The sequence below is a fragment of the Chiloscyllium plagiosum genome, unplaced genomic scaffold (assembly GCF_037043375.1).
Source record: "Chiloscyllium plagiosum isolate Xiang-an unplaced genomic scaffold, Cpla_swu_hap1 HiC_scaffold_18, whole genome shotgun sequence".
NCBI classification, from domain to species: domain Eukaryota; kingdom Metazoa; phylum Chordata; class Chondrichthyes; order Orectolobiformes; family Hemiscylliidae; genus Chiloscyllium; species Chiloscyllium plagiosum.
In genome coordinates this window covers 49,387,332-49,531,510 of record NW_028270156.1, presented here as the reverse complement: position 1 = coordinate 49,531,510, position 144,179 = coordinate 49,387,332, and the positions used below count along the sequence as shown (strand labels likewise).

The following is a 144,179-nucleotide window of genomic DNA, read 5'->3' as shown; positions in this document are numbered from 1 at the left end:
CACAAGTTACAGCCTGCTAACCTGCGAATGACCAGTTGATTCCTATTTTGTTTTATGCCTATTGATCCATTATTAATCCAAACTAGTACATCAAATTCCTATCCATTGTGTTATAATTTTGCTAACCAGTCACCTGTGCAAGATCTTATTAAAAGCCTTCTAAAAACCAATTACACCATGTCCACCATGGTGTTAGTATCACCCTCAAAAGATCCAACAGGTTCATCAACACAATACAGCCTGTGAAAGGATAGGAGCCTGGATTCTAGAGTTAAAAGCATGGCTGTGAAAAATTGTAATCTATTTCAAAATCTCAATCAAATTCATGGGGAGGTACCTTAAATATAATAAAAGAGGCAAATTCACAGCTTGCATTCTTTCCAGAAATATTTGATTTAATTTATTACACGCATGTGTACCCAGATACAATGAAAAAAGTGTTTTCTTACATGCTTTACAGACAGATCATTCTATTCAAGTGCATCAGGGTAACAAACAAAGTGCAAGATACTGTATTACAGCTGCTGAGAAGGTGCAGAGAGAGATCAACATTAACATTTAAGAGATCCATTGAAAAGTTTGATAACAGTGGTGAAGAAGCTGTTTTTGAAGCTTTTCATACATGTATACAATCTTTTATATCTTCTGAGAGGTGGACTTGCACCCAAAATCCCTCAGTATATCAATGCTCCTAAAGGTCCTACCATTTCCTCTATACTTTTCTCTTGCACTTGATGTCCCAAAATGTATCATCTGACACTTGGCCAGATTATACCCCATCTGCTATTTCTCCACCCAACTTTCCAACTGATCTATATCCTGCTGAATCCTTTGACAACCTTGTCAAATGCTTTAGTAAAGTCCTTAAATGCTTCAGAAAGTGGAGGAGAGTATAACCAGGGTGGGAGGGGGTCTTTGATTATGTTAGTTGCTTTCCTAAAGCAGTTGGAATTTTGGATGAAGTCAATAGAGGGGAGGCTGGTTTGCATGATGGACTGGGCTGTGTTCATGACTCTCTGTACTTTCTTTCAGTCTTAGGAAGAGAAGTTACCATACCATGCTGAGATATATCCAGATATGATGCTTTCTATGATGCATCTATAAAAATTTGTAAGAGTCTCTCTGGGAGTCCCAAATTTCCTTAGCACAGTGGCTCAGTGGTTGGCGCTGCTGCCTCAGCAACAGGGTCAATTCCAGCCTCGGGCAACTGTCTGCGTGGAGTTTGCACATTTTCCCCGTGTCTACGTGGGTTTCCTCTGGGTGCTCCGGTTTCCTCCCACAGTTCAAAGATGTGTAGGTCAGGTGAATTGGCCATGCTAAATTAGATGCAGTCAGAGGGAATGGGTCTGGGTGGGTTACTCTTTGGAGGGTCAGTGTGGACTTGTTGGGTCGAAGGGCCTGTTTCCACATTGTAGAGTATCTAATCTAATCTAATCTAATCCTGAGTAATTAGAGGCATTGCTATGCTTTCTTGAGCACAGTGTCACCATAGATGGTTGATCATCACTCCCAGGAACTTGACGCTCTGGACCATCTCCACCTCAGCACCATTAATACTGACAGTGGCATGCCCTTCACTCCTGATTACAGCCAGATTAGAAGCTGGGTCAGAACATCAGATATTTGTTCTGCCTTTGTTGATAAACCCTTCATCTAACAAGCAAACAAATCTTATATATTTACATTAAAACAGCTGATAGCAACAAATTCCAGAAAAAAATCTTTGAACTGAGTGATATAGTTGGTCATAGTCTCCTTTTTGCCTCTGGTCCTATTACTTAATTCCAGCCCAGGGCAAGCAGTTCTCACCTGCTCCAAGATGTGGAAAGCTATCGGTGCGTGGAATATTTGGTATGAAGATGACTCACATCTTTAAGCAAATTAGATTGAACAGCACTCTGACTCAAACAGTCCGCCTACAACAGAATGTTAGACTTCACTAAAAAAAGAAAAAAAAAGCTGAGCTGCAAATCCAACCCCTATCTTTGCCAAGTATGCCTGATGCAGTGTAATCCTGAAATACTGAGGCATTCATCCTATCGTCAACTTCTCTGGTGTGTAACTTTAAAACACAGAGACAAGGCTTTATTGTGACTGTTGCCTGTCTTTCACTCTTATCATTAAAGATTGTCTTCCCTGTTTGCCTCACACTGAATGTTCTCCGCTTCTTCTGATGCAGCCAAGACCCTTTGAATCAAACTGGAAGATTTCAGATATTAAAATTATTCTCAATTTAGCTGGCCGGGATTATAAAATTGTCCTTCTCTCACTCAGATCAGAGATAGAACAGAATATTCTTTCAAGATCCTACCTACGATCCGCTGAAAGTGTCAGAGATGTGGCTTGTTGTATTATTGCATAGATTCCAGACCATGCAGGCACTGTACCTTTAAGGTGCCATACCATGTGATATTCCAGGATAAAAGATACCCACCTCACCTTTGGTTGTTCTGTGTGTCATGGAGTCAATATGGTGTATTCAGTCAACTGTGTGTAATGTACAGTAACATAAGTTTGCACAGAGCCCAGACAATGTGTGTAAGTCTGTGATATTGTAGCCATGTAAATATATAGTGTTTTTAATAAGCTTCATGACACCTGCCTCAATAAGGACTTGTGTTTCTGTTGTACGTGTTGAGCAGATTAGCATAGAAAACCACAAAATGTATCATGGTGGCAGTAAGTGGTTACTAAAAGCAGTCATGACAGCTACTTACTGTCAGTAAATTGATGCTAAAGGCAGAGAAGTTGACAACAGTGCAGCAATTGCAAAGAGTCTTTACCTAACATTTATCTATCAATCAGGCCAAGTTCAGAGCTGAAGTTATAGCTATAACCAAATCAAAATGCTATACTGAAAGGCGACAAACCTGTGTTAAAGCACAGTGAAACAAAAATGAGAGGTGTTTCATGATCCAATTTCTAAACAAAAAGGCTGTTAAAAGGGGCTGAAAAAGAAACAGTGCTAGTTGAACAAAAGACAGGCAGAAAAGAATACTGAAAAAATCAATTTTCTACAGTAAAAAAGCTTATATGTTCAGTTATCAGTTGGTTCTGCATCCTGACCCTCAGAAAAGGTGTGGCTAAAGAGGAAAGGTGCATATTATGACATAACTCATGTTTTTAAGCACAAATAACAAACATAGGTACAGGTTTGCCATCTTTAAAGGTGCAGCAGCTTTTAAAGCAACAGCATCGGATAATAAGAGAAGAAAGAGATAAGTCAAGAAAAACAGAGATAAGGCACTGCTCTGCAATATAGATCTTGGCATTTTTAGAGAGCATAAACCTACAAAAAAGAAAGATGGAAAGCAAACCATTGATTGGCAATCTACTGACATTCTGTCATACCTTCAGTTGTTTAAAAATAATCTTTAACTACTTCATCAATGGTCTTCCCTCCATCGTAAAGTCAAAAGTGGGTTTGTTCACTGATGATTTCATAATGTTCAGCATTAATGGTGACTTCTCAACCTGTGTCCTTCTACAGCAAAACCTGGATAAATATCAGCATGGGCTGGTAAGTGGTGTATGACAGTAACACCACATAAATACCAAACAATGACCATCTCCAAGAAGAGAGAATCTAACTGTTGTCCCTCTTGATCTTCAATGGCATTACCACTGATTCCTCCACTATCATTATCCCAGAGATTACCATTAACTGGAAACTGAACTGGACAAGCTATATGAATATTATGGCCACAAGAGTAGGTCAGGGGCTAGGAACACTGTGGCAATTAACTCATTTCTTGTTTCCCTAATTCCCGTCCACTGTCTATAAAGTGCATGTCAAGAGTGTGATGTGTTCCTTTCCACTTGCTGGGATGAATGCAGCTCCATCATAATTAAGTAACTTTATACAATCCAAGGCAAGGCAGTTCACTTGATTGGTACCACATCTACCACCTTCAACATTAATTTTGTCCACCACCAATGGCAGCAGTGTGTATCATCTAAAAGATGCATTATAGTAATAACTCAAAACTCCTTCAACAAATTGCTTGTTTTCATTATTGAGTTTGAATACACTTCAAATATCACATCCAAACAGCTGATAATGTGTTCAATGGTACCTAATACATTGATATCATACAATGTGACATACTTGGCTTAACAATAGCAATGTTGCCTTTAAGTCAGGTGCTCATAGGTTACACACAACCCAAGAGAATGTAATTTAGGTTGACAGTTCAGCATTGTACTACTGGAACAGCAAACTTTGGTATCAGAGATTAAATCTGTTCTTTCAAATACATGTAAAAGATCCTGTGGCATTCAAATACCACACATCCCACATTTATGCATGTTTTACAGAATAGTTTTAAAGTAAATCGCACATTATGCATTGGGGATGGTTGTCTCAATTATCAACTTGTAAGTCAATTAAAAAGAAACAAATTTGTAGACCTTGAAGTTTTGGAAGAATTAAAACAAAATAGATGTTCTTCAGTTTTTGCTCAATGCCCTTCCGCAGTTATGCACCCTAAAAGATGTTAGACTTGAATATATAAGTTAGAAGTTTAATCCTGCTAAGGGACCTCACATAAGTTTGTCATCTCACGGATGAGGCAAGTGTGGGTTAGCTTTGCGTCATGTTGTTCAGCAGTCTGGGCCAGCCAAAAGGTAAGTAAAACACTTCCCAACAGAGTCAAGGTTCACTATCACCCTTACATTTTTGAAACGTTAAGGCAGAAAGGAGCACCAAAGATTAAGAGGAATCTTAAATTCACCTCCTGCTTTTATGATCTCTTCCCAAATGAAATCTTCAAGCAACTTCAAAAGTGGATGTATAATCCTCCCGGGAAATCTCCTTTTAATGGAGCTGAAAGTGATTCAAGATGTTGCAGATCAGCTAAAGTGAAGCTAAACCAAACTTGTGCTATGACTTCTATCCTGAAGTGTGCTCAAGAGAATAACAGATTTTTCAACTTATTTTTTTCCTTTTGCGAATCACTTGTTCCTTCAGCAGAACTTTTAAATGGGTAAATACTTTACCTACACATATTAAAAATGTCTTCAAAGGAACAGTTGCTTAATTTAATGCAATAATAGGATTATTTACAAAAAGGAAGGTTTTCTGTTTCTGTGCTGTATATCTCTATGACACTATGACTATAAATGGTCCCATGGTTCAGTGATGCCTCCCTGTATGTTTTCCTCAAGGTTGTTCTGACCAGCTGGGATTGACCTCCAGGTCTAGCAAGCCTGGACAGAGATCACAGAGGGTATCAGATACTGTCGCATTTGGTTATCCCTAAAACCTGACAGCAGTGCTACAAGCAGGATAACACCCAGATAAAATCTACTTGCCCGAGTTCGTGATGCTACTTTTCTTCAGAGCTGACATGTGGCTATGGGCGAGGGTGAATTTGGTAGAAAGAGACTGCCAGGTCTGTCAATGGCAAAGGAGCTGGGCAGCCTTACCTCTTATTGGCATGGCCACCTCTCAAAATGGCCCAGTCAACAAGGTCACTTCTGAGCAGAAACAGGTAGGAGGCATTCCTGTAGCATCCTAACAGATACTGTGATCACAACTGAGAGCTACATATTCAGAGATATGTGACTTTTTCGATGGACCAGCAGGAAGGAAAGGACGATAGGGTGGCTTTGTTATTAGGAGATGGAATAAGTACGATAGCAAGAAATTATCTTGGACCAGAACATAAACAATCAATAGATAAGAAATAACTAAATGAAAAAGACACTGATAGGATTAATCTAATGGGCTCTTAATTGTGGCAACACTGTAAGACAAGATTAAACTAGGAGATAGTTAGGACATGTTAAAAAAAAAGTACATTAATGATGGGTGACTTCAGTCTTCATCTAGATTGTGAAAATCAAATTGGTACTGGTAGCCATGAGAAAGAATTCATAGTACATTCAGGACAATTTCCGAGCTCAGGATTGCATATGGTAAAGTGTAATAAAGCAGATTTAATAATGATCTGAGAGTAAAAGATATTTTAGGAAAGAGTGACTACTCATGGTAGAATTTAGCATTTAATTTGAGAATGAGAAATTTGAGTTGGGAACGACAGTGTTAACTGGATTCTTCTAAACCCCAATGGATAGAGATCCAATCTGTCTACCCTTTCTTCAGAATTAAATGTCCCCATCCCAAGAATCAGTCAAGTGAAACTTCTCTGAACTGCTAAAAATGCAATTATATTCTTCCTGAAATAAAAAAGCAAACACTGTACAAATGTAACCTTGCCAATACATTTTACAATTGTAGCCAAATATCTTTATTTCTGTATTCTATTCCCTTTGCAATAAACATGAACATTCCCTTTTTAACAAAAGTGGGAGCTAAATTGCATCATCTGAGAGTGTCGATGGCATGGCTGAAGCTCAAAAAGGGATACAGCAAATTGGGAGATATCTAATGTTGACAAATTAATAATCATAATTCAAAATATTGTGGGATTATTACCTAAAGTCTACCTATCATCTATGTGAACAGGATGAAATCAATTATAGAGAAAACAGCAGAACAAAAGAAGATCCAACCTTCACATTTTCAGCCTCTGTGACATTTCTGTACTGATATGTCCTTACCTGCCTGACCTGCTGTGCTTTTCCAGCACCACACTCCAGCATCTGCAGTCCTCACGTTCTCCTATGTTCTTACAAAAGACACACAAACAGAAATATTATAGTCAATAACAGCTGGTCTCCTACATTTTGTCAATTAATTACCTCTTTATATTGAGTATTCACCACCAGCTGCATTTCCACAAGAAATGCTGTGCATGCAGGTAATTTAAAATGGGTTTTATAGTGATAATTCTCCAACTAGCAGGAAGGAACAGTTTTCTTCTAATGGGTTCAAATATTCCAAAACAGAACCAAGGGGCCATGCTTGGCATGATTGTTTTTAGTTTAGATTAACTGCATAATAAACTATTAACATGGAGTACATTTTCTTATAATATTGTAGTAAAATCACTGTAATTATGCAATGTTTCAAAGGATTAGGTATAGCAGACTAAAATGTTAACTCTGTTTACCTCTCCATAAATACCACCAGATCTGTTGAGTTTCTTTAGCACTTTGTTTTATTTCAGATTTCCAGCATTGCAGTATTCTGCTTTTATTTTATTGTGATTCTACCATCTATTCTAATAAGAATTTAGTGACTTTATCACAGTTACATGTGGGATTTGACAGCTGAAGGGCTGGTCACAGCTGTTGGTGCAATTAAAATCGGAAACATAAAAGGATTATCTCAGAGGGTTGTGGGTTGAAGAAGATGAGATTGGAATGGTGAGGTCATATAGGGATTTGAAATGAAGGATTGAAATTCGAAAATTAAGGCATTACTTAAGCATGAACACAGGTGTGATACTGAAAAGAACATGACATGAGCTAGGGCATAGGCAGCAAAGACTTGGGTGATATCCAATTTACTGAAGGTCAAATGTGGGACTCAGGATGTAACAAAAGCATGGATGAAGGTTTGAGCAGCAGTTGAGCTACAGTAGGGGCAAGGTCAAGTAACGTTAAGGGGGTTATAATAAGCAATGCAACTATGTGGTTGAAGCATCTCAGATCAATTCCAGTTTAGTCAAAGGAATGGAGTCAGTGGTTGGAACGGAGTTTGTGGCATGAATCAATGGTAATGACTGGAATTTTGTCAATAGCAGCAGTCACCAGCAGCAGAACTAGAATTATGCACCACTCCTTTCTTGGTTTCCCATGCAGTTGAAATTAAAACTTAAAGTGCCTGCAGTGTGCATGCAAGCCATATTCAATTTAGCACTTGCAATTGATCAATGTAAAACTTCAATGAAATCAGATTAATACTTGTTGACACACTTGATTTGGTCTCATCTGCATTTGTACTGGAGGTGACCACCTTCTATTGGTAAGAAATCTGGCGCCAGAGGTTTTCATGACTTTGCATGCACTAAACACCACACTGACCTTTCACATCGTAGTAGCTGCTCTGAAATAACTCCATTTGAATATTTTGTCTATTGTCTCATTTTATGTTTTCTTTTAAGACTCCATCCTGCCTACTCCAGCTTCCTGACCTTACATTCCCTGCCCTTACTATCACAGCTCGGTGAGCAGCACACCCTGCCCCCACTCTCAGTGCTTGTCCCCTGAATACCACCATTCATACTCTCACACCGCTCAACTCCATCACTAATTTTGCCACCTGCCTCCCAGCATTCACAGTTCCTGTTCCATTCCATCCTCTACTCTCTCCTTTAGAGCACAGCATTAATCTCTAAATGAAAACACATCATAGCCGCATGTTTCTTGTTCAGTTTTTCATGTTATTTCAGAGTGAGGATTTGAGGAATTATATACAAGTGACAAATCACATTTCCATTCCTGGGCATGTCAATGACCATTCACGGTAGACATATTTGTGTATATTTATGTATATTTTATACAGGCGGGACTAAGTTGACGCTTTCTTTGCCAGCTTCAATAAAACCATAAATACATTTTGTATTCGTGGCCTTTATCTCAGACCTTTTTTGAATTTCAGGAGTTTGCCATTCTCCTCACACCCACCAGTTTCTCTCAGTTACAAGTATAGAATGGTGCTGTAAAGTTAGAGAAACAGGAACTGAGGGATAGAAATCTGCCACCATGTCCCCAGTTTAGTTTCATTAGGGAAAAATGTAGCTAAGCACATATATCCAAGCTTCACTTTGATGCAGTGTGTATTACCTGGATGTCTAGGAGAGTCCTGGAAAGACTCTTAAATGTGCAGCATTACATTGTGTCTTATTAAGCGTTGCTATCTGGTGCCTGCTGTCACTGCTGAGTCAGTTTTAAGCCAGCGTACATCATGTTTCTGATCGTTCCCACCTTTGGATTTCAAAGGCTACCCTAGGGTCAAAGTATGAGCAAAACTACATCCCCAGAGGGGTCTAGCACTTGGGGAAAGAGTGCAAGGAGTGTAGGGGGTGGCAAAAACTCCCATCACCTAGACCCTCCAGGACCCTCCTTTTCCCACCTCAGACTAGCACCCAACTTTGAGCACTATCCCTGCAGCTCACTGTTTATTTCCCCCAGTGCAGCCAGTTCTTCTCATAAAAAGGTTAAACATGCTCAGACTAAGAGACAGAGAGAGAAATGAGCACGGAGATCGAGAAAGGCAGAGAGAGAAAGAAAGAGAGGGGCAGAGAAAAAGCGCGCACACAGAAAGAGAGAAAACTAATAAATGATATTGCACAGTGAGCGAGAGCTGTTGAAATTACCACAGACAGAGCAGGCTGTTCAAATGAGCAGAAACTGAAATCCTGGTTTGAAATGTCACACCAGGGGGTGGCAAAGAAAAGTTAACATCCCCCCTCACGTTTGACCTGGTCTACAAAGAATTATGTTTGTTTTTTCTTACCCCATCAATGGAGTTGAGGTGGAGAGGGTAGAGAGTGTCAAGTTTCTCAGAGTGATGATAACCAACCATCTGTCCTGGTCAAGGTGCCACAACAACGCCTCCTCTTCCTCAGGTAGCTTAGGAAATTCAGCACATCCATAAGGGTCCTCACCAACTTTTCCAAATGCACCACAGAAAGCATTCTATCCAGATGCATCACAGCTTGGTATGATAACTGCTTTGCCCAGGGACCATAAGAAACCACAGAGTGGTGGATATAGCCCAGTCCATCTTGTAAGCCAACTTTGCATCCATTGACTCCCTTCTATACTTCTCACTGCCTCAGGAAGGCAGCCAATATAATCAAAGACCGCTCCCACCCCCACTATAATCTCTTGCAACCTCTTCCATCAGGCAGAGGATGAAAAGCTTAAACACATATACCAACAGATTCAAGAACAGCTTCTTCCCTGCTGTTATTAGTCTTCTGAATAGACCCTTCAAAAGTTTAAATTTAGTGCTGATCTCATTCTATGTGCACCTTCTCTGCAGTCGTATCATTGTATTCTTCACTCTGTTCTGTTACCCTAAGGCACTTTGCATCGTATGACCTGCCTGTACTGCACACAATACAAAACGTTTCACTATACATAGGTACATGTGACAATAATAAATCAAATCAAAAAGATGTTGATGGTTGCAGGTAGGGGATATTCACCTTTCCATGCCTTCCCTTTCTCCTTCAAATCCAGAAGTCCATCCTACCCTCATCCCGATTGGCTATCGGGAGCCTAAACCATTTAATGATTGTCTAGTTCACTTTACACATAGGTTTGAAAAGGCAGGGTGCACAAAAACTCGAGGGGAGTTCTCTCCAGCATAAAGCTGGAGCTGCATTACGCTACCATCAGGTAAACTATTGGGGGAAAAGGGAATATTATGAACTGAGGAGTAAATCCTTTTCATTGGCACACTCAATATGGTTACAGCGATATAACCTTATATTTTCATTCATATCATGATCACAGTTAAAAAGCCGGTGTATCCAGGATCCTGTCCACAGGAGGACATTAAAAAAAACAAGCTGCAGTCCCAAGATCCCAGCAAAGTATTATGTTTTGTGGATCCAGGCAGCATTGGGAAGGTGGGGGCTATGACGTTATGGGATAATAGTGGAGCCCAATGATCTGAAAAGGACAGATCATGTTGCTTGCAGGAAAGCATGCATTTAGTATCTGAGACCTTCGTGGGTGTAAATAAACAGATGAGTTTAACCTCCGCTTTCGGTATAAATGTAGTTCAGTTTTTTTTCAGACCTCCGAAAACATTTAGGAATTGTACAGTCATACAGCAGAGTAACAGGGCCATCAGGTCTGTGCCAATTAGCAAATATCAAACTATACTAATCCCATTTACCTGCACTTGGTCCGTAGCCTACTCTGCCCTGGCATTTTAAGTGCTCATCCAGATAATTCTTAAATGTTGCAAGAGTACCTACCTCCACCATCCTCTCAGGCAGCATGTTCCATGTCTGAACTATCCACTGGCTGAAAAATAATTTCCTCAGATTCACCTTAAAATTATGCCTTCTGATTTTAGACAGCCTGCTTAGCTTTTCAATTTTTGTCTCTGATTGAAGACACGTTTGTCATGGGGAAAAGATTCTCACAATCTACCCTGTCTATGCCTCTAATAATTTTAGATGCCTCAATCAGATCCTCCTCAGCTTCCTCTGCTCCAAAGAAAACAAACCCACCCTATCCAGTCGCTCCTGATAACAGATTTTTCAATCCAAACAACATCCCAGTGAATGTCCTCTGCACCTCCCCCAGTGCAATCACAACCTTCCAATATCATGGCAACCAGAACTGCATGCAGTATTCCATCTGTGGCCTAATCAATATTTATAAAATTGTAACAAGACTTCCTAGCTCATTTATGCTATGATGGGCTAACAAAGGCAAGCATCCCACATTGCCGCCTTCACTACCCTGTCTACCTGTGCTGACATCTTCAGGAATCTATGGACTTGTATAGAAAGGTCCCTTTGTTCCTCAATGTTCCCTAGGGACCTATTATTAATTGCATATATCCTTTCCTTAATAGACCATTCAAAATACAACACCTTACACTTAACAGGATTAAATTCTATCTGCCATTGCTCTGCCGAATTTATCTACTGTTCAATATCTGATTGTAGCCTGAGACCATTCTTTTCACTATCAATAACACTAATGATGTGTTATTGATTTCATGTCATCTGCAAACTTATTATTTATACCTTCAACATTCACATCCCAACTTGTCAATGTACATAAATAAACAGCAAGGATTCCAGTATCAATCCCTGTGGTACATCATTGGCCACAGGATTCCAATTCCTAAAACAACCCTTCACCAGTACTGTTTGCCTCCTATTTGCAGGCCAATTTTGGATCCACTTTGTTTGGATCCCATGGGCTCTTATCTTTTGGACCAGCTTTCCATGTGGGACCTTGCCAAAGGCCTTGAGGTCCATGTAAACTACATCAACCACACTACCCTCAATATATTTAGTCTATTCAAAATTCTCAATTAAATTAGTCAGATAGGATCTCTCCTGAACAAATCTGTTCTGACTATCCCTAATCAATCCCCACATTTCCAGGTGTTGATTAATCATGTCCCTCAGAAATATTTCTAATAATTTCCCTCCCACTGACAAATTTGTCTGTAATTATCCAGCCTATTGCAGCTGCCCTTCTTGTACAAAGGAGCTGCATTAGCTATCCTTCAGTCATCTGGGACTTTACCTGTGGCCAGCAAAGTATTAATTGTCTCTGCCAGGCCCCAGAAATTTCCTTCCTTGCCTCCCATAGCAGCCTGGGATACATCTCATCAGGCCCTGGGGATGTATGCACCTTTATCCCTACTAAAACATCTAATACCTTCTCCTTATTAATCTTAAACTCGAGAAGCTCACTATCTCAAATGAAATTTCCAGTTACAATGTATTTCTCCTCTGTGAATACAGAAGTATTCACTTAAGACCTCAACCACATCCTCTGGCTCCAAGCACAAATTGCTCATTTGGTATCTAATAGGTTTCATACTTTCTCCAGTAATCCCTCTGTTCTTAATATATCTATCAGATACCTTTAGGTCTTCCTTGTTCCTGTCAGCCAAAAATATCCTGTGGCCCTTTTTTGCCCTCTAATTTCTTTTTAAGCAACCCCTACACTCTATTCTTTTGAAGGGCCCCCACCCCTCTCTTTTTAATGCGATAGATCTAGCATATGTTTCCTTTCTTTAAAAGTCAAAATCTAAATATCCCTTGACATCCCTTCACATCCAGGTTGGAAGGACTTGCTGCCCTTGTCTTTTGTCTTAGGGGAATATAGCACTCTTGCCATACTTCTTAAAGATTCCCACTTTCAAAATTTAGACTTATCTGAATTCTGTGATTCTATGAAAGTGGTCATTTAAGCATATGTTTGCCATATGCTGTTTAATGGCTGGCCTTTCCATATTTGATTTGAAAATTTAGTAACTAGGAGAAAGTGAGGTCTGTAGATACAGAAGAGTCAGAGTCAAGCTTATTCCTTTCCATAAGGACTTTGAAACTTAGAATTATGGTCACTATTCTCAAGTTCATGCATTGACACTGCAACCACTTGACTTCAACCACTTCATTCTTTAAGATTAAGTCAAGCACTGCCCCATCTCTAGTAGGACGATCTATGGATTGCTGAAGAAGGGCCTGTGCCCGAAACGTCGAATCTCCTGTTCCCTGAATGCTGCCTGACCTGCTGTGCTGTTCCAGCAATAAAGTTTCAACAACTATCTATGGATTGGCACAAAGTGCTCTCCTGGCTGCACTTTAAAAATTCCACCCCATCCAAATCCTTTCACACTAAGGTGATCCCAGTCAATGTTAGCAAAGTTGAAATCCTCTACTCTAATATTATTCCTCTCACACATCTGATTTCCCTCCATAGCTATTCCTCTATCTCCCTCTGACTGTTGCGAAGCCTGTAATAGTGAATCACCCCTTTATTTTAAACTCTACTGAGATGTCCTCAATTGAAGACCCTTCTAGGACTTCCTCCCTCATTACTGCAGTGATGGTTTCCTTGATCAATAATGCAATGGCCCCCAACTCTTTCCCCCTCCACCTCTCATACCTGAATCTTCTATACCCTAGAATGTTGAGATCCTTCAAGTGATTGCAACAATATCATATTCCCATGTGCTGGTCAATGTTCTAAGTTTATCCACCTTACCAGTGCTCCTTGTAAAATTGAAACAATTTAGTTTTCTAGTCCTCGCAAGTGCCTTCTCATGCCCATGTCTTCTCTGCCTACAGGATTGTCCTCGTATTCTTTTTATCTATAATTGGGCCTGGCTCCCCACTTTGCATCTACTCTGTGCTGCATCTTCTGCCAAATTGGTTTAAATTCATTTACTAATTCCTGTTGATTTTTTACAAGTTTTCCTGCTTAGTAGAGAACATAGCTGGTTGTAGATAATATTTAGTGTTTCTGCGATTTCCCTGCCTTTCAGTCTAATGTTGCCTGAAGATGATCCTTAACATTGAGGCTAGCTCCTCCTGACCATGAGGCTGTGGGATAATTTTGCTTTTACAAGTTCATCAGACAAAATAATGACTTCTATCCCTGCACTAATTTGAATTGCTGAATACATGAATTGCATGTATGTCCATTGACTTCAATGTTAGCACTTTGATTTTCATTATCTGTGACCTCCTGATCAAAAGTGATTTCTTTAATTGGGCTTCTTTAAAAGATGGCTGATCTGTGTTTATTAAACAGATATTTTTAAATAAACTGCTATTTTAACATGACCACTCTTATGGTAGCCACGCCTTTTGGCATTTTGCATGGGGCCTTATTACTAGGTAAAAACAATGACTGCAGATGCTGGAAACCAGATTCTGGATTTGTGGTGCTGGAAGAGCACAGCAGTTCAGGCAGTATCTGAGGAGTAGTAAAATTGACGTTTCAGGCAAAAGCCCTTCATCAGGAATTACTGCCTGTGGACCTTCATGCTCTCAAGGGACCATGTAAAAAGCAGTTAGAGCCTTTTCCATGCACTTCCCTTGTTGTGGCTACAGAGCACTTTTGATCCTGCTCAGTTTAAGATGAATGGCTTGAAAGTGCTGACATTCACTCTACCCTTTCTCAGCCTGTCGAGGATCCTGTTCATTCCAGAAAACTTTTTCTTTCAATAGAGTGGAATTCATTGCTCACCCAAGTGGAACTGTGTGCTGTCTGTCCTATTGTTGGACTGCTCTGGTCGTTTTCCCCCATTGTGGGTGAATTGCTGGGTTGCTGTGGAAGTCCTTTATCTATTGCTCTCTGCTGCTGCTGGGTATTTCAGGCCTTTTCCCATTGCTTACTGCTGTTTTTTTGGATCCACTTGCTGCTTTCCAATCTGCTATAAACATATTAACAGGAGTAAGAGACAGACGAAGACTAAATACAAGGCCAGTACAAACTGTTAAGATTTATTGGCTATAATGCAGACTCCTAAGTATTCTAGAATAGGGCTTCACCAGTGCTGTCTTCTGTCAGTTCTCAGTCTCATGTGATCTGATATTGTCAGGGTATAGCTCCCTCTGCAGATGCTGAGTAGCTATAAGCAGTAGTTTCTTCCAAAGGACTGCAGCTCGTCTCCAAGAGGAGCAGACAGTCTTTCAATGCTGGAAGCTATGTGCAATGTCTGTTAAGCTTCTGGGCATTCTGAGTCAAAAAGTGTGGTGCTGGAAAAGCACAGCAAATCAAGCAGCAGCCGAGGAGCAGGAGAGTCGATGTTTCAGGCATAAGCCCTTCATCATGAATGTGGGGGGGGGGCGCCCATGGGGGCTGAGAGACAAATAGTCGGGGGGGGGGAGATAGCTTGGAAGGCGATAGGTAGGTGAACGTGGGGGTGAGGGTGATAGGTCGGAGCAGAGAGTGGAGCAGGTAGGTGGAAGGAAGATAGACAAGTGGGACAGTTCAAGGGAGAAGTGCCGAGTTGGGGGTTGGATCTATTGAGCATTTAGCTGCAGAGCCCAACTGCAGAGTCACTCAGTGAATGCTACAGCTATGTAAAAGGGGAGGAGAACAAAGTTTGTATATTTACTGCCTCAAGAGAATTGGGCATGGGATGGTTCCAAACTGAGTCCTGTGCCCAAAAATTGGAACCAACACATTTTTTAGTCCTAATTATTTATTTTATAGGGACTAATCAAATGTTCTTCTTACCTACTTGCTTAATTACTTGGAAGAGAATCAGTATCTTAGGCTACAAGAACCTTTATGCAAGGAAGAGTTCTATCAGCTGACATTGTAGGTGGAGACAGGAGAAAAGCTCCGATACACCCCCAGCAGTGAAGTAAACCACTGAGAATAAATCGTCACCAAATGCCTGTTGCCTACAGAGTTTTAAAAGAAACCAGAAGGAAGGATTTGATTTAATAAATTGTATTAACATGCTGTTCCTCTCATCAGTGAACAGGCTGTTTCTCTGCTTATAGCCTGCAGAGCAAAAGCTAAATGTTGAATTTTGGAAAACATATGGGAAATAATGAAATGAATGCATCATATAAACGAGTTAAGGTAAATCAAGTTGTTCCACATCACCAGTGCTAAATATAGCCTCCAGAATAATTCCAGCCTTCAGTATTTGTGAGCTCTGTCCCCTGCGACATTTTATTCAAAATCAGAACATTTTCGATATTCAAGCAAACTTGTTTTTACAATGCAGACCCCAGACTACATCAGTCCAGAAGCTTCAATAGAGTTCTGCTGAGCTGAACTTGGATCACAGCAGTGCTGCAGTAATTTGGTCTAACATAATTCAAGGGAAAACGCTCAGAATCTGTAATTCCACAAGTAAATAATTCAAAGTGTACGCTACATTACAACTAAATACAAGCAGGATAGATTTGTTGAAGGCGAATTGTGTTTTCATCCATGATCAACCTTCTGGCACAGATAGTCTAGTTTGTATTTCCCCAAATAGTCTGTTTTGAGAGAGCTGCCTCACTTTGTGTTTCTTCCATTAGTTGACCAGAGTCAGATTGGAGGGTGATGTAAAAACAATCCAGCATTCACATAGCTGTCTCTGTCTCCTCTGCTTCCTCCAGTCATGCCCCCTGTTTTTTTCTAGATCGGTACACAAGCTATTATTGGAATTTGACTCCTGATAGAGTCAGTATGAACAATGAGAATAAGATGTTTTTAGGATTATTGAATCGTTCCTTGACAAACATCTTGGATTTGTTTCTAGCCATCAAAAATCAGTCATGATCTCATCTTAACTTGTGCATCTGTCTGCCTCAAGTTTCTCCTGTAGGTCTCGTTAATATTACTAAAATGGTCATCTTCAAAAATGACAAATCTTGCTGTGACCTTGCCCAGCAACATGGCAAATTCAGCCATCCATTTCAACTTGATGAATATTGCAATCGAAATGAAGATCTCCTTCTCCAATTCATGGTTACATGTATCACTTGTTCAGTGACCAAGATCTTCAAAGTATGAGTTGCTCACTGAGCCTCCATTCAGCAATAACAAAACCAAACTTAAATGCCATTCCTGGCTTCCACGAAGGTTACCTCATCCACCTGACCCTCTCTCCCTCACAGCCCTATCTTAGCCCTGAAGTCACACCTTTCTCTTGTTTCTCATTGATTTCCCCTCATGCCTCACCAAGATCATCCTATCCACAAGAATCATCTGTTTCCTCAATCCTAAATCTATGAACTGCTGACCATCTGATATCATCTCTTGGTCTTCATGTGATCCAACATTGTTAACAATTCTCTCTCCATCTATTTTAGATTAGCTTAGATTCTCTACATTAGATTCTCTACAGTGTGGAAACAGGCTCTTTGGCCCACCAAGTCCACACCGACCCTCCGAAGAATAACCGACCAAGACCCATTTCCCTCTGACTAATGCACCTAACACTATTGGCAATTTAGCATGGCCAATTCACCTAACCTGCACATCTTTGTGACGGTGGGAGGAAACCAGAGCACCCAGAGGAAACCCACGCAGACACGGGGAGAATGTGCAAACTCCACACAGACAGTCACCCGAGGCTAGAATTGAACCTGGGACCCTGGTGCTGTGAGGCAGCAGTGCTAACCACTGAGCCTGTAGATCTCGTTAATGTTACTAAAATGGTCATCTTCAAAAATGACAATTCTTGCTATGTGACCTCACCATCATGACTCCTTTCCTCAAAGGACAACAACCTCTGACACTATTGAGCCTAAAAACCATCATAACATTTCCAAACTTGCATTTCTTGAATATGTTGTCAACTCACAAACATTTGTCTATTTTTCTCCTGGTCTCGTACCACGCTGGTTCTTAAAGTCAGAAATGGTATCTGATAATGATTGCAACAAAACAAAACAGTTTAACATCAACATTCTCAACCTTTGATCTGATTGATCAGACCATCTTCCTTCAATGCAGCTGGTCAAACTGAATGGGATTACTCTCATCTGGTTCCATTCTGGTCTATTTAATCATCTCTATTTCCCAAAATACTATTTGCACTGATACCCCTTTCTGCTCCTGCACCATTAACTCTAATCTTCCCCAAACGTCTATTGTTGGCTTCCGTTCTATTTCTCATTCATGTAGTGTCCTCTGGAGACATCAAAAAGCATTGAGTTGGCTTTCATATGTACTGATGAACCTCAACTCTAACAGTACCATCTGAACCCCTTCACTATTGCTAGTTTACCAGATTAACTATCTCACATTCAATGCAGTTAGACGTTTCCTCCAATTGAATGCTGGGAAGGCAGAAGTCATTATTTTTGTTCTTTGCTCCAAAGTCCATTCCCGAGCTACCAACTCAATCTCTCTGCCTGGCGACAGTTTGTGACGAAACCGGACCGCACATAACCTTGGTTCATATTTGACCCTAAGGGTTTCCAACCACATATCCACAACATCACTAAGGTATTCCATTTCCATCACCATGGCATTGTGTGACTTCACCCCTCACTCAACTCATCTGTAATCCTCATTTATGCCTTTGCTACCATAGGCGGTCCTGGGTAGTCTCCCAGTTTTTAGCCTTGTCAACTGGACACCATCCAAAATTCTGTTGTACATGCTTGTGCTTGCTAATTTACATTAGCACCCAGTCAACTAAGTTTATAAATTTTAATATTCTCAGTCTTGCTTTCAACTCCTTCCTGGATTTCACCTTCTTATCTCTGTAATCTCCTCCAGCTCCTCAACTATATCAGCTTTCATCTAATTCTGGGCTCTTGAACATCCTCAGTTTTAAGTTCCCCAGTATTGCTGGCAGTGCCCTGAGTGTGAATTCTACATTTCCTCTGTAAACCTCTCTCCCTCTCACTCTCACTCTCCTCCTTCTAATCTACTTTTTTTACCCAAGATTTGGTCGGCTAACCTAATATTTCTTTGTTTTTTTAAAAAGTTCTTGTGAAACAACTTAGATGGGAGTGTTGAAGGTACGAAGTGAATAACTTGTTGATCATCCTAACCTGTGCTCTCTTCTCAATGTCAGTGAGATCCTTTAATGTTTCAATGTAGGTTTTAACTTTTTTTTTTAAGAAAAGAGACTGAAGTCTATTGCCCATCCCTAATTACCACAGGGTAGTCGAGAATCGACCACATTGCTGTGGGTATGGAGTCACATTTCGGCCAGACCAGGTAAGAATGGCAGATTTCCTTCTCTAAAGGATACTAACAAGGTAGGTTTTTAAAACAGTAGCTGACAATGATCATCTGGTAGCCAATATGCTTGCTTGTTATTTGAATTCAAATTTCACCATCCACTACAGTAGAATTTGAACTCTTATGCCCAGAACATTAGCCGGGGTTCTGAATTACAAATCCATTGGCATTAGCACTGCATCAACGCCCCCACCATCCTGTGATCTGAATGAAGTGGAATACTGCAGTTACGATGTCAAGCTCAGTTTGCCTTATTTGGTACTATTGTATTTTTATCCAAAAGATAGCACAGGATGAGCAAATGAGCATTGCCTGGATTATTGCTGATGCAGTTGTGACAGAAGCTGTGTGTTATGATGGAGCAAAAATTGTGGTATTTTAGGGAGTCAGCTGAATGATGTTCCTTTCAGTAAATCTGGAAGTCAGCAATTTCTTGCAGGCTGTGGAGTTTTAAATTGCTTGGACAGGTTTTCCAGAAGGGAATCAGATGTACAAATGGGTGGGGAGCCTTAGAATAGGCCACAGCTACAGTTAAGTCAACTTCCCCAGCCGATGGAAGTATGGAGGGAAGAACAATCCTCAACGCTGGGGAGGAGGGATTGGGTATGAATCAGAGAGGCAACGTTGGAGTCCAGATCCAGACACACCTCCTTCACGGGTGGAAAGAGCTGATCCCTGACTTGGGGTCGGGTGTATGTGGGGAAAGTCTGATGGGGAGAAACCTGGGGGCACGAAATCACTTGCCTTGTCCCTGAAGTTATACTCACCTCAGTTCACCCAAGTAAAGAGGATTAAATCAAACACTGCCAGCCTCATTGATAAATCTGAACAACCAATCCACCTCTGCTGGGAATGTGTCAGCTTCCTGCTCCTCACTCACTTTCCACTGACCTGAAGGCAGGCTTGATATATTTTAAAAACTTTGCGGATTAAGACTGAGCCCATTTCTTTTAAGTTTATGGAACACAAAAGGTCATAGTTACAAAGTATATTGCTATTATTGCATAAACCAAGGGCATTACCATCTCTGCAGACCTCTGCCTTTTCCAGTGCCACAATGTATTAACTTGTAAATGGGAATTTCTTCAACCAAAACTGAGAAACAGATCATCTGATTATTATCTCATTGCTGTTTATCAAACCTTGGAGTATATTAATGGGCTGCTTTCTTGCGTTAAAAAAGTAATTTAATTTCAAAAGCACATCTCTGGCTGGAAAGTACTTTGGGACAGCAAGGTCTTAAAAAATTGTCATCTAAATGTAAGTTCTTCTTTTCTTATTCCAAGATGGATAATGCCATTGATAAACTTCTATTGTGTAGGGTAATGATTTTCAAAGGATTATTATTGAAGACTGCATTAACCTCCACCTAATTTAATGATGATATATAGTCCTGGTGGGGAAATCAGCATAACATCTGATCTCAAAGTACACAGATGTGTTGACTCTGTCTCCCAATAGTCTTAGCAAATTGGTTAGACATTGTTATTATCATATAATAAACTGCAGCTTGTTAAGAAAAAATCTATTTTGATTAAGGCTTGCTAGCAGTTATTCTTGTACCACTATAAACCAAATAGGTCCTTAAATCTGGTCAAGGAAAGAGGATTGGCAATATCCCTCTACCCACAAATATCAGAACTTGATGTTGTATTCATTAGTCTGCAGCCACATCCATGTGCAGGGTCCATTATTATAGTAGCAATAATCCCACTTCCTCAGAGAGAGATGTCTGGAGGGGAGTTTAAACTGTGGGCCATCAAGCCACAAATGGGGTGGGGGGGGGGCGGTAGTTGAGAAGGTAGGACCGTCAAAGGCAACCTTAGCTGGTTTGGGAATTGAACTTATAGGAGTATAACTCCACATTACAAACCTGTCAGTCAGTAAGCCATTCAGCCAGCTGAGCTAACTGGCTCAGTAACTGTAAATGGAATTATAGAGTACTTACAGCTCAGAGAGACTATTTGGCTCACCATGTCTATGCTAGCCCTCTAAAGCAGCAATTCACCTCATGTTATTCCTTTGCGGTCTCCTTGGAGTAATACAATTGTTTCATTTTCAGAGAATGCTTCAGTTCTCAAGTGGAAGCTTAATTTGAACTGTCCTTCACCACATGCTGATGCAGTACCCTTCAGATTTGAACCATTCACTGCAATAAAAAGCTTTCCTCAATTTGCAATTGTTTCTCTTGCCAATTACTTTGGATCAGTGTCTATCGGTTTTTAATTTTTCCAACAATGGGAGCATAGTAGTCTCATTGTCCAGTTAGAGTTAGCAGATGGGCTATCATATATGAGAGGACAATAGGAGCCTTTCCAGCTTAATAGCAGCAACAGGATGTGAAGGCAGGTAAGTGAAAGAGAGAGGTCACTTCAGAAAGGAAGAGTCCTTTATGTCACATTGTTTAAATCTGAAGTATAGATTCAGCAGCCTGATTGCCACCATGGGTATGATGTGGGAGGTGGAGTGGATGCAGTGGGGTGGGTAGGAAGGGCTTGCTAATACTAGGGCTGTATGACCACTGCCAAGCAGCTAAATATTAGCTTTTGGGGACCTGAAAACAAACTGCAAAGTTCCAATTGGCCTTAAGTGACCATTAACCATGTGTGTTTTCTGTTATTGTGGGTCAGTGCCATGCTGCTTTTCTCCTGTCCCCACTATCATCTCCCACACATGGCGATATGGCTGGAGTGGGGTGGAGCTGAAAAGCAGCAGCTATTGACATTAAATTCTTTAATCGCTACTTCCGTTTTCACCTCTGACCAACACTCAAATTCTGTAGTTCTGTATCTGTAGTTTTCCAAATTCTAGAGAAACCTGTGACAGTTTAGGGGCAACTTAAATCAAGAAGTATGTGCTGTTGGCAATAATTACCTTGCTGTCTTTATGGCTGATCTCTTTATCCCCTTCTCCAGTATCCTTTTGACTTTTTCAATTTTGATCTTTCACAACATTCCAGCAAAGTTTAATGTATGTATTAGAACCACTGCTGAAGACTCCAGGCAGAATATGGAGGAGTTTATTTACTTTCTACATGCAACACATTCTCCACGGTAATGCTTTTGATTGAAAATTTACATCTCAGCAAAAAAATCATACAGTTTAACAATCCTTAGAAACCTGCAGCACCTTCAAGGAAGAGGTTCTTTTGGTTGGAACAATACATTAAGTTAGTTCTATAACAATTTGTTACCAGACAAAAGCTTGAAAGCCTGTTGTCTGAGGCAGTATCTGTTGGCTATAATCAAATTTGTAAGGAGTTCTCAATTACCTGTAAGAATAATATGGTAGTTATGGTAGGGGATTTTAACTTTCAAACACAGACTAGGACTGCCATAGTGTTAAAGGTTTAGGTGGAGAGGAATTTGTTAAGTGGGTACAAGAATATTTTTTGATTCAGTATGTAGATGTACCTACTAGAGAAGGTACAAAGCTTGACCTACTCTTGGGAAATAAGGCAGGGCAAGTGACAGAGGTGTCAGTTGGGGAGCACTTTAGGGCCAGTGACCATAATTCTATTAGTTTTAAAATAGTGGCAAGAAAGGATAGACTAGATCTAAAAGTTGAAGTTTGAAACTGGAGGAAGGCTAGTTTTGACAGTATTAGGCAAGAACTTTCAAAAGCTGATTGGGGGCAGATGTTCGTAGGTAAAGGGATGGCTGGAAAATGGGAAGTCTTCAAAAATGAAATAATGAGAGTCCAAAGACAGTATATTCCTGTTACGGTGAAAGAAAGGCTGGTAAGATGCAGGGAATGCTAGATGACTAGGGAATTCCAGGTTTTGGTTAAGAAAAAGAAGGAAGCATAAGTTAGGTATAGACAGCAGAGATCGAGTAACTCCTTAGAAGAGTATAAAAGCCGTAGGAGTATACTTAAAAGGGAAATCAAGAGGGCAAAAAGGTGACATGAGGTATCTTTGGCAAATAGGGTTATGGAGAATCCAAAAGGGATTTTATAAATACATTAAAGGACAAAAGGGTATCTAAGGAGAGAATAGGGCCCTTCAAAGATCAGCAAGGCAGCCTTTGTGTGGAACTGCAGGAGATGGGGGAAGATACTGAACAAGTATTTTGCATCAGTATTTACTGTGGAGAAAGACATGGAAGATATAGAATATGGGGAAATAGATAGTGACATCTTGAAAAGTGTCCATATTACAGAGGAGGTGATCCTGGATATTTTTATTCACCTTTATGTATTTTAAGTCCCAGGACCCGACCAGGTATAGCCTAGACCTCTGTGGGGAGCTAGGGAAGCGATTGCTAGTCCCCTTGCTGAGATACTCGAATCATCAGCAGTCACAGCTGAGGTTCCTGAAAACTGGGAGGTTGGTTAATGTGGTGTCACTATCTAAGAAAGTGGTAAGGAAAATCTGGGGAACTATAGATCAATGAGCCTAACATTGATGGTGGGCACATTGTTGGAGGGAATCCTGAGGGACAGGATTTATATGTATTTGAAAAGACAAAGACAGATTAGGGGAAGTCAACAAGACTGTGTGTGGGAAATTATGTCTCACAAACTTAATTGAGTTTTGTGAAGAAGTAATGATGAGGATTGATGAGGGCAGAGCGGTAGATGTGATCTATATTGACTTTAAGTTTTTTTTTAGATTAGATTACTTACAGTGTGGAAACAGGCCCTTCGGCCCAACAAGTCCACACCGACCCGCCGAAGCGCAACCCACCCAAACCCATTCCCCTACATTTACCCCTGCACCTAACACTACGGGCAATTTAGCATGGCCAATTCACCTGACCTGCACATTTTTGGACTGTGGGAGGAAACCGGAGCACCCGGAGGAAACCCACGCAGACACGGGGAGAATGTGCAAACTCCACACAGTCAGTTGCCTGAGGCGGGAATTGAACCCGGGTCTCTGGCGCTGTGAGGCAGCAGTGCTAACCACTGTGCCACCGTGCCGCCCTGTTGTTCAACAAGGTTCCTCATGGGAGACTGGTTAGCAAGTTTAGATCTCACGAATCAGGAAGAATGAGCCATTTGGATAAAGACTGGTTTTGAAGGTAGAAAGCAGAGGGGGATGGTGGAGGGCTGCCTTTCAGACTGTAGGCTTGTGACCAGTGGAGTGCCACAAGGATCGGCACTGAGTCCACTGCTTTTCATCATTTATATAAATGATTTGGATGTGAACATAAGAGGTACAGTTAGTAAGTTTGCAGATGACACCATAATTGGAGGTGCAGTGGACAGCAAAGAAGGTTACCTCAGAGTACAATAGGAACTTGATCAGATGGGCTAATAGGCTGAGGAGTGGCAGATGGAGTTTAATTTAGATAAATGCAAGGTGTTGCATTTTGGAAAGGCAACTCTTAGAGGGACATATATACTTAATGGTAAGGTCCTAGGGAGTGTTACTGAACAAAGACGTTGGAGTGCGGGTTCATAGCTCTTTGAAAGGGGAGTCGCAGGTAGATAGGATAGTGAAGGCGGCGTTTGGTATGCTTTCCTTTATTGGTCAGTGCATTGCATATAGGAGTTGGGAAGTCATGTTGTGGCTGTACAGGACATTGTGCAATCCTGGTCTCCCTCTTATCGGAAGGATGTTGCAAAACTTGAAAGGGTTTAGAAAAGATTTACAAGGAAGTTGCCAGGGTTAGAGGGTTTAAGCTATAGGAAGAAGCTGAATAGGCTGGGACTGTTTTCCCTGGGGTGTCAGAAGTTCGGGGATGAATTTAGCGAGGTTTGTAAGATCATGAGAGGCAACTGTAAGGTAAACAGACAAGGTCTTTTCTCTGGAGTGGAGAATCCAGAACTAGCAGGTGTAGGTTTAAGGCGAGAGGGGAAAAATTTAAAAAGCACCTAAGGGCAAACGTTTTCATGCAGAGAGTGGTGTGTATATGGAATGAACTGCCAGAGGACGTAATGGAGGCTGGTACAATTAAAACATTTAAAAGGCATCTGGATGGATATACGAATAGGAAGGGTTTAGAAGCCAAGTGCTGGCAAATGGGACTAGATTGGGTTGGGATATATGGTCAGCATGGACGAGTTGGACTAAAGGGTCTGTTTCCGTGCTGCACAAATCTATGAATCTATTACACTATAACCTGAATTTATTGGGCTTTTGGGAGGATGATATTGCCATCTTGTGATCTACTCAACTTAAAAAAACACAGCTGAAGCCTGGCACTTCTTCAGGTAAAGGCCCAAGGCTGAGCTCTGACCTGAGCCTGTATAATGTGCATTCTGAATTAGAGTCATGGAGATGTACAGCATGGAAACAGACCCTTTGGTCCAACCCATCCATGCTGACCAGATATCCCAACCCAATCTAGTCCCATTTGCCAGCACTTGGCTTCTAAACCCAATCTAGTCCCACCTGTCGGCCTATATCCCTCCAAACCCATCCTATTCATTACCCAGCCAAATGACTCAATGTTGCAATCGTACCAGCCTCCACCACAGCTTCTGGCAGCTCATTCCAGACACATACCACCCTCTGCGTGAAAACGTTGCCCCTTAGGTCTCTTATATCTTTCCACACTCACCCTAAACCTATGCCCTCTAGTTCTGGACTCCCCGACCCCAGGAAAAAGACTTTGTCTATTTATCCTATCCATGCCCCTCAATTTTGTAAACCTCTAAAAGGTCACCCCTCAGCCTCCAACGCTCCAGGGAAAACAACCCAGCCTGTTCAGCCTCTCTCTGTAGCTCAAATCCTCCAACTCTGGCAACATCCTTGTAAATCTTTTCTGAACCCTTTCAAGTTTCACAACATCTTTCCGATAGGAAGGAGACCAGAATTGCACGCAATATTCCAACAGTGGCCTAACCAATGTCCTGTACAGCCGCAGATTGACCTCCCAACTCCTGTACTCAATACTCTAACCGATAAAGGAAAGCATACCAAACGCCTTCTTCACTATCCTATCTACCTGCAACTCCACTTTCAAGGAACTATGAACCTGCACTCCAAGGTCTCTTTGTTCAGCAATACTCCCTAGGACCTTACCATTAAGTGTATACGTCCTGCTAAGATTGGCTTTCCCAAAAAGCAGCACCTCGCATTTATCGGAATTAAACACCATCTGCCACTTCTCTGCCCATTGGAGCATCTGTCCCAGATCCTGTTGTAATTGGAGGTAACCCTCTTCGCTGTCCACTACACCTCCAAATTTGGTGTCATCTGCAAACTTACTAGCTGTACTTCTTATGCTCACATCCAAATCATTTATATAAATGACAAGTAGTAGAGGGCCCAGCACCTATCCTTGTGGCACTCCACTGGTCACAGGCCTCCAGTCTGAAAAACAACCCTCCACCACCACCCTCTGTCTTCTACGTTTGAGCCAGTTCTGTATCCAAATGGCTAGTTCTCCCTGTATTCCAAGAGATCTAACCTTGCTAATCAGTCTCCCATGGGGAACCTTGTCGGAATGCCTTACTGAAGTCCATATAGATCACATCTACTGCTCTGCCCTCAATCTTTGTTACTTCTTCAAAAAACTCAATCAAGTTTGATAAACATGATTTCCCACACACAAAGCCATGTTGACTATCCCTAAATCAGTCCTTACCTTTCCAAACACATATACAGCCTGTCCCTCAGGATTCCCTCAACAACTTGCCCATCACCGAGATCAGTCTCACTGGTCTATAGTTCCCTTAGAAGTTGGTTTCTCAATTTCCCTGATTATTGGGGGGTCTATAATACAATCCCAATATGGTGATCATCCCTTTCTTATTTCTCAGTTCCACCCAAATAACTTCCCTGGATGTATTTCCAGGAATATCCCCTCAGCACAGCTATAATGCATACCCTTATCAAAGGGGCCACTCCCCCTCCTCTTTTACCTCCCTTTCTATCCTTCATGTAGCATTTGTATCCTGCCAGTCCTGCCCATCCCCGAGCCATGTTTCCGTAATTGCTATGATATCCCAGCCCCATGTTCCTAACCATGCCCTGAGTTCACCTGCCTTCCCTGTTAGGCCCCTTGCATTGAAATAAATGCAGTTTAATTTATTAGTCCCACCTGGTCCCTGCCTGCCCTGACTGTTTGACTCACTTCTGTTCTCAGCTGTACCAGTCTCAGATCGATCTCTTTCCTCACTATCTCCCTGGGTCCCACCCCCCCCACCTTACTAGTTTAAATCTTCCCAAGTAGTTTGAGCAAATTTCCCTGCCAGTATATTAGTCCCCTTCCAATTTTGGTGCAATCGATCCTTCTTGTACAGGTCACTTCTACCCCAAAAGAGATTCCAATTATCCAAAAATGTGAATCCTTATCCCATACACCAGCTCCTCAGCCATGCATTCATCTGCTCTATCCTCTTATTCCTGCCCTCATGAGCTCGTAGCACGAGGTGTAATCCAGATATTACTACCCTGGAGGACCTCCTTTTTAAAATTTCTACCTAACTCTGTACTCTCCCTTCATAGTCTCAACCTTTTCCCTTCCAATGTCACTTGAAATAAGCAACACTGGAACCAAAAGTGACATTTCACATACTCCAAATGATGGATGTGTTATGATTACACTACAGTCTGTGCACTAGTGAAAACTCCAGTCATAACTATTGCATTACCTGGAAGTTACAATGGATCAAGCCAATGCAGAAGGTTTTAGTTCTCAGAGCGTAATACCATAAAATTAGGGGACTAATATACTGTCAGGGAAATTAGGCTATTTGGTCCTTTAAATCTGCTCTGCCATTCGATCTTGGCTGATATGTTTCTCAACTCTATTCTTCGATGTTCTCCCTATAACTCTGGATTCCCTTACTAATCACGAACCTATGTATCTATCTCTCTGAAGTACACTTAATGACTAGGCCTTCACAGCACTGTGTAGCAATGAGCTCTACAAATTCACCACCCTCAAGCTAAAGAACTCATCTCAGTTCTAAAGGGCTGTCCCTTCATTCTAAGGGTGTGCCCTCAGGTTCTAGTTTCTCCTACGAGTAGAAACAAACATTCTCCACGTCCACTCTATCCAGGCTTCTCAGTATTTTGTAAGGCTCAATCAGATCTCCCCATACCCTTCTATACTAGTCAACTGCTACTCAGAACAAGCCCAGCATCTCAGGATCATCCTTTTAAGCCTCCCGTGGATCCCCTCCAATGCTAGGACATCCTTCCCTAGATACTGGGGCTAAAACTGCTCTCAGTTTTCCAAATGTGGTCTGGCCAGACCATGTACAGCCCCAACAGTACATTATTGTTTTCTAGCCCTCCTGAAATGAATGCTGACATTGTGAGGAATACAGAGGTGAAAATATTTCAATCAATTGCAACAAACTCTCAGTTTCTGAGAAGTTACAGGAAATTTGACAATGAGAAAAGGCATTCAGATCAGAAAGTTTCTCAAAATCCAGATGAATAAATGAGCCTTTATGCAAATATCATGAAAAAGGACACATTTGATCACAGAAAATGATCTTAAGTTTTCAATCCCAAGCTTGTAATACTAAAACCTAGGAGGGAAGAAATTTGTAGAATTCAGAAGTCACTCGGGTTTAACGAGTGTAGCCTATGCACAATTTGTGTGGTAACCAGACATTTCAGTAGAAGTAGCAGATATTGGCTTCTTGTTACATGTGCATGATCAATACCAAACACGACAGCGCATCTTCAAGTCTCTCAGACCTTGGCAAAGATTGCAACAAGACCCATTTGACTTTGATGGGAAAGCATAATTGATACTTATTCAAAGTGGATAGAAGGGCTAGATTCACATGACCACGGAGACACGAAGCTTTGAAGAAATTGCTTCCCCCAGTGTTTGCAGGTGTGTTAGTTTCAGACAATGGTCTGAGAATTAGGAATCAACTATGTATTTAGTTCTCCTCTTCATCCACAGGCCAAATGGAGAAGCTTGAACACAATTAAAATTTATGAAATTATTAATGATCAAAAATATTAATTGGAATTTACCTTTGTTGAATAATTGAGTTGAAGATAATTTACAGATATCAGATTTATTTTTAAACAAATACTAAGTATTTCTGAATCTGAAACTGGCTGGTACACAATTCAATTCAGAATGACCAAGAAGCAGCTTACTAAATGAAAGCGAGAAGGCTCCCACCTTAACGAATTATATACATTACATGACTAATATCCCAAAATAGCTCATTGCTGAACTTACTGTCATCAATAATATTCCAATACTCTTGTAATACGTCAAACCTAGAATACTGCATACTCATATCATTTTCTTTAGTGACTGAAATAACTGCACAGAGGCCGATATCCCATCACCAAGTCACCCTTGATTTATTTGTAGCCAGCTAGCTCAGAGTCAAATCCCCCGAACTGAGGAGATTCTCAATCCAGTTTACATTTCTTTTACCTGAACAGAAAAGATTCTAATCTCCTTGTTATATGTTTTTTCCTTTTAAATTAAACTCTCACATTACCACCAAACAGCGACAGTGCTTTATGTTCCCCAGCACCCTTGTCACGAGTGTGTAGGTGTAGGATACGGTGAAGAACGAGTGCGGAAATCTTTATTCATTTCCACCACCAGGAAGAAAGGAAACACCCAAGTGGCCAGTGACAAGCAGTACCCTTCTCAGAGGGCAATAGTGAGGGGGAGGGCAGGGATCAAATCAAAATGGAATGGCGGGATTACCTTACACGGAAAGACTGAAGCGACTGGGCTTGTATACCCTTGAGTTTAGAAGACTGAGAGGGGATCTGATTGAGACATATAAGATTATGAAAGGATTGGACACTCTGGCAGCAGGAAATATGTTTCCGCTGATGGGTGAGTGCCGAACCAGAGGACACAGCTTAAAATACGGGATAGACCATTTAGGACAGAGATGAGGAGAAACTTCTTCACCCAGAGAGTGAAGGCTGTGTGGAATGCTCTGCCCCAAAGGCAGTGGAGGCCCAGTCTCTGGATTCATTTAAGAAAGAGTTGAATAGAGCTCTCAAAGATAGTGGAATCAAGGGTTATGGAGCTAAGGCAGGAAGACGATACTGATTAGGAATGATCAGCCATGATCATATTGAATGGCAGTACAGGCTCAAAGGGCAGAATGGCCTACTCCTGCACCTATTGTCTATTGATACAGCAAGTGCTCACCTCCCAGCACACACACAGGTGTTCAATCTTCAGAGGCCCAGCCGAGGGCAAGGCCTCCCCACAGGAACAGCTCCTCTGGTAAAATGTATGTTTTCCACAAGGGCTCAGTCCAAACACCAAAAACAGTGAAGACACATACAAAAAAAACCCAAAGGAAACTAGAGTCCAAGGGCTAAGCCCTACCACAAAATTATCATCCTTTTCTCAGAAAAAGAGAAAAGAGTAACGCACAGGCTGTAACCAGCCAGTGAAACAACCCCCTAATGAGAACTGAGCTACACCTGAAACACATTATGTGCATCAGGAGTTTAATAATCAGTCCTCACTAAAAGAAATGCCAGTTCACAAACTGGCTAAATAATTCAGCCACTTCAGGAATCAGGTTTCCACCCCAGGAAAAAAGGAGCAGAAACCAACTGCAACAGTAATACACTAACTGTAGAACCAGTCATTCCCCTAAACTGAGAAGGCCTCTGAATCTCCTGGTTATATTTTTTTTTAACCCCCACACTACCACCAAAGTGCGGTAGTGCTTATTTTTTTTTCCCAGCACCCATGGTGTTCTCCTGATTATACTTTTTTTTTGGCCAGTGACAAACACTGCCCTTCACATCAAAGGACAGTGCTGTGTAATCTCCTGTTTATTTTTTTTTCTTCTTTTTTTATTTCTTTTTTTTAATTTTAACCCCCACACTACCACCTAAGTGCGGTAGTGCTTATTTTTTCCCCCAGCACCCATGGTGTGTGTGTGCAGGGGTGAGACACAGTGAAAGACACAAAGTGCACGAATCTTTATTCAAGTTCCACCACCAGGAAGACAGGAAAACACCCGGGTGGCCAGTGACAAACACTGCCCTTCACCTCAAAGGGCAGTGCTGTGTGATCAAAACAGTGAGGGGGAGGGTAGGGACTAAATCAAAATAGAGTTGGAGGGAGAAATGATGCACTCCACTCCCTGCAGCGCCCACCTCTCCCTGAACAACTCCAGGGTGTTGGTCGACACCGCGTGCTCCTTCTCCAAGGACACCCGGGCGCTAATGTAACCGCGGAAGAGGGGCAGGCAATCGGCCCTAACGACCCCCTCCACGGCCCGCTGCCTGGACCTGTTGATGGCCAGTTTGGCCAGGCCCAGGAGCAGAACCACGAGGAGGTCTTCAGACCTGCCCTCCTTCCTCTGTACCGGGTGCCCAAAGATCAGGAGCATGGGACTGAAGTGCAACCAAAAGCAGAGGAGGAGGTTTTTAAGAAAATCAAAGAGGGAGTGCAAACACCCACACCCAATATAAATCTCCTGTTCATTTTTTTTCAAAAGGAAAACACCCGAGTGGCCAGTTCTCCTGTTTTATTTTTTCTTTTTTATCATCAAAGGGCAATGCTGTGTGATCTCCCGGTTTTTTAAAACATTTTTTTCTTTTTTTCTTTTTTTAAAAATTAACCCCCACACTACCGCCTAACTGCGGTAGTGCTAAATCTCCTGTTCGCATCAGTCAGCCAGAACTTCCTGATTGGCCTACGTTGACAACCCAAATCAAGTACATTGTAGACAGTAAAGTCCATCTGGTTTCAATTACTGCAGATGCATAATAGTTTTGAAAATGCCTGTTACTTAATGCTAAGTGCCCTAAATGGACCAGTGATTTATACTCACAGTATAACTTAGTGTTCCCCACCAAACAACAATCTCAGACATTTGAATTTACTTAACTGTTAACATTTGCTATTCGAGACATGAGCGTCACATCTAGGCATACAGTCAATGGAGTACTGTGGAAGCATTGAACTGTCAAGTGATTATTTCTCAGATGTCACAGAAATCCAAGACCACAGCTGTCCTAACTGATATAAAAGATTGCATCACTATTCAACAAAGTTCAGTAGAGTTCTTTCATGGTGTCCTACAGTATTCTACGTCCAACATAGACTATTTGCTTATTCACATATTATTGACTGTGGGAGATTGCAATGCACAAATTTTTAGTGGTGATTTCTACAAATCTTGCCTAAGCCTAATCACTCAAACCCTAAATGACTGAGCTTCACCTCACAGGCATACACAGTTTGCTATGGCTCTTTCTGCCAACAAACACAATTAAGATACTTTGTTGACTTTATAGTCTAACTGATGCTTTATTTTTGGAAATTCAAATTTAAAATTAATTGAAAATACAAAATCAAAGCCAGAGCATGTATATAGTTAGGAAGCTGTGACTTCTCTCATGCACTCTTTTACATGCAAAATCTTTTTTTTAAAAAAGAAAATAAATTTCACCACAGTAAGATTTTGAAATTTGTCCTCTTGATTTTCAAAATTATTTGAAGAAAGCTTAGAGCATAAGTGACAAACAAATAAAATAAATTCCATTAAAACTGCTGAGTGGCTAGTGACTACACTTCAAAAATCCTTCATCATCTGTAAATCCCTTTGAAATCACAAAAGCTGCTACTTAAACAGAAGTAAACTCCATTTTAGTTGAATAACAAATTGTATAATTCACAGTAGAAGTCCTTAAAAATAAACCAGGGATCTTTCTGTGAATTGTATTCAGAGAAATACTTAGTCTCAAATTGAAATTCCGTTTAAAAGATTTTGTGTTCTTTTGAAATTTAATTTTAAGCATTTTCTTTAGGAGTTCTTGCCAATTTTCTAGTTAGAATGAGGTTATATTTTCATCACAACCTGCTCGAAGTTTTCAGAAAATGCTCTATGTCTAAAGCAAGGTTTTTAAACAAAATACATTCAGACAATTACATTTTCGAATGTCTCCTCTAAGTAGTCTTTCAATGCACTCCTTAATGATTTTAGTTGAAGACCTCATTCTCTCCCAAAACCTGGCCAAAGATTGCGTTGTGAGTTTATGAGCTATAGGACATTAGGAATAGGCCACTTTCGGAATATTGTGTGCAATTCTGGTCTCCCTCCTATAGGAAGAAGGTTGGAAAATGGAAAGTGTTCAGAAAAGATTTACAAAGATGTTGCCAGGATAGGAGGCTTTGAGCAATAGGGAGAGGCTGAATTATCTGGGGCTGCTTTCCCTGGAGCATCGGAGGCTGAGGGGTGAGTTTATACAGATTTATAAAATCATCAGGGGCATGGATAGGGTAAGTTGACAAGGTCTTTTCCCTTGGGTGGGGGAGTCCAGAACTAGAGGGCACAGGTTTAATGTGAAATGGAAAGATTTAAAAAGGTCCTAAGGGGCAACATTTTCACACAGAGGATGGTGCATGTATGGAATGAGCTACCAGAGGAAGTGGTGGTGGCTGGTATTTAAAAAGCATCTGGCTGAGTATATGAATAGAAAGTGTTTAGAGGGATATAGGTGAAATGTTGGCAAATGGGACTAGATTAATCCAGGATATCTGGTCGGCATGGATGAGTTGGACCCAGTCTCAGTCAGGCAGCAGTTTTAATGGAATTTCTTTTATTTCTTTTATTTATTTATTTTCTTTGAGTTTTCTTCAAATACTTTTGCAAAGCAAGAGAACAAATTTCAAGTACTCACTGAGGTGAAATGTATTTTTATTTTAAAATGTTGTGCATATAAAAGAGAGCATGAGAGACGTCACAGCTTCCTAATTATATGTGATCTGGCTTTGATTTGGTATTTTCAATTAATTTTAAATGTAGATTTTCAAAAATAAAGCACTGGTTAAACTATAAAATCAACAAAGTACCTTTACCGTGTTTGTTAGCAGAAAGAGCCATTGCAAACTGTGTACATCTGTGAGACAAAGCTCAGTCATGTGGAATATTATCGGGGTGGGAGTGACATAGGTTAAGGTGAGATTTGTGATAGAGTTGGATAAGAAGTCTGGCAAGACTGCTTTTGATTCCAGGAGCATCTCATTTCATCTTTTATGCTTTTGCTGCGAGATAAGGTTACAGCCTTGCTAGGCAGCATTAAGTTGCCAATGAAGGGGATTACAGCTTGTTAAACACATTATTAATGCCGCAACACATCTCATTAAAATTCAGCTGCAAAGCATGCCAAACAATCTTGAGAAATCTCAACATGGAAGTCAGAGGGAGTACCTGGCAAATTTAGCTCACTGCTGGTTGTGACCAGCCTCCATGCTGTTTGGCACCAAACAGCATTTCAAAGCATAAGCGATGGCACCAGGACAAAAGCCCTTTGGGCGCTAACAGAATGGTAGGCATCCACTCCAATTAAATGTCTTGGTATCTTCAAATATTAACTGTGCACTGAGAATGCTATATTGATTTTGTTATTCCCATTAATAACAGAGGCCCAGTAGAATGCTATACCGTCAGGATGTTCACTATCATGGTGAGTACATGTACCCATATATCCAGGTATTCCAGTCTCAGGGAGAAAAGGTTGTAATCCCTTCTCCTCACACACAATGCATTTTGGATGTCCCCGATTCAACACTGTGAGCTGATCTTGCCTGCTCTGATCTGGAGGAATCTAGTGGCTAGAATGCAAGAGTGTTGGTAATCAACACAAGAAGTTCCATCTGTAATTTGCAACGTTGGTCCAGGTTGGTTTTGAGGAAATGGAACCAGTTCTATGATAATCTCCTTTGTGAATCACTGTATCACCAGGTACTTCTCTTAACTCATTGCCAGGCAGGAGTAGTGCCCCTTTTGTAAGTAAAGCCTTCTATGGGGAGCTGGTCTTCCTTTTCCCTTCATGCAGAGTGTAGTGATTGTAACAGGGTAGGCCAGGTGGATCTCATAGCATGTGTTCCCTGATTGGGGCTGTGAATCTGGTCCAAACATGGAGCCCTGGTTGACAGATAGAAACAGCAGTGTCAGAGATTCTGTCCAGTCTGAGAGCTGGCTCTGAAGGAGTTGGATCAGTGCCAAGGGCTCTTCATGTATACCAAGGTGTCTTGGTAATGGGATATTAGCTTCTGGGGAGTTATCTTACAGATTGTATTCTCTTTCCTTCTCATCTACAGTCCTGATCGAGTTGGCAGCCCAGACGGGAAAAAACACCATGCAAATCACACATACTGTTCCAACTCATCTTGCATACTTCAAAAAGTATTTTATTTTTAACTGATTTTTCCCTCTGACTGAGAAGGTGATACTTCTGTGACTGCTGTCTAGTATCAAGGTAACATAATCTTCCATCTTCTGTGGTTAGTTAAACCCACCAAAATTGCTCCAATACTCCACCACAGTGCTGTCAATAACTTTGCCTCAGCAAAAGTAAGTGGATAGCATTTCAGTAGTGTGTTAGTGAGTGGCCCTTTAAATAGCCCCAGGAGAACATCATTTTGCTTCATGACACTTTTATTTCCATGAGTGAATAAGAAGTGTGTGGCACACAAATAGATTAACCAAATTTGATGTCCTAGTGTTGCATCAGGTGGTTTACATCAATGATTTTGTTCAATATCTCTCAGCACACAGACTGAGTGTATCTGAGATGCCACTTCACTCACTATAGCTGTGTGGGCTGTGCTGGAAATGGCCATTTGGTGCATAATGCCCAGGGATACCTGGAGTCGGCTTCCCCTGCAGAAGCAGTATTACACAACTCTAGTTTCTGCCTGACGTGTTTCCCTGATTCACACCCACTACTGAACTGTTTCTCCTAACAATGCCTTATTTGCTATCAAAATTCAAATTGTATTTTTAAATCTAGAGGAGGAAAAAAAGCTCGAGGATGGATCTTACACTTTTTTGCAGATTTGTGTTTTTTTGGCGACATTCTGACCACAAGGCCCAGTGTGATTTCTCGCTGTACCTTACCAAACGTGCCTCATTAACTACCAATTCCAACCTAAGGCACCACCTCTTATCTGATTCTAACCCCAGCTTGCCATGCACCATTCCCAGAACACCTCACCACTAACCAGGTATCTGCCAACAAGTATCTGTTTCACCTGTGACATCTTTGAATGGCCACTGTGCACCCAGACAAGTATTGGTAATCTGGGCTTGCTCCTCACCAGTAATGTAATGGCAAATCAGTGCCAACACTAGCATGGCTGACATTCCCTCGCACATACAATCTCATTCCCTCCCCTGGACACAGTGGAACCACCAAGCTAACCTTTGCCCAGCATATACTGGTCATCTTTGTCATTGTCCAGTACTAGAACATCACATACAGACCAGCATTCAACAAGTTCACACATGAACTTTTATCGGCAGTCAGCAAAGGGGGTCATAACCAAATAAGGAAAGGTTGCAGTTCACATTCTTAATGCAAACCAAATGTTAGCATCTTGATGTTGACAGTTTATGATGGTCTGCTGCACCCAGTTACTGACACTGTTCACCGTGTAGTTTCTGATGCAGCTGAGCTCTATCATCCACAAGGATAACCTCATCCAACTGAATGTCTTAATCCTTCTCCTCGATGATTGCTTCTGTTCCCCAGTGCCTCAGCATCGATCACCTCGTTTCCTGCGATAGTTATGCAGAAACAGTGCAACAGGATGTTGTGGCACATTTTGTCGAGGTTAAACCAGAGGGATCCCTCCTCCAGGCTGCTCCAAGTCTTGAACTGCATCTTCAGTAGCCCTACCATCTACTGCACTTTAGCTCTCGTTACAGCCAGTGCACTAACCTGGTGGGGGGTGCTGTGCTGGCTGAGTGAGCAACACATTATATCCAAAAGGGAGTGACTGCTGCTCTCTGGCCCTAGCCCATTCCAGACCCGCATCAAATCATTCAAGTTTTCATTGCAAACATTAGTGTACGATGATGTACACTAGGTGAATTATAATGTTCACCTCATCCTTGCAGTTTCAGATGTGAGGTGGTGCTTTTGGTCAGCAATCCTTTTAACTTATGTCTGCTAAATTCTACAACACTGAGATGACAATGTTAGACTAGCAAACATCAAGGGCATGATGCAATCTGCCTTTATTTGACACAAAAGCATATTCTTTCTCTATGCAGTGCATATATGTGAAGAAGGATTTGCAAATGAAATGTAGCTGGAAATGCATCATGTCCTTGTTCCTTCAATACTGTAACATGCAGCAGACGTGGAGGTTGTACTTTCACCCATGAGACTGACACTGAAACTGTCCACTCTGGGTATTGCCCCAGCCATTTTCCTGCTGCAATTCAAATCAAGAGGACAGCAAATAATGATAGGGAATGCAACTGTTGGTGTACCCCTGTCAGCACCTGCCTCCACCTGGTCACCAGGTTCCTCAATGTCATCAATGTCCACTATTACCTTGCTCTACCCCTACAGCACCTTTCCACCCACCACATTTAGTGTGGAGACACACAACCTGAAATTTTGCCTCCCTGCCAGCTGAACACTGACAGTACATTTTATCGGTGCCCACCGTGCTCCTTTACACTCCCCCGAGTGGAGTCACATGATGATCATTGCTAACAACTCACCTCCCATAACCTTGGAGATGGGCAGAAAAAGTAACTGAGAACATACAAGAATGGATTGACTGTTAAGGGTGAAGAAATGTGCAGTGTAAGATGATGATGATTCACCATTAATGTGATATACCAATGGATCACCTATGGATTGAACACAATTACGTTGATTGGTTTTCAAAGTTGAAAACTTTCTCTTTCCCTGCTCTGTTACTTTGGAGTCATTGCTGAAGCTTTCCCTGCATAACATTTCCAGACCAATTTTTAATTTAAGGGCAATTATAGCATTCTGTACATTTATGATTCTAACTTAAAAGGAAACAGCCTGATATGACTATACATCCGTCATTTTGCAGGAATAATCTGATATCTTGAAGTGTGACATTACAATATGATGAAAGGACTGTCCAGTTCTGGTCGCCCTATTATAAGAAAGATGTGGATGCTTTGGAGCGGGTTCAGAGGAGGTTTACCAGGATGCTGCCTGGACTGGAGGGCTTATCTTATGAGGAGAGGTTGACTGAGCTCGGACTTTTTTCATTGGAGAAAAGGAGGAGAAGAGGGGACCTAATTGAGGTATACAAGATAATGAGAGACATAGATAGAGTCGATAGCCAGAGACTATTTCCCAGGGCAGAAATGTCTAACACGAGGGGTCATAGTTTTAAGCTGGTTGGAGGAAAGTATAGAGGGGATGTCAGAGGTGGGTTCTTTACACAGAGAGTTGTGAGAGCATGGAATGCGTTGCCAGCAGCAGTTGTGGAGGCAGGGTCATTGGGGACATTTAAGAGACTCCTGGACATGTGTATGGTCACAGAAATTTGAGGGTGCATACATGAGGATCAGTGGTCGGCACAACATCATGGGCTGAAGGGCCTGTTCTGTGCTGTACTGTTCTATGTTCTATGTTCTATAACTTGGAAGTGTTAAATCTCTATCCAAAGAGCTGCTGACAGAGTTATTACAGCCTGGTCCTTCTGTTTATTGGAAATGTGGACCATGAAATTTCATTATTAAACACCGGCGCCCAGAGTCATAGAGATGTACAACACAGAAACAGACCCTTCAGTCCAACTCGTCCATACCGACCAGATATCCTAACCTAATCTAGTCCCATTTGCCAGCACTTTGCCCATATCCCTCTAAACCCTTCCTATTCATATACCCATCCAAGTGCCTTTTAAATGTTGTGATTGTACCAGCCTCCACCACTTCCTCTGGCAGCTCATTTCATACATACACCACCCGCTGCAAGGTGGACCTTGTCTATTTACCCTATCCATGCCCCTCAAAATTTTATAGACCTCTATAAGGTCATCTTTCAGCCTTGACTTCCTCCTTTAGAAATTCATATGGCTCTTATCTCATTTCTACCAGTAGCTGGAAGCTACTGCCCAGCTCAGTGTTGTAATGGATGTGCAGCCCACCATGGTCTCCATACTGAAGACTGATCCTGACCTGAAAGAATCTGAAGTTGCTTGTATTACTTTGTTAATTGATCTTCTCTTTCTCACAAGGGGAAGGATATCAATCACTCTGGGCAGCCTTGGCTGACGCTTTCGCATTTGTCCATCCAGACAATCTTCTCTCGCCATCCTATTACCCTAAGGTCAAAATTCACATTGCTGTCCTCTCCTGAAATGTCTGGAATGCCTAAAGTTAGAATCAGTGGATAACAAATAGTTTCAAATGAGGGTTTTTGTTAAGACTAAAGAACTTCACAATGACAGTGATTGGCCTGATTTAATGATAGTGTGCCACTGTACTTATTAAATAGTAATAGCGAAAGTGCGTCATACTTTTACTTGCTTGTATGGAGGTTGCATTTAATGATCTTGCAGCAGGTGTTTGGAACATATTTAGGAAATGAGTCATGCAGTACCTCATTTCATAGGCCTTCTAGCTTTCACCTTAGGAATGAAATGACGTTAAAACGACATTGCTATTTTAGTCCGCAGTGTCTCATAAAAGATGAACAACAAAAGGTTCATTAGAGAGGGAAATCCTGATGGAAAGAAATAGGCCAGCTCTCACAATGAATCAAGTGCAGAAAACTTTCTGCCAGCTCCTGAAATTGTTTGTATGCATACAATATCATAGGTAAGTTGTTTCATTTTTAATGTTGGCTTAGAAATTGCAACATTTGTTTTTCCCTTAATTTTCTGATCTTTACTTAGGAAAGCATTGATTCTCCTTGAGGACTCTTCCAGAGATTCTGGTCAACCATTCCTGGCCAACCCTCAATATCCTATACGAGGTGAATCACTTTTTATATCATTCTAACATGGTCTTTTTTTATCTGATTGATATTACATTGTAGACAGACATACCATGTGTGTTTAATTAACTCCTTGGCTCATGATTGACAGCAGATTATATCTAGCTTGATGGCTACTATAGTTCAGACAAAACCATAGAACCTTAAGAAAGCTGAAGCTCAGAGTGATATCATTCAGGCCATCATATGTGTACTAGCTGAATAAACTAGCTGCCCAGTCTAATATCACATACCAACATCTGGGCTGTAGCCTTGCAGGTTACAGCACTTTAGGTTCAGGTCCAGGTTTCCTTTAAATGAGTTGAGGGTTTCCATCTCCACCAGCAAACTGGCCGGTGAATTCCAGACACCCACAAACTTCTGTTGATTCCTCATGCTCTCCCTAAGCTTTCCACCATTCATTTTTGCTATGGACCAGACCAGAGTGTCTCACAATACATGCAGAAGGTAGCCTAGACCCTAACTTTCTTCTTCTTTGAAAGGTAAATGTGAGTTGCTGTGTTCCAGATGCAATTTGATTGGTCAAACTACTTGACGTTAAGTAAAACACAACTTATTTCATCACACCGGAGTTAAAGTACAACTAAAGAAAGAGGAACTTAGAATAGCTTGACTCTATTGGAAAACATAAGAGAATAATAGATTATTTTACTACTAAGCAGTAACTGTTCCAAAATAGTAACATCCTAGATACACACCCTTCACAAAAGGCAAATTCAGAACATCGATTATCTCACATGCAACTCCCGTAGCAGATAGAGAACCCCCAGCTTGTGGCTGTAACCAAGCAAGGGAAAAAATTAACTTCCACTTCTTCAAGACCCCAACAGTACCCTAAAATGCCTGGTTCTGTGGGAGCTTGACCACACCCGTTCAGGCTGCTTCCATTGTTCAAACTTAAAAAACAAAGAAGGCTTCAGAAGTTGTTTATTTTCTCATGGGCTGTTCATCACCTGCCCCCACCCCCATCTCTTTCTAAAATAAACCAGGACAAAACACATCTTTGAGAGTCACAGTATTGTTTGGTGGCATGGTGGCTCAGTGGTTAGCACTGCTGCATCATGACACCAGGATCCCAGGTTCGATTCCAGCCTTGTGCAACTGTCTGTGTGCAGTTTGCACATTCTCTCTTGTGCTTGTGTGGGTTTCCTCCAGGTGCTCTGGTTTCCTCCCATAATCTAAAGATGTGCAGGTCAAGTGAATTGACCATGCTAAATTACCCATAGTGTTCAGTGCATTAGTCAGGAGTAAATATAGGGTAGGGGAATGGGTCTGGGTGGGTTACTGTTCAAAAGGTTGGTGTGGACCCGTTGGACTGAAGGGCCTGTTTCCATACTGTAGGGAATCTAAACAATCTTTGGGGCAGCACAGTGGCTCAGTGGTTAGCACTGCTGCCTCACAGCACCAGGGTTCCAGGTTCAATTCCAGCCTCAGGCGACTGTCTGTGTGGAGTTTGCATATTCTCCCTGTGTCTGCGTGGGTTTGGTCCGGTTTCCTCCCTGTAATCTAATGTAATCTAATCTACACAATCCAAAGATGTGCAGGTCAGGTGAATTGGCTGTGCTAAATTGCCCATAGTGTTCGGTGCATTTTTCAGAGGGAATTGGGTATGGGTGGGTTACTCTTTGGTGGGTCGGTGTGGACTAGTTGGGCCGAAGGGCCTGTTTCCACACTGTAGGTAATCTAATCTAAATATGTAGCCCCTGATATTAACCTCTCCATAAAGAGAAACAAGTCTTCTCTGTCCACTGTATCCAAGCTCATGATTGTTTTGTACAGTGTAATTAAGCCACATTTTGGCCTTCGATGATCTAAAGAGAACAACCCTAACCTATTCAATCTTTCCATCTCACTGCAAGTTTTAAACACTAGCACTATTCTTGTAAAACTCTCCTGTCCTCTCTCTCAAGATCAATTATGTCCTTCCCAAAATTGTGGTGATCAAAAGGATTTGCAAAACTACAGTTTGGCCTAAACAGTGCCTTACATAATCACAACATTACATCCCAACTCTTGCATTCAATATCTTACCCAATGAAGGAGTGCTTTCCATATGGTGTATTTAAAATCTGATATGTCTATCCTGCAACCTTTAGCTAAATGTGGATATGCATTCAAAGGTATCTCACTTGTTCTAACCCTCTCAATACTCTCCCATTTAGTGTGTATGCCTTTGCCTTGTTTGTCTTATCCAAATGCATAAAGTTGCACTTCTCTATACTCAAATCCAATTCCCTTTTTACGGTCCAATTAACCAAACCATTGATATGTTCCTGAAATTGACAACCATCCTCTTCACGGCCACCTATCTGACCGATTTTGTGTTACGTGTAATATTTAACTTCTTTTTCTGGGTCTGCATTTATTGCTTGTCCCAAGTTGCCCTTGAGAGGATGGTGGTGAGCTGCCTTCCTGAACTGTTGCAGTCCATTGGGTGCAGGTAGACCTAAAATACCATTAGGAAAAGAGTTCCAGAACTTTGACTCAGTGACTCTCAAGGAACAGTGATATATTTCCGAGTCAGAATGGTAAGTGGTTTGGAGGGAACTCGAAGGTGGTGGCATTCCCATTATCTGCTCCTCTTGTCATTTCAGATGGTATTGATGATGTGATTGGAAGTTACTGTCTTAGGAGTCTTGCTGAAATTCTGCAGTGCATCTTGTAGGTGGTACCCACTCTGCTAATGTGTGTCGGTGATGGAGGGTGTAAAGGTTTGTATCTGTAGTGATGATCAATCAGCTGCTTTGTCCTGGATGGTGTTAAAAGTCTTAAATATTGTTGGGGGCTGCACTTATATAGGCAAATGTTGAGTATTCTGTCACACTCCTAAATTGTGCTTTGTAGATGGTAAGCACACTTTGGAGAGTCAGGAGGTGAGTTACTCACTGCAGAATTCCTAGCCTCTGTTCTGCTTTTATTGCTACAGTGTATATATGGTTAGTCCAATTAAGTTTGTGGTCAATATTAACCCTTAGTATGCTGATAGTGGGTTGTTCAGTGATGTTAATGCCATTGAATGTCAAAAGACAAAGGTGAGATTAGACACAGAACTGAGCTAATCATATATACACTGTAGCAATAAAAGCAGGCCAGAGGCAAGGAATTCTACAGTGAGTAACCCAATTCCTGACTCTCCAAAGCGTGTCTACCATCTCCAAGGCACATGTTAGAAATGTGATAGAATACTCCCCATTTGCCTATATGAGTGCAGCTCCAACAATATTCAAGACGCTAGATACTATCCAGAACAAAGCAGCTGTTTGATCATTGCTACAGCTACAATGTTAATGCCACTGAATATCAAAAGGCAAAGGTTAGAGTCTCTCTTGTTGAAGATGGTCATTTCCTGGTAGTTGTGCAGTGCAAATGTTACTTGCCACTTATTCATCCAAGGCAGGCCTTGCTGCATTTGGACATGAACTGCTTTAATATCTGAGGAGATGCAGATGATGCAGCACAGTGGTTCTGTGGGAAGAAATGTAAGGAATTGAGGTTGAATATATGAAAGCCTAACCAAATGGTGGAACAGGCTCACCAAGGTAACTGGTATTCTCCTTTCCTTGTATTTGAGCAAATTTTTCACGCCACGCTCATATGCCACTACATTTTCAAATTTGTTACTTTGACATTTTAATGTACCCATTTATTACACCAGTGTCAATGCCAATAGAACCCTTGCTTCATATTTGCCTTCCTTGACCCTAGGATACTGAAGCTCTGCCCAATACAAAGCGCAACAGTCAGTTTTTTACTTATGCACTAATCTTTTTATTTTAGAATGGTGCCTCCATTGGGATTTGTTTTAAACACTGTTAAAAGTCTTTCATGTGTGAATTATGTTCACAACGGGAACATGAGAAATTCTCCCATGAAACTAGAAACCTAACAGTTTCAATACATGTCAAGGTTACTTTATGAAGATTAATAGGACTTTTCTTTGATAGTAATGGCAATTCTGATATAAAAGGGATGGATGAGGAACTTTTTCCAGGATTATAAGAACTATTCCAAAATATATAATCACAACTGATTATACATACATTCAAATATTATTCCAACTGCAGTAGATAGAAGTCCAAGGGCACAACATTTTTAAATTATTCATTCATGCGATTTGGTACCATGTAGGATGTGGCTGGGTCAGCATTTATTGCCTGTTCCTAGCTGCCATTGAGAAGGTGATGGTGAGGGACTGCCTTCTTCAACTGTTGCTGTCTATTTGGAGGAGGTAGACCCACAATATCACGAGGGAAGGAGTTCCAGGATTTTAATCTTGTGACATAAACGAACAGTGATAGGTTTCCAAGTCAGGTGGGTGGCTTGGAGGGGAACATGCAGATGTCGGTGTTCCCATATATCTACCACCCTTGTCATTCCAGATGATGGTGATCACGAATTTGGAAGGTGCTATCCAAGAAGCTTTGGTGAATGTCTGCAGTGTGGCTACTCAGCACAGTGCTGGAAGAAGTAAACATTTGTAGCTATAGTTCCGGTTAAGTGGGTTGTTTTGTCCTGGATGGTGTCAAGCTTCTTGAGTGTTGTTGGAGCTGCACTCATCCAGGCAAGTGGAGAATATTCCATCACAGTCCTGACTTGTGACTTGTAGATGGAAGATGCAAGTTATTTTTTGCAGGATACCTAGCTACTGAATTTATATGGCTAGTCCAATTTAATTTCTCATTAACGGTAATCAAAAGGCTGTTGATAGTTGATACCCATCACTATGGGTCATACAGTGATCATAATGCTTTTGGATGTCAAGGAGTGATGGATATATTCTCTTTCCTTGTAGATGAATATTTGTGTGGTGTAGATGTTGCTTGCTACTCATCAGTACAAAGCTAGACATTGCCCAGGTCTCACTGCATTTGAACATGGTTAGTTTCAGTATCTGAGGATGTCTGAATCATGCTGAACATTGTGAAATCATCAATGAACTTGCCCATTTCTGACCTAATGGTGGAGGGAAGGTCATTGATGAAGCAGCTGAAGACGGTTGGATGTTGAACACTATCCTGAGGAACCCCTGCAGTGATGTCCTGGAACTGAGATGACTGACCTCCAACAATCACAACCATCTTTCAATGTGCCAGGTATGCACCAACCAGTGGAGAGAGTTCCTCCAATTCCTATTGAGTCTATTTTTACTGGGACTCCTTGATATATCACTCAGTCAAATGCAGTCTTGATGGCAAAGGAAATCACATTTGGTTTGTCTGTAGAATTCAGCTCACATATAATCCATCATAGTAAAGGACAATCTTTCCCTGAACCATTTAACTGAAATTATTATTGAAAAATTCAGGTCCAAAGTCAAGGTAAATGTGCAAGATATTGCCACGAATCAGAAGATAAGGCTGGGCTTCTAAAAAACTTGTATCTTATGGGAAACTTAATGAGGTGAAGGGAAAAGGTAAATAAGTTAAAATGAGAAGCAACATGCTGAATCTTTAGTTCAAACTATGTGAAAATACAGCAAAGTAGAAGACCATGTTAAAGAACTTCTTCAATACTTCAGAAGAAAGCATTAACAAGCATTGATTAAAATGAGTAAAGATCAGAAATTGTGCAATTAAAGGAGAGCATATAAACTAAAGGAAACATTAATTTGCTAGGTGGTTAGTTACATAAAAATAATTCACTTGTAATTAGTCATGGAAAATAAAGAATTGTAAATTAAATCAATTATTTTCAAAATTCTGTTCTTCCATTTGGTCCTGGCTGCTTTTCTTTGGTCATCTGGAAGATGATATTCCATTTCACACTCACTCATTTCTGATGCAGAGATCTGCCAGATACTGACTGAACCAGCCAAACTGCTAGGCACAGGAAGCCCCAGCATCCAATTCTATTCGTAGCCTTCACACCTGCCCCTTTCTCATCCTAGAACCTTTACCTTGTTAAGGGCATATACTGGTCGATTAAAAATCTTCAGAAATTGTCACAAACCCATGGAACTTGGTTCTGGCTTTTGTTCATGGGCTTTTTTGATCTCCTGTTGACAAGTGACCTCTGCAACATCCCATGGATTTTTGGAGTCTCCGTCAATTTATTATCATTGTCAAAGATGCATGAAGCCTTCAATATCTTGGTTAATTAAACAGTTTTTAAGAAGCCCTTAGAAATTATCAAATGTGAAGTACATCATGGCAGAGCTGACATCCACCTACACATTTTCTAGCAATGGCCAGTGGATATTGCCCAAAACCAAAACTCTGGATAATTTTTTACACTCTCCCGAACACTGTTCCAACTGCTGTCCTGGAGATCAGTTGGTTCACCTATATCAAAGACCAGATTCAAATTGGATCCACTTAGTCTACCACTACGAGGGAGACCTGTTAGTATCATTATTTTATGTACGATTAAACTGAAATCATGAAAATAATGATCCGTTGAAGTAGTAATTTGATGTAAGGAACCAAAGGATAAATATAAATCAATCAATGTTAAAATATAAAATACTTCAATTAAGGTGTACATTCCAAACAATCCACTGTCTTCTATTTATTTCAATTTAGTTGCATATTCCAGGACAGTGAAAAAAATGCCAAGTATTCAGGGTTTCTGAACTGCACTGCACCCAGTAATGGAATAAGCTTTACCAGTATAATAAGGATTATAAAGTTGTAAATATATTGTATTTATATTGCATTCTCTGTTGTGCTTTCAGATAGTTTGAGGTCGTAATGTAATACATCTCACCTTGTTCACTTTGATTCAGTTCTTAGAACACAGCTGGATCAGGAGTGTTTCTTAGCAAAGGTGTACAGATTTATCTGAAACAGCTAAGTTTATAATTTATGACAGGGTAGAAATTATATTGGTTTCAATAGGGTCAATACACTAGAAAATTTGGAAACGAGATTTCATCCCAAGTGCTTTGAGTGCTTTGTCCACTTCCTCCTTGGGTTGCAGAGTGTGCCATTGCGCTATTGGTCGTCTGGGATTGGCCAGCATGTCGGACCAGTGGCGTAGCTGATTTCCTGTAGCATCACAACCAAGAAATAACTTTCCAATGGCATCGTTCTTTGACAGCTTATCATGATCCCACACAGAGATCACTAACTGTACTTTCTGTATGGTGAAAGAGAAAACAAAAACAGGAAACGTTAGAGACAGTTGAAATTCATTTACGTTTTTACATTTCCTCATGGATTTCATGTTAATCAAGATGCTAATGGTGTGAAATGGAGAAGAATTCCCAGTACAATGAGATATGCCAGAGTATGTCATTTTCTGTTCTGCCGCTATAATGTTGCTGGAAAAACACAGCAGGCCAGGCAGCATCCAAGGAGCAGGAGAATCGACTTTTCAGGCATAAGCCCTTCTTCAGGAAATGATGCCTCTATAATGTGCCCGCATTAGAACATTGAAAGAAATTGCAGTAGCAGTTTTGACATTTCTACAGTGAAAAGTAAAATACTTGAGATCTCATCCCAGCATTTACACCCACTCAGCTTTCACCAGAATCATTACAAAACAATATTTTTCATACTAGCCATCATGTGCAATTGGGTGAGATTGCAAATTTAGTACAAAGTACTTTGAATTTGTTTTGCAGCATGTGCTCTTGGAGCTACATTAAAGCACTCAAAGTCATTCCACATACTTCAGTAATATACAGCAGAAAGAAGATATGACTGGGAGTTAGTGTGGGCTGGGATGAGACTGAAGATTCAGACGTGACAACTAATATGTAATTTATGATAGCATTTAATTTGCTCTCCTAAATTAAAAGCAGTGCATAGGTGAAACATATTTTTTGCAGATGCCTTCTTCCTTCCCCAGGACTGAAGTAAATACTCTTTGTTAGTGAGTGAGAGCAGGTTGTTGGATGACATTAGAATGGAACTCACTCATGTCCTAAACAGGCATTGGGATACAGATACTTTCCAGTCAGAATGTTGAATAGCACTAAGTAGCAGGTTGTGTTTTGTCCCTATTCCCTAGATCAGGAATACTGGCGCAAACAGCCCCAACTGTTCCCTCACTTGAGATCAATGAAACAAGGCACAGATTTGGAATTTTTTTTATTTTCATCTTGTAAGGAAGTTGTTCTTTCCATTATATATTCATTTAACTTCTGAACTGTGTTCAAAAATACAATTCAGTTTGTTGAGAGAAGATTATAATTTAAATATTGCTAAAATTCAATGTCCCTTTGCAGATATATTAACAATAAAGATGAGAGAGTAACACAGAGGATTAGAGTACCAATAGACAATTCATCAGTTGGTACATGCTCCCAATCTTGACCATCTGAAAGGGGAATAATTGGGTAAAATTCAGGCAGCTTTTAACAAAGGAGAACTGAGACCAAATGTCAATACACTGCCATTGCACATCTACATGCATAAGCATAAAGGGTATACAGATGTCTGTGGTCACAAGTATCAAAAGTGGATAGCCTAGAGATAGACATAAGGGAAAGGTACTGAAGTGTAAAATCTTCCCTCTTTCAAAGATATGGTTGATTTGTTTGTATTAGTGTAAAAGTGGAGGAATAGAATTGGGCTCACCTTGCATGATCAGTAATCAAGGCAGGACTAAGTTAAGATACTTCTGCAATGGAGTAGTTAAATCAAAATCTCAGAAGGGCACTGATACAACATTTCTATTTCTATATGGTATCTCTTCCATATAGATGACAATATCAGTTTGGTGCAATAGTGCCCTACTGTATTACTGCACATTTCATATGGTGATCTACTTGCCATTAGGTCGAAGCTGCTTAAATCATTTTCATGCAAGTTTGAATGTAATCTACTGCAAAGTACTTTTAATTATTCCAGATATTCCTCTCACCTGTATTTCTTCAAAGGTTACATCGAAGGTAAAGGACTCATTGAAATATGGATTCAAGGTGTTCTTTTTAACTGTTGTCTTCTTTTTCTTAAGCTTTTTCTTATTGAGCATCAGACGTATCTTCACATAGGGGTCTATAAAAATGATAAAGAATACCTCCAAATACCAGTGAAAATAAAGTACATTATCCCTTTTGGTTCTGTATTCAGCCTTTGTCCGTCAACAGTATGAGGTAACATTCATTTTGAAGATACTGGTTAGAAAATTAATCACAAACTGCCCTATGTGAGCTTTTACTGTATGATACAGGTACAGTGAAAATATTTGACTCTGTTTCTTGACAGGTACAGGTACAGGACTTGTATATTCATTACAGAGTGATATGTGATCATTGTTTTACTTTTCACTTAATCTGGAGTAATTTTGGTTTTAGATGACAGTGTAAGCATGACACTGCTTGAAAATTCCTCTGCCAATTTTATTTTCTTTTAACTTCAATGGAAATAAATATTAGAGGAGATGTGCAGCAAGTGCTCAAACTGATATTTATATGAGTTATGCTATCATCTGAAGTCAAAATTCCCTTAATTCTATGAGTAATGATGGGTATCTCTCCTGGACGTAATGCTAAATATAGAGAATTCTGAGTGCAATTGATCCACAAAACGATAACAGCTTTGGGTGTGTTATATCCACAATTATACCACTGGGGTTTGGTTTTTAACAACAGTGTTGTCAGTACATTGGGTGTAGAATAACAGACTGCTGGAACATGTTAACAGAGGGAAGCAAATAAATGGGCAAAACTGTAGGAATAGTGGATAATCCATTAAAACATTACAGACAAGACAACAAAGATCAGGGCAAAGACTACAGACAGTAGCAATTATCTGTGAATGCATTACAAACAGAATGGAAATTACCTGGGAATAATTTGCGGAACAAGATAGAACCCCCTCAATCTTTTTCCTCTATCTCTCAAACATCACCTCCTCTCTCTCTTTCCCTCTATCTCTCTCTTCTGTTCCTCTGTTCATTATTTCTGTCTGCCTTCCCTTTTCTCTGTCCTGCTTTTCTCTCCTCCCCCTCTCTAGCCTTCCATTACTCGTCGCCAGATCAGCATTTTTTTCTTCTGATCTCTCCAGTGACTGCTTTCTGCACTTCCTTTTTTTCCTCTGCTCTCTTTCTGCCCCTCTCCCAATGAGCATTTCTGATAGGCCAAGTTACCAACTTACTAACACCTTTTTAAAGCTACTACCCAAGACCAATTTCAAAGCCAGTAGCCACAAGCAAAATACTATGGGTTTGCACTCGGCCTATTCCAATTTTACTTCGTAAGACTGATGCTTGAATGATATTCTACAAGTAGTATTTATAATCAGTATGGAAACAGCAAACATGAGGGTTGGCAGACTGTTTTAAACAAATGTTGTGAAAGAAATAAGCTCAGCGAACCTTGCAGTCACAAGTGTGCAGTCAGAACTCACCAGATAAACCATCTTTATCCATTATCCTCAGGTTCTTGGCTTCTAAAATTATAATCGTCAACTTGTTCGAAGTGGGAACATAACGGAGGGAGAAGCAGATATCACCAAGTTTCACTTGCTAATGAAGAAACCAAACAAGATAAAGTCAGCAATATTCAGACAATAGCATAGAAAGGAAAGACAATTGAGGAATCATTGTTACCAATAGAGCTAAGCAGCCAAAACCATTTTGGTAACTGTTATTTGACATGAAATTTCATCTCTGATCATTGTAAACATTTGCATGAACCTAGAGGGCATAGATTTAGGGTGACAGCGGCAAGATTTAAAAAGGGCTGAAGGGGCAACTTTTTCATACAAAGAGTGGTGCATGTATGGAATGAGCTACCAGAGGAAGTGGTGGAGGCTGATACAATTACAACATTTAAAAGGCATCTGGATGGGTATATGAATAGGAAGGGTTTGGCGGGATATGGGTCAAGTGCTGACAAATGGGACTAGATCAGGTTAGGACATCTGGTCTGCATGGATGAGTTGGACTGAGGGGTTTGTTTCCGTGCTGCACATCTCTATGACTCCACATGTAGCTTCTCCTTAAAGGTATCATCTTTCTTATAAGCAGAAAATAAATCTTAACCAATTAAGGATTTTAACTTGACATGTAAATTTGTCATTTTCCATTTCAGATGCTGTCAATAGCCTCGTCATACCTGTAGCATTGTGTGTTTTTATTTCAGATTCTGAACAGTTCCAGTTTTCCACATCTGCACCTAATGCTGTGCTGATTTCTATGTTTGTGAAATAATGCTCCAGGATACTGGACTCCTAGACACAGGAGGAAAGAACATAATCTACTGGATCTAATGTCAGGTGAACCCAATATGACCTTCCCTTGACTTCCTTCACAAAGTCTGTGCTCCCACCTCAGGCCTCCCAACTTCCTCTAAGGCCATCCAATCTCTCCCTCAAAGCCTCCTCACCAACCCTGCTCTGATTTCACAGGCTTCCAATCTGAAAACGCACAGCCCCAAAATCTGGTCCCTCAGACCTCCAATTATTGACCCCACCCGACCCAGCGATCAGGCACACTGTCCAACCTACCTGGGATTAGAACCACTACCCCAACTGAAGGTTGGCTTTGGACCTCAATTGACTCTATAACTTCTTCACGAGCACCCACCAAGTTCTACTGAGTGGAAATCAGGCTGACATTCAAGCAGGGAGCTTACCAGTAATGTTGCTGGACATCATGGATGAAGTCTCTGCAGCTTGACAGTAAATCTGGACTTCCATGCCTCCAGGACACTACCCCTTCACCCCTCATGACCCCCATTCCAGGTAAGCCAACATTTGATATTCCTCCTTTATTTCAAATGTTTATTTAGTGGCAAGTTGAAGGACTAGAGAGTGGTTTATTTTAAGAACGAAATCAGATTAAATCTTTAAACTGACAAGTCTAACAGTTTAATATCTGAGGTAGACAAAAAAAGAGCTTTTAAAAAATCAAATTATTGTGTTTCTAGAAAAAGAAATGATTGTTAAAAGTAGTTTGTGTGAATTATGAAATAATAGTCATGCTTGACAAACATCAGGAACTTTTTTTGTTATGGAGTCACAGACGTAGCAGACGCCAGGCAAGAAATGCAATGCATTTGAAGTTTACTAAAAATGTCAAAATGAATGGAATTAACAGGAAAGAAAACTATGAAAATTGGCAGAGAGGAAGAAAACAAACTCAGAGGGAAGTTCAGTTTTTCCAGACTCAGAATTAGGGAATAGCGTTCTCTCACATTCCATTCTTGAAGAACATCCCTTCACTGTTCGTATCAATATTTTAGATTTTAATTTTAAATTGTGTCCACTTTCATGTTTCACAAGCTAGGACATCCTGAATTGCTTTTAAATATAGTCATTGTTGAAATACAACACACAATTTGAATAAGGAGAAGCCTCACAAATAACTAAGTGATATTGGCCAGAAAATCTGCTTCAGAGGTGTTAATTGAGGAGCAGGAAACTAAGAAAACCTTATACACAAGGGAGATCTGTGCATGCCCTCAAAGTAATGCCTGGAATCTTTGAAAGCAATAAGAAGACAAGCCTTAGTTTCGTATCACATCAGGAAAGCAGCATTTCTTCCTTGACTTTTATTAGGGTGGGACTTGAACTAACAACTTTCTGTTTCAGCGGCAAAAGTTTTGGTCAGAACCGATACCTATGAGCTCAGAAGTAGTATGATGACGTATTTTGCAAATTCTACAGAAATGGGGAGGTACATACAGTTGAATGTGCAGTTAAATGGAATCTGCACCTCTCCATGGGGTAGATTTGCTTCCACACATGGAGTTTTATGCACTGCATGTTTAACCAGAATCAGAACATTTTTATTCTCAATCTGTCTGTAAATCCAGGTTGAAATGTGTAGATTCTTTACTTTAACCTTTACTTTGGATGCTTTTATTTAGCCTCAATAATTGCAGTATTGGGAAAATCACTGTACATTTCCTCAGTTGTTCTGTTTGAGGATTGTTTATTGTATGGTATATCTCTGTCACTGTTATTGAAGATTCCTTCTGGGAGTATAACCATCACCTTCACAGGAGTTCAAAGAGACAATTACAGGCAATTTTTTTCCATATTTTGTGTGTCAAACAATATAAGGTTTGTGAATGCTTTCTAGCAATTTTGAGAAGATAAGAAATCTCTAGGGCCTTGATAGCATGTAACAATAGAGTCATTGCTGAAGTTTGCAGCATTTGCCTTTATTTATTTACTGCTTTGCGGCTGACACAAGTAATAACAAGACGTTCACTGGATAATCCCTCAGCTACCTGACTCCTGAGTTGATAGCCTAAATGGGTGGCTAGTCACTGTCACACGGATGATTGGCCACCTGCCCACAAGCCAATACTTGATTCTCTAAGCTCCGATGGGCAAGGCATTGGAGTGAATAGACTACTCACACTCTGACCTGACAACTTCTCAGCCCATTGAGCACCACCCACTCCAACTTCCCTTGAACAGTCTATGGAACTTAAGTGCCACTGAATGTACTTTATTACATGAGGAAAATGTTTTGCTCCATATTTGTTTCTCTCCTCACTTAAAGGCATACGTTCAACGTTTTAGTGTTGCTGCACAAGAGATGGTTGCGCTCGAATAACTCTCAACTTTTATATTGAAGCTGGACAAAGGGTTTTGGCAAGAAAATGGCACTGGACCTGGACTCAATCCAGTCCTGCTCTCATTTCTCTTTCCAGCCTATTACCTGAGATCACACACAAAGGATCACTTTGTCTTCACGCTCTGCTTCCTAGCAGAGTATGAATTTCAAACTATGCTCCTTGTATCAAAGTAGTTTTTACATAAATTTCAAAGGCCATCTCACAGAAAGCATCTATTCTCTTTGCTAGTGTCTGCTTACAGCAGCCTCTGCCTGTGACGGTACATGCGGCCAACATTGGAAATGCAAATGTACACAATTCCAAATAGTGTCATACAGCACTGGAACAGATCCTTTCGTCCAGCTCACCCATGCTGACCAAATTTCCCAAATTAAGCTGGTCCATTTGCTCACTGCACCCTACCTCCACTCCACTCCCAACCCCTGCCCATATCTCCCTTCTCCCTCCCTCTTTTTATTTTGATACGGTTTGTTGCGGTTGAAACTCTGAAGTCATTGGATGCACACCACCATGAGACCCAACATACAGGTTGAGCAAATCTGCCTAACTGTAGACCCTGCTGAGTTCCAACAGTTTCTGATGAAATCTTACCTCATCCTTTAATGCACGGGTTAGATCCTGCCACTCTTCAACCACGTGGTTCAGATTAACTGTGTTAAGTGGGATTCTCACTTCACCAATTATGTCATGCTTGGAGAATCTGTTGAAGTCATATACCTGCATCACCACAGTCTTGTCAGCTATTTCAGCCTGGCTAGTCTATGAGATTAAAAAAAAAGTGGTTCAAGTAGGTTAAAAAATGACCAGATAATGGGAATTCCAATGCAATCAATTTTATCTAATCCTACTTTCACATTATTGTTCTTATGTATGCTTAGCTTGCAATTGTCTAACTGAAGCTCACTCCAAGTAAGATGGCAACACATTTGTTTGGCAGCTCATCTATGGAAACCTAGGCTACGTCCAGAATAAAATCTTTCACCTTCCTAGCCTCCTAAGAAGCAAAGAAGCATTGAGTCTCTAACAGATGGAGAGACATAAGAAAGTGACACTTGCAAAGGGAAGGTTTTCTTCGACCTTAATGCTGTTAAGTTCCAAATGAAATTATATAAAGTTTTTAACAAAGACAGTATTTGGAGTGTACATAAATCACCAAAATATGGGCTGGATTAGGTATCCAGCCTATTTGATTTGTACTTATTAATTCCATTTGAAGGCAGCATGGATCTCCCACTGTTTCTCTGGTATTAAGGGGTTACATACTGGAGAATGTTTAAAGTTTCCTTGGAAATTCTACACTTCTTATTCTTTAGAGGCTTTAACAAAAGCTTAGACTGTTAAGAGCTGGCATTAAACCCCTCCAATGCCTTCTGATGACCTGAAACCTTCACTGGAGTAAGCTTATTCAACCTTGATATTTGAGAATGCCTTTAAAAGGACATCTTTATCCCATTTGAGCTTCCAAAGAACAGCATTTCACTTCAGAAGCCATATTGACTTGGGCTTGGGGGTCTGCTGTTATTGTAGCCTTCACACCCCATGAGCACCGCCAACAATTCAAATAACTCCCTCTCCAAAATCTGGGCAAGGGCTGATGACAGTTGATTGCTGGGTCTAATGCCTAGAAATTTATAAGTTGGTATTCCTTTACATGATCGATGATCAGACCAATTAACATGGGATGTTTTCTCAAAGATGACTTGAACTTGTCACCTGCCGGCCCTTGAGAAAAGTTGAGCAGAATCATCTATCCATTGCCTATAGATGTGATAAAGCAGATATCTAATGTCAAGTTTTCAGGTCAGAGGGGTGGCCATGGGTACCCGCATGGGTCCCAGCTATGCTTATCTTTTTGTGGAGTACGTGGAATATTCCTTGTTTCAGTCTGACTCCGGCCCCCACCCACAACACTTTCTCTGATATTTTGATGATGTCATTGATGCTGCTTCCCTTTTTCATCAGGAACTGAAAAGTTCAGCCATTTTGTTTCCAGTTTCCACTCCGCTCTCACCTTCCCCTGGTCCACCTCTGACTCCTCCCTTCCTTGACATCTCTGTTGCTATTTCTGGGGATAGGCTGACCACTAACATCCACTACAAATCCACCAGTTACCACAGTTACCGTGACTATATATCTTCATGCCCTGCTTCCTGTAAAGATTTTATTCCATTCTCCCAGTTCCTCTGTCTCCGTCGCATCTGTTCAGATGATTCCAACATCTACATGGCAGGCTCCAAAATGTCCACCTTCCTTATCAACCGAGGATTCCCCAGCACTATCATTGACAGGGGCTCTCAGTCGAGTCTGACCCATCTCTCACATTTCAGCTTTCACCCATCTTTTCCCACCCACAACAGCAATAAGGTCCCCGTTTACTCAGCTACCATCCTCCCAACATCCATATCCAAAGGATCATTAGCCACCATTTCTGCCACCTCCAGCGAGATGCCACCAGACGCATATTCCCCCTCCCCTACTTTGTCAGCCTTCTGCAGGGACCGTTCCCTCTGGGACACCCTGGTTCACTCCTCCTTCATTCCCAAAACTTTCCCCACAGCCCCATGGCATCTTCCCCTGCAACTGCTGAAGGTGTAACAGCTGTCTGTTTACTTCCTCCCTCTTCAGTATCCAAAGGCTCAAACATACCTTCCAGGAGAAGCAGCGCTTTACCTGCACTTCACTCAATCTAGTCTACTGCATTGGCTGTTCACAATGTGGTCTCCTCTACATTGGGGAAACAAAGTGTAAACTGGGTGACCACTTCACTGAACATCTACATTCTGCCTGCAAAACAAACTCTGAGCTTCCAGTTGCCTGCCAACTCAACACAGCACCATGCCCCTGGCCAACATCTCTATCTCAGGCTTGCTGCAGAGCTCCAGCAAAGCTCGGCACAAGCTGAAAGAACAGCACTTAATTATCACTTGGGGATCCTGCAGTCTCCTGGACTCAATATCAAGTTCAATAATTTTAGGGCTTGGCGCAATGTCTTTACCCCAATCACCATATACCAGGCCTTGCCATCACATGGAGTGCTACCACACACGACCCTTTGTCAGCTACTAATGGTCTGCCTAAGCAGATATTTATTCTCCCAGGCTGACCTTTAACCACCTCATTGTCTGTCCAACTGTTTTGCTCTCTCTTTGGGCTCTATCTCCATGTTTTGGAAAATAACAACATTTTCCTAGTTACCATGAGTTCTGAGAAAGATCACTGGACCCGAAACGTTAATTCTGATTTCTCTCCACAGATGCTGTCAGACCTGCTGAGATTTTTAAGCAATTTGCTTTTGTTTCTAATTACCAGCATCTGCAATTCTTTCAATTTTTTACATCTAATATCAAATCTGCTAATGTGAAATAGAAGGAATTGCACTTTGTTATACTCAGAAAAATCTGTCAAAGCAGACACTTGAAAAGAAACACAATGTGATCAATTCTAAATTTATTGCAGAGATCTAAAAGAAATATTGCAGATCAGCCATCCATAAGGGAATGTGCCCAATTTTCAATTCTTCTTCATAGATGAGCTGCCGATCTGTCTATTCCTTCATCTTGCCACCCCAGAATTGTAACTCCTTCATGGCTGCTCTCAATTCAAGCAATGTGAAAAATCAAAATATGCAAAAGAAAAATCACAATTCCATACACTGTCTTACTGCTTTCAGTAACAATAGAAACTTATTCAACCTACCCAAAATCTTGCATCTGTGTGATGCATGAGCAAGATAATAAATTACTTTCTACTCAAACCAGCACACCATGGGGGTATTTTAATATGAAAAAAACATTGCGTTAAAATGGTATTATTTATCATCACATTGTGTTGGAGTGAATAGAAGCTAAGATTAATCCTGGTTGATTAGAAGTTGAGCTTCTCTTTAAAGGATGATTGGTTACTGATTTGGCTATTTTTTCAAAATATTTCCTTATGTAAATAGCTTAACTACAGTTGCCATAAGTGGACTAAACTTCTTGTCAAGCTAAACCTGAGTCCTCATATCTGATTTTAACTTTCCCAGCCTAGTTCAATGAAAAATGCATCAACCTGACAATTGATTAGGTATTGTATGATACCTTGAAGGTGAAGCGTTCTTTAAAGATAGGATTTAAGGTCCGCCTGTGGACTTTAGTTTCGAATTTCTGCGTCTTTTCTGGGAGAAGATACACGGTAACATAAGGATCAGACGTTCCTCCAAGGTCCATGGCCATTAAGTCCATTGCTTGTATAATTCCAACAGTAATCTGCAAGGGACCATAAATGCAGGGAATATAATAGAGTGATTTCCTGGACTATAACATAAGAGAAGTGTTCCATGTCCAAAGAATACATGCAAATAATGGAAGAACCAAAAGGGAATGTGAACTGCTGGCCTTATTTTGTCAACTTCTCATGAAAAGCAAACTCATTGATAGCAAAAAGAATGTTGGACACAGACATAGCATGATGCATCATATCTAAAATTGGAGGTATTTCAGCATATCCTCTAGTTACCAAGAGAAATCCATTGGAATTTTCATATAATTTGCTATAAATGGAATTTTTCACTCAAACGTTTCATTCTTTCTGTCCTGAATTGCTGTGATTTAATTCCAAACACCCCTAACTTCCTCAACTCAGTGGCAATTTATATGTATAAACCATGCTAGTAACTGTTCAAGAGCATATTTCACCATGGACTGCTGATCTTGTCTATTTCTGATTTTTGCACAATATCCTGCAACTAGAGGTAATTGGATACTGTTCAAGAGTATAAATCTTAATTGAATTTCTTCCGGCTTCTTCAGAGTTGAAATAATTTCTATAGCTTTACAGCTACTGGTTTAGATGGAATGAGGTAAAGCTTTCTATTTACCTCTTCTTTCTTAAAATCATAATCTAAGGAATATTGTAATTTTCCGCGGTTTTCCTCAGCTCCACTCAAATCATCCATATCTGGCTGCACCTGTAAGACACAATACAAGAAGCTAAGCAACACAGTGAAGATCTGTTTATTTGAACAAGAAATGGATAGCTCATTGTCAGCAATTTTTGGTATTCACACATATGTGGTAAGATGCAAAAATGTTGCTGCTCCTGCATAGGGTGAACTGCTGAACGACAATCTTTAGAAATCATGGCTCTGTTGAAAACTTCCTCTTTTATATGTTATGACACTGTTGATGAGCTGTAACTTCAATTGGAACTTTTTTCCCTCTACATTCCCCCAGTTGAAGGCTGGCAGTCAGGGCATAAAATAGACTAGTCTGTAGTGGGCACAATGACTGCCATCTATATATTTTCACTGATATTTTAGTGAAAAACAGTGGAATAAGCATTACTTGGTCCACCTATGTGTGTGCCAATTGAGGCCCTTTAGTGGTTACTGCTTGCCTCTTTAGGGCTTGTTTCTGGGCTGCTGCTGGTCCTTCATCAGTGTTGGAGGAAAGCCCATGCCATGTGCATCTGCCTGACTGATCCCAGCAAAGCTTTCCTACTTATCTGCTTTTCTGGCCTTCTCCATCATTCTTCAACATGGGAGGACTGTTATCCAATTAGCTAACAGCTCCTGGTAGTGAAACATCCTCTTATATAGGCCAGAAGCCACTACCTCAGGCAGGTAACTGTCTGGCAACAGTTAATTCCTTCCTGGTGTAGCAGAAATGGCCTTGCCCATCATTTCTCAGCTGGAAGGCAGAGCTACTACCTCAATAATAAGTTTCAGCATCAGAGTTTAATGGTGAGCTAAGTCATATCTAATGCTGATGAACCCCAGTGAGCCGAGCAAACCAAATTTATATTTCAAATCTCAAATTTTTCTATGATAAAAAATCCAGATATTAGTATAATGAAAGTCCATAAACAATGAGAACATGACTTTGTACAACATTCAGCAACTATGTCATTGTACACTATTATTGCTGTACTCATGTCGACATAGAAACATAGCTTAGTGCTCGATATAGTGATGACCATCAGTCAGTAGCACTGAACTATTTCCATCTTTCAAAAGAATAATACATTAGAAGAATAGACCAACACATTTCATAACCAAATATATAGAAGTGCTGGATCCTATAAGATGTGTAAGTGCTTCAGTGTCCTACATTAATGTGAAACTCATCATGTTCTCTTAAAAACATTGATATGCCAAAGATTGGGATAAAATAGACACAGGGTTCTTCACCTTTGGAGAAAGTTTAAATATTTATAGATTGATTTCAATATGATTTTTTCAAGTGAATAATATTTTAAGACAGTTTATTTTAAATGTAGATTAGCCTATCCCCTTCAGTCAGTATTCCCTACAGTCAGGTATTTAGTCATGCGAGGCGGGCCTCTGCATGCGCTATCAAGAAATCTGGTGAAGAGGAGGTGGGTGAGGAGCAGACAGCTTTCATATCCCATGATCATTCAATTCCATTGTCACAGTGGTGTTCCGATAAGTCATGGTGTTTTCAACAGATGGGTGTATGCAAAGTGTTTTCAAATATGTGTTATCATGTTCCCTTGTATATTGCTTTAATAACCTCTAGTTAATGAAATTTAAGAGAGATTGAGATTGTATGTAAATTCCTGATCTGTTGTTGAATGCTTAGAGGAGGTGTGTTACTGGATACTTTATTTCAGACTTCTTCACTTTCTAACCTAAAGGCACTGACGGACACTGGAATATGATTCCAATAACACCAGTATATTTCAAGTTTGTCTGAGTGGTCTTCTTGGCCAGCCCCAACATCTCAAATTTAAAATTCTCATTGGCATGGCTTTTTATGCCCTTTCATTTTTGTTTCATTATGTCTCTCTGAAGAATTTTTCATTGTTTGATGATAATTGCCTTAGGTAAATGCAAGTTAATGTTCATAGAATCCCAATAGTGTGGAAGCAGACCATTTGACCCACTGCCCTCCAAAGAGCAGCTCACCCACCCACCCTATCACACTGCATTTAAACTACACCTCCCTGGACAACTTAGCATGGTCAATCCACCTAACCTGCGCATCTTTGGACAGTAGGAGGAAATCAGAGCACCCGGAGGAAACGCACATGGATGCAGGTAGAGCATGCAGACTCCATGCAGACAGTTGCTTAAGGCTGGAATTGAACTCCAGGTCCCTTGCACTGTGAGGTAGCAGTGCTTGCCACTGTGTCACACTTATGTTAGTGATATGACAGCAGAGGCTCATCATGCAGATACATTTTTATATATGAATGAAACATTATTCAACGTTTGCTTCAAGAACATCTCTCTTTTAGAAATTGCTACAGTGGAATTGTTCCATTGCTGATGGAATTGCTCAGAGTACAGTTCTGCCAATGGTACAAGCTGTTGTTTTGGCGTACTCACCAAGCTTGCAGTGGTGGAGCCATTTAGGTTTTTTAAGTTGACTTGCTCCTTCTTTTTCTTCTTCTTCTTTCTGCAGCAACATTTTACACAGATGCAGATGACACAGAGGAGGATGACAAGTCCCACCCCGGCAGCAATGGCAATCAAGGCCCATTTTGGTACTAAGTGACAAATGAGAGAAGGTGAATAATTAGTGAGATAACAAAATCTGAAAAAAAAACAAATATCAGTTGGAACTACTTGGATCCAAGTCTCAGTCAAATCTTTGAAAATCTAATCCCAGTTCCAATTGAAGAATCAGTCCTAAATTGACACCCGTTCCACTTCCAAAGCCAATTTTAATGTGCACTTTAATTCTAAATTCAATCCAAACACCAAAACAAGTCATGGCCATAATCTTGGTAACAATGTTAAACTAAAAATCAATTCAAATTCCAGTCGTAAAGATTGTCAGTAAACTGGAAAATGGATAAATTATGCAATGCTGACTATTTTCTGTGCAGTTTGAGACTGATTGCAATTTAAAAAAAAGCCTTTTCATTTACTCAATAATTACAAGTTTACACCAGCTGCTTCCACAGGAAGGAGAATATGTTATTTATCCCCTTGAGCCTGTTCTGCCATTCAATGAGATCATGGTTTACCTGTGATCAAACTTCACATGTCTGTCCTGGCACAACATCCCTTAATGACTTTGGTTAACAAAAGTCTGTCAGTCTTAGATTTAAATCTAACAGTTGACCGAGTATCAACTGCCATTTATGGTAGGAATTTCCCAACTTTCACCACAATTTTTGTGCTGAAGTATTTGCTTTCTGCAGTCCTGAAAGATTTTGTTTAATTTCAAAGCTATATTCCTCGGTCGTCGACTCCCCAGTTAGCACCAGTAACTTCTATCTATCAGCTCAGTGTGTTCCCATAAAAGCTTTGCTCAAATCAATTCTTAACCTTTCAAATTATATGGATCAACATCCTAGTTTGTGTCATGTCTCCTCAAACTTTAACTCTTGGAGGCCAGGTATCATTCTAGTAAACCTATGCTCCTTCCGATGCTATGCTTCCCAAGCAGTTGTATCTATCATATGTAGTGCAGAATAAACCACTAGCACTAATATATTCGGTAGAGTACTGCAATCAATCCTCTTTCTCTGCCAAATCTGAGGACCTCTTTGGTAAACAGTGGTAGAGGATGAACTGCTAGTGTGTTCTAACAAGAGACAATAAAATAAAACAGAGAACTGCGGTGGCCGGGAATCTGAAGAAGGGTCACTGGACTTTAAATATTAACTCTCCTTTCTCTCCACAGATGTTGTCAGACCTGCTGAGTTACTTCAGCAATTTCTGTTTTAGTTTCTAACAAGAGACACTTGTCTTAACAACAAGTTGTAAAGTACTGCAGGACAGCAATCGGTACAAGTTAAACTGGCTAAAATTTGTCCAGAATTATAAGAATCCAGGGCTTAAAACAGAGCTGGAAGCTCTTAAGCAGCAAAATAGTAAATGCCAAGAAGATATGAACCACTAAGAACAGCTTAAGGAATGAGATCTGTTAGTGGCTATTGTGTTTCAGGATAAGATTGTTCTGGAATAGCAACTGAAAGCCACAAATGAAAAACATGAAACAAATAGGAATGACAGGCAACATTACTGACAAATGTAGCAATAAAACAGCAACTCCATACAATTTCATCATCTCAAGATTGAAATGTATCAACAAATTACCTATGCATTTTACAGACTCATAGGCTAATTTGTTGTTGTAAACAGGTAAACTTTCTTTGGAAGGGAAGGAGATGTTACACGTGTAACTTGTCTTTAAAAGAGAGTCCATCTTTGAAGATTTCATATGCTGGTTGCATACAATATTCCTGATCTGTGTGGTATTTAGAAAAAATTGTATTTGCAAACTGCTTACATAGAACTCTGTTGTTTTGCACTAATGTCTGATTTGTAATTCGTTATATATTTTACTGTTTTAAATAAACTAACCCATGGAGTTAATTTTTCCCCTGATTGTTAGACTACTGTCATTGTCATGATGATCTTCATCCCTTAACAGATTTTCCCCTGATATTGTTTGATTGTTAGACCACTGTCATTGACATGATGATCTTCATCCCTTAGCAGATTTTCCAAGTTTACTGAAGACGGTTCCTGTCTCATTTCATTGAAGTCAGTCTTAGCTCAATCTAGAATTTGAGCAGCTGCTTTGCATTTCTCCATTTCAAAATTTTCTCTGAGTTCAATAACAAGAAAATAACAAGGGAAAGAGCTGTGGCTCATTACAGACCATAGAGATAATCTGTGTGTGATCTCAGAAGACATGGGTACTGTCCCTCAATCATTACTTTGCTTCAGTCTTCATTATGAAGAAAAGATACACAGGTAACTACATCACAGAGAACAATGAGATGAAGCTAACATAGCAAGAGATCAGGTGCTAACAGATTTAGTGGGTTTGAATGAATCTGCAGGCCTGTTTGAGAAGTATCCCAGGCTACTGAGGAAAGGCAGGGAGGGACTATCACAGGTACCTATGCATTAGGATAAGGGTAGACCTCAGGTGAAAGTATTAAATTTGGGGAAGGCTAACTATGACAATGTTAGGCAGAAATGGGAAAGGTAGATAGGGGATAGCTGTTTGAGGGTAAATGTATATCTGTGAGAATCTTTTATATGTCAGTTGATTACAGTTCAAAACCAGTGTGATCCTGTGAAAATTAAGGATTGATGTAGCAAAATTCAGGAACCTTTGATGGCAAGAGAAATTGTGAGCATGCTCCAGAAGAAAAAAAGAGGCATACATTAGGAACTTGAAGAAAGACAGAGCCATCAAAGAATATGAAAAAAAGGCAGGAAAGAAATTAAACAAGATGCTAGGAGGGTTAAAAGGGGTCATGAAATATCCTTGGCAAACAGGATTAAGGAAAATTCCATGGCATTTTATACCTTTATAAGGAGCAAATGGGTAAGCAGGCAAAGGGTAGGTCCACTTAATGCCAAAAAAGGAAATTAATGCATGGAGCTGGAGGGAGAGGGTGAAGTATTTAACAAATACTTTGCATTAGTATTCACAATGGCAAATGACGTGGTGGATGGTGAGTCTAGAGAGGGGTATGTTGATTTTCTAGGGCATGTCAATATAAAAAGGATAAAGATGTTAAGTGTTGTAAGGTAGACAAGTCCCCAGGACCTGATGGAATACTGAGAGAGGTGATGGAGGGAATTGTTGGAGCCTTGCATGAAATCTTTGTATCATCTGTAGTCACAGGAGAGGTGCCAGAGGACTGGAGAATAGCCAATGTTGTTTCTTTGTTTAATAAGAGTGTCAGGAATAATCTGGGAAATTACAAGTTCAGTGAACTTGACATCAGTAATAGGGAAATTATTGGAGAAGGTTCATAGGGATAGAATTTATTCACATTTAGGAAAATATGCTTTGTTAGTAATAAGCAGCACAGCTTTATGGATAGGAGGTTGTTTGTCATAAATTTGACTCAGGCTTTTTAAAGAAGTGACAAAGATTATTAGTGAGGACAGGGTGGTGGATGTTGTCTGCATGGAGTTTAGCAAAGCCACTGACAAGATCCCTTATGGTCTATACAGGAGGTAAAGCCACATGGGATCCATGGTGATCTGGTAAGGTACAGGATATAAAAATGACTTGGTCATAGACAGAGAGTAGCAATGGAAGTGTGTTCTTTTGACTGGACATCGGTGACTAATGGTGTTCTGCAGGGAGGATTGTTGGGACTCTTATTGTTTGTAATATATTTCAATGATTTGGAGTGGAATATAGGTAGTCTGATTAGTAAGTTTGAGGATGACACAAAGATTGGAGGAGCTGCGGGTAGTGGGGAGGATTGCCAGAAGATACAGCAGGATATAGGTAGGCTAGAGACTTGGGGAGAGAAATAGTAAATGGAATTTAATCTGGATAAATGCAGAGTGATGTATTTTGCAAAGTCTAATGTGGGGGGAAGGATACAGTAAATGACAGAATTCTTAGGAGTATTAAATACAGATGGATTGAGACAGACAGGTCCACAATTTCCTAAAAGTGTCAACACAAGTGGACAAGGTGGTCAAGAAAGCGTATCGCTTGCCTTCATCAGTCAGAGCATAGAGTATAAAAAATGGTAAGTCATGTTGCAGGTGTATAGAATTTTAGTTATGCCACAATTGGAATATTGAATAGAGTTCTAGGTATCACACTTTCAGAAGGCCAGGCTACAAAAATAGCTCACCCACTTCTTGCCTGGTTTGGAGGGTATTAACCATTGGACAACTTTATTGTTTTCACTTGAACATCAGAGGTAAAGGGACAACTGGAAAGAAGTTTACTAAGTTATGAGAGGCATGTATAGAATGGTTGGCTGGTCTTTTTCCCAGGTTAGAAATGTTAATACCAGGGGACATAGTTTTAAAGTAAAATGGGGAAAGTTCAAAGGAGATGTGCTTTTACACTAAGGTTGATTAGTGCATGGAATGCACTGCCAGAGGAGATGGTAAAAGCAGATAAAATTATTTAAGAGGCATTTTGACAGGTACATGAATAGGCAAGGAATAGAGGGATATGGACCATGTAAAGACAAAAGGTTTTTAGTTTAGAATAGCATCATATGTCAATATAGACTTGAAGGAGCATGTTCCTGTGCTGTAGTCTTCTCTGCCCTTTGTGCCTTTTCTTTCATTGTTCTGTGACTGGATGTTTGTTTCTAGTGGGGGTTCTTCAGGGCTCAGTGCTGGGGTCCTTGCTATTTGAGGAGTAGACAGAAATGTAGGGATATGATCAAGAAGTTTGTGGATGACACAAAAATTGTTCTGCTAGTAAGTAGCAAGAAGGATAGCTATGAACTGCAGAAGGATATCAGTGGACTGGTCTCATGAGCGGAATAGTGGCAAATGAAACTCAACTTCTAAAATTAAGAGGTTATCCACTTGGGGAGGTGAAACAAGGCAAGAGATTATTCCATGAATGGTAGGACTCCGGAAAGCATTGACAAGGGACATTAGTATACACATCCATATAACCCTGGAAGTTGGGCAGGTAGATAAGGCAGTCAAGACGACATATTGGATACTTGCCTTTGTTAGCTGAAGCATAGCATGCAGCACAAGAATACACAAGGGAACCCCTCAACAGAACAGCCTGCATATAGCTCCAGTCTCAGCCATGGCTATTTTCCAATAAAGGTCTTAAAATGGTCTTTGGAGTACTGATCCATTCTGTCTAAAATGGGGAGACTTCCTCCATTCACTGGCAAGGATTCTAACAGAACAAGACAATGAGAGATTCTGGAGAGGAATGGACTTAATAGAAGAATAGAAAAACAGTATAATATTTAAATGGAGAGAGATTGCAGAACGTGGGGCTACAGAGCGTTCAGGATGTGCTAATATTCAAATCACAAAAACTTTATTTACAAGTGTTTAGGAAGGCAAATGGAATGTTGGCAATTTGTGCCTAGGGAATAGAATTTAAGAATAGGGTAATTCTTTTGCAGCTGTACAAAGTGTTGGTGTGACCACATCAAGATTGCTATTTGCAACTTTGGTCTGCTTGTTTGAAAAAAAATGTTAGAAGCAGTTCAATGAAAGTTTGCTTAACTCACTTCTGGGATGAAGAAAGGCTGAACAGTTTTGACCATTGCCCATTGAAGTTTGGAAGAATGCAAACTTATCGTATTGAAACACATTAGATCCTGAGGGACTTGTTGGGGTGGATTCTAAGAGGATGTTTTCCCCTGTAGTAGAGAGAATAACTAAGAGACAGAGTTTAAGAATACGAAGTCTAACTTTAAAGTTGGAGATGAGGAGAATTGTTTTCCCTCAGAGGATCATTTGAGAGTGGAATTTTCTTCCCTTATAAACAGTGGAGAATACGTCATTGAATTTATTCAAGGTGGAACTGGATATATTTTTAATGGACAAGGGAATCAAAGTTTACAAAAGGCAGACAGGAAAGTGGAGTTGAGACCATAACCTGATCATCCATGATCTCATCAGGTGGTGGCAAAGGCTTGAAGAGCCAAAGAGTCCACTCCTGCTCCTAATTCCTAGTTCACTGTAATATCTGATCCAGTATGCTAGAAGAAAACAAATAGCAATATAACAACAAATTGATCAGCTTGACATAATTTCACAGGTCCACAAGAAGCATGGGCAAGTGAGTTGCCCTAGGTTTCCGGCACCCCAAGTTAATTTGCAGACAGTCTGGGAGCAGGTGGAAATGGTGGCTGGGAGGCTCCCCAGGAAATTTTACCCATCAGAAAAACTGCCAGCACAAGAATTATAAAATTCATTGTATTTGTTTCTCTCTTTTGTAAGTAGGCTGGTTTTAGTAATAAAATTCTTACTTATTTTACATAATCAATAAAAAATGCATATCTATAATTTAGTACATCGGGTTTAATTTAAAAGTAAGATTGAAATTTTATGTATGGATGTTTGAAGCAAAAATGTCACTCCAATGTGTTAAACAGTTTGCAGCAGGAGACAGCAAATATTTTAAACCACTGCATCTATTAACTTCCTATGTGCATTACCCTGGAGATCAATTAGCAATCAACATAACGTTAGCACATAAACTTTCTGCATTCTCAGTTGCGTAACATACAATGCTTAAAAGTCCCAAGGTAATTAGGAATCAGTGCTGGGAGAATGATCCATTAAAAATAAAATGAAAATTGAATTAATTGTAAACTGAAGCATGCAAGTTTTGGCTTTTTTTTTCACAAGCATTGTCCTTTGAGTTTAATTTAATATTGCTTATTAAGTGAAATAATTCATGAACACAATAAGCACTTGAGTTTCCTCATCCTACTCTCTGCCTCAGCAATAGCCTCCTGGTGACATACATCCTTGACCTCATCCAATTTCCTGGGTAATCAAGAATTTGAGATAAATGTATCATTGGTAACATTGTTGATGTATCTGTGTAACAAATAGGTGGAATCTTGTTACGGCACTGTACTGGGATATCAGAATGCTACATGCTGGAGCAGAATGTCCACACAATGCTTAAGAGTATCCTATTTCTAAAATGACTCACTTAATTATGGCACACAATCATTTCCCAATGCTTTAAGATAAACAACTTTTTGAAATCTTGTGGGCCTACATTTTTCAGGATATACCGTAGAAAATCTATTTTGTTGCAGTCATGTACAGCATTAACAGTAGTGGAAGAAAAAGAAATGGGAATTGCATTATAGGCCATCTGTCAGATTTTTTCTATATGCCAGAAGTCTCAACTCCTCCATACATTGCCCACCAAGTGCATATGGAAGGAAGAGGCCTTTGTCCAATTCCTTTGACATATGCCCTTGCAAACAAGATCTGCAAATAGTTGCAATTATTTCCATTAAGCTTCATTCTGAGCAACTCCAATATGCGTGGTTCTTGCTTTATGCACATCAAGGCAAACAACAGCTACAGCTAGAAGATTCTCAAACTGGTCAAAGATGGTCTTGTATCTGCCAGAAACCTGTCTTTCAGTGCATAGAATTGTCTTTGACTGAGTGTAGCAGACAGCATGTTCTGACATCCAGGCCTATATGCTAAGGTATGCACTCAAGAAAAATTGTTATCGAAGGCACTTCAGCCATGCTAGACAGAGGGGCAGGAATCTTTGGAACTCTTCAGACTATGTGCTAACAAGGTATGTACATTGTGAACATTGAGAGTATTGAAGTTGTTATGAACCACCTCAGAATGGAACATGGTGCATGGAGAAACAATTATTTCCATCACACTTTCTGTAATTTTCACTTTGAAATGTTTTGCCCTTGGGTTCAATACCTGACATGCATTGTATGTTATAAATATTAAGACATTAACAATTTTGTTGAGGCTACTTAGAATGGGGTATGCTGATGGATAAAATTGAATTTTGTTGCAATTTCTGCAGTTTTCTAATGAAATGTTTTACAATGTATCTCGACAAATATTATGAATAATGCATATTTTTGAAAAAACAAATATATGACCTTACTTTCAAGAGATTTAGCAGAATATACTAAAAGGGGTAATTGAACAGAAAATTGTCACTCAGTCTTATATCAGTTATAGAATCAGCATGTAGAAGACAGAGGGTGGGTGATGGGGTGTTGCTTTTCAGACTGGAGGCCTGTGACCAGTGGAGTGCCACAAGGATCGATGCTGGGTCCACTACTTTTTGTCATTTATATAAATGATTTGGATGTGAACATAAGAGATATAGTTAGTAAGTTTGAAATGACACCAAAATTGAGGGTGTAGTGGACAGTGAAGAAGGTTGCCTCAGATTACAACTGGATCTTGATCAGATGGGCCAATGAGCTAAGGAGTGGCAGATGGAATTTAGTTTAGATAAATGCGAGGTGTTGCATTTTGGGAAAGCAAATCTTAGCAGGACTTATACACTTAATGGTAAGGTCCTAGGGAGTGTTGCTAAACAAAGCGACCTTGGAGTGCAGGTTCACAGTTCCTTGAAAGGGGAGTTGCAGGTAGTTGGATAGTGAAGAAGACATTTGGTATGCTTTCCTTTATTGGTCAGAGTATTGACTATAGGGGTTGGGAGGTCATGTTGTGGCTGTACAGGACATTGGTTAGCCGCATTTAAAATATTGCATGCAATTCTGGTCTACTTCCTATTGAAAGGGTGTTGTGAAACTTGAAAGGGTTCAGAAAAGATTTACAAGGATGTTGCCAGGGTTGGAAGATTTGAGCTATAGGGAGAGGTTGAATAGGCTGGGGCTGTTTTCCCTGGAGTATCGGAGGCTGAGAGGTGACCTTATAGAGGTTTATAAAATCATGAGGGGCATGGATGAGATAAACAGACAAAGTCTTTTCCCTGGGGTCGGGGAGTCTAGAACTAGAGGGCATAGGTTTAGGGTAAGAGGGGAAAGATATAAAAGAGACTGAAGAGGTAACGTTTTCACACAGAGGGTGGTGCATGTATGGAATGAGCTGTCAGAGGAAGTGTTAGAGGCAGGTACAATTGCAACATTTTAAAAGCATCTGAATGGGTATATGATTAGGAATGGTTTGGAGGAATATGGGCTGGGTGCTGGCAAATGAGATTAAATTAGGTTGGGATATTTGGTCGGCTTGGACAGGTTGGACCACAGGGTCTGTTTCTGTGCTGTACATCTCTATGACTCTGTGTCAAAATGGAAGTGGACTGATAGGTTCTAAGCTATTAAGCAACTTTATCATTGTACTACAGAAAATAATTCAGGTCTTCAATGAGCAACATTCAAATCCTTCAAGAAGTATTTGTCCTCAGAACAGATCAGCTGAAACATGCAAAAAAGAGTTTGATCAATGTTTATTGGAAAGGAAAGTCAAGACTGCAGGGACATTCAATAAACTGCTTTGGTAGAGATGCGGGAATTAAAAAGTAAATTCTCTAAACTTCTCCAGTCTGGTCATAATCTATAAAAGAACCTATGACCTCATTAAGTATTTACTAAGAACCAAACAAAACATTTTAATAGTTAGTTAAGAATTAAAATGATTAGATTTGAATAAAACACATACTGTGAATACCTAATGTCAATAATTCTGAAGAAGGAAGATGTAATCACTCTTTGGCATTATTTTTACTTTAACCCCACCCCACCCAATGGGTTAGAGTGCAATGCCCACCGTGTATCACTCTGCATTAATTTTTAGTAAGTTCAGGTAAATGTATTTTATCTAATCTCACCAGTTCCCTAATGGATAGTTGAAGTTAAACATATCTCCTTTAACTCAATGTTTGATCGTAGCTCCCATTAGTATACGAAAGTTAATAGCAACAATAACAGGAAAGGTTTATGATCATTGCATTTCATTGGTGGTTCGATGCTAATTCATTCATTTCAATACATAGCTAATGGTTTTGTTGCAACAGCATCAGACAATTCAAACTTTTCATTAGCAGGGAAATTAAAGAACTAAATTTACTGTTGATGACCCATATTTATGACCATTAAGAAGCCAAGTTCTTTTTTCAAAACCGAAAAAGATAGATATTTATTTACAAATTTTGGTAACTTGAAGAAGCCTTTTTCTTTTCTTCTGGGACCCAAGGAATTGTTGCACTGGAGTCCTGCTCCAGCCTCAATTTTAATCCTGACTTTTGAAATTGAGAAAAGTAGCCAAAAATCTGAGTAGCAGGCTGAGGATGGTGAAGCAGCCCATGCAGAAAGAAACAGGATGCTTTAGTAGAAAATTGGTTTCATTCTGTTCTAATCATTGAATGTCACTCATCTGGCCAGACTGATTGCAGTTCAACTGAGTTAACTTGAGGTTCGACAGCACTTGTTATAAGGGCATTTGCAGTGTATTAGTAGTATCCCTACCTCTGGACCAGGAGGTCTGGGTTCAAGTTCCACCTCCTCAAGAGGTGTGTAATAATATCTCTGAACAGGTGGTTAGAAAATATTGACAGCACTTGTATTCTTATATTTGAAGAGGACCATTAAGGAAATGTTTATGCTCATTTTGTCTCTGTTTACAATCTAAGGAAACCATCTTCATACTTGTGGTTCTTTGTATATAAATTCACTATGGTACATTTATGTACTTACATGGAATTTTATTGATCAAATTGGAAATGAAGCCTCCACTTCCAGTAGTGGTTATTTGGGTGGTATTAGTGACGGGTGGATTTATAGTAGTGGTAACATTCAATGAACTCATTTTTTCTTTTGTTCTCAGATGGTAGTTGAATGGCCTGAAGGAAAGAGGAAAAGAAAATATTTTGCGTTTTATAAAAAAGTCAACTTCATGTTTTGAGCATTTAGTTGAAAACAAATCTAGGGAAATCATTCTTCCCAGCCATAGTCATTCCCCAGTGGAAGAACATACACTCCAGAAATAACATAGCAAGGCATTTGAAAAGTAGACAACATTTCAAAATGGTAAAATCTGTCAAATGTTCCCATCAAGCCACTTACTGTCTGAGATGATAAAGTTATTGTCTCCCACTGTTCTTCCAATGGTCCATGCTGATTTAATCAGTGTGAGAGCTTTGTAGTTGTTAAATGCCGCTCATTCTGTTTGTGTTGTTATGGATCACTTCAGTATGAAGCTAATGCCAAAGTCAACTCTAATGAATTTAGATATTGTAGTACATAGAGTCATCGAGATGTACAGCATGGAAACAGACTCTTCGATCCAGCTCGTCCATGCTGACCAGATATCCCCAACCTAATCTAGACCCATTTGCTAACACTTGGCCCATATCCCTCTAAACCCTTCCTATTCATGTACCCATCCAGATGCCTTTTAAATTTTGTAACTGTACCAACCTCCACTACTTCCTCTGGCAGCTCATTCCATACACGCACCACCCTCTGTGTGAAAAAGTTGCCTTGGGACTCTTTTAAGTATTTCCCCTTCACCCTAAACTATGTCCTCTAGTTCTGGACTTCCCCACCCCAGGGAAAAGCCCTTGTCTATTTACCCTGTCCTATTTACCTTACATAATGGCACTGAAAGACAGCTCCTGGTGACCTAATAAAAATTGCCTTTTTCCTCCAAACCACTCCATTGATCCCACTAAATACGTTCTAACTGTCATTCATTTCTCCCTTATCTGTAGGACAGTTTTGCAAATAATGACTGGAAAGATGGTCATAGTTATTGTACTTCAAAGAAAGTCATGTTTGAAGCACTTTGAAATATTGCAACATACAGCATTATGCAAATGCAAATATGATGACACTATGAATTCCAAGCAGTTCTTCTGTCATATTGTCATATTGCCTCAGTCCATGAAATTGAAACATCAAAGAAAACAGAATCCTGTAGCTATTAATTTAAAGCAGATATCACAGATGTGAAGTCTCCCTTATCAATTCTCTCTGGTTAACATCACTGGAACACAAACACATCAAAACATAAGAAATAGGGTCAAGTCAATTACCCAAACTCTCCTGCTCTCTGAATGGAAGTCTATCAACCCTCTGAGAGAAGAAATCCCTTCATTTTCCATCTTGTGGCCTGTATCACAAGAAGATCCATATCCCTTATATTCAGGTGTTTATTGTTATTCCATAGTATTGAGACAATGGTTGCCTAAGATGGAGTTTATGATCCTCACACATGCCCTCACATTCGCTTCATCAATCTTCCAAATAATGGACTGCTAAGTCTTTGATGATACAAAGCCAGATACAAATCTTTTTTCCCATTTTGCTGGTTGTGAGTATCAGTGGCGAAACCAGCATTTGTAACTCATTCTTAATTGTTTTTGAGAGGTGGTGGTGAGACAAATTCTTGAATCTCTGCAGTTCATGTGGTGTAGTCACATTCACAATGTTGTTAATTACAGCAGTCAGTGAATTCATCAGGCTACAATCAGTCATTTACTGGTACACAACTTTAATATTGCCGAAAGGAAACCGATGCTATCTGACCTATTATGCCAATTTGAGAAGGTAGTGGCATCCTTGTTTTAATGTTTTAATTGAAAATGCCACCTCTTACAACATAGCACTCAGATGCAGAATGCTCAGGCTGGATTATATATTCAAGTCTCTTCCACCCACAACCTTCTGAATCTGAGCTGTGTTTCCAGTAATCCATGGTTGACACCCTAATTGATGAGGATAGGAAGAAAAGTGGATAGGTAAAATGGTACTGTGGCTACAAGAGCAGTTCTGAGGCTAAGAAATCTCTGCAGTGTATTATATTTCACCTTGTGACCATCCAAAACCTGTCTAGCATCGACAAGTGACAAACCAAGAATGTGTTGAAATTCTGTCCAGTTGCCTGAATGAGCACAGCTTCAATAACACTCAAGAAGCTATCTACAAAATGGATATGCAGCAACTCACCTGCATTCCTTTGACATCACCTTCCAAACCCATGGCCTCTCACATCTAGAAGGACAAGAACAGCATATTCTTGGAAATACTACTGTTTTTAGTGTACTACACAACAGTATGTTTAACACAAGGTCTTCATTGAAGTGAACCTAAAATGTCTGCCTACAGCATGAGTCCTTATTATAGCCATCACATGACTACAAGCAGATTTGAAAAGACATTTGTAAATGACTAGAGTTCAGTCCAAATAATTACCAACTTCAAGCCACACATCATCCCAACTTGCAACTATGTCAATGTTCCTTCACTATCTCTGGATCAAAATCTTGGAGCTCCCTTCCTAACAACACTAGATGTCCAACACATAGACTGCAACAAGTGAAGAAGGCAACACACTGCTATTCTCTCAATGTCAGTTAAGGATAGGTAATATATATTGACCTAACAATTGAAATTTGCGTTCCGCAAATAAATAAAAACAAAACTAAGATTAAACAACAAAGGGTTGGTTTGGGTTGTTTTATCACCTTGTCCAATTCCTGAAAATTGTGTTCTTACAATTTAATTGTGGAAGATCATAGAGATGCTAATTAGATTGTCAGAATCTCTGGAAAATCAACACACAGCATTTAAAATACAGTTGCAATGAGATGCAAATCTCCTTCAGTGCACTTATGCAATGATCCATCCTCATGACTACTGTTACTATGACAATGAGGGTTGGGTTCTGTGAATGAGGATCCCAGAGCTGCTGAGCTTTCAAAAAAAAATTAATCATCCTGTATGGTAAAGTTACCACACAGCTCTGAGCCAATGGGATATGAACCCAGATATTCTAGCCCAGAAATAGAGACACTGCCACTACATCAAATGAGACACAAGTTTGCATGACAGCACTTTAGAGCAATTATAAAGCATTAGGAAAATTTGTTATGATACTGAAGAGTCTGGTGGGATTGTCAATCATACTTCCAGTTAATAACAAACATCTGTCTCATTATTGATGCTTAGCAGTGAGGTGCTTGAGGTGTCATTTAAATGTGAGCTTCTTACTGGCATTAGCTTGGTTAGTGCTAATTTTCCTAGAGTGTAAACTAAATCACAAATTACATTAGAAAACTTATAATTTATGTTAAATTTTTTGACTTATCAACATTGCTATTTTCTGAATGTTTTGCTATGTACAAATTTGTTGTTATGTTCCCTACAATGAAACAGTTACGGCACAACAGAAGTGTTTACCTGGTCATAAAACATTTTGAGAGATGCTAAGACTGTGAAAGGTGTTACATAAAGACAATTTTTGTATCCTTGCTTTTTAGATTTGTTCTCAAGATGAGGTCAGCACTTAGGAGGTTGTATTCAATGTTCAAGGCTTATCTCCCTGTGAGATTGGTGGTAGCTTATTCCTTAATCCCTAACCCTGTCACAATTCTTGTAATGGTGCAAATGTGACTGTCATACCAACTACAAAGATATACAATAAACTTTCACTTTTAAGGTAAGAGGAGGAAGATTTAAGAAGGACATGAGAGGCAACTTTTTTACACAGGGAATGGATGGATATGATGGACGCAGGTAAGATTAAAACATTAAAAAGACATTTGGATAAGTACATGAATAGAAAGGTTTTGAGGGATGTGGGCCAAAAGTAGGCAGGGACTAGATTAATTTGGGAACCAGTGGGACTGAATGACTGTTCCACACTATATGATTCTACGACCTCGAGAAATAAGCTAGCAAAATGACTGCGGCAAATCATGTGACTTTTGCACTTAAGCTACAGACAGTACCGCATCTCAATTAAATAACTAATTACATGAGGACATTCATAATCATCCAGAAATTTAGACTTTTTTTAAGGATAGGCCAGTACTAAAGGATTCTAAAATAAGAATATCAGAACATGAGTGAGTTATTCAACCCATTCAATCTGCCCACCATTCAATGTGATCATGGCTGGTCATTCAATTCAAAGCTTTTCTTACTCCCCATTCATAAACCTGTATGCCACTGCTCATCAGAAATCTATCGATCTCTACCTTAAAAATATTCAGGTCTGAGCTTCCACAGACTTCTTTGGGAAAGAATTCCAAAGGTTCACACTCCTCTGACTAAAACAGACAAGCTCTTCATCTCAGACCTAAATGGCAGACTCTTAATTTTTAAATGATGCCCCATGGTTCCTAACCAAACAAAAAACCTTACCCGATTCTACCCTGTCTATCCCTTTGTGTTTTATAAGTTTCAATAAGATCGCCTGTCATTCTTCCAAAATCTAAAGAATGCAGGCATAGTTTCTCCGATCGCTCTTCGCAGGACAGTCTTGCCATCATGGGAATAAATCTTGTGAACATTCAGGGCACTCACTCAATGGCAATAACATCTTTCCCGAGAAAACGAAACCAAAACTGCACACAGTACTTTGGGTGCTTTTCAATCAGGCTCCTATCCTATTTAAACGAGACTTCACTACTTGTGTACTCCAATCCACTTACAATAAAGACTAATATTCCAGTAACCTTCTTAATAGCTTGCTGCATTTGCATGTTTGAATCATAGATTGATACAGTGCAGAAGAGGCCCTTCAGCCCATTGAGTCTGTACTGCCTTCAGTAACTTATTGACAATGATGTCGAGATCCCGTTTGTGCATCTACAATTTCCAACCTCTTACCATTTAAGAACACCGACCCTTTTCCCAAAGTGGAAAACCTCACATTTTTCCACATTATATTCCATCTTCCATATTCGCTAAATTTGTCCAAATCCTCCTGAAGCTGATTTACATCTTTCTGACAATACAAATGTCCACTTTCCTTTGTATCATCTGCAAATTTGGAAATATTGCATTTGGTCTCCATGTCTAAATCATTGATATACATTGTGAGCTGCCAGTGGCCAAGTAATGATCTTTGCAATGCCCCACTAGGCACAGTCTGCCAAATCGAGAATGGCTGATTTACTCCAACTCTCTGTTTTTGGCCTATTGGCCAATCATTAAGGTTCTCCAGAGTACCTTACTGTAGCATTTATTCTGAACAAAAGAAGATTGAAATTCAATAGGCGAGAGATGGAAGCGAATGATCCTATCACAGTCCGCGTGTATCAAGGTCATTGTCTCAACCCCTCAAAATTTTAAAGCTCAACACAGGATGCTGGAATCAACACGAACACTATTGCTTTGCTTGGAAAAAGGACCTGAACTTGTTAAAAGTCACAAGCTGATGGAGTCATATTGTGGTCTGCTTTTAAAATTAGCTTGAAGTGTTTCCATCATAAAGGCATTGAGTTTACAGTTCAGTGGTCAGGAAGGCAGACCATGAATTAGCTGCAAGCCATCAAATAGCCAAAGTAATTAAGGGCAATAGCTTAAATGTGAGGTTCTCAACAGAGAGAGGATTCTCCAACGTGTTCCAATTTCTAGTTTATCTGAGAACCAACTTCCTAAAAATTCATCTTTATGTAACCTCACACATTTGCTTTACAAGACCCTAACTTCAACTCCAAAGTCACAATCTCATTTAACAGTCCAAGTTTGCTTCATGGTAACCTAGAGATCTTAAAACAGAGGCTGACTTGAGCAAAATTTGCTCAACTTGCATGCGTGTGAGTATGTAATATTAAGTCAATTTCGGGTGTGAATGAGGGTAAATAGCCTTCCTTTTAAAAAACAAACTCAAAATCTTTTAGTTGAACTTATTTAATTGGGATTCACACTCAAGGGTAAGAAAACATGTGCCTCCTGTAAAACATACCAATCATAGGAAGTAAAGGGAAAACAGAGAAAGATGGGTTCTTGATTGGTATGGGGATCAAAGGTAACAGGGAGAAGGCAGGAGAATGGGGTTGAGAAACATATCAGGCATGGTCGAATGACTCAATCAGAATGGCTTAATTTTACTCCTATATCTTGTGACAAGACATTTGTGTGTTTTTGCTATTATAATTCTTGACTGGGGCTTTTATGGAATCTACTGAAAACCAATTCCTGGCATTGCATATAAATCTCCCTATTATGACTAACTTCATAACCTTCCTGAAAGTCTGGAGAGCATATGTCCACAAGTAGAAGTCAATGCAAGCAATCAGGGCCTGAGAAAAGTTTAGAACATACATCATCATACTTCTTTCAGTCATTCTTCACTTTCTGTAGTGTAATTTAAAGTTGAAGCAATCAAAAGGGTGGCATGGTGGCACAGTGGCCAGAGACCTGGGTTCAATTCCTGCCTTAGACTGTGTGGAGTTTGCACATTCTCCCCGTGTCTGCATGGGTTGCCTCCGGGTGCTCCGGTTTCCTCCCACAGTCCAAAGATGTGCAGGTCAGATGAATTGGCCATGCTAAATTGCCCGTAGTGTTAGGTAAGGGGTAGATGTAGGGGTATGGGTGGGTTGCGCTTATTGGGCCGAAGGGCCTGTTTCCACACTGTAAGTAATCTAATCTAACCACCAGTTACACACAATATTTAAATAAATGCAATCTCTCCTAGTATAACTGATTCTGATGTCATAAAAGTGCACAAATGGATAGAAAATACAGCGTAGGTTCCAGAAAGTGAGACTTTTTTTGAAGCTCTTAAATGAAAGACAATAATACACCAGGGCCTGAATTTTCACTCCCAGACAGAGTCTGAAAAATTCTTAGTTCTGGAAACCAACTCAGGAGGAAGTGCCATGAGCAGTTGGATTTTCCAGGAATCCGACGGAAGTGGGGATGGCAGGATGACAACTGGAGCCAGACCCACAGCCCCAGGGAAGAATTCAGAGGTAGCTGCAGGGTTGCTGTGAGCAGAGATGTGTTACTTAAAAAAACAATACTCGGTGCTGCAAGACTTTGGTTACAAGTGATTAGATTCCCTACAGTGTGGAAACAGGCCCTTCAGCCCAACAAGTCCACACTGACCCTCTGAAGAGTAACCCACCCAGTCCCATTTCCCTCTGATTAATGCACCGAACACTACGGGAAATTTAGCATGGCCAATTCACCCAACCTGCACATCTTTGGACTGTGGGAGGAAACCAGAGCACCCGGAGGAAACCCACACAGACACGGGGAGAATGTTCAAACTCCACACAGTCACCCAAGGCTGGAATTGAACCTGGGACCCTAGTGCTGTGAGACAGCAGTGCTAACTACTGAGCCACCGTGCCGCCATTATAAGCTAGTAGGAAAGACCTGCCTCATCCTCAACACCCCTCAAACTCCAGCCTCACCCCCTCACAGGTCCCAGGCTGAATCTATGTTTCCTCTGCAACACGCCCTACCCATCCACCTCCAGGATCATGATAGAGTCAGGATTAAGGGAAATGCATTGTGGGATGGGTGTGGTCCTCAAGTTGTGCTTGGAGAGGGACAGAAGGCTCAGGAACAAGAGTTAGAGGAGGCTGTCAGTAGGCACCCATGTCCAAGCCCTTTATCAGGCAATGATTGTCTTTGATCAAGTGACTCACATCCCTACTCAGTGGCAAAATACCCAACATTTGACCTGCCAGACATGTTGAATGGTGACAAGCCTGTCTGTAGCTGAGTTCATCCAATGTGGGGCCTTCTCACCTTGTGATGCTGTGGGAAATCCAACCATGGATCTCATCAGCAGAATGTAACTCTGGTGGAGATGGGAAGGCGGTGTGCTTTTAGTATGCCACCAGCCCAGCTAATTATGTAACCTTACCATCTTCAAGCTCACCAGGCATGAGATTTCTTACTAACACCTTTAACCGGGCTATTGCTCAATATGTAACTACCCAACCACACCTTATCAAACAAATAATCACTTTAAAAAATTCTCTCAGTAGTTAAATACACTGAGTAAAATCAGGGCTATATGTAAGAATGAATAGAACACTTAAAATAAACTGAAAGTAAGAGAAATATTAACTTAAATCAAGATATGACAATAAAGCAGTTTCAAGTGGGAAAGGATTTAACTAAACAAAATGAAGACTAGCTAACATGTTGGGATTGCGTGGACATAATCTGCATAATTTAGCATGGTTACCATGGTTTCAGTGAGATGCAATTCGTCTTGCCTCGTACATTTCACAAATAGTTTAAATATTTCCTTGACTGATTATTCAATTCTTTGTGCTCTCAGCTTCTAAGATCTCTTTCAAGGCCATGAGTCATTTTTGAATTACTGCTCCTATTCTGTCAGGTTTGTTCACTGGCACGAGAGCATACACAGGAATTAGAGGACCAATTTCAACCTTGTACATTTTAAGTTGAGGTCAGCTCAACAAAGTAGTAAGAAATCTAGTTCCACAGGTCTTTTTAGTATAAACACACTGCTGAGAGTGGTACTGTACTATAAAAAATTGAAAAATTCAGATTCAGGTTTAATTCCACAATTGTTTGATGATCTAATCTAACCACACTATTGTAGCATAAACGGTTAATGTTAAATATGTAAATTGTCAATGTACTTCAGCCATGATCACATGACAGCAATCTCCAGCGAGAGATGGTTCTGCATTAAGTCTTGTACTAAGCCTTACGCTGTCAATAAATCGAGGAATGTTTAATAAAAGTTAATAGTTTAATAGTTTAGTATCTAGGAATCACTATTCATCACCATCAAGGGCAAAGCCTCCCCTATAACGATAACAGGAATATTAGTAACCTTGTGAAAGGGAAGATCTGGACGCAGAGTTAAGTTTTGGAAATGCTAAAAATCTGAAACAGAAACAGGAAATGCTTTGTTAACAGGAGTAACAAAGTTTGATATTTTGCATATTGACCCAATTCACGAGTCCCCTCAAAATGGGTGCGGGGTTCAAAATGCAGAAATAGCCTGTGCCTATTGTGTTCAATGCCGCTAGCTTGCCAACATGCTATCTTCTGTCCTGGGCAGATTTGGTTTCCTTCTGAAAGGCTTAGTCCCTTTCCCTTTCTACCCTTTTGCAGCTTATCTTGCTCTGTTTTCACCTTTGCCTGTTTTCCCTGATAGGCTGTGATCCAAGGAGAATGCAAACTGCTGCATCCATGCTTGGAAACAATTGCAAACAAAACAAAAGTTTGCTGGAAAAGCTCAGCTGTAGGCAGCATCTGTAACGAGAAATCAGAGTTAACCTCTGAGGAACGGTCGCCGGACCCAAAACGTTAATTCTGATTTATCTTCACAGATGCTGCCAGACCTGTTGAGCTTTTCCAGCAAACTTCTGTTTTTGTTTCTGATTTACAGCATCTGCAGTTCTTTTGGTTTTCACTTGGGAGCAGTTGGTTTGTGCAGAACCCTTAAAATCAGGACAAAGATCTTCAGCCAATTCCACACCACCATTGATTTTAAAAACACTTCCACATTTGCAGCAATAATGGCTTGAAATCAGTCAGAAACTACCCAGACTCTTACTGTTTTTGGAAAAATGTCATTTCCATCAAGTCTCATAGAGGATTTCTATCTTGTCTTTTTAACTTTTACCACATCTCTATGGCGTGCCCATATCTGATTGTAACTTAATTCTTCCACTCTAAGTGGGCATTCATATTCGCCACTGCGAGGGCATCGCAGGATCCTGGCACTGGATCCACCTTTAAAAGGCATTTGCACCTGGTCAAGCACTGTCAGTCTAAAGTTGTCCTGCACTGTTTATAATGTTTGGCCCAACATGGCTAGCAAGCTGAAATTGTTGGCCATTTTTCTGACAAAGACCTGGAGTTCTTGGGGGATGGAGTGCTGTAGATGAGAGCCACCTCCTTCCCCTAGGACCAGCATAGAATGCCACAAAACCAGATCCTTCCAATCTGATTCAAGCTGCCAACAAATTAACGCAGTCTCAGCCCCATGGAAGATTGCCCTGCTATTGCACTCGTCTTCCTCCAAGGCTCCTACTCCACCACTCTCAGCACTGCATGCATTATCTTCCCTCACTCACTGTCAACTACCCCAACCCTCCCATACTATTAACCCTACATGGTCTTTGCTCCAACTATTCACTCACTCACATGGGACATCTCACCACCTTGTCCACACCTGCACCAGTACTATCAGTTGTGCCCGTCACTTATATCTGACTCAGTCTGCTCCTTTCTCTCATTCAATGAGAAAATGACCCACAATAGGGTTAAATGAGCCAAGATGGGAGATGGGGTGTCTGACATTAGGCTTCTCACTCCTACAAGCAAAAGGACTCAGACCATAACTGCCTTGATTGGCTGAATAACCTTACTCAAGCCCATGGACTGATATTAGAGGCTGCATTTGATTTACTGGGTCTGGACCCCCTCACCAATGGGTGTCTCCCTACACTTCAGTGAGGACTGTTCCCCTTAGACTTTCAGACATGAGCACTTTGCTTGAAGGAGATGCAGCATGTATGCCCTGTACGCTGCTGACACATAGTGCAGATATGGGATTGCACTCAAAGCAGAAAATATCATGACATGAAGAATATCAATACCTATCAACAGGTCAATTATCTAAAATAATGTATGACTCTGCTGCCTCCAAATGGTTGAAGAAAGGTTTGTTTAACATGAATGCTAATGCAAAGATATATTATTTTACCTAAACTCATAGTGTTTGTAAGATTCTAAGCATTTTTCAACTGGTATTCATTACAGACATAGACACTTTGTTATATTTAGATGTCAAAGCACTTTTGTTTAATTTGAGTGTTGCTAGTCAGACAAAATAAAGAAAAGCAGACATCAGGAGCTGATTCCTTTAATACTGTGATTCTATCATGATGTAATTTTTTAAATGCATTCTTTCATGGGATGTGGGTGTCACTGGTTAGGCTAACGTTTATTGCCCTTTATATAAATGTTAATGAGCTACCTTTTTCAACCACTACATGCCACAAAGTGTAGGTACACTCACAATGCTGTTGGAAGGAGTTCCACAATTTTGATCAGAATGGTGAAGGCATCTACAAATCAGAATCCACTTGCAAACCAGTCAGTGCTCTTTCCTCATCAAGTATAAACTGTTGTTTCCCCCTCACATTGTTGTTTTTTGCAAATGTTCAGATGAGTGTGAAACAAAAAGCTTTGACAAATAAGCTTTTATTAAGCAATACTCAATTGTATTTGAACCCAGAGAATCTTAAATCAGGCTCACCTTCATCATCTGCAATTTCAAACTTATTCATGAAGTACAGATGTTCCCATTTCTAGCATTTACACATTGCTCCAATAAATTTCTTCCACAGTTATTCAAACCATTAAGTATTTTCTCCAACACATTCTGTTTCCTCCAATTTCACCCTTTCTCTTAGTTTTGTACCAGTGTCAAACAGAATCATTTCTATACTGTTTCAACATCCAAGAGATACATTTAAATTAGAAAGAATGTTTTTTCCAACAGTGGGGCCTTTAACTCCTTTAATGGGTCCACAATGTTATCAATCACTTTCAGGACTGATCCTGAACATCCAATTTCAATTAGTAAAATTCTGTGTAAAACCTTTACAGAAGTATTTTGGAGGTTTTGATCAAGAATAAGAAGGAAGCAAATTGCACGTATAGACAGCAGAAATCAAGTGATTTCCCAGAAGAGTATAAAAGCAGTAGGAGTATACTGAAGAGGCAAATCAGGAGGGCAGAAAGGGTACATGAGATAGTTTTAGCAAATAGGGTTAAGTAGAATCCAAAGGGATTCTAAAAGTACATTAAGGACAAAAAGATAATTAGGGAGCAAATAGGGCACCTTAAACATCAGCAAGATGTAGAACAGAGGAGATGGGGGATATACCAAACGAGTATTTTGCATCAGTGTTTTCTGTCAAGAAGGATATGGAAGATAGAGAACTTGGGGAAATAAATTGCAATATCTTGAAAAATGTCCATATTACGGAGGAGGTGCTGAACATCCTTAAAATACATAAAAGTGTCTAAATCCTCAGGATCTGATCAGATATACCCTAGAACTCTGTGGGAAGCTAGGGAAGTGAATGCTAGGCCCCTTGCTGAGATATTTGTGTCACTAATAGCCACAGGTGAAGTCCTGGAAAACTGGAGATTGGCTAACGTGGTGCCACTATTTAAGAAAGGTGGTTAGTGGGCGGCACGGCGGCACAGTGGTTAGCACTGCTGCCTCACAGCGCCAGAGACCCGGGTTTAGTTCCTGCCTCAGGCAACTGACTGTGTGGAGTTTGCACATTCTCTGCCTGGGTTTCCTCCGGGTGCTCCGGTTTCCTCCCACAGTCCGAAAATGTGCAGCTTAGGTGAATTGGCCATGCTAAATTGCCCATAGTATTAGGTGAAGGGGTAAATGTAGGGGAATGGGTCTGGGTGGGTTGCGGGTCAGTGTGGACTTGTTGGGCCGAAGGGCCTGTTTCCACACTGTAAGTAATCTAATGATAAGTAAACTATAAACGGTTGAGTCTGACATCGGTGGTGAGCAAGTTGTTGGAGGGAATCCTGAATATTTAAATGTATTTGGAAAGGACTGACTTGGGGTAGTTAACATGGATTTGTGCATAGGAACTCATTTCTCATTAAGTTGATTGAGTTTTTTGAAAATGTAATGAAGGGGATTGATGAGGGCAGAGTGGTGGACGTGATCTATATGGACTGCAGTCAGGTGTTCAATAAGGTATCTCATGGTAGATTGGTTAGCAAGGTTAGATCACACGGTATACATGGAGAACTAGCCATTGAATATAGAACTGGCTAGAAGGTAGAAGACAGAAGGTGGTGGTGGAGAGTTGCTTTACAGACTGGAGACCTGTGATCAATGGTGTGCCACATGATCGGTGCTGGATCCACTGTTTTTCATCATTTTTATAAAGGATTTGGATGTGAACAAAGGAGGTATAATTAGTAAATTTGCAGATGACACCAAAATTGGAGGTGTAGTAGACAATGAAGAAGGTTACCTCAGAGTGCAAGCAGATCTTGATCAGATGGGCCAATGGGCTGAGGAGTAGCAGATGGTGTTTAATTTAGATAAATGTAATGTGCTGCATTTTGGAAAGTCAAATCAGGGCAGGACTTATACATGTAGTGTTAAGGTCCTGGGGTGCATTGCTGAGCAAAGAGACCTTGGAGTGCAGGTTCATAGTTTCTTGAAAGTGGAGTCTCAGGCAGATAAGATAGTGTAGAATGTGTTTGGTATGCTTGCCTTTATTGGTCAGTGCATTGAGTAAAGGAGTTGAGAGGTCATGCCGAGGCTGTACAGGATATGGTTTTGGAATACTGCATGCAATTCTGCTCTCCATGCTATAGGAAGGATGTTGGGAAACTCAAAAAGGTTCAGAAAAGATTTACAAATGTTGCCAAGTTTGGGGTTTTGAGCGAGAGTGAGAGGATGAATAGGCTAGGGCTGTTTTCCCTGGAATATCAGAAGCAGAGGAGTTACCTTATAGAGGTTTATAAAATCATGATGGGTTTGGATAAGGAAATAGACAAGGTCTTTTCCCAATCAAAGAGTGTGGTGCTGGAAAAACACAGCCTGTCAGGCAGCATCCAAAGAGCAGGAGATTTGATGTTTTAGGTGCAAGCCCTTTATCAGGAATACCCGAAACATCAACTTGCCTGCTCCTCAGATGCAGCCTGACCTGCTGTGCTTTTCCAGTGCCACACCTTTTGACTCTAATCTCCAGCATTTGCAATCCTCACTTTCTCCTAAGGTCTTTTCCCAGGTGTGAGGGAGTCTGGACTTAGAGGGCATAGGTTAAAGGTGAGAGAGGAAAGATTTAAAAAGGACCTAAGGGACTAGTTTTTCACACAGAGGGTGGTACGAGTAAGGAATTAGCTGCCAGAGGATGTAGTGGAGGCTAATACAATTACAACGTTTAAATGGCATCTGGATCGGAACATGAATAGGAAGGGTTTTGAGGGCTATGGGCCAAATGCTGGCAAATGGGACTAGATTAGGTTTGGATATCTGGTCGGAATTGATGAGTTGGACCGAAGGGTCTGTTTCTGTGCTGTACATCTCTATGATTCTAATTGACATGCATTACATTATTCATTCTGATTGCTATTCAGTTAGCGTGGTAGTAATTAGTCCTTAGCTTTAGCACTGATAATAAATTCATTATCTTAGATGATGGAGAAATATGGCTAATGGGCTTTTGTTTGCCTGACCGAACAGAATAGGTGTACCTGGTTATAATGTGTTGAAGGACGTGACTTTCTGTTCAAGAAGGTTCAATATTTGAGTCAGTAGGTATAATTCAAATTCAGGAAGCAGATTTGGGGTTAGAGTACATTGTGACTACATTGAATTTAATGGCTAAATATAGCTAAATTCAGCATGAAATTCCTGAGCAGTTTAGTGTTAGCATCCAAGATAAACACATTGATCATCCAAGCCAGGCAGCTGCACCAGAGAGGGCACTTCCAGCTGGAGGTACTCACACCTTTAGCTACAATTTAAGGCAATAATATCTAAGTCAAACTGAGGTGATGTAGTTCCCCATGGACTCGATATTAACAGTCCAGATTGCATTATGTTCACTATATAAATAAAAACTGTACTGTTGATAACAAGTTCTAAAAATATTAGTGCTCCAATATGATGTCTTGAATAAGTGATCAGGTTATATTTTATTGGTTGTTGTTGATCAATTTTGCAACCATTTTGAGAACTTTATCAATCTTTTACAGCAATACATTTATTCTTATGGTTCCTCTAAGAGCAAATAGCCCAACAATTTGTTTTATCTCTAGAGCTGACAAAGCCAACAATCTCCTGCTTTGCTTCCCATCTTCCACTCACACAAGCGTGAGCACATCCAAACCTGCTGGCTGTTTCTTAACTCTCATCAAGTGCTGTTTACCCATTGCTCTTGTATTTGTTGATCTACATTAACTCCAAGTCTGACAACGCCTCAACCTTAAATTTCTCATCTTTGTTTTCAAATTCCACCATGATATTGCCCCTCCCTGTGCGTGAAACTCACTAAAACATCTTTCTTTGGTAACATTTTTCATAATCTGTCCCAATATCTTCAGAAGTTGCTCAGAGTCAAATTTTTACTCCAGTGAAGTGCCATAAGATACATAATATTTTACTATGTTAGAGGAGCTTTGCAAATTCAAATTGGTGTTGGCTGGAGGGAAAATGAAGGGATTTGAACATGAGCTTGAAATTTAAAATGTGCGCCACTGAGGCACCAGGAATCTAGAGACACGATGGACAAATAGGACTAGGTGTAGGTTAGCACACAAGCAACAACATTTTCAATACGCTGAAGTTTATGGAGGGTGAACAATGAGGGTCCAGGTATGAGAACATTGGAATAGCCATGTCTTTAGTTAATAAAGGCATTTAAGAGGATTTCAGGAGCAGACAGTTGAGGCTTGAACTGAGACAATATTATACTGGAATCAAAGTAGGTGGTCTTTCTGATAGACAGGATTTGGGGCTGGAAACAAAGATAGGGTTTAATAGGATGCTGGGATTGCATTTGGTCATGTGAACATGATCTAGTTTTTGTGTAGAAGGATGGAATCAATGACAATAGTCACAGGAAATATTGCAAGGAATGGCAAGGAATTAGAATGCGAACACAATGCTGGCCTTTATTGCTGTGCATATGGAATATAGAAGTAATGATCACTTGCTCCACCTGTATTGGGCATTAATGTGAAAAGTTCTGTGAAAAGTATATACAAAAAATACTGTGTTCATATTTGGTCTTTTCACTTAAGGAGGAATGTACATAAGACTGGTTTCTAAGAAAGGAGAAAGTGAGGACTGCAGATGCTGGAGATCAGAGCTGAAAAATGTGTTGCTGGAAAAGCGCAGCAGGTCAGGCAGCATCCAAGGAGCAGGAGAATCGATGTTTCGGACATAAGCCTGAAGAAGGGCTTATGCCCGAAACGTCGATTCTCCTGCTCCTTGGATGCTGCGCTTTTCCAGCTACACATTTTTCAGCTGGTTCCTAAGAAAGGCAATTGTCTAAGGAGGATAATTTGAACAGATTGTACCAATGAAGTTCAGAATAATCGGAGGTAATCTTCCTGAAACATGCAAGATTTTGAGGTGTTTAGATAGATCAAAAGGCCATTTGACCATAAAACGTAGGAGCAGAAATTAGGCCATTCAGACCATCAAATTTGCTCCACCATTCAATCATGGTTGATAAGTTTCTCAACCCCATTCTCCTGCTTTCTCTCTATGACCCTGATCCTCTTGATATTCAGGAAACTATCTATCTCAGTCTTTTAAATATACAGTAGTCAATGACCTGGCCTCCACAGCCTTCTGTGGCATGAACTCCAAAGACTCACCTCTCTCTGGCTGAAGACGTTTCTCTTCATCTCCATTCAAAAAGGTTTTCCCTTTACTCTATGGCTATGCCCTCGGGTCCTAGTCTCTCCTAATGATGGAAACATCTTCCCAACATCTACTCTGATAGGTTAGATGCTAAGTGATTGTTACTTCTCTCTTGGGGTTAACTAGAATGAAGGGGGGCATTAAAAATTGAGAGATCTCCCATTAAAAATGGAGTTGGGAAGGAACTTTTTCAGGCTCTTTAGTATTTGGAATTCTTTACCCCAAAGCCAATGGGAGCTTGGTCATTGAATATGTCAAAGGCTAGTTAGACAGATTTTTGATTTACATAGAGGCAAGGAAGGAGGCAAAAAAGTGGAGTTACGGTCTTAATTAGATCAAAAATAATCTTATTGAATGCCTCAGCTGGCTCAAAGAGCTGACTGGTCTCCATCTATTTCTTATGATCATATGGTTGGATGTATGATGATATTTTACACAGTCAGAGGTATCAAGGATGGGTATTTGCATGAGTAGTGGATGACAGCAGTTTTGAAATGAATATCATTCCAGGGGTAAACCATCTACAGAGTCAATGAGGTACAAACAATGATTGCAGATGCTGGAAACCAGATTCTGGATTAGTGGTGCTGGAAGAGCACAGCATTTCAGGCAGCTTCCAAGGAGCTTCGAAATCAACGTTTCGGGCAAAAGCCCTTCATCAGGAATAAAGGCAGTGAGCCTGGAGTGTGGAGAGATAAGCTAGAGGAGGGTGGGGGTGGGGAGAAAGTAGCATAGAGTACAATGGGTGAGTGGGGGAGGGGATGAAGGTGATAGGTCAGGGAGGAGAGGGTGGAGTGGATAGGTGGAAAAGGAGATAGGCAGGTAGGACAAGTCCAGACAAGTCATGGGGACAGTGCTGAGATGGAAGTTTAGAACTAGGGTAAGGTGGGGGAAGGGGAAATGAGGAAACTGTTGAAGTCCACATTGATGCCCTGGGGTTGAAGTGTTCCGAGGCAGAAGATGAGGCGTTCTTCCTCCAGGCGTCTGGTGGTGAGGGAGCGGCGGTGAAGGAGGCCCAGGGCCTCCATGTCCTCGGCAGAGGGGGAGGGGAGAGTTGAAATGTTGGGCCACGGGCAGTGTGGTTGATTGGTGCAGGTATCCCGGAGATGTTCCCTAAAGCGCTCTGCTAGGAGGCGCCCAGTCTCCCCAATGTAAAGGAGACCGCATCGGGAGCAATGGATACAATAAATGATATTAGCGGATGTGCAAGTAAAACTTTGATGGATGTGGAAGGCTCCTTTAGGGCCTTGGATAGAGGTGAGGGAGGAGGTGTGGGCGCAGGTTTTACAGTTCCTGCGGTGGCAGGGGAAAGTGCCAGGATGGGAGGGTGGGTTATAGGGGGGCGTGGACCTGACTAGGTAGTCACAGAGGGAACGGTCTTTGCGGAAGGCGGAAAGGGGTGGGGAGGGAAATATATCCCTGGTGGTGGGGTCTGTTTGGAGGTGGCGGAAATGTCGGCGGATGATTTGGTTTATGCGAAGGTTGGTAGGGTGGAAGGTTAGCACCAGGGGCGTTCTGTCCTTGTTACGGTTGGAGGGGTGGGGTCTGAGGGCGGAGTTGTGGGATGTAGACAAGATGCATTGGAGGGCATCTTTAACCAGGTGGGAAGGGAAATTGCGGTCTCTAAAGAAGGAGGCCATCTGGTGTGTTCTATGGTGGAACTGGTCCTCCTGGGAGCAGATCCGGCGGAGGTGGAGGAATTGGGAATACGAGATGGCATTTTTGCAAGAGGTAGGGTGGGAAGAGGTGTAATCCAGGTAGCTGTGGGAGTTGGTGGGTTTGTAAAAAATGTCAGTATCAAGTCGGTCGTCATTAATGGAGATGGAGAGGTCCAGGAAGGGGAGGGAGGTGTCAGAGATGGTCCAGGTAAATTTAAGGTCAGGGTGGAATGTGTTGGTGAAGTTGATGAATTGCTCAACCTCCTCGCGGGAGCACGAGGTGGCGCCAATGCAGTCATCAATGTAGCGGAGGAAGAGGTGGGGAGTGGTGCCGGTGTAATTACGGAAGATCAACTGCTCTACGTAGTCAACAAAGAGACAGGCATAGCTGGGGCCCATACGTGTGCCCATGGCTACCCCTTTGGTCTGGAGGAAGTGGGAGGATTCAAAGGAGAAATTGTTAAGGGTGAGGACCAGTTCGGCCAAACGAATGAGAGTGTCAGTGGAAGGGTAGTGTTGGGGACGTCTGGAGAGGAAAAGACGGAGGGCCTGGAGGCCCTGGTCATGGCAGATGGAGGTGTAGAGGGATTGGATATCTATGGTGAAGATGAGGCGTTGGGGGCCGGGGAAACGGAAGTCTTGGAGGAGGTGGAGGGCATGAGTGGTGTCTCGAACGTATGTGGGGAGTTCCTGGACTAGGGGGGATAGGACAGTGTCGAGGTAGGTAGAGATGAGTTCAGTGGGACAGGAGCATGCTGAGACAATGGGTCGACCAGGGTGGTCAGGCTTGTAGATCTTGGGAAGGAGGTAGAACCGGGCAGTGCGGGGTTCCCGGACTATGAGGTTGGAAGCTGTGGGTGGGAGATCTCCTGAGGTGATGAGGTTCTGTATGGTCTGGGAGATGATGGTTTGGTGATGGGGGGTGGGGTCATGGTCGAGGGGGCAGTAGGAAGAGGTGTCCTCGAGTTGATGTTTGGCTTCAGTGGTGTAGAGGTCAGTGCGCCAGACTACCACTGCGCTCCCTTTATCTGCTGGCTTGATGGTAAGGTCGGGATTGGAGCAGAGGGATTGGATGGCTGCGCGTTGTGAGGGTGAGAGGTTGGAGTGGGGGAGGGAGGTAGACAGGTTGAGGCAGTTAATGTCCCGGCGGCAGTTGGAAATGAAGAGGTCGAGGGCAGGTAATAGGCCAGCGCGGGGTGTCCAGGTGGATGCAGTGTGTTGGAGGTGGGCAAAGGGGTCCTCGGAAGGTGGGCGGGAGTCCTGATTGTGAAAGTAAGCTCGGAGGCAGAGGTGACGGAAGAATTGTTCGACGTCACGGCATGTATTAAATTCATTGATGCGTGGATGGAGGGGGATGAAGGTGAGTCCTTTGCTGAGGACTGGTCATTCGTCTTCAGTGAGGGGAAGGTCTGGAGGGATGGTGAAAACTCGGCAGGGCTGGGAGCTCGGATCTGGTATGGGTGTAGAGTTGGGAGTGGGTGCGGAACCTGTAATTGGAGTGGGTGTGATGGTGGGGGGAATGGGGGTGGAGTCATGAGCAGGGGTAGTGTTCCCCTCGGGGTTCTGGGGGGTGGGGATAGTGACAGTGGGGTCTATGGGGGACATGTCAGCAAATGCAGGTGAGTGGCGCTGGGGGGGGGGGGGCGGAAGTGGTGGTGACAACGGCAAGGGGTGGCGGAAGTCACTGAGCATGTGGCATCAGTGATGATGTGAGGGGCAGAAGTGATGTCACGTGTGATGCATGAGGAATTGTGAGGGGTGGAAGTGGTTATGAGAGTGGCCAGGATGGGGGTGGAAGTGACATCATCAATCAGTGTGGGGGTGGCAGCTGCATCAGCCGCATGGCTAATGGCGGAATAGGTTCCGAGGCCAGGGGAATCTTCTGGAATGTTTGAGGAGCGCTGGTTATGGAGGTGGGTAGATAAATGTTTGTTGTACTTACAGTTTTTGATGTTTGAGATGGAATTGAAATACTGTTTGTTGAGAGTATGGATTCTCCTGAGGATGTAGTACAGAGTGGGTCCTTTGCAATTCTGAGAGAGTGTGGCCCTCAGCTGAGGCAGGGCTGACTGTAGAGAGGTTAGGTGCTGGCGCATTGCTGCAAGCGTGGAGTGGAGGATCTTGAAGGAGAACTGTTGCTGGTGTTTTTGAATCTGTAGTCTGTACTGTTTGTCCTGTTTGGGTCCAAACTACAGAGTCAGTTTGCCCGGGGGCCGGGAAAAGGGAAGTAGGAAATGTTCAGGAGTTTAATGAGAATGGAATCAAGAGTACATGAGGGAGGTCAACATGATTGCAAGAGGCTATTAGAAGAAAGCTTTAAAGGTGAAATTTGGAGTTGGTTTGGCTTGAAGGGCAAGAGAAAGGTAGGCATAAGAGATGCAGTGGGAATAAGTTGAACTCAGGCTAGATTTTACAGCCACAAATTGGGAAGGCTACTCTCCGCCTCCATTGACATAAAAAACAATTCGCTGACATGGACCGGCAATCCGACATCGTACCGCTAGTCTCCAATAATATGGAAGGCAAGTGGGTGCTGAACTAGGATGTCTGCTCACCAATTTGAGAAAAACAATTAATAAGTTCAATTGTGAAATACTGAATTGACTGCATTTTGTTTGTGCACTTTATATTTTGGTAGTCACATCGGAAAAAACGCTGCAAGTGAGTTAGGCCAGATGTGAGGAGCTGGTACAAGTGTGGATGAAAAGGTGTGCAGGTGGGATTATGGCTGCCTATTGCAGCACAGTCTGCTGCTGAAGGTGGCAGCTTTTGGCTGACAGTAGACTATTTCTTCACCCGTTTAAGGCTGATATTTCAAAGAAGGAGAAAATGTGATGGTTGAGGGCTTTAAATTTTCTGGTTCACATTTGACAGTTCTCCCGTCTGATGTCCTGCCCTAGTTTCCCAAATGTGGCTGTTCTGCCTCCCTTCCTGATGTTAATTGGTGTCTTCCCACCAGGCAGATGCTAGTTGGCTGGCTAACACTTGTTTTGCCATATATAGTGGCCAGAATGAATGGACCACACACTTTCCATTCCACCTCATGCCAGATACCTTAAATTCAGCCCCTTGGCCTGCCCAGTCTCTAAACACTAATGGAGTAGATTACCCTACACATTGTGGTAACTGTAGTCCTGACAATAGGCATATTAGTTTGCAGTAGTAATTGGAAAAGAAGTGTGAAAAATTCATTGTGTAAATATTCAACACTAGGAGAGCTGGCAATTTTCTGAAGGGATTGAGCGCAGGCAGATGTGGCCAGATTCGTGGAGATTAAAGCATGAAAGATTACGAGAGTTGGTGGGAATGTGGAGTTAATATTACCTGCATGTCATGATTTTATTAAATGGCAGAATAGGCCAAAGGAACCAAATAACCTTGCATTGTTCTTAACTCATATGCTCATCTGTATGTAGGTAGATTGAAACTCAAGTTAATCAGGTAAAGCAACAATTGGTAAATGAAGGCCTTCAAGTGGAAATAGTTCAGGTATAGACTAGATATGGGAGGTAAGGTACATGATAAATATCAGGAAGATGAAGAAGTAGAGAACTAAGCTGAATATGAAAAATATAAAGAACTGAAAAACTAATGAGGAATAAAGAGAGTGTATGAGAACAGATAGTGAATAACATAAAAGGGAATCCAAACCTTTCTTTTTAAAACTTATGTCAAGAAGATAAGTGTTGTTAAATAAATGGAACTTATTAGGGAACAAATAAAGAGAGAGAAAAAAAAGATTCATTAGGATAGGAAAAGGGCTATGGACCTTCAACTACCTTAGGAGATGAGACTGTTCTCCTTTGAGCAGGAATGGCTGAGGTGAGATTAAATGGAGGTGATCAAAATTTATGAAAAGTTTTGATAGAGGAGAAATTGCTTCAGGTGGCAAACTGTGACAACTGAATAACATCGTTTTAATTTAACTTTTAAAAGAAGCAGTTGCAAGGTGAGGGGAAAAATGTTGCAAGTGGTTTTAAAGCACTGCTTGAATTGGTGATAGGACAAATAAATACCTAGAGAAATATTTGACTGGTCCAGGGAAAGGAGCAGTGAAGTAGGTCTAATTGCGTAACTCTTTCAGAAAGCTAACATTGAGCTGAATGGCTTCCTGTTCCATTGCATTCTTCTATGAAATGCTTTAAAGTTAACAGTGGCAATCTAGTAGTTAGGTATTAATGGATAGTACCCAATGCAGAGTTAAATCCATATTACAAAATACAGTGTTTACAACCACTTGCACTTACACAGTTCAATGTATCAAATATCCAAAGGCATTTTACAGAAACATTGTAATTGTAAACAAAATATGACACTGAGGGACATTAGGAGGCATTAGGTCAGGTGACCAAATTTTTTTAGTTATTATGGTAGGTTTTAAGGAGTGAGGAAGAGAGCTTCTTCAAGGAAGGCATCCTTGTAAGAGGATTCGCAGTAGGTTGAAATCTTTGAAGAGAAAGTGAGGTCTGCAGATGCTGGAGATCAGAGCTGAAAATGTGTTGCTGGAAAAGCGCAGCAGGTCAGGCAGCATCCAGGGAACAGGAGAATCAACGTTTCGGGACGTTGTGCCCGAAACATCGATTCTCCTGTTCCCTGGATGCTGCCTGACCTGCTGCGCTTTTCCAGCAACACATTTTTCAGCTCTGATCTCCAGCATCTGCAGACCTCACTTTCTCCTCAAAGGTTTTAAGGAGTGTCCTAGAAGTAAAAGGAAACATCAAGATGTGTATGGAGGGAATGCAAGAATATTGAACGAAATAGCTAACGCCGTGAACACCAATGGTGAAGCAATAAATATCAGAGGATGGTTATGTTGTGATTTTGTGTAAAGGGGTGCAATCCTCTTCTCTTTAACTGGGCCTAAGGAACTAATTGGTTTTCAGCGGTAGAGGAACACTACATTTGAATCTTAACAATGAGAGGCTCTTGTCTTAAAAAAGATTGAATGATAGCAATTAGGTACAAGTTTAACTTGTAAGGCATTACTCAAACAATCAATTTAAAATTGTCAGTTAGGCCTACAGTATGGCACACCCATGTGTAATGGAAGCTGCATATATTAATACAAAGGGCCCTATTCTTTGAGACAGAAAAAAAAAGAGCATTTGTGCAGACACGATGGTTTGAATTGCCTCCTTCTGTCCTGTAAATGTTGTGGAGACATACTGCACTGTTTCAGCTCAATAAAATAGGTGATAGCTATAGAGTGGTCCATTTCTCAGGGAAATGCCTTAACCGAGCAGTCAACATGCCTGGTTTGAGCACTGAACAAATCCTGGTAGTTAATAAAGTAAAATATTCCAGTTGCTGGAGATCTGAAATAAAAACCGAAAGTGATGAAGAAATTCAACAGTTCTGCCTGCAACTTTGGAAAGAGAAACAGAGTTTTATGTTTTGCGTCTGATATGACTTTTCTTCAGAATTAAGAGGGGTTGGAAATGTGGTTTTCATGCTTTTGGCAGAAAGAGCATAGGACCGAGAGAATTAGAGAGGTTAACTGTGCAGCCTGGTGGTTAAACATGAGTAGGGTGAGGGAATGGGGTTAGACATGCGAGGGGAGTATCAGCCCTGCTGGGTATGGGCTATGATCAGTGAGGCTTTGTGTTGCTACAGATTGCCAACCCTTATTCAAGCATCCAGTAGACTTTTTAAAAATTGCTTTGATATCAGACATGCTGGTCTTTTGGCAAATATCCTCTAAGTGGTGACTTGTTCGGGGAACAGCCTGTGCTAAGATGGGGGTTAGAATTAGATAAGAGGGATGCTGTAGGAACAGGGTAGGTTGTTATTGAGGTGTGTTTGACAAGATATGATGAGAAAATGTGACAGGACTCAGTGAAAAGCCTTTTTAAAAACTTAAACAACAGCCCCTGAGCCAAACAATGAAAGATTCAGCCTAGGGTGTCTACTTGTTGTTGTTCTATAGTATGACATATGTTAATTTGATATGATCTATGCCAGTACTGCATCAGGAAATGAAAGCTAATTGGAGGGATTCAAGCATAGAATTATTGTTATTGTGCAAACTGTCTTTATTCAAAACCTTTTCTTTCTCCCCATTGATTTCTCCCCATTGATTTCTTTCAACTTTCCTCCTCTACAGGTATTGACTCTCTGGGGAATACAACTCCACAGGTATCCTTCAGTGCCTTTTGCAAGATGCTGTTAATTCCACACTTATCAGGAGCAAGCTGTAGAAATCACAGCCAATCCTATCCTAATCTCAGCCACATGCAAATAGAAATTTTCCATCATGGTCACTGGATGGGAAGCGAAAATCCTCACCAATCTAGCTTTCATGTTAACCAAGGAGGGCTGGAGCCCATTGTATCAATTTGTCCACCATGGCATCAGGTAATTTAATACAAAAAATCAGTTCTAAGACCGGTATGTTATAAATAGGTCATTTAATTACTTTTTAGCCAATTGAGCTATTCTTCAAATAGGCTGTATTTGGATAATTTTATTTTTAAACTTCCAAGGATGTTCCAATTGGCTACAAATTAAAATAATCAAAAGGAGAAACTTTGCTGCCCCCACGACAATTACAGAAATGTAAACATTTATTCTGCAGATCTTCCTGACCATCCTACACCACTTCACACAAGCAAACAGATAATAATGTTTGGTGCTGTTCCCTGACAGGGTGTAACCTTCTGATGAATACTTTACCTGTTTCTAGGTGTCTCCTACTGCATTCTTTTCAAATTACTCACTTCACCAAAATTTAAAATCTTTGAGAGGAAATGTTTCATCAACCAACTATTAAACAAACCAGAGTCAACCAGAAAATGAAATGCTATGCAAGGTGTGGTGTGCATTACTAAAGTAAGCTGTGGTAAACCCAAAGACACAATATGATGTTATGAAAAGATATTTGAGACAACATATAAAATTATCACATTTTTCAGAGATTTGGAAGCTGCTTTAGCCCCCCAGCAATTTGGATTGTCACTAGATCTACATTTATTCTATTTGTGAACTAAACAGTGAGGTAATAGTATAAAAATTGAATATATATGGGCGTCTTTGAAAATTAAAATGAAATAGCCTAGAAGAATGTTGCAGTCTCAGATATTGCTGATGTTAGAAACATGTGCAATGATACTGTAAATTAGTATGTTTAAAATGTGGCTGATGTTAATCTAACTACTTACAATCTTTTGGGATATTCTGAACATAAAAAAGCAGTATATTTTCCAAACAGTGACAACTGATCAGACTGCTTACGTTACAATCTATTGCATGTTATTTTTAGACGACAATTGTTCCATTTAATAGAATATCATGATGCATCTCCTGAGATCAGTACAAAGGTAGGCAGGTTTGAAAATGATATTATCTGGGATTAAATTCTCTGATTTGTTTTAAAAGTTTGCGATAGATTCGGAATATTTAACTAGAGAATTGCTGTTATTATAGCAGGAAAACAAATGGCACAGGAATTACAAAACTACATCATTCAAAATTGTGATTTGTTTTGTGAGAGTTTTCTGTGATCCAGTTTAAGAATAAAAGTGGATGAATTGATAGCTAGCATTGCACATTGCCAAGTTTGTTGGACTGATGATACCAAGACATCTATACTCATTCAGTTTTGAATAAATGACAGAATTTCCTACTTTGTTCCCACAGCATTGCTACATACCAGCTGGATAGGCATCTTCCAGTTCCTCGATGGTCACCTTTGTGGGATCCAAAATTGATAGTGTCTCATTGTATGGTGACAGTCTCTTGTATGCATATTGGGCAGTCAGCAATTCCCCTCAACGTAATAAGTGTTCAATAGGAGTTGGCAGCATAGTGTTATTGCCCCTGATATAATAACCCAGTGGCAAAGCTAATGCTTTTTGGACATGGGTTCAAATTCCATTACAGCAGCTGGTGTAATGTGAATTTTGTTTATAAATCTGGAATATAAACTGGTCTCAGTAATGGGGTTCATGACCACTATCATCCATTTTCATAAAGTCCCATCTAGTTCACTGGAGTCATGGAGTTATGGAGATATACAGCACAGAATCAGACCCATCCATGTTGTCCAGATATCCTGAATTAATCTCGTCCCATTTACCAGCATTTGACCCATATCCCTCTAAAACCTTCCAATTCAGATATCCATCCAGATGCCTTTTAAATGCTGTAATTGTACCAGCCTCCACCACTTCCTCTGGCAGCTCATTCCATACACACACCACCCTCTGCGTGAAAACGTTGCTCCTTAGATGCCTTTTAAATCTTTCCCCTCCCACCTTAAACCTGTCCCCTATAGTTTTGGACACCCTCATCTGATGAAAAAGACCTTGTCTATTTACTCTATCCATGCCCATCATGCTTTTATAAACCTCTATGAGGTCACCCCTCAGCCTCTGACGTTCCAGGGAAAATAACCCCAGCCTATTCAGCCTCTCCCTATAGCTCAAACCTTCCAAACCTGGCAACATCCTTATAAATCTTTTCTGAACCCATTCAAGTTTCACAACATCGTTCCTATAGCAGGGAGACTAGAATTGCATGCAGTATTCCAAAGGTGGTCTAATCAATGTCCTGTATAGCCACAACATGACCTACTAACACCTATATTTGATGCACTGACCAATAACAGCAAGCGTACCAAACGTTGTCTTCATTGTCTTATCTACCTGAAACTTCACTTTCAACAAACTATGACCCTGCTCTCCAAGGTCTCTTTATTCAGCAACACTTCCTAGGACCTTACCATGAAGTGCTTAAGTCCTGGCCTGATTTGCTTTTCCAAAATGCAGCACCTCGCATTTATCTAAATTAAACTCCATTTGCCACTGCTCGGCCCACTGGCCCATCTGATCAAGATCCTGTGGTACTCTTTGCTGTCCACTACATTACCAATTTTGGTGTCATCTGCAAACTTGCTAACCACACCTCCTATGTTCACATCCAAATCATTTGTATAAATGACGAAAAGCAGTGGACCCAGTACAGGTGCTTGTGGTACACCACTGGTCACAAGCCTTCAGCCTCAAAAGCAAACCTCCACCACTACCACCATCCTTTCTTCTACCTTCAAGCCAGTTTTGTAACAAAATGGCTAGTTCTCCCTGTATTCCATGATCCAACCTTGCTAACCAGTCTACCATGATGAACCTTGTCGAAAGCCTTACCGAAGTCCATATCAATTACATGCAACACTCTGTCCTCATCAATCCTCTTCGTTACTTCCTCAAAAAACTCAATCAATTTAGTGAGACATGACTTCCAATACACAAAGCCATGTTGACTACCCCAAATCAGTCCTTGCCTTTCCAAATACATGTAAATCCTGTCCCTCAGAATCCCTTGCAACACTAATACCTTTCAAAAAATTAAATCTGCCATCTTTACTTCATTGGCCTATGTGACTCCAGATCCGCAACAATGTGGTTGACTCTTAAGAACTCTGTGACATGGCCCAGCAAGTCATTCAGTTCAAGGGCAAATAGGATTAGACATCAAATGTTGACCTTACCAATGACATCTATTTCTCGTGAAATAATTTTTTTTCACTTCCTTCCTGTGCCCTCATTTGATACGTGAAGGTCAATGTTGCAGTTCTGTGTTGTACACAAACCTGCTAAAGTCAGACTGGGACTATTTTTTGTATTTTTTGAATATATGTTACAGGGTTGATCAGCAGAGCGATTTGATATGAAAGCTCAGCAACTAGACCTTCTGGAAAACATAGTTGCACTCCCCCACATAACATGCTACAAGTTATCCAGAGACTGCTAGCCATTAGCATGTCCCTCTTAAAGTGATATGACAACAGTCAGCAGCCTCAACAAGGAAAAATAAGGAGGAATGATGATCGTAAAAACTGTTTTGAAGTTTGTGTTCTCAATATTCAAGGTGGTAGGTTGGACTGATGGCTCAGCAAGCCAATCCTCAACACAGACAGCTAGGAGGAAGGACAGAGGTTAACCACTTGGTTTTCTCTCTCAAACCAGCAAGTCTGAGTCTATTACAATCAGTACAGTATTGTATTCTCCTTTATAAGTGTAATGTCAATTCATTCCCATATTTCTGATGAATTAGCTTGTTTGTTATTACCCTTTATAATCTATCACACAAAGCCAGAGTTAACAACTGTGGAAATAGGCACTACAGAGGATAAAATTCATGTTAGTAGGAGTATGAAATGTTTTTTTTTTCGCAGGGGCATTGATGGGATACTTGTTAGGAGTTAATCACTGAGGAAAAAATGGTACATTATTTTGTGGAGTGGAAAATGCATGTCCCTTTTTATACCTGCTGCACCTTATTGAAATACTGGACAGAATAATACTTACTTCTCCTTCACCAGTAGAGCTGATCTTCCTTAAAAATTAATTATTTTTGTGGCAGTGTAACAACATAGACTCAGAGATGTACAGCATAGAAACAGACCCTTTGGTCCAACCCGTCCATGCCGATCAGATATCCCAACCCAATCTAGGCCCACCTGCCAGCACCCGGCCTATATCCCTCCAAGCCCTCCCTATTCATATACCCATCCAAATGCCTCTTAAATGTTGCAATTCTACCAGCATCCACCACTTCCTCTGGCAGCTCATTCCATACACGTACCATCCTCTGTGTTAAAACGTTGCTCTTATATCTTTCCCCTCTCACCCTAAACCTATGCCCTCTAGTTCTGGACTCCCCGACCCCAGGGAAAATACTTTGTCTATTTATCCTATCCATGCCCTTCATAATTTTGTAAGCCTCTATAAGGTCACCCCTCAGCCTCCGACACTCCAGAGAAAACAGCCCCAGCCTATTCAGCCTCTCCCTATAGCTCAAATCCTCCAACCCTGGCAACATCCTTATAAACCTTTTCTGAACCCTTTCAAGTTTCACAACATCTTTCTGATAGGTTGAAAAGATTTTAAAATATTTGCCAAAAGGTTGTGAATGCAATTTCAACCTGTTTGGTTAGACTATATTTAAAGTTCACAATTAAATTTGAAAACTATTGACAATTGTTTGAAACAAACATACAATATGGGAGGGCAGAGGGATAGATTTCGGTCTGGAGTAGTTGAGCAAAAAAAAAAGCCACCATGGACAAGTGCAGAGAGGAAAGCTGAGCAAGGAGGAATATACACTTGTCACTGATCCCATACATTTCTCGTTCCATGCATTCAGTTGGAAGGTAAATTAGGCAGGTTCTATTATTGGTGTATATTCCACATAGAAGCTTCTGCGCTGAGGACTTTGATCTTTGTCTGTTACAAGGCACCAATAATCAAGACAAAGAGTATGACTGAACCCCTCTGATTCCACCAGAATCCTGACCATTTTCATTCAAGATGCCAGGAAGAACTTTACCGTTGGTACAAGACTGAGTATGAGTGAGAAAATAAATCAGGAAAAATTACCAACATTTGAGGAAGCTTGTTCCAACACATTTCCTTCAGGGTTTAACTGAGACAGAAAGGAGACTTGTGGGGGTGTTGACATTTTAAACAGATTAATAAGGCAACAGCATGTCGTTTAACCTGATTTGCAGGTTCTACTCAGGGTTTCTCAAGCAACTGAAGCAAGGTGAGGACAGTTTCAGGGAGAAGACTACTGCCGTTCAATGCTGTGGACCAGGAGGAACAGGACTGTTTCCCTCAAATCCCACAAGCTCATCCTCTCCCTTTACCCCCAGCAGATCACAGCCTCCTTCACCATATAAAAACTGGCAAGACTCGAAAAAACCCCAGGAATGAACATCCCCTGTGTTAATGTTGTACTTGGATGTGTATCTGTTAAGAGAAAGTGAGGACTGCAGATGCTGGAGATCAGAGTCGAGGAGTGCGGTGCTGGAAAAGCACAGTCAATCAGGCAGCATCCGAGGAGCAGGGGATTTGATTCTTTTTACATATTCTAGTTGTGACTAAGAGTAACCAATACTAATGAGAGCCTTTTGGGGACTGGCTCCTGGAAGGGAATGGTAATCTGCACTTAACCTGTGTAGAGGATTTGTAAATAAACCACTGTGAAAAAGAGACTAACTCCTGCTTCCTCCTTTGCCAGATGGATGTTTATGACATTAGCAATCTGGACCGTGAATTAGATTTTCACCTTCAGGGTGGCACAGTGGTTAACACTGCTGCCTCTCAGTTCCAGGGATCTAGGTTCAATTCCACCCTCAGACAACTGCGTTTGCCAGGGAGTGGCATGGAGGTGAGGACTAAAGTTTGAAGCAGGAAGTGAAAACAACGGCTTCAGAATTTCTTCTACTCTTTTCAATCTTTGCATTGTGAACCTTGGACATTGACTTGGTTTTTCAATTAAATAAATCCCTGCCCTTTCTAAACAGCTATAACTGAATCGTGATATCAATTTGCAATCATTAGTAAAACAAACAAACTTCAGCAGCAAAGACCAAGGATTATGTGAGTCAGGAAGTGTAAATACATGGAGCGTACCACAGATCTCCCAGGTAATAATCTGAACTTCCCCATGGATCCTAGCTTTTTCTCATATATTCCGTGCCTATTTACCTTTGCTTACTCCTTCCCCTGAAACTTTCAAGCACAAAATCCAAAAGTAATTGTGATAACATTACACAAATAATTTATTAAAGATTCACGCTATAGTGCTTAGAATCTCATGGTCCCATGATCTTCCCATAAATTATATCTCATTCAAAGAATAGGAAATGGTTATCAGGGGTTGTATGGTCTTAAACATGCCATTCGATTCCTTAGGGTCTGTCATCTCAAAATACAAAATTAATAATTAATTGGGCACTAGTTTGACATACTCTTGGGAAATCATAAGAAAGGTGACATATGAAGGGTTAAAATATTGTAACAATAGAGTAGGGTATGCCTTTTCTGGGACCAAAGCTGACGCACAATTTTGATCTTGAGCAGAGGGAGTTTTAGCCTCCATGTCACTGAGAAAAGACAGGACTGAAAATGAAACATTGTCTGTTTGAAATATTCAGGAAATATAGAGAGGGATAAAGGGAAATTGTACGTTTTGGAGTTAAAATAAAGGGAGAGAAACAGATTGTCAAAGCTATCAGTACAAAATAGAATTCCTATGGATAGACTTAAAAGATGAATTTTACTAACAGATGTGGTCTGCAAAATACCAAGTAACATTAGAGAGGCAGAGAAAGAAATAGGCAAAATAATTAAGGAAACAAGTAATAATGGTACAATAATAACCACGGGTGATTTCAAACCACATGACATTTAGATGCGAAGAGGCATATACTATTACCAAGAATAGTAGCAGCTCAAAACCAGCCAAAAATGGAAGAAAATAGAAATTAAGGGCATGAATTGTCAAACAGAATGTAAGACCTTGTTCCACTATAAAGAAAAAGAGAATTGTGAAAGTAAACATGTGTCCTTTAGAGACTGAGACAGAAGGACAATTACAACATGTTATATAAGGTTAGCAAATATTTTGTGTCCATTTACACAATAAAATATACAAAAATGCCCAGGAATAGTGGAAAACCAAGATGAATCAAAGCACATGGAATTTAAAGCAATTAGTTTTGCCAAAAGAGATATTGGAGAAGTTAAGAAGACTATCAGCCAATATATCACATTCCCTAATGGTCTACGTGTTGTGGATTTAAAAGATATGACTGTAGAGGTAGACAAAGTGGATGCTTTGATTGGATCCTTTCAAAACTCCTTATGTTCTTGAATTGACCCATTGGATTGGAATCTAGCAAATATAACTATTCAGGAAAGGAGAGGAAGTGAACCCAAAATCAGTCATTGAGAAAATGCTGGAATACATTACTAAGAGACTGCTACAGTGCACTTAGTGAAATATAGGCAGAGTCAAAATGGGTCTGAATTTTTATCAATGTTGGGAGGCGGGCTGAAAGGAGGTACACAAGAGGCTGATAAAATCACAGGAAACCATGTTGGATCATCCCCACAACATCATAGCCTACCAGGGCATTTTACCAAGGAGATACGGAGATCAGAGTCGAAAAGTGTGGCGCTGGAAAAGCACAGCAGTTCAGGCAGCATTGGATTGGATAGGAAACAGACAGATTTCCCACCTCAAAAAGGTAGGCAGCCAATCCCAAAGTTGAAGGTCTAACCAGGGCACATTTTAAAATGCCACCAGCATTTTGACAACAGCGGATCAACCCTGTCACCATTTCAGGTGACATCTCAATGGTGGGGTGAGGTGAGGAATGACAGGGAAGACAGAACGCATAGACCTAGTGATATCGCCAGTGGAATGTACCTCCCCAATATTTCAACCTTTTGCAATTTTAAAGCTTGCTTTTGCCTCCCTGATGTTGGCCCCTAATTTCCAGTCTACCACACTCAGCAGCGATGACTGCTCTTGGTTGTAGTGGTGAGGCTGCTAAGTTCCAAGCTTACAGCTCTTGGGGCGGACCACATTCCTTATGCCCCTGCAGCAGACACTCATTTGCCAATTATACTCATTTCCATGTGACATCAGGACCTCTACACAAATGGTAAAATCCGAACCATGCTTTTTGTTTGACAGATCGATTCAAGTATCTTTTGTGAATGTGACAACTAGATTAAATCAAGAGAAAGCAATGTATGGAGTATATTTGGATTTTTCAAAAGTTGTTTGATTTGGGTAACATAGAAAAGATTGCTGCATAAGATAGGGCTCATGGGCCTGAGACAATGTATTAGCATTGGTTAATGAACAACATGCAATTTTGATTGGGAAATTAATAAGTTGAGATGGAAATGTGTTGCTGGAAAAGCGCAGCAGGTCAGGCAGCATCTAGGGAACAGGAGAATCGACGTTTCGGGCATTAGCCCTTCTTCAGGAATGAGGAAAGTTGGTCCAGCAGGCTAAGATAAAAGATAGGGAGGAGGGACTTGGGGGAGGGGCGTCGGAAATGTGATAGGTGGAAAGAGGTCAAGGTGAGGGTGATAGGTCAGACTGGGGTGGGGGCGGAGAGGTCGGGAAGAAGATTGCAGGTTAGGAAGGCGGTGCTGAATTTGATGGATTTGACTGAGACAGGCTGGGGAAAGGGGAAATGAGGAAACTGGTGAAATCCGAGTTCATCCCTTGTGGTTGGAGGGTTCCTAGCCGGAAGATGAGGCGTTCTTCCTCCAACCGTCGTTTCGCTGTGGTCTGACGATGGAGGAGTCCAAAGACCTGCATATCCTTGGTGGAGTGGGAGGGGGAATTGAAATGTTGAGCTACAGGGTGGTTGGGTTGGTTGGTCCGGGTGTCCCAGAGGTGTTCTCTGAAACGCTCCGCAAGTAGGCGGCCTGTCTCCCCAATATAGAGGAGGCCACATCGGGTGCAAAGGATGCAATAGATGATATGTGTGGAGGTACAGGTGAATCTGTGGCGGATATGGAAGTTTCCTTTGGGGCCTTGGAGGGAGGTGAGGGGGGAGGTGTGGGCGCAAGTCTTGACCCTCCTGCGGTTGCAGGGGAAGGTGCCGGGAGTGGAGGTTGGGTTGGTGGGGAGTGTGGATCTGACGAGGGAGTCACGGAGGGAGTGGTCTTTACGGAATGCTGATAGGGGAGGGGAGGGAAATATATCCTTGGTGGTGGGGTCCGTTTGGAGGTGGCGGAAATGGCGGTGGATGATGCGCTGTACATGGAGGTTAGTGGGGTGGTAGGTGAGGACCAGTGGGGTTCTGTCCTGGTGGCGGTTGGAGGGGCGGGGTTCAAGGGCGGAGGATTGGGAAGTGGAAGAGATGAGGTGGAGGGCATCGTCGACCACGTCGGGGGGGAAATTGCACATCTTCCGCAACTACACTGGCCCCACCCCCCACCTTTTCCTCTGCTACATCGATGACTGTATCGGCGCCGCCTCGTGCTCCCACGAGGAGGTTGAACAGTTCATCCACTTCACCAACACCTTCCACCACGACCTCAAATTCACCTGGACAGTCTCAGATTCCTCCCTCCCCTTCCTCGACCTTTCTATTTCTATCTCAGGCAACCGAATCAACACGGACATCTCTTACAAATCAACCGACTCCCACAGCTACCTGGACTACACCTCCTCCCATCCTGCCCCCTGTAAAAATGCCATCCCATTCTCCCAATTCCTTCGACTCCGCCGCATCTGCTCCCAGGAGGACCAGTTCCAAAAACGCACATCCCAGATGGCCTCCTTCTTCAAGGACCGCAATTTCCCCCCCGACGTGGTCGACGATGCCCTCCACCGCATCTCTTCCACTTCCCGATCCTCCGCCCTTGAACCCCGCCCCTCCAACCGCCACCAGGACAGAACCCCACTGGTCCTCACCTACCACCCCACTAACCTCCATGTACAGCGCATCATCCACTGCCATTTCCGCCACCTCCAAACGGACCCCACCACCAAGGATATATTTCCCTCCCCTCCCCTATCAGCATTCCGTAAAGACCACTCCCTCCGCGACTCCCTCGTCAGATCCACACCCCCCACCAACCCAACCTCCACTCCCGGCACCTTCCCCTGCAACCGCAGGAGGTGCAAGACTTGCGCCCACACCTCCCCCCTCACCTCCCTCCAAGGCCCCAAAGGAAACTTCCATATCCGCCACAGATTCACCTGTACCTCCACACATATCATCTATTGCATCCTTTGCACCCGATGTGGCCTCCTCTATATTGGGGAGACAGGCCGCCTACTTGCGGAGCGTTTCAGAGAACACCTCTGGGACACCCGGACCAACCAACCCAACCACCCTGTAGCTCAACATTTCAATTCCCCCTCCCACTCCACCAAGGATATGCAGGTCTTTGGACTCCTCCATCGTCAGACCACAGCGAAACGACAGTTGGAGGAAGAACGCCTCATCTTCCGGCTAGGAACCCTCCAACCACAAGGGATGAACTCGGATTTCACCAGTTTCCTCATTTCCCCTTTCCCCAGCCTGTCTCAGTCAAATCCATCAAATTCAGCACCGCCTTCCTAACCTGCAATCTTCTTCCCGACCTCTCCGCCCCCACCCCAGTCTGACCTATCACCCTCACCTTGACCTCTTTCCACCTATCACATTTCCGACGCCCCTCCCCCAAGTCCCTCCTCCCTATCTTTTATCTTAGCCTGCTGGACCAACTTTCCTCATTCCTGAAGAAGGGCTAATGCCCGAAACGTCGATTCTCCTGTTCCCTAGATGCTGCCTGACCTGCTGCGCTTTTCCAGCAACACATTTCCATCTCTGATCTCCAGCATCTGCAGACCTCACTTTCTCCTCAAATTAATAAGTTGAGGTAAGTAACAGTGTAGTTAATCTGTTGTTAATTTATCTTCAAACAATAAGATTCCCCTTAAAAGCCTGATGAACCACCTGATGAAGGAGCAGTGTGCCCAAAGCTAATGCTTCCAAATTAACCTGTTGGACTATAGCTTGGTGTTGTGTGATTTTTAACTTTGTCCACCACAGTCCAACACCGGTACCTCTAAATCATCCCCTTAAAATATCTACATTATGCACCTCACTATTCCCTTTGGTTGTGAATTCCTCATTTCAACATCTTTTGGTTATTAAAGTTATTTTTGAATTCATTGTTTAATTTTTATTGGTGACTATCTTATACTGTTTGAAAATAAATTAATAGCCAATTATCTACTTTGTCACTTCAAATTATTCTTTTCCAGGATCACGAACAATGGAGTTTACTTCCCTTAATCTTTCCTCCTCCTCAGAAACTGCAGTATTTAATAGACAAAGTTGACATTAATTAAACAATATACATTGATTTACTTCATCTTCTTCCTATTCTTTACAATCTTTGCACTATGAGTCATAGGTCTCCATCTAGCTTTCTCAATTAGAAAAAAATCTCCTATGTTTTGAAATAGTAATACTTACTGGATTCAATTACTTTAAAGTGTTTAAGCATAAGGACCTTGCAGATTCCCCTCCTGAATAGGAACTATATTGCTGTTTTTTCATTGTCACTGGATCAGAATGCTGAAAATCCTTTCCTAATAACATTATGAGTGTCCCTACACCCACATGGTAATGTAGCAGTGTAAGAAAATGGGTCATCTCCACATTCTCAAGGCAATTAAGAATGGGCCAGGAATGTCATGGCCAGGAACACCCACATCTTGTGAAAGAATAAAAGAAGATCTGTGCCTCCTGATAAACAGTATCTTGTTTCCAAGCCTTTTCCTGAATTATTTCTCATCACTGTTCTGTTGACGAGTTTTATTTACATCTCTTTTTGTCTTCAAATTGCCAGTGAAATTACAGGGATTCCTCTGAAAAATCAGACTTGTGAAACGTGTACTGCTGCTCAAAAATAGAAGCTAAAGGGACATTGTCTTCCTGATCGAATCACTGTCATACATTAAAGCAGTGATCAGCTGGGAGCTAGTTGTGCTGCAATGAAGTTAAGTATAAGATAATTTTTGGCAAAGTTTAAACGTTTAGATTTAAGGGATATTTTCTCAAGGCTCCATTTTTTACTCATATTTTACTGATAAAATCAGTTAATGAAAAAACTCGGCATTTCTTCTGAGCTGCCAGGTTTCCTCTGGTTTCAATGGGAACAGCGAAACTGGCAAAAAGAAACTCCCTCCTTCTTATTCTTCTTTCTCTCTCAGTATACAATCAGCTCTGAGCACATTAAAAACAAGAAACAAGTAATAGCAAGTATTGATTTGCCTCATCTTTGAGCTTTCTGTACATACTGGCGCAAGTTTCTCTGGTACTTCATAATCATAGATCCATACAGCATGGAAGCAGATCCTTTGGTCCAACCAGTCCATGCCAACCATAGTCTCAAGCTAAACTAGTCACACCAGCCTGTGCTTGGCCCATATCTCTCCAAACATTTCTTATCAGTGTACTTATATAAATGTTTTTTGAACATTGTAACTGTACCCACATCCACCACTTCCTCTGGAAGTCTATTTCACACAGGAGTCATTGTCTGTGTTAAAATAAAAACTGTTTTAATCTTTCTCCTTTCACCTTAAAAATATGCACCTTAATCTTGAAATCTCCCATCCTAGGGAAAATAATCTTGCCAATCACTTTATCTATATACCTCATGATTTTATAAACCTCCATAAGGGCACCCCTCAACCTTCCACGCTACAGTGAAAAAAGTCCCAGACTATCCAGCTTCTCTCCATAACTCAAATCCTCTATCCCTGATAACATCCTTTCTGAAGCCCCTTAATAATATCCTTCTTATAACAGGGTGACCAGAACTGGACACAGTACTGATTTGAAGCAACTATTTTCAGTATACCTGTTGGTGAGTGTTAACAGGCAATTGAATTGCAAAATAATTCACAAATAAACCTAATCTTTCCTCAACTGGTCGCCTGTGTACTTGCACTTCCCATTCAAGGTCACCAGACAGCAAGTCAGAGTGCTAATCCTGGATAATTTCCCCACCATTATTCAGTGATGCCAAGGTAATAACACTCCTATTAGTAATGCCTTGACTATCGGTAAACTAATGCAGCATAGGCGTGACTTCTGGTGCGTGCTTCTCCATATGACAACAATAAAACATTTGCAAATTTGTTCTCACCAAAGTATAACCAGGCAATCTGAGAGCATAGTGAGAGTTAGCTGGCAATATTCTGATGCTCACATTTCAAATGTTTTCTATTTTTGTTTCATATTTAATTTTTTCAGAGTTTTCCTATTCATAGTACTCTGTTTAGAAGCTCTGACCTTTTTGGTATTATTTGTTGTTACTGGTCCTTATTTAAATGTTGGAACTGATGAGGTCAGAATGAAAATGTCAGGACACTTTCTTTTTACCACTCAGAAAACCCCACTCAATGTAAAATGCACAGATGTTTACTTTTGACAATAAATCCAGTAAGTCAGTAGGAATAGCAATCAATAAATGGAAAATAAAAAAAAATACTTTTTGGATTGGTCATAATAGCAATTAGTGGCTCTCAGTCATCATTTATTTTGCAGATACACATATACCTAATTTAAACAAATAAACTGTTAAAACGTTTGAACAAATCATTTGAATTTTATAACTAATAAGCTTGCTTTCACATACTCATCATTCAAATGGATTTATTATGAATAATAATAACTTAAAGCAAAATATTGTGGATGCTGAAATTCTGAAATGAAAACAGAAGTACTGGAGAAACTCAGCAGGTCTGGCAGCATCAATAGAGAGAGAAACAGAGTTAATATTAACCCTCTGAGACATAATAGACTCAAAACATTGACTCTGTGGCTTTCACACTCAGAAGCGATGCAAGAGTGATTCTATAAGATTGTCTTCCCCATTGCCCTCTCGCCTTCTTACATCTGTTGTTGCCTCTGACTCTTGCACTGGTGGATGAGGTGATCCAGAGGAGAGCTGTCCTTTTACCTCTGGACTGTCAGAAGTGACTATGGTGCCAGACCCTAACTGCCTGGTGTGAAATTGCTACCTGACTCACTGTGATGCCCACAGTCTGACGGATTGCAGTTCCAGTGTCCACAATTGATATCTCCAGCAAATCCATCGCAGCACTAGCCGCTGGTAACTACCCTTGACTTTCAGTGAACAGAGCCTTTGGATGGACCATGGGTCACTGCTCCAGCCCTGTGACTGACCTAAAAAGCCAGTGATGAGTGTCTAGACCCCTGAATGACCTGTGTGGAGCTGCCTGACTGACACATCACTAATCCCTGGACTGGTTGCTCTGCATCTTCAGGACTGACTGTGGGCTACTCCCTGGACTATAATAATGTGGACATGCTGATGCTGATCAACCCAAGTACCCGAATGACTGTATCCAAGCCCCTGGACTGATAATGAATGTCAGAATGTGGAAACATTCAACCTGTTGAGTATACCATGGAACTTGTCAAGTCTGCTGCACCACACAACATGATTATGACTGATTAAACATTCCAGTGCCTTTGCCCCACATTATCCCAAAAACCTTTACATTATCGATATTTAAAATCCATCAAACTTAACTTTAAATATACTCAAAGACTAAACTTTTACAGGTCTCTGGCAAAAAAAAAATTCCAAAGATTCACAACTGTTTGAATTCTTAAAAATCTCTCCTCTTCTGGCTCATAAATGGTTTACAATGCCTTCTATGTTCAGTGCCTGATTGATAACAATCGGCCTTGTCTTGACTGAGTGCTACTCCCTTGAGCCTTTAAGTCTTGTCAATTTGGTTGATGCACGTGCATTGTGTTTGTCATGTTAACTGCTGGCACATGCTATAGGTTTGACATTGATGTAGCACTGTGCAGCACATGTAGTAACATGTTAACCCTCTTCCCTGATTATTGCTAGCAACCATAACAAGCTGCTTGGTTTTAATGTGCTTAAAAGCCAAAACAAGGCAGAAGCACTGTGAGCCGACATGCTCAAAGTGCAAGAAAGTCAGAGATGTGTGCATCCAAATAAACACAAACTGATTGAGAGCGAAGAAAGCAGACTGAGTCCTGAGTTGCATCTTGCTCCAATCCATGAGATGGCAACAGTATTAAAATGAGAGGTGACAATGTACTTGTTGATGCAGTACTGAAGTGGAGAACTGTATTCTAAGTGAGTTGGATGTGTGCCCTTATGATATGGTGAGGCTGGCATGTATCCAGTGCCAATCGCCAAGGACAAAGGATGTAGGCAGCTACTGCTCTTAGAGCCTGCCCTGATGTGTTGGGGAATGCTGGCCACAATGGAAGCCCAGTGGAGCAAATGGTGAGCTGAAGTCACCAGGTGCTTGCTTAGACTTTCTTGTCTGAAATTGTTGCAATATATTTCCTTGATGTTATTTGGGAGAATAGAAAATTGCTTAAAAATGAGATAAAATAGGTAATAATGATATATTAATGCACGCAAATGGGTCTCCTCTGGACCATCCCATCCACCAGACCCCTGCCAGCTAACCTGAATAACAGCCATCTCTCCAGGGTAATACTTCGGACACAGTGACTGTGAAAGGCAATTCCTGGTTTGCAGTATTTGACCTTGTGCGCATTTGGGTATTAGTGTGTGAATCCCAGACTGTTCCTGCTGCAGCAAATACATCTATCAGTCAATGCAAGAGAGTACAGGGATAGTGCCATGGAGGTGTGGTGCATACATAATGAGGTCAGCACAGTAAAACTCCCCAAAATTGACACATAGCTGAATTTTTGCAAAATTCAGCCTTTATAAACTTCTGCATGGTACCCTGGTTTTATTCCACTATGGATTTAAGGTTGTGGTGTTTACAGCAGGGGTAATATCCTGAACAGTAATGGATAGATTCTCTTTTGTTGGTGACAGTCATTGGCTGGTACCTGAGTCATGCTTTTCAGTCAAAGCTGAGATGTTGTCCAGGTTTGGCATTACATGGAAACGGACTTTTCAGTGTCTGAGGAGTCGTGAATGGTGATGAACAATGTGCAATGATCAGTGATCATCCCATTTCTGAACTTAGTATGAAGGAATGTCAATGATGAAGAAGCTGAAGATAGTTGAGCCTAAAGCATTTCCATGAGGAGTTCCTGCAGAAATATCCTTGAGCTGAGACAATGATCTCCAACATGCACAACTATCTTTAGTGCTAAATATGACTCCAGATAGTGAAGATCTTTTCCCATTGATTAATATTGACTTTGCTCAGGCCTCTTGTACAATACTTGGTGAAATGCTGGCTTAATGTCAAGGACAGTCACCCTCACCTCAACTCTGGCATTCAGCTGTTGTCCATGTTTGGACCAAGGCTGCACTGAAGTCAAGAGCTGCTTGGCTCTCGAGGAAACCAAACTGAGCATCAGTGAGCAGATTATTCCTTTGCAAGTGCCACTTGGTTGCACAGTTGATGACCCCCTCCATCATTTTCTGATGATTGAGGAGTAGGTAAGTAGGGCGGTAATGAGATGAGTTGAATTGTACTGCTTTCTAGGAACAGGACATACCTGGGCAATTTTGCATATTATCACATAACTATTATAACTATGGTGGAACAGATTTGCTAGGGGGTGCATCTAGTTCTGGAGCACAAATCTTCAATACAATGGCTGGAATGTTATCAAGGCCCATAGCCTTTTCAGCATCTAGTGTCTTCAGCTGTTCTTTGATATAATGTGAAGTGAATTGAACTGTTTGAAGACTGATATCTATGATGGGGCTTAGAAGGGCACCAAGGTGGAGTATCTATGGAGCACTTCTGGTGGAAGCAAAGGCTGAAGCCTTATCTTTTACACTGATGTGCTATTCTCCCCCATCATTGGCAATATGAATATTTATGGTGATTCCTCCTGTTAGCTGTTTAATTGACCATAATCATTCACAATTGGATGTAGCAGCACTACAGAGCTTAGATCTGATCTATTCATTGTGGAATCATAAAGTCATAGAGATGTACAGCACGGAAACAGATCCTTCGGTCCAACTTGTCCATGTCAACCAGATATCTCAACCTAATCTAGTCCCACATGCCAGTACCTGGCCCATTTCCCTCCAAACCCGTCCTATTCATATACCCATCGAGATGCCTTTTAAATGTTGTAATCATACTAGCCTCCACCACTTTCTCTGGCAGCACTTCGCATTTATCTAAATTAAACTCTTCAGCTCTGTCTATTGCATGCTGCTTCTGCTGTTCTGCATGCCAGTAGCATCACCAGGTTAACACCACATTCTTAAGATTGGTCCTTTCAAGCCCTCTTGCAGTCTTCATTGAACCAGATTTGATCATCAAGCTGGATGGTAAGGGTAGAGTGAGAAATATACCAGGCTAAGATGCTAGGGATTATAATTGAATACAATTCTGCTGTCCTGGCCCACAACACCTAATGACCAGTTTTAAGTTGCTAGATGCCCCCATTCAAAGTCTGTCCCAACTAGCATTATGTTAATAACTAGCATTCTCAATCTAATGATGGGGCTTCATCTCCATAAAGACTGCAGTCACCTCTCCTGCCATTACAGTCATGAGTGGTTACAAATGAGTTGTAGATAAGGGTGGATGAGATCAAGTATGTATCTCTCTCTTGTTGGTTCCCTCACCAGTTGCTGTTCATCCAGTCTAGCAGCAATATTATTTAGGATTTGAGCAGCTTGGTCATTAGTGGAGATACCAAGTCAACTTTGTGATGGACATCAAACCTCTTGCCCAGTGTCCTTCAGTGCTTGTTCAAAGTGGTATTCAACACAGAGGAGAACTGAGTCATCAGACAAGGGGAATGCAGTAGATAGACCCAATGCCATGAGACGTCATGGGGTCCAGAATCAATATTGAGGACTGCCAGTATAACTCCAGCTTGTCTGTATACTGCTGGGCTGCAACCCAGAGCTGGTGATGATGGTATTTGGAACATTTTGGGAAAGGTACAATGTGCAGATATATCAATGCCAGACTATCACATGTAAATTAACTCATTGCTGACATCCTTAACATCTTTATTCCTCTCAAATAACCTGCAACTGGAGATAATTTAATTACTTCATCATTTCAAAAAAATGAATAAGGACTTCTTCAAAGTGATCACACCTGCAAGCAATCAAGTTATGAATCAAATTTGAATCTGCCCCCACCACACTCTCAGGCTCTGCTCTCCAGACCCTAACCACTCAATGTGTGGGAAAAGAAAATTTTCCTTATGTCACCATTGATGCTTTTGCTAAATGACATGAATTAATAAATAACATGATTCAATTATATCCATTAGAGATATAAATGTCCTCTTTTTCCAGAGCCTTTGGTTCTACCAAGAGGTTCAAAGATGGGTCATTCCATTATGAAAGTTTTCTCACTGCCAATGTGACCTTGTAAGATGAACACCAATTATCTTTGAACAATAATTAGACCAAGCTTGTTTGATTTGCTTTTACTTTAGGGTGGTTCCCTAGTTTCTTAATATTATTTTATCTTCCATTTAACCTATTACTATCCAAAGTAAAAGTTACTAACAAGGAGGAAGATTCTGGAAAAATTCAGCAGGTCTGGCTGCAGCTGTGGAGAGAAAGCAGAGTGAACATTATGGGTCCCGTGACCCTTCTTCAGAACTGAGTAAAAGTTGTTATATGATCTAAAACTGAAAGAATTCTCTAAATCATATGAATTGTGCAAATAGATATTTGCAAAAACGTCACCAAGAAAAATCAGTATTGAAGAGATCTTGGAGTGCAGGTTCATAGCTCCTTGAAAGTAGAGTCGCAGGTAGATAGGATAGTGAAGAAGGCGTTTGGTATGCTTTCCTTTATTGGTCAGAGTATTGAGTACAGGAGTTGGGAGGTCATGTTGTGGCTGTACAGGACATTGGTTAGGCCACTTTTGCAATATTGCGTGCAATTCTGGTCTCCTTCCTATTAGGAAAATGTTTAGATTAGATTACTCACAGTGTGGAAACAGACCCTTTGGCCCAAAAAGTCCACACCGACCCGCCGAAGCGCAACCCACCCAGACCCATTCCCCTACACCTAACACTATGGGCAATTTAGCATGACCAATTCACCTAACCTGCACATTTCTGGATTTTGGGAAGAAACCGGAGCACCCGGAGGAAACCCACGCAGACATGGGGAGAATGTGCAAACTCCACATAGAGAGTCGCCTGAGGCGGGAAATGAACCCGGGTCTCTGGCACTGTAAGGTAGCAGTGCTAACCACTGTGCCACCGTGTACCCATGTTGTGAAACTTGAAAGGGTTCAGAAAAGATTTACAAGGATGTTGCCAGGGTTGGAGGATTTGAGCTATAGGGAGAGCTTGAAAAGGCTGGGGCTGTTTTCCCTGGAGCATCGGAGGCTGAGGAATGACCTTATAGAGGTTTATAAAATCATGAGGGGCATGGATAGGGTAAACAGGCAAAGTCTCTTCCCTCAGGTGGTGGAGTCCAGAACTAGAGGGCTGAGGTTTATGGTGAGAGGGGAAAGATATAAAAGCGACCTAAGTGGCAACCTTTTCACGAAGATGGTGGTACGTGTATGGAATGAGCTGCCAGAGGAAGTGGTGGAGGCTAGTATAATTGAAACATTTAAAAGGCATCTGGATGGGTATATGAATAGGAAGGGTTTGGAGGGATTTGCGCTGTGCATTGGCAGGTGGGACTAGATTGGGTTGGAATATCTGGTCGGCATGGACAAGTTGGAAGGGTCTGTTTCCTTGCTGTACATCTCTATGACTCTAAATAAAAAAAAGTCCTGCTAAGAGTTATTGGGAGGATTGCAGTTGAAGATCTTTGTAAATGATTTCCATGACATCCTGATGGAATCGTTCCAATTTTTCAATGACAATGAACTGCATGGCAAGTGAAAATTTAAATGATATAAATATGTTGATTGAGGAATTTTGGGACTTTATAGGATTTACAACACAGAAATAGGCTCAATCATATCCATGTCACTCTACACCCTTCTGTTCACCCTCTGTAGGACAGTACTTGTGCTGTGATTTGAGTTCCAGCCCCACTCCAGCAACCTTTTGCAGTGATTGTAACAAGGTCAGCCAGGTGGATCTCAGAATATGAGTTCCCTGATTGGGTCTGTTAATCTGGTCCAATCAGGGCACCCTGGCTGACAGATAGAAACAGGATGTTAGAGATTCTGTTCACTCTGAGAGCTGGCTCTGTGAAAGAAGGATCAAGAACTTTCCACGTGTTAATAAAGGGTGACTTGGGGACGGGATACCGGCCTCTGTGGAGTTGTTTCAGTGCTGACAAGGGTATGATTAATGATATAACCATGCAAAAGCGCCTACTGGTAGAAGCCCAACTGGACTTCAATTACAGCAACTGGCTTTATTATTGGAAAATGCAGGGAGCATATGAATTGCAGGGTATTTCAATGGAAATGGACACCTTTGTCAGTCCGACTGAGCTTGGGGGACACCACTTAAATGAAGGCAATTGTATAGCCTCACTCAGGACATATCCTGGACAGAGGGACTCTTGGTCAGCCCACAGCTAGACCCCAAAACAATGCCAAGCCTCAGCTGAATATCTAAAACTTTCCTTGGGATCCAGACAGGCAAGCCATTGTAGTTGCTGCTGGTATGCGGAAAACAGGACAGGAAAAGAGTGACACTAGATCTAAATTGAGTAAGAGAACAAATGGGCCAATATCCAGGAGAGTGCACATCCTGGTTTGGAACAGTTAAGTTGCTTAGCCGCATCTAAATCAGAACCAATCAAAATAAGCATCTAGTTAAATGGTCACCGGGTTCTAATGGTGATCGATACTGGTGCAGCCGTTTCAGTGATCACAGAACAGGTCTTCAACCAAATTCACTCTGGACTCCAACCCTTAAGCTTGCATAAGGTGGCATGGTGGCTCAGTGGTTAGCACCGCTGCCTCACAGCGCTAGGGACCCGGGTTCAATTCAGCCTCAGGCAACTGTCTGTGTGGAGTTTGCACATTCTCCCCATGTCTGCGTTGGTCTCCTCTGGGTGCTCCGGTTTCCTCCCACAGTCCAAAGATGTGCAGGTTAGGTGAATTGGCCGTGCTAAATTGCCCGTAGTGTTAGGTGCATTAGTCAGAGGGGAATGGGTCTGGGTGGGTTGCTCTTCGGAGGGTTGGTGTGGACTTGTTGGGCCAAAGGGCCTGTTTCCACACTGTAGGGAATCTAATCTAATCTAAGACCTTGGCTTGACTTAGAGCCTATTCAAGGGAACCTTTACAGATTAATTGTACAACTTTGGTTTTGGTCTCTTATGAGATGCATCTGGTTCAGTTACCACTGACTATGATAAAAAGCTCAGCCCAAGCCTGATGGTGCAAAATCAGTTGAGAAAGATTCACCTCGATTGGTTCAACATTTTCCAATTCAAAATAGTTACCTGAGTGAAGTCCTAATTACATACCTGGAAGGTTTTCAGGAAGATCTAGGGACTATCAAAGGAGACAAGGCCACCTTGCATATTGACCAGGAAGCAATTCCAGGGTTCTGCAAGGCCCACCCAGTGCCATTTGCCTTCTGGGCAAAAGTAGAGGCAGAAATCAGAAGGCTGGAATGCAAAGGAGTCTTCAATCCAGTCCAGTCTGCGGAATGGGCAGCGTCAGTTGTGCTGATTGTAAAGCCAGTTGCGTTGGTTCAGCTTTGTTGGGATTTCAGTTGGACAGTAGACCACTTTTCACAACTGAATAAATACCCAATCCCTCTCATTGAGGATTTGTATGCAATGAGAGGAGTGCTATCCTTCATGAAGCTAGACATGAGCCATGCTTACCTACCATTGCAGATAGATGAGGATTCCCAGAAGTATGCTACAATTAATACTCATAAGGGTTTGTACCAATATGTGAGACTTCCAACTGGGGCATCATCAACCTGTGCAACTTTTAGCGGATGATGGAGAATGTTTTATAACACATATTCCAGGTCACCATTTAGCTAGATGACATGCTAATAACAGGGAAGATCAATAAGGAGCACATAGGGAACTTGCACATAGTCCTTAAGTGTTTCTGCCAGGCCTTAGAAGGGAAATATGAGTGTCTCAGGCACCCCAAGCGATCTACTTGGGACTACAGAGTTGACAAGACTGGGTTACACTCGTTGGAAAATAAAGTGATGGCAATCAAAGGTCCCTGCCTCCCGTGTCTGTCCCAGACCTTAGTCTTTCCTTGGCTTGGCAAAATATTATGGAAAGTTCATACATAACCTGCCTATGTCTTCAGACTCAGAGGGGGAAGGGGTGTAGTGAGTGTAATAAGATCAGTCATGTGGACCTCATTGAATATGAGTTCCCTGATTGGAGCTGTTCATCTGGTCCAATCAGGGAGCCCTGGTTGACCAATAAGAACAGGAATGTCAGATGTTCTGCTCAGTCTGACAGCTGGCTCTGAAGAAGCCAGACCAGTGTCACGTCCTATGCATGTGTAAACAAAGGGTGACTTGGTGAAGGGATACTGGCCTCCGTGGAATTATTTAACTTATGATCCTTTGATTCCCACCAGCCATTAACTCTCCTCTACCCACTTTGATCTGTAACCCAATTCTATCACTGCTTTTGAGCTTACAGAATATTTCCTGTTCAGCAGCTTTAGTTGCTAATTTCACATCATGAAAGTTTTACTACTGATCAAGTAAGTGTATTTGTCTGTTATTGCGTATAAGTTATGCAGCAACTGAGTTGACAGGGCATGTCTGTGGCAAACTGGAGATTGCACTTAGACAACACTTCTTTAAAACACTACCTAAAGCTAGGCTCTTTGCTTGTGTTCTTTGTCAGGGCTGCTTTGAGTACCCTAAGACGAAGTAGGTTCTAGGGTATTACTTTCACTCTCCCTCTCTCCCTGGGCTGAAGAGAGGGAAAAAAATTTATCAGAAATCCCATTTTTAATTGCAACATAGTGACCTCTGCTGGAAAATGAGTGTGTATCCATGTACAATCATCTCTATATATCTGCAGGTATGCTTATGACTGTAGGAGCAAATGTGTGTGTGTGTATGTGTGTGTGTGTATGTATATATATTTTTGTTAAGTGTGAATATGAAATTTTGTGTACAAATGTGAAACGTGTAGGCAGACATTGTTGAGATTCAGGCCTAGCCATAATGTCTTACTCCTCCTCTCCAGTCTCAAACAAATCATTCCACATTATCTAAAGCAAATAAAAAAGACTGTTTACAATTAAATTAAGCTGCACTTGGCTTCAATGTTCCTCAGTTACGAAGCAGAATCTTAGTGAGGATTTTCATCTCTAATTTTCACCATAATGTTTAGAAAGTGCATTTCTTGGTCATTGAGAAAGGACTGCAGTGATTCCCTCCAATGTCAAATAGCACAAAATAGCACAGACACTTAAAATTCATCTTTATGGAATTGTTAGATGGGAAAAATACTGGAGGCAGTTAGGGTGTGTATAATGGTATCCCAGTGAAACAGATAGAAAGAAAATCAATGGATTAAGACAGAGAACATTTCAAAGCGCAGAGAACCTAGGAGTTATAATGTAACGTTGTCCTTAACTACCTTGAAAACACAGTCACATTTCAGTTGTTTGGTTACTCAGTTGTTAAGTGAAGTGCTAAACAAAGTTTACAGCAACTCTCACCTTCTTTCCCAGGAGAATGTCAAACAGTCTGGGCCTCACCAGGCTAATCCAAATGTAATTCTTGCTCTTCTATCTCACTGCTGCTTTCTCCTTCATTGTTGTTAGTAGTTTCATCAGAGTTCACTTTATGAAAATCACTGGTTGTAAACGATGCCAGACTGGCTTTTCCTCTTGTGGTATGAAGAAATCTGAAGCTCAGAGTTGGCCACACCCAAATGACGAAAATGCACCTGCACCACAGAGGAAACACCCACAACCACATAGCATGCTACTATTTTGGAATTCCTCTCCCTGCCTCCATAGCAGGTCAGTGGAAAAATCCCATTGTGTCTCTTACACTAGTTGGGCCAGAAATCAGGACATCTTGCCTGGACACAAATATACTTCAAACAACATTCAAAGAGAATGACAATCAAATAGCATACATATGCAATACTGCAGCGTGTGATTTATAAATTTGTTTGGGAATGTTTGTTTCACAGTGATTTTTATTTCAGCTTTGTGGCTTAGTGGACATAGTGATGGTCTGTAACAGGTAGCACATTAGATCTGAAATTGTTGACATTTGGGGAAATGAAATTGTGTTCATTGTTTCTACAGTTTGATAAATTAATCATTACCCTGTCTTATGGCCAAGTGTGGAGGGGTGGATTGGTTCACCTCTTCTCAACGTATTGTCTGCAACAATGATTTATGTTCTCTTCAAGTTGGCGGTGGAGTAGGGCTCCTCACTGGAACTTGTCCACTCTGTCCAATTTTCTTCCTTCTCTCTTTTTTTTTCTTGCTGTTTTTCCCTTCATTTCTTTTAGTTCTTTAGTCTTTAGTTCTTGGCCGTGGAGGCAGCGACAGTGAAGGCAACGGCTGGGGGACTTTGACAGTTGGCCAATGGGCAGCTGGTTGCAGTCCGTTGCATCGCAGTCTCATTGATGTCTGGAGCAGCACGAGAACAGGACTATACAGTGAGACGGCTAACCCAGCAACGGAGCATGGCAGTGGCGGTCAGCAACAAGGTGATGGCAGCAACAGTGGGTGGTCACAAAGGATGGTGGCAGCACTGGTTGCCTGCCAAAGCCTAACAAGCAGAGGCAAAGCCTGGTGTGCCTAATGGAGATCTGCAACGGTGTCTAGCGGCGAAGGCAGCTGGCGAGTGCAGACGGATCTCAGCCGAGCGCGGGTGAAAGTATGCCCAGCTCGGGAGAGAACGAGCCTTTCTGGGGAGTGCCCAGTTTGGAGTATCTGCAGGCCCATTTCTTTAAGAAAGGACTGTAATGTTTGACGACTTAATTTTATATTTTTATTTTTCTACTAAGAAAACTGTAGTGCTGAACTTTTCAACTTATTTCTTTATTTTTCCACTTTTGTAACTAAAATTTTGTACTTATTTGGTACGTATGTGGTGACATCATATACTTTTTACTGTACTTTTGTACCCTGTGCCCCAATAAAACCTAAATAATGATAATAATAAAGAATAGTAATGTTTTTAACACAGGGCTGAATCTTTCTTCAATTAAAATGTAGCTAATCAATTTCTACTATAGCAGTCAGGAGCCAAACACAAGATTTTCTTGAGTATAAGGGAATGTTTATTACCTGCTAATTCCTAGAAAAATAGTAAAAACATAACATCAAGCTTATAAATTTGGGCAATCTCACACAATCCACAATCCACAAATGCGCGCACACACATGTACTCATACAAAGTTGAATAGTGATGGTATTAAGTGTAAAATTGATGATTAAAAAATATAATTTAGAATCTTGTGGTGTCCTTGTGACATAGGATTTTAGTAGTTATTTAGTTAATGTCTTAAACTATCAACAGTAGCAAAACTTGCAGATATCTATAAAGTTCTGAGTATTTTCATGTCTCCTTTTAATCTATATTGTCACTGGGCACCTTTTTTTCTTCAGAGACATTGAGAGAGAGTTGCTAGCTTGTGTTCAATTTTACATCCTTTGTTTCATCCCTTCTGCTTCTGCAAAAAGTGAACTTCTTGAAATACAAGCTTGTCAGTCCATTTCTACATCTAAATGTTTTGGCCCCAAGCTTGATACTTGCTGTGATATTGTCATCTCCAACACATGAACATTCTCATAAAGATGTAAATCAAAAGAGAAAAGGCCTCTTTACACCTCCATGGGAGGTGTTAATTTCATTCTTTGCCTTTGGATAAAATGTTAATTTCAGTTCAACCAGTCTTTTGTTTATTCCATGTTGTTATTATGAAATTTGATCAAGCTGCATGGCCAGATGATTCCTGTGGCCATGGTTAGCCAATGTTTAGGCAATTTTTTAATGCTATTTCAGTGCATGAAAGTTCAAGGTATTGGTTGCATCATGGATTTTGAAAATCAATGCTGCAAGAAAGGGCTGTGGTGGTTTCTATCTTTTTCTACTTTTTCTGCTTTCTCTTCCTCCTCCTCCTGTTCCTCAGTTAGTCACAAGTTAGCAACGACTGTTGACCTTATGATATTAAAGTCACCCAGGGTGCAGAAACTTGCAAATAGCTCGACTGAGTAATGCAGAAGGTAGATTGGGCCTATATTCAATGGACTTTTCCCTCACTGGAGAATCTTGGGCCTGGCAGCATAGTTGAAAATGTGTTGCTGGAAAAGCGCAGCAGGTCAGGCAGCATCCAAGGAACAGGAGAATCGACGTTTCGGGCATTAGCCCTTATTCAGGAACGTCGATTCTCCTGTTCCTTGGATGCTGCCTGACCTGCTGCGTTTTCCAGCAACACATTTTCAGCTCTGATCTCCAGCATCTGCAGCCCTCACTTTCTCCTGGCAGCATAGTCACAAAAAAAAACCTCTTCTCTCTGAGGCTCTTGAGTCTTTGGAATTTTCTGTGTCAGAGGTCAGTGGATGCTCCATCATTCAGAATAGTTAAGGGTGAGATGCTGAAATTATGGGTCTCTGAGGGAACGGAGAGATTTTAAGAGAAGACAGGAGTTTGAGGTTTAGGCAGAAAACAAGCCATGATTGTATTGAATAGCAGAGCAGCCTTGTGAATCTGCTCTTAATTACTCTGCATTGCAGACTCTGGAAGCATTGCTTAAGCACCCTTATGGTCTGCTCGATCATGTTTGTGTGTCAGTATGAGTGTTAATGCCTGTAACTCCCTCCCTAATGGCACTATGGGTGTACCTACACCACATAAACTGCAAATGAAGAAATCAGCCCACTGCATTTTTTCAAGCGCTATTAGGCTTTGGAATAAATCCTGACCTTTGCTCATATACTTCTCGTACGTGAGTGAATTGTACACTGGGTTCATTGCCACATGGTTAATGAATATCTCTTTTCAGTAAATAGCCATATTTTTTGTTCTTCGTGGTAGCTCAAATGCAGATTACAGAGCAGATGGTGCAGAATGATAGTTCAAGTTCATTAGCTGCTGTTTTAGTGTGTTGGTGAGTTTGTGGACTAGTCTGGCTGTTATTTCCAATACGTCTTTGATGTAGGGGAGAGTAGTTGGGGTTTCTGAATATGTTTTGTCTGCTTGTTTGGGTTTTTTGCTGAGTAATTGATGGACTGTGATCATTGGGTACCCGTTCTTTTTGAATACACTGGAAAGGTGATTTTCCTCTGCTTTTTGTAGTTCCTTTGTGTTGCAGAGGAAATAATGTTCTAATGCAGCTTTGTTTATGGATGTTGGGATGATTGCTTCCATCCCATGGAGGATGGTTGTATTAAACAATTCCTTGACAAGTTGGTAGTGGTTGGCACCACAGCAATTATAACATTTTGTGTAATTCCTACACTGAAGGGTAAATTATATTTTCTTCCACTTTCATTGCTGCCTTATACTACTGTGAAGGTGGATAAAACAGGATTCCAGTCACAGAATACCCACATGCACAAAAATAATTGTTGTCAGTTTCCTGCTCAGTAATGATTGAATGTAGCCAACAAGACAGTCAGTGTGTTTCAGATCATTTCAAGTGATGATACAGAGTTTGCATTTTGGGTGCTCACTACATAGGATTCATTGAGTATAAAGCACGTTAACTTTAGTAGTGAGATTTTAAATCACCCGCTATTATCCTACAACCAATGTCAACCCTTTCCAGCCATGAGACCACTTCTACTGGATCATTTGTGAGAAGTGATTGGCTGAAAATGTTTGTATTATTCTTCCCAAGAAACGGCCTGGTCATTTCAAGCAACATTTAGCATTTTTTCTATCTGTGAGTGTCAACATCAGCTCTTTCATGACAATGAATCTCCTCCTGTCAACATCCTGGGAGTTACCATTGACCAGAAAACCCAGAAACTGAACTGGACTTGTCAGATAAATACAATGGCTGCAGAAGCAGGTCAGATGCTCGGTACACTATGGCGAGTAACTCACCTCTTGACACTCCAAAGTCTGCCTAACATTTACAAAGCACAAGTCAGGAATGTGATGGAATACTTCCCACTTTCCTGGATGGGTGCAGCTCCAGCAACACTCAAGAAGCTTGATACCATCCAGAATCTCACTAATGTTTACACTCATGCACAAGCATACATACATATGTACACTTGTAAATATACAATCACGAACACGCACATACTTACACGTATACATAGACATTCACATTCCACAAAACTATTCATACACAGTTACACATACGCACACATTAAATATGCACACTCATGCATTCTCCAGTAGAGGTCACTACACTGTAATTTGAAATGGGAACTCTGATCATTCACTCCACCCCCCGCCCCCCCACCGTTTAGCCCAGAGAGAAGAGGGAGCAAAGTAAAGGTCCATTGTAATACCCATGAACCCACTTCAACACAGACTTCTCAATGCAGCTCTGACAAAGAACACAAGCAGAAAGCCTGAGTTTAAGGAACACTTCATTGCAGTGTTGTCTAATTGCAATTTTGAACTACCCATAAGTATTGCTAACAATTTATTTTGCTGCATGAATTATACAATGCAGGTAGATATACTTCACACTTAAACATTAGCAATGCTTTCACCAGGAGAAGTTGGCAAGGTATGACTGTTGACGTGCCCTTGAAAGTGCTGCCAATGACCCTTCCAATCACATTGTTGATAATCAAAAGTAGACTGGGGTTTAATTGGCTTGGTTGGATTTGTCTTGCTTTTCATAGACAGATCACACCTGAACTGTTTTTTTACATTACTGGGCAGCTCCCAGTGTTGTAGCTGTACTGGAACAACATGGTTAGAGGTGTAGCTAAATCTGGAGCACAAGTCTTCAGTACTGTTGCTGGAATAATGTCAAAAATCACACAACACCAGGTAATAATCCAACAAGTTTATTTGGAAGCACTAGCTTTCGGAGTGCTGCTCCTTCATCAGGTGGTTATGGAGAATAAGATTGTAAGACACAGAATTTATAGCAAAAGTTTACAGTGTGATGTAACTAAAATTATATATTGAAAAAGATCTGGATTGTTTGTTAAGTCTCTCATCTTTTAGAATGACCATATTGGTTTCAGTTCTTTCATTTGTAAATTGAAAAACTTTTTTTTAAAAGTTACATTCTCAAGTGAACTTTAACAATTGGTGTCATGTCGGCCCAGATATTGTATTGGAGGTGTGAGTTTCCCTGTGCGGCTGTCTGTGCCACAATGGTCAGACTGATTCTAATCTAAAAAATGGATGTACAGAATCTTACGTGGATTCATGCAATTTTTGAGCAAAGTAAAATGTAAATCTGCAAGTACAAATTCACCCCACAAACGTATATGTGTATGTCTGCATGTGAGTGTGTGTGAGTGTGTGGAAGTGGGGGGATTATGAGTGTCTTTGAGAGAGTTAGTGTATCTGAGTGTAAAGGGGTATAAGTCTGTGAGAGTGTGTGTGAGAGTGTATGTGTGAGCGGATGGGAGAGTGTGTGTGTAGTGCAATGGGGTCACCTGTAGTGTAACATGAACCCAAGGTCCCGTTTGAAGCCAACCCCATGGGTACCGAACTTAGCTATCAGCTTCTGCTCGGCCACTTTTAGTTGTTGCCTGTCCCAAAATCCGCCTAGGAGGACGGTCACCTGAAGGTCGGAGATCGAATGTCCCAAACTGCTGAAATGTTCTCTGACTGGGAGGGACCACCTTCAATACGTTATCTGGGTCAACATGACACCGATTGTTAAAGTTCACTTGAGAATCTAACTTTAAAAAAAAGTTTTTCAATTTACATATGAAACCAATATGGTCATTCCAAAAAATGAGAGACTTAACAAACAATCCAGGTGTTTTTAAATATAATTTCAGTTACATCATATTGTAAACTTTTGCTATAAATTCTGTGTCTTACAATTTTATTCTCTACAATCACCTGATGAGGGAGCAGCGCTCCAAAAGCTAGTGCTTCCAAATAAACCTGTTGGACTATAACCTGGTGTTGTGTGATTTTTAACTTTGTAGACCCCAGTCCAACACCGACGTCTCCAAACCATGGAATAATGTCATGCTTCATAGCCTTTGCAGTACCTAGTGCCTTCAGCCATTATTTAGTAACAGATGGAGTGAATCAAATGTATTGACATTGATGTCAGGGACCTCAGATGGATCACTGATTTGGCACTTCTGGCTGAAGACAGGCGCCAAACTTCAGTTTTGTCTTTTGCACTGTTGTGCTGGACCACTCCGTTATAAGGACATTTGTGGAATCTTCTCCTCTTGTTAATTATTTATTTGTCCACCACCACTCACAGCTAGATGTGGTAGCATTGCAGTATTTAAATCTGATCAATTGGTTGTGGAAGCATTTGGCATTGATTTATGCTGCTTCTGCTGTTTGACATGTAAGTAATTCTGTGTTATAGCTTCACCAGATCGATGCTCATATATATGCATGGTGCTGCTCCTGGCATGCCCTGCTGCATTCTTCATTGGACTAGTGTTCATATCCTGTTTGATGGTATGCATATTCGTTTAATTTTATCCATGGTTTATTGTGTAGTTCTAATGAATTACCATCAGATGGCAACCATAGCACAAGACTTGAATGGGATGTACACACCTAAGAAATGGATTACATTCACACGATTTATCCATGACTGAAACAGAGCAACAAAGCAGTCTATAGGACTGTGCTATTTGAAGGTCAGTAGGTACAATTACATTTTCTGTCTTTGTAGCCAGTTCTAATCTTGGTTATGTTCAACACCAGGTTTAATAGGCAAGAGGTGTTGAATTTGCAGAGTCATCCAATTTCTGTTTAGGATCTTAGGCTCTTATTGCAAGCTGTTACAAGCAATCACAGGAATGTCAGTAAAAGTAGTCAATGAGGGTCTTGGTATTGTTATAACATTATGATGTTCCCTCTGAACTTAGAAACTCTAGAAAATAGGAACAGTAGTAGGCCATTTGGCCCTTTTGAGCTGCTGTCATTCAATATGATTAATATTGATAATTAACTCATCACCCCATTCCTGCTTACTCCAAATTCCCTTTGATCCCTTTAGCCCTAAGGACTATATCTAACTCCTTGAAAACATTCATTATTTTTGCCTTAACTGTTTTCCATGGCATAGAGTTCCATAGGCTCACCACTCTCTGGTGAAGAAATTTCTCATCATCTCAATCCTAATTAGCCTACCCTATATTCTCAGGCTGCAACTTCAATTTTTGGATATCCTTTCTGCATTTACCTATCTAACCCTGTTAGAATTTAAAGACTCCTATGAGATCCCTCTTCCTTATTCGAAACTCCAGTGAATTTGTCCCGACCAATCCAGTCTCCTGATGCATCAGTCCTTGTGCCATCTGAAAAATCAGTCTGGGTAAACGTTCGTTGTACTTCCTCCAAAGCCAGAACATCTTTCCTCAGATAAGGAGACTAAACCTGCACAAAATACGGCAGGTATGGTCTCAACAAGTCCATGGATAATTGCAGCAAGAATGTCTTTGGCTCAGTATGGAGCGGAAACATTTTCTAAATGCAACATAGTGTAGCTAGAACAGAAAACGTTGGCTGATCAGTAATAGTGAAGTTACCTTTTTCAGTGCTGGCAGTGCAAGCAATAATCTGGCAATTGGTGCACTTACAGCAAGAAACGCATGCATAACCTGCCCACCACATTGAGATATGCATTTGGGCCTGAAGAAACAGGGGCTGAGTAATCGAATTTAGAGGCCACTTTGTCCCTTTGTATATAATGGCTCCATGGAAAGGCACTGACCTCTGAATTGGTAAATGTTACTCAACAGAGGGAGCATATTGTGTTGGGTGGGGATTTTCCACTCTGGCTCCTGTAGTGATTATAACAAGGTCAGTCTGGTGGACCTCTTCAATATGAGTTCCCTGATTGGGGCTGTTAACCTGTTCCAATCAGGGAGTCCTGGCTGACAGATTAAAACAGGAGTGTCAAATCATCCAGTTTTGCTATGAGAGCTGCCTCTGAGGGAGCTGGATCAGTGTAAAGGACTGTTGATGTAACTAAAGAGTGACCTGGCGACGGGATACCTGCCTTTATGGAGTAATTTCAGTTTCCATGCAATTTGCGTATTGCAGAACATTTTGCTATCAATTGGTTTAACTAGTTTTCAATTTGTGATTGGAAATTGAACTTAGTTTCAAACCTGTCTGAATGCAAAATTTGTTTAGTTTTACCATTAAGTTAAAAGGATGAGAAAAAGAGAGATTAATGACAATAGACACTGCATAGCCCTTCATTCCTGATGAAGGGATCCGGCCGGAAACATCAATCTTCCTGCTCCTCGGATGCTGCCTGACCTGCTGTGCTTTTCCAGCAACACACTCTCAACTCTGATTTCCAGCATCTGCAGACCTCACTGTCTCCCACTGCATAGCTGTAGAACAGTGTGAGGAAGGCAGCAGAGGCAGATAACACAAGGGACAAGAAATATGAGAGAAAATAAAAGGAACAAGAGAGCAGACTGAGGAACAAGTAAGAGAGAGGACGACAACAGAGAAGAACAAACATAAAATTAGTGTGGGATGCAGAGAATAAAAAAACAAGAACAGACAGTGGCAAGAGGTAGAAAGAACAGGAATAAAAGCATCAGAAAAAGAAAGATTGCAGCAACAAAGAGCTACTGTTGTAAAGATGAATAAGAGAGCGCAGTGTGACAAGGAACAGGAGATCAAATTATTCCTAATTTCTAAAATGTTGTTTTGCACTTGTCAGCACCTGTTAAAATGACAGTTGTCTAATCAGATATTGTCATATTTAAGACAGGTTGTGTCTTGAATTAGGATACTGGGCGAGGTATAACCAAGCACCATTAATAACTTAGCAACCATGATTTATAAGCCAATTATCATATAGGAGTGATTTCAGCAACAACCACTACATTTGACAAATGCAGTTAATTATGATCTCATGCTATATTAAGTATTAGGAAAATTCCGTTTTTAAGGGACTCCAATCTCCATCATTTTGTTATTTTCCCATTAGGAAATCTTGGACTCATTTTTAATAGGACAATATCCAAGTGACAAGTACCATTCAACACTGTAGGGAATCTAAGCTAATCTAAAAAAAAGCTTGAATTTCTTGTCCATCTCTAAAGGCAGCGCTGTATATTTGAATCACTGCACTCTTTGGGATGTGGGAAAGCCCATTGTGCTATGAGGATAATGAGTTATTCGACACAGAATTTCCTAGGAACTAACTTGCTCTCATTGCCACAATATTTATATAGATATTCCAGTCAAAAAGTGTGGTGCTGGAAAAGTACAGCTGGTCAGACAGCATCCGAGGAGCAGGAAAGTCGATGTTTCAAGCATAAGGTCTTAATCAGCAGCTTATGCTTGACTCTCCTGCTCTTTGGATACTGCCTGACTGGCTGCACTTTTCCAGCACCACACCTTTTGACTCTGATCTCTAGCATCTGCAGTCCTCACTTTCTCCATATACATATTCCAGTTCATTTTCTGGTCAATGGTAATTTCTGGATGTTGATAGTGGTAATTCAGTGGTAATGCCATTGAATATCTAGAGACATTGGTTAGTTTCTCTCAAGTTTGAGATGGCCATTGCTTGGCACTTGTGTGACATGAATGTTACTTGTCGTTTGGATATGGCCTTATAGAAAATGAGTCCAAGAATTCAAAATGAGAAAATAAAGAAATGATGGAGATTGGCGTCCCTTAAAAAACTGAATTTTTCTAATATTTAATTTAGCATGAGAGCACATTTAACTGCTGTTACAACAATAACTAGCTTTTCAAATTTCTAGTAAATAAAACTAAAAAAAACCAACATCATGATGCTCCTTTGAACTGACAAAGATTTATCTGGTGTTACATGTACCCAACTATCAATTTGTTGCTTAGGAAAGCAAGAAGTTCCATTCTTCCAAAGAACAACAAACAAAGCTTCTGATGGAGGTGGGCAAACAGACAAACATCATCCTAATGTCATGCCTATGGTCATTGGCTGAAAGGGTTCAGACAGATGATTGACATAGCATCGGATGCCAGCCCTTAATATACAATAACAGAGCAGGTAGGAAGTTAGAGTTGCCCAGTAGAATGTGCCACCATCTTGAGAGGAGACCAGGGGTTCAGGGGAAGAACGATGACTGTTATCACGGAAGACAGCAAAACATCTAGGATGAATACTCCACTGTGCCAAACCATACGGCACACTTCCTTGGTTTTTCCATTTGTCAGAATGTCTTTGGGAATCAGTAAAGGTTTCTTATCTGTCAGGAGTCACATATTTCCTTCAGTATTTAATAGTGCATATTACAAACCTCAATAAATTATCTGAAAATTGCTTCCAAATTGTCAATTACCCAGACAGAACAACCTCGATTATCCGAACAGGACGGGCGGGGAGTGTTTTGTTCAGATAATTGATTGTTTGGATAACTGATTGTTCAGATAATGGATGACGTTTTTACAGGCCCTTGAGATCTTATTTGGATAATCTGAAATTTGGATAATTGACATTTGGATAACCGAGGTTTATCTGTATTAGGTAACTGTGATTGCTATACCCCAAACTCCAAGATGGGCAGGTACATACATTCCAATACATTATTGGAATTGCAGGTCAACAACCCCCACAAGTCTTAAAAGAAATGGTGAGTGAGATAGTGGATGAGTCATTTTATTTTTTTCACACTCCACAAGATTCAGGGATTAGATCTGAAAGTTCACAATAGCTGCACTGTGGGTCCGAGACACAGCACATTCACTGAACAACCACCCACCCTCCCTTTCCTTCTCATTCTCTTCACTTCTCCCTCCCCCTTTCTCCTCCCCTCCACTCCTCCTCCCCTTTTCTCCTCCTCGTCCGTCCCTTTCTCCTCCTCCCCCCACTCCTCCCTTTGTCCTCCCCTCCATTCTCCCTGTCCCCATCCCACATTTCCCTCCATCCCTTTCTCCTCCCTCCATTCCTCCTACTCCTCCCCTGTCCTATTCCCCTCCCCTGCCCATTCCCCTCTCCTCCCCTTCCCATTATCCACCACCCACCTTCCCACTTTCTCCACCTTCCTCCCCCTTTTTCTCCCTCCCCTTCTCCTCCTCCACCATGTCCCCTTTCTCCCTCCCCCTCCCTTTCTCCCCCTCCTCCCTCCCCTCCCTTTCTCCCCCTTCTCCCTCCCCTCCCTCCATTATTCTCTTCACTTCTTCCTCCCCTTTTTCTCATTAGCAGTCAGTCGTAGAGATGTACACCTCCATCTTTTCTCCTCCCCTGTCCCTCCCTTTCTCCTCCTACCCACACCCCTCCCTTTCTCCTCCCCTCCATTCTGCATCTCCCTCCCCACCCCACCTTTCCCTCCCTCCCTTTGTCCTCCTCCTCTTTCTCCTCTGTCCCTCCCTTTCTCCCCCCACTTCCCATTTTTGTCCCCGCTCCCCCACTCTCCCTTCCCCATTCTCCTCCTCCCCTCTCCTCTTCCTCCATACTGCTCCCTCCCTCTCCCCATTGTTCCCTCCTCTCCCCAGTCCTCTCCCCTCCCCTCACCCTCCTCTCCTTCCCCCATTTCCTCTCCCAGTCCATTCCACTCGCCTCCACATCTTCATTCCTCCCCCTCCCCAATTCTACTCCTCCCCATTCTCTTCTCCTCTCCCATTCCCCTCCCCACCCCATTCCCTCCCCTCCCCATCTTCACTCCTCCCCCCTCCATTCTCTTCTCCTCTCCCATTCCCCTCCCCTCCCCATTCTCTCCCATTCCCCTGCCTACCCCATTCCCTCCCCTCCCCTTCCTCTCTTTCCCCTCCCCTTCCATTCCCATCCTCTCACCTCCACATACCTCTCCCTCTCCTCATAACCCTCCACCTCTTAGCCCCATTCCCCACCCCTCCCCCATTTCCCCATACCTATCCCCCACCTTGACCCGCATTCTTTGCCCCTCCCCATTCCCTGCCTCTCTCCCTTACCCATCCCCTCCCCATTCCCCATCGCACCCCACTCCACACCTCCCCATCCCATCCCCACACCTCCCCCATCCCATTCCCACCCCATGCCCCCTTCCCCTCCCCACCCAACTCCATCCCCCCTTCCCCTCCTCACACCTCCCCCCCACCGTTTCCCCCTTCCCCACCCCACCTTTTCCCCTTCCCCACCTTTTCACCCCTTCCCCACCCCACCTTTTCACCCCTTCCCCACCCCACCCCACCTTTCCCCCCTTCCCCACCCCACCTTTCCCCCCTTCCCCACCCCACCTTTCCCCCCTTCCCCACCCCACCTTTCCCCCCTTCCCCACCCCACCTTTCCCCCCTTCCCCACCCCACCTTTCACCCCTTCCCCACTGCACACCCTCTCCACACTCCACACCCCACCATCCCCCCTACCCACCCCACCTATCCCCCTACCCACCCCACATTTTCCCCCTCCCCCTTTTCCCCCCTCTTCCCCACCCCCACCTTTCCCCCCTCTTCCCCACCCCCTACCTTTCCCCCCTCTTCCCCACCCCCCCACCTTTCCCCCCTCTTCCCCACCCCCCCACCTTTCCCCCCTCTTCCCCACCCCCCACCTTTCCCCCCCTCTTCCCCACCCTCCACCTTTCCCCCCCTCTTCCCCACCCCCCCACCTTTGCCCCACCCCTCACCTTTCCCCCCTCTTCCCCACCCCCCACCTTTGCCCCCCTTCCTCACCCCACCTTTTCCCCCCTTCCTCACCCCACCTTTTCCCCCCCCCACACCCACCCCACCTTTCCCCCCTCCCCACACCCACCCCACCTTTCCCCCCTCCCCACCCCCACCCCACCTTTCCCCCCTCCCCACCCCCACCCCACCTTTTCCCCCTCCCCACCCCCACTCCACCTTTCCCCCCTCCCCACGCCCACCCCACCTTTCCCCCCTCCCCACCCCACCTTTCCCCCCTCCCCACCCCACCTTTCCCCCCTCCCCACCCCCACCCCACCTTTCCCCCCTCCCCCCCTCCCCACCCCCACCCCACCTTTCCCCCCTCCCCACCCCACCTTTCCCCCCCTCCCCACCCCACACCCATCTTTCCCCCCTTCCCCACACCACACCCCATCTTTTCCCCACTTCCCCACACCGCATCCCATCTTTTCCCCCCTTCCCCACACCGCATCCCATCTTTTCCCCCCTTCCCCACACCGCATCCCATCTTTTCCCCCCTTCCCCACATCCCACCCCACCTTTTCCCCTTTCCCCATCCCACCCCACCTTTTCCCCCTTCCCCATCCCACCCCACCTTTCCCCCTTCACCACCCCACCCCACCTTTTCCCCCTTCCCCATCCCACCCCACCTTTTCCCCCTTCCCCACCCCACCTTTTCCCCCTTCCCCATCCCACCCACCTTTCCCCCTTCCCCACCCCACCGCACCTTTCCCCCTTCCCCATCCCACCCCACCCCACCTTTTCCCCCTTCCCCACCCCACCCCACCTTTCAACCCCTCCCCACCTCACCTTTCACCCCCTCCCCACCTCACTTTTCACCCCTTCCCCACCTTTCCCCCCATCCCCACCCCTTCCCCACCTTTCCCCCATCCCCACCCCAACCCACCTTTCCCCCCATCCCCACCCCAACCCACCTTTCCCCCCATCCCCAACCCAACCCACCTTTCCCCCCATCCCCAACCCAACACACCTTTCCCCCCATCCCCAACCCAACCCACCTTTCCCCCCATCCCCAACCCAACCCACCTTTCCGCCCATCCCCACCCCATCTTTCCCCACATCCCCAGCCCACCCCACTCCCCCACCCCACCCCACTCCCCCACCCCACCCAACCCCACTCCTCCCAACCCCACCCCACTCCCCCCATCCCCACCCCACTCCCCCCATCCCCACCCCACTCCCCCCAAACCCACCCATCCCCACCCCACCCCACTACCCCCAACCCCACCCATCCCCACCCCACCCCACTCCCCCCACCCCACCCCACTCCCCCCAACCCCACCCCACTCCCCCCAACCCCACCCCACTCCCCCCAACCCCACCCCACTCCCCCATCCCCACCCCACTCCCCCCCATCCCCACCCCACTCCCCCCCATCCCCACCTTTCCCCCCCATCCCCACCTTTCCCCCCCATCCCCACCCCACCTTCCCCCACCCATCCCCACCTTTCCCCCCCATCCCCACCCCACCTTCCCACCCATACCCACCCCACCTTCCAACCCATCCCCACCTTTCCCCCCCCATCCCCACCTTTCCCCCCCATCCCCACCCCACCTTCCCCCCCCATCCCCACCTTTCCCCCCCCATCCCCACCACACCTTCCCCCCCCATCCCCACCCCACCTTCCCCCCCCCATCCCCACCCCACCTTCCCCCCCCATCCCCACCCCACCTTTCCCCCCCCATCCCCACCCCACCTTTCCCCCCCCATCCCCACCCCACCTTCCCCCCCCATCCCCACCCCACCTTTCCCCCCCATCCCCATCCCACCTTTCCCCCCCATCCCCACCCCACCTTTCCCCCCCATCCCCACCCCTCCCCCCCCATCCCCACCCCACCTTCCCCCCCCATCCCCACCTTTCCCCCCCATCCCCACCCCACCTTTCCCCCCCATCCCCACCCCTCCCCCCCATCCCCACCCCACCTTCCACCCCCATCCCCACCCCACCTTTCCCCCCCCATCCCCACCCCACCTTTCCCCCCCATCCCCACCCCACCTTTCCCCCCCATCCCCACCCCACCTTTCCCCCCCATCCCCACCCCACCTTCCCCCCCATCCCCACCCCACCTTTCCCCCCCCATCCCCACCCCACCTTTACCCCCATCTTTCCCCCCCATCCCCACCCCACCTTTCCCCCCCCATCCCCACCCCACCTTTCCCCCCCATCCCCACCCCACCTTTCCCCCCCCATCCCCACCCCACCTTTCCCCCCTCCCCACCCCACCTTTCCCCCCCTCCCCACCCCATACCCATCTTTCCCCCTTCCCCACACCACACCCCATCTTTTCCCCCCTTCCCCACACCGCATCCCATCTTTTCCCCCCTTCCCCACACCACATCCCATCTTTTCCCCCCTTCCCCACACCGCATCCCATCTTTTCCCCCCTTCCCCACACCCCATCCCATCTTTACCCCCTTTCCCCATCCCACCCCACCTTTTCCCCCTTCCCCATCCCACCCCACCTTTCCCCCTTCACCACCCCACCCGACCTTTTCCCCCTTCCCCATCCCACCCCACCTTTTCCCCCTTCCCCACCCCACCTTTTCCCCCTTCCCCATCCCACCCCACCTTTCCCCCTTCCCCACCCCACCCCACCTTTTCCCCCTTCCCCACCCCACCCCACCTTTTCCCCCTTCCCCACCCCAACTTTTCCCCCCTCCCCACCCCACCCCACCTTTCAACCCCTCCCCACCTCACCTTTCACCCCCTCCCCACCTCACTTTTCACCCCTTCCCCACCTTTCCCCCCATCCCCACCCCTTCCCCACCTTTCCCCCCATCCCCACCCCAACCCACCTTTCCCCCCATCCCCACCCCAACCCACCTTTCCCCCCATCCCCAACCCAACCCACCTTTCCCCCCATCCCCAACCCACCTTTCCGCCCATCCCCACCCCATCTTTCCCCACATCCCCAGCCCACCCCACTCCCCCACCCCACCCCACCCCACTCCCCCCAACCCCACCCCACCCAACCCCACTCCTCCCAACTCCCCCCATCCCCACCCCACTCCCCCCAAACCCACCCATCCCCACCCCACCCCACTCCCCCCAACCCCACTCCCCCCAACCCCACCCCACTCCCCCCATCCCCACCCCACTCCCCCCAACCCCACCCCACTCCCCCATCCCCACCCCACTCCCCCATCCCCATCCCACTCCCCCCCATCCCCATCCCACTCCCCCCCATCCCCAACCCACTCCCCCCCATCCCCACCTTTCCCCCCCATCCCCACCTTTCCCCCCCATCCCCACCCCACCTTCCCCCCCATCCCCACCTTTCCCCCCCCCATCCCCACCCCACCTTCCCCCCCATCCCCACCTTTCCCCCCCATCCCCACCCCACCTTCCCCCCCCATCCCCACCCCACCTTCCCCCCCCATCCCCACCCCACCTTCCCCCCCCATCCCCACCTTTCCCCCCCCATCCCCACCCCACCTTCCCCCCCATCCCCACCCCACCTTCCACCCCCATCCCCACCCCACCTTTCCCCCCCCACCTTCCCCCCCCATCCCCACCCCACCTTTCCCCCCCATCGCCACCCCACCTTTCCCCCCCATCCCCACCCCACCTTTCCCCCCCATCCCCACCCCACCTTTCCCCCCCATCCCCACCCCACCTTTCCCCCCCATCCCCACCCCACCTTTCCCCCGCATCCCCACCCCTCCCCCCCATCCCCACCCCACCTTCCACCCCCATCCCCACCCCACCTTTCCCCCCCATCCCCACCCCACCTTTCCCCCCCATCCCCACCCCACCTTTCCCCCCCATCCCCACCCCACCTTTCCCCCCCCATCCCCACCCCACCTTCCCCCCCATCCCCACCCCACCTTTCCCCCCCCATCCCCACCCCACCTTTCCCCCCCCATCCCCACCCCACCTTTCCCCCCCATCTTTCCCCCCCATCCCCACCCCACCTTTCCCCCCCCATCCCCACCCCACATTTCCCCCCCATCCCCACCCCACCTTCCCCCCCCATCCCCACCCCACCTTCCCCCCCCATCCCCACCCCACCTTTCCCCCCCTCCCCACCCCATACCAATCTTCCCCCCTTCCCCACACCACACCCCATCTTTTCCCCCCTTCCCCACACCGCATCCCATCTTTTCCCCCCTTCCCCACACCGCATCCCATCTTTTCCCCCCTTCCCCACACCCCATCCCATCTTTACCCCCTTTCCCCACACCCCATCCTACCTTTTCCCCCTTCCCCATCCCACCCCACCTTTCCCCCTTCACCACCCCACCCCACCTTTTCCCCCTTCCCCATCCCACCCCACCTTTTCCCCCTTCCCCACCCCACCCCACCTTTTCCCCCTTCCCCATCCCACCCCACCTTTCCCCCTTCCCCACCCCACCTTTCCCCCTTCCCCACCCCACCCCACCTTTCCCCCTTCCCCACCCCACCCCACCTTTTCCCCCTTCCCCACCCCACCCCACCTTTTTCCCCTTCCCCACCCCACCCCACCTTTTTCCCCTTCCCCACCCCACCCCACCTTTTCCCCCTTCCCCACCCCACCCCACCTTTTCCACCTTCCCCACCCCAACTTTTCCCCCCTCCCCACCCCACCCCACCTTTCAACCCCTCCCCACCTCACCTTTCACCCCCTCCCCACCTCACTTTTCACCCCTTCCCCACCTTTCCCCCCATCCCCACCACCCCCAACCCCCACCTTTTCCCCCTTCCCCACCCCACCCCACCTTTCCCCTTCCCCCCCCACCTTTCCCCCTTCCCCCCACCCACCTTTCCCCCCATCCCCACCCCACTTTCCCCACTCCCCACCACTTCCCACCCCCCACCCCTCCCACACCCCCAACCCACCCCACTCCCCCCAACCCCACCCCACTCCTCCCAACTCCCCCCATCCCCACCCCACTCCCCCCAAACCCACCCATCCCCACCCCACCCCACTACCCCCAACCCCACCCATCCCCACCCCACCCCACTCCCCCCAACCCCACCCCACTCCCCCCATCCCCACCCCACTCCCCCCAACCCCACCCCACTCCCCCATCCCCATCCCACTCCCCCCCATCCCCATCCCACTCCCCCCCATCCCCACCCCACTCCCCCCCATCCCCACCTTCCCCCCCATCCCCACCCCACCTTCCCGCCCCATCCCCACCCCACCTTCCCCCCCATCCCAACCCCACCTTCCCCCCCATCCCCACCCCACCTTTCCCCCCCATCCCCACCCCACCTTTCCCCCCCATCCCCACCCCACCTTTCACCCCCATCCCCACCCCACCTTTCCCCCCATCCCCACCCCACCCCACTCCCCCCCAACCCCACCCCACTCCCCCCAACCCCACCCCACTCCCCCCAACCCCACCCCACTCCCCCCATCCCCACCCCACTCCCCCCCACCCCCACCCCACTCCCCCATCCCCATCCCACTCCCCCCCCATCCCCACCCCACTCCCCCCCATCCCCACCTTTCCCCCCCATCCCCACCCCACCTTCCCCCCCCCATCCCCACCCCACCTTTCCCCCCCATCCCCACCCCACCTTTCCCCCCCCATCCCCACCCCACCTTCCCCCCCCCATCCCCACCCCACCTTTCCCCCCCCATCCCCACCCCACCTTTCCCCCCCATCCCCACCCCACCTTTCCCCCCCCCATCCCCACCCCACCTTTCCCCCCCATCCCCACCCCACCTTTCCCCCCCCATCCCCACCCCACCTTTCCCCCCCATCCCCACCCCTCCCCCCCATCCCCACCCCACCTTCCCCCCCCCATCCCTGCCCCACCTTCCCCCCCCCATCCCCACCCCACCTTCCCCCCCATCCCCACCCCACCTTCCCCCCCCATCCCCACCCCACCTTTCCCCCCCCATCCCCACCCCACCTTTCCCCCCCCCATCCCCACCCCACCTTTCCCCCCCATCCCCACCCCACCTTTCCCCCCCATCTTTCCCCCCCATCCCCACCACACCTTTCCCCCCCATCCCCACCCCACCTTCCCCCCCCATCCCCACCCCACCTTCCCCCCCATCCCCACCCCACCTTCCCCCCCCATCCCCACCCCACCTTTCCCCCCCATCCCCACCCCACCTTTCCCCCCCCATCCCCACCCCACCTTCCCCCCCATCCCCACCCCACCTTTCCCCCCTCATCCCCACCCCACCTTCCCCCCCATCCCCACCCCACCTTTCCCCCCCCATCCCCACCCCACCTTCCCCCCCATCCCCACCCCACCTTTCCCCCCCCATCCCCACCCCACCTTCCCCCCCCATCCCCACCCCACCTCCCCCCCCATCCCCACCCCACCTTCCCCCCCATCCCCACCCCACCTTCCCCCCCCATCCCCACCCCACCTTTCCCCCCCCATCCCCACCCCACCTTCCCCCCCCATCCCCACCCCACCTTCCCCCCCCACCCCCCCACCTTCCCCCCCATCCCCACCCCACACCATCCCCACCCCACACCATCCCCACCCCACACCCCATCCACACCCCACACCCCATCCACACCCCACACCCCATCCACACCCCACACCCCATCCCCACCCCATCCACACCCCACCTTCCCCCTACCCACCCCACCTTCCCAATTCCGCCTCCCCCCTTTCCCCATCTCCCACCTTTTACCTCCTTCCCCATCCCACCTTTTACCTCCTTCCCCATCCCACCTTACCCCCTTCCCCATCCCACCTTTTCCCCCCTTCCCCACCCCACCTTTCCCCCCCTTCCCCACCCCACCTTTTCCCCCCGTCCCCACCCCACCTTTTCCCCCCTTCCCCACCCCACCTTTTCCGCCATTCGCCACCCCACCATTTCCCCCTTCCCCACCCCACCCCACCTTTTTCCCCCACCCCACCCCACCTTTTCTCCCCACCCCTCCACACCTTTCTCCTCACCCCACCACACCTTTCTCCCCACCCCACCACACCTTTTCTCCCCACCCCACCACACCTTTTCTCCCCACCCCACCACACCTTTCTCCCCACCCCACCTTTTCTCCCCACCCCATCCCACCTTTTGCCCCCTCCCCCACCCCACCCTTTCCGCCTTCCCCACCCCACCCCTTCCCCACCCCACCCCTCCCCCCTTCCCCACCCCTCACCCTTTCCCCAACCCACCCCTCCCCCCCTTCCCCACCCCTCACCCTTTCCCCCTTCCCCATCCCACACCCCACCCTTCCCCACCACACCCTTTCCACCCTTGCACACCCCCACCCTTTCCCCCCTTCCACACCCCCACCCTTTCCCCACATCACCCTTTCCCCCCCATCCCCAACCCCCACCCTTTCCCCCCTTCCTCACCCTTTCCCCCCTTCCCCACCCCCCACCCTTTCCCCCTTTCCCCACCCCCCCACCCTTTCCTCACTTCCCCCCTTCCCCACCCTTTCCCCCCTTCCCCACCCCACCCCTCACCCTTTCCCCCTTCCCCATCCCACACCCCACCTTTCCCCCCCTTCCCCACCCCACACCCCACCCTTCCCCCCCCCTTCCCCACCCCACCCTTCCCCCCCTTCCCCACCCCACCCTTCCACACCCCCCACCCTTTCCCCACATCACCCTTTCCCCCCCTTCCCCAACCCCCACACTTTTCCCCCTTCCCCACCCTTTCCCCCCTTCCCCACACCCCACCCCCACTCCCCCCAACCCCACCCCACTCGCCCCCACCCCCACCCCACCTTTCCCCCCACCCCACTCCCCCCAACCCCACCCCACTTCCCCCCATCCCCACCCCACCTTTCCCCCCACCCCCCACCCCACCTTTCCCCCCCATCCCCACCCCAGCTTTCCCCCCCATCTACCCCCCCATCCCCACCCCACCTCCCCCCCCCATCCCCACCCCCAATCCCCACCCCACCTTCCCCCCCATCCCCACCCACCTTCCCCCCCCATCCCCACCCCACCTTCCCCCCCCATCCCCACCCCACCTTCCCCCCTCCATCCCCACCCCACCTTCCCCCCCCATCCCCACCCCACCTTCCCCCCCAACCCCACCCCACCTTCCCCCCCCCATCCCCACCCCACCTTTCCCCCCCCCATCTTTCCCCCCCCATCCCCACCACACCTTTCCCCCCCATCCCCCACCCCACCTTCCCCCCCCATCCCCACCCCACCTTTCCCCCCCCATCCCCACCCCACCTTCCCCCCCCCATCCCCACCCCACCTTCCCCCCCCAACCCCACCCCACCTTCCCCCCCCATCCCCACCCCACCTTCCCCCCCATCCCCACCCCACCTTCCCCCCCACATCCCCACCCCACCTTTCCCCCCCATCCCCACCCCCACCTTTCCCCCCCCATCCCCACCCCACCTTTCCCCCCCTTCCCCACCCCACCTTTCCCCCCCCCATCCCCACCCCACCTTCCCCCCCCCATCCCCACCCCACCTCCCCCCCCCCATCCCCACCCCACCTCCCCCCCCCATCCCCACCCCACCTTCCCCCCCCATCCCCACCCCACCTTTCCCCCCCCATCCCCACCCCACCTTCCCCCCCCATCCCCACCCCACCTTTCCCCCCCCCATCCCCCCCCACCTTTCCCCCCCATCCCCACCCCACACCATCCCCACCCCACACCATCCCCACCCCCACACCCCATCCACACCCCACACCCCATCCACACCCCACACCCCATCCCCACCCCATCCACACCCCCACCTTCCCCCTACCCACCCCACCTTTCCCAATTCCGCCTCCCCCCCTTTCCCCATCTCCCACCTTTTACCTCCTTCCCCATCCCACCTTTACCCCCTTCCCCATCCCACCTTTACCCCCTTCCCCACCCCATCTTTCCCCCCTTCCCCACCCCACCTTTTCCCCCCTTCCCCACCCCACCTTTTCCCCCCTTCCCCCACCCCACCTTTTCCCCCCGTCCCCACCCCACCTTTTCCCCCCTTCCCCACCCCACCTTTTCCGCCATTCGCCACCCCACCATTTCCCCCTTCCCCACCCCACCCCACCTTTCCCCCCACCCCACCCCACCTTTCTCCCCACCCCTCCACACCTTTCTCCTCACCCCACCACACCTTTCTCCCCACCCCACCACACCTTTCTCCCCACCCCACCTTTTCTCCCCACCCCATCCCACCTTTGCCCCCTCCCCACCCCCACCCTTTCCGCCTTCCCCACCCCACCCTTTCCGCCTTCCCCACCCCACCCCTTCCCCACCCCACCCCTCCCCCCTTCCCCACCCCTCACCCTTTCCCCAACCCACCCCTCCCCCCTTCCCCACCCCTCACCCTTCCCCCTTCCCCATCCCACACCCCACCCTTCCCCACCACACCCTTTCCACCCTTGCACACCCCCACCCTTTCCCCCCCTTCCACACCCCCACCCTTTCCCCCACATCACCCTTCCCCCCCCATCCCCAACCCCCACCCTTTCCCCCCTTCCTCACCCTTTCCCCCCTTCCCACCCTTTCCCCCCTTCCCCACCCCCCACCCTTTCCCCCTTTCCCCACCCCCCCCACCCTTTCCCCCACCCCCCCACCCTTTCCTCACTTCCCCCCTTCCCCACCCTTTCCCCCCTTCCCCACCCCACCCCTCACCCTTTCCCCCCTTCCCCATCCCACACCCCACCTTTCCCCCCCCTTCCCCACCCCACACCCCACCCTTCCCCCCCCCCTTCCCCACCCCACCCTTCCCCCCCTTCCCCACCCCACCCTTTCCCCCCCTTCCCCCACCCCACCCTTCCACACCCCCCCACCCTTTCCCCCACATCACCCTTTCCCCCCCTTCCCCAACCCCCACACTTTCCCCCTTCCCCACCCTTTTCCCCCCCTTCCCCACACCCCACCCCACTCCCCCCAACCCCACCCCACTCGCCCCCACCCCCACCCCACCTTTCCCCCCCACCCCACTCCCCCCAACCCCACCCCACTCCCCCCCCATCCCCACCCCACTCCCCCCCCCATCCCCACCCCCACCTTCCCCCCACCCCCACCCCACCTTTCCCCCCCATCCCCACCCCAGCTTTCCCCCCCATCTTACCCCCCCATCCCCACCCCCACCTTCCCCCCCCCAATCCCCCACCCCACCTTCCCCCCCCCATCCCCACCCCACCTTCCCCCCCCATCCCCACCCCACCTTCCCCCCCCATCCCCACCCCACCTTCCCCCCCCCATCCCCACCCCACCTTCCCCCCCATCCCCACCCCACCTTTCCCCCCCCCATCCCCACCCCACCTTCCCCCCCCCATCCCCACCCCACCTTCCCCCCCCCATCCCCACACCACCTTTCCCCCCCCATCCCCACACCACCTTTCCCCCCCCATCCCCACACCACCTTCCCCCCCCATCCCCACACCACCTTCCCCCCCCATCCCCACCCCACCTTCCCCCCCATCCCCACCCCACAGCCCACCCTTACCCCCCTTCCCCCACCCCCCCAACCCTTTCCCCCCCTTCCCCACCCTTTCCCCCCTTCCCCACACCCCCACCCCACTCCCCCCAACCCCACCCCACTCCCCCCCCATCCCCCACCTTTTCCCCCATTCCCCACCCCACCTTTTCCCCCATTCCCCACCCCACCTTTTCCCCCATTCCCCACCCCACCTTTCCCCCCTTCCCCACCCCACCCCACCTTTTCCCCCCCACCCCACCCCACCTTCCCCCCACATCCCCCACCACCACCTTTCCCCCCACATCCCCACCACCACCTTTCCCCCCACATCCACCCCACCTTCCCCCCCATCCCCACACCACCTTTCCTCCCCCATCCCCACCCCACCTTTCCCCCCCCCATCCCCACCCCACCTTCCCCCCCATCCCCACCCCACCTTGCCCCCCATCCCCACCCCACCTTTCCCCCCATCCCCACCCCACCTTTCCCCCACATCCCCACCCCACCTTTCCCCCCCCATCCCCACCCCACCTTTCCCCCCCATCCCCACCCCACCTTCCCCCCCATCCCCACCCCACCTTCCCCCCCACCCCCACCCCACCTTCCCCCCCCACCTTCCCCCCCATCCCCACCCCACACCCCCTCCCCACCCCATACCCCCTCCCCACCCCACACTTCTCCCCACCCCCACCTTCCCCCCTACCCACCCCACCTTTCCCCATTCCCCACCCCACCTTTCCCCCTCCCCCCTTTCCCCATCCCCCACCTTTACCCCCTTCCCCATCCCACCTTTTCACCCTTCCTCATCCCACCTTTTCCCCCTTCCCCCACCCCACCTTTCCCCCTTCCCCACCCCACCTTTCCCCCCTTCCCCACCCCACCTTTCCCCCCTTCCCCACCCCCAACCCACCTTTCCCCCCTTCCCCACCCCCAACCCACCTTTTCCCCCCTTCCCCACCCCCAACCCACCTTTTCCCCCCCTTCCCCACCCCCAACCCACCTTTCCCCCCCTTCCCCACCCCCAACCCACCTTTCCCCCCTTCCCCACACCACACCCCATCTTTTCCCCCATTCCCCACCCCACCTTTTCCCCCATTCCCCACCCCACCTTTCCCCCCTTCCCCACCCCACCCCATCCTTTCTCCCCACCACACCCTACCTTTTCTCCCCCACCCCACCTTTTCCCCCCTCCCCACCCCACCTTTTGCCCCCTTCCCCACCCCACCCTTTCCCCCTTCCCCACCCCACCCATTCCCACTTCCCCACCCCACCCCTTTCCCCCTTCCCCACCCCACCCCACCTTTTCTCCCCACCCCACCGCACCTTTTCTCCCCACCCCACCTTTTCCCCCCTCCCCACCCCACCCTTTTCCCCTTCGCCGCCCCTCACCCTTTCCCCCTTCCCCACCCCTCACCCTTTCCCCCTTCCCCATCCCACACCCCACCTTCCCCCCCTTCCCCACCCCCACCCTTTCCACCCTTCCACACCCCCCACCCTTTCCCCACATCACCCTTCCCCCCCCATCCCCAACCCCACCCTTTCCCCCCTTCCCCACCCTTTCCCCCTTCCCACCCATCCCACCCTTTCCCCACCCCCCACCCTTTCCTCACTTCCCCACTCTTTCCACCCTTCCCCACCCCACCCCTCACCCTTTCCCCCTTCCCCATCCCATACCCCACCCTTCCCCCCTCACCCTTTCCTCCCCATCCCCACCCTTTCCCCCCCTTTCCCCAACACC

General features: G+C 43.6%; 1 protein-coding gene and 1 long non-coding RNA gene across 2 annotated transcripts; one reads left to right on the top strand and one right to left on the bottom strand.

Annotated features, from left to right (window-relative positions):
- Window positions 1-39,465: 39,465 nt before the first annotated feature.
- Window positions 39,466-51,350, top strand: LOC148146975 (uncharacterized). Its single transcript, XR_015760186.1, has 3 exons — window positions 39,466-39,540; window positions 39,618-39,697; window positions 50,751-51,350. It is a non-coding gene; the product is annotated as an uncharacterized LOC148146975 (long non-coding RNA).
- On the bottom strand, window positions 45,152-119,284 carry syt8 (synaptotagmin VIII). The gene is made up of 9 exons (XM_043705974.2): window positions 119,118-119,284; window positions 71,088-71,233; window positions 60,529-60,689; window positions 58,057-58,146; window positions 57,278-57,445; window positions 53,790-53,957; window positions 50,014-50,131; window positions 48,527-48,660; window positions 45,152-46,795 (listed from the first exon to the last, which is right to left on the bottom strand). The coding sequence occupies exons 2-9, from the start codon at window positions 71,197-71,199 to the stop codon at window positions 46,565-46,567; spliced, it is 1,182 nt and encodes a 393-aa protein (XP_043561909.1). The 5' UTR covers window positions 71,200-71,233; window positions 119,118-119,284; the 3' UTR covers window positions 45,152-46,564.
- Window positions 119,285-144,179: the final 24,895 nt, after the last annotated feature.

Excerpts from the sequence above, each read along its gene's own strand:
- syt8 (XM_043705974.2), bottom strand. The coding sequence starts at position 71,199 with ATGAGTTCATTGAATGTTACCACTACTATAAATCCACCCGTCACTAAT. Across the intron at positions 60,690-71,087 it reads TTTGATCAATAAAATTCCAT|TACCAAAATGGGCCTTGATT; the intron begins GTAAGTACATAA and ends TTTGTCACTTAG. Across the intron at positions 58,147-60,528 it reads GCTCCACCACTGCAAGCTTG|GTGCAGCCAGATATGGATGA; the intron begins GTGAGTACGCCA and ends TGTGTCTTACAG.